General features: G+C 41.1%; 1 protein-coding gene across 1 annotated transcript; it reads left to right on the top strand.

Annotated features, from left to right (window-relative positions):
* The first annotated feature begins 66823 nt into the window (after positions 1-66823).
* On the top strand, positions 66824-116690 carry LOC148039550 (small ubiquitin-related modifier 1-like). Its single transcript, XM_087691830.1, has 3 exons — positions 66824-67108; positions 116237-116386; positions 116471-116690. The coding sequence occupies exons 1-3, from the start codon at positions 67016-67018 to the stop codon at positions 116546-116548; spliced, it is 321 nt and encodes a 106-aa protein (XP_087547956.1). The 5' UTR covers positions 66824-67015; the 3' UTR covers positions 116549-116690.
* Positions 116691-144179: the final 27489 nt, after the last annotated feature.

The following is a 144179-nucleotide window of genomic DNA, read 5'->3' as shown; positions in this document are numbered from 1 at the left end:
GAAGGGCAGAAAGCTATTATTCAAGTCGAATTAAGATATGAGCATACAATGAGAAGATCGGCAAGAGTGGTTGAAGATGAGGTTCAAGAGGTTAACCTGAATGTAGAAGACGAGCTTAAACCCATCAAGGTCAATATTTTGGTGGAAGATAGTTTCAAGTAGGATCTAATTCAGTTGTGCAAAGAGTTTCAATGTATTTCTGCTTGGGATTATATAAACATGAAGGGATTCGATCCAGCTGTGTGTCAGCATAGGATAAACTTGAAAAAGAATGCTAAGCATGTTGTTCAAAAGAGGTATAGAATGAATCCTAATTATGCCAACATGTGAAGGAAGAATTTGACAAGCTATTGAGAGTTGGGTTTATCAAACTGGTTAATGAGGTTACTTGGTTATCTCCTATTGTTGTAGTGCCAAAGAATAATAGGAAGATCAAAGTTTGTGTGAATTACAGGAAATTAAATGCAACTACCATTACTGATTCCTTTCCCATTCCTTTTACCGATTCTCTTCTGGATGATGTAGCAAGTCATGAGATGTATAGTTTCTTGGATGGTTTTTCAAGATATAATTAGATCAAGCTGCATCCAGAAGATATGGATAAGACAGATTTCATTACAGACTGGGGAGCTTATGTCAGCACAGTTATGAACTTTGGGCCGAAAAATGGACCGTGTGAATTTCAAGGAGCTACTCACAAAATCTTTGAACCATATTTAACAACTTTTATGAGAGTATTCATTGATGATTTTTGTGTTTTTGGCAGCAAAGAGGAACACTTAAAACACCTCGAACTATGCTTTCAGAGATGTAGAACGTTTGGTATGTCATTAAATCCTTTCAAGTCAGTGTTTGCAACCAAAAGAGTTGTGTTGTTGGGTCATATCCTATCTGAAGAGGGTATGAGTATAGACCCCAAGAAGATTGCAGTTGTGCAGAAGGCTAAGGCTCCCATTAATGTGCAAGAAACCATGAGGTTTGTGGGGCAGGTTAACTTGCATAGCAAATACTTAAGGTACCTGTCACGTATCTATTCTTCTCTTACAACTCTCACAAAGAAAGGGATGCAATTTGTTTGGAGGGAAGATCAGGAGAGAGCTTTCACTGTTTTGAAAAAGACGTTGGTGGTGGCTCCAATTTTAAAACCTCCAATATGGGATTTACCTTTCCATATTTTTGTTGATGCATCTAATTTGACTGTGGGAGTTGTTCTTATGCAGGATAAAGTGTCAGGTTGGTACAGACCAATTTATTATGCAAGTAAGAGATTGAGTGCTACAGAGAAGAATATTCAGTAAACGAAAAGGGAAGCACTTGGAATAGTCTTCTCGATGCAAAAATTCAGACATTATTTATTGGGAAATCAGGTTGTTTTCCATGTGGATCATCAAGCATTGTTGTTTTTTATTAATAAGCCTCAATTGATAGGTAGAGTGGCTAGATGGATGTTGTTGTTGCAAGAGTTTGATTTTAAGGTTATTCATACCCCTAGAAAAGAGCATGCCATTGTTGATTATCTAAGTAGATTGCAAACTGATGAGCCTAAAGCAGGAATTCATCATTAGTTACCTAATGCTGAACTTTTTAAGGTTCAGGTGCTTGACCATGATTCATGTTATGACTAGATGCTACATTTCCTGAAGTCACAAATTATACCTACACACCTTTCAGCAGATCAGAGAAGAAGGTTGGCATTAAAGAGTAGATTATTTCAAGTCATTCTGAACACACTCTATAGAAGGGGAGTTGATAGTGTGTTGAGAAGTTGTGTTCCTGAGTTTGAGCGACCAGCAATATTGCATGAAGCTCTTTCTAGATTATCAGGAGGAAATTTTTCAGGAGAGATTACAGGTAGGAAAATTTTGCAGGCAAGTCTTTGGTGGCCTACTATGTTCAAAGATGCTCATCAATATGCCAAAGAGTGTTTGCAGTGTCTAAAGGAAGGTCAACCGCTTGATAGGGATAAGATGAAAGATCATCCTATATTACCACTTGAACCATTTCAAAAATGGGGAATTCACTTTGTCAGGCCCATCAAACCAGCAGCTAAATAGATAGGTAATAGATACATTTTGGTTTGCACTAACTATGCTACAAAGTGGGTAGAAGCTCAGGCATTCAAGGATAATAAAGCAGCAAGTGTGGCCAATTTTTTATACTCTAACAGTATGACTAGATTTGGTTTTCCTATTGAGCTAATTAGTGATCAAGGAAAGCATTTCTTGAATCAAATGATCAGAGAACTGACTATCAGGCATATGATTTTGCACAAGAAATCTACTTCATAAGTATCACCCTCAACCTAATGGTCAAGCTAAAAGTTCCAACAAGATTTTACTCCACATCTTGAAGAAAATTATTGAGGATAACAAGGAGGATTGGGATATTAAACTTGATTTAGCATTATGGGCCTTCAAGACAGCATATAAAGTTGCAACAGGGCTTACACCTTTTAGGCTGGTTTATGGTTTGGAAGTGGTGGTTCCTATGGAATTTGTAGTTCCAAGTCTAAGAGTTGCTATTATGTACAAGTTGGATCTTGAAGAATCACTGCAGCGTAAACTAGAACAACTTTTGAAATTGGAAGAGGACTAGATATTAGCAGCTTATATTATTAGTGTCACACAACAGAGGAGACATGCATGGGTTAATAGACATGTGAAGAAGAAAATGTTTCAAGAGAGAGACTAGTTTGTAGTATATAACTCTCGCCTTGGCAAGTTTCTCGGTAAGCTGAAACTCAGGTATGCAGGTCCCTTTGTCATTTTCAAGGATATGGGTCAAGGTACTTTTTTGCTGTAAGACCTGCAAGGAAAGGTTTTACACCCTACAGTGACCCTATTTTTCAAATGTTCATGTTATCATTCAAAATGGGACAAAGGAATCATTTATTGGTAGTTACATGTGTGAATGGTCTAAATCCTATGATGTTGAGGTGACACCTAGCACAAAACAGGGTGGACTGAGAGAAGACTTGGACTTTGGCATGAAAATGGAAAAGGGCATGTGTTCTTTTGGGAGTTTCTCTCCTTCTCCACTCTCGTATCATTCTCAGCCTACAACTCTCACCGACATGATGCATACTCACCGCTCTTTAGCTCGGAAGTTGTCCATGACCAAGCGTGGCCGCCAAGAGGATGACAATGCTGAGCTCTATGTGGTTAGCGATGACGACAGGTCGGTGCAACAGGGAGACGAAGAGGTAACACCACCGAAGGCTCCATATTTTTCCAATACGAGTGTTGTCGGTACTCCCTTCGTGCACTCCATCTTGTATTTGAATGTTGAGGTAGAGGTTCATTGGTCATGGTTGTAAAAGATTGGATTGTATGATTATGCTCATTTGCCATGGGATTGTTGGGCATCAAATGTGCATGCCTTCATACATATGGATATTTTGAGGCACTCAAATTGCAAAATTGCAGGTTGTCTTGAGTTGACTCCTGCCATTGTTAGTCAAGTGTTTGCACTTCCTATGAATGATAATCCGATTGCATATCAATGCACAAAAGACTAGATGCATTATGGTTTCAGTGACCCAGCATGGCCCAAGAATGTTTATGTGTTAAAATTTAGTGATGATGTCAAGAAGTTGTAGCTGCGTTGGTTTATGGAACGCTTCATGATGTTCGTCGAGATAGATAGCATTGCTAGATATACTTATGGGATTCTTTACTATCCAGAGAATTTAGGGATGCCAAATTGGGCATGCCTTATGTTTGAGAGGCTTATGGCTGACATTAAAATTTCAAAAATCAAGAAGGTTTTCAAGAAATCTCGGATGGGTTGTTTTCTAGCAGGATTGTATGAGCATGCACAGGTCTTGTATCTAGAGCTTACAGCTGAGTATTTCTTGAAAATGGATGTTACTTCTTTGGCCGAAGATGCAGTGGAAGCCGATCATAAAGTTGATGTTTCTCATGAGCTTAAAAATTTCAATGATGCTCATGATATGTTTGATGGTGATGTTGAAAAACATTCTATTTATCGTGACTTGAAACATGTCAGATATGATGAGGCATATGCCAAGCAGGTGGCTTCCGAATTTATTAAGGGAGACCATAGAGATGCAAGTATTAAAGATGTACTTCATGTTGGTAAGCAGTATGATGGGGATGCTTCTAAAATGGATGGTAATTTTTATGCAAAGAAAAAGCAAAAAATTGGGAAGATATGGTTGAGAAGTAAGTCTGCATCAGAGGAGAAAAAGCAAGATGCTAATCTTGATGCTCGGCATCTTGGCAATGACTTTGGTGATTAGTATGTGGCTGAAGGTCCAACAGAAATACCTTCGGGTTCAACTAGTTTTCGGATGTATGACGATCAATTTGACAATCATTCGGATGTTGTTGGAGTTACACACAAACTCATGGCATACTTCCAGGATTATGATAAGCGTAATGCTCATATTGCTATTCAGGTTACTGAATTTCAAGATCAGTTGGCTACCAGGAAGAAGGCAATTGAGGACTTGATTCAAAAGCTACAGCACCTTGTATTTGAATGTTGAGGCAGAGGTTCATTGGTCATGGTTGCAAAAGGTCGGATTGTACGATTATGCTCATTTTCCATGGGATTGTTGGGCATCAAATGTGCATGCCTCCATACAGATGGATATTTTGAGGCACTCAAATTGCAAAATTGCAGGTCGTCTTGAGTTGACTCCTGCCATTGTTAGTCAAGTGTTTGCACTTCCTATGAATGATAATCCAATTGCATATCAATGCACGAAAGACTAGATGCATTATGGTTTCAGTGACCTAGCATGGCCTAAGAATGTTTATGTGTTAAAATGTAGTGATGGTGTCAAGAAGTTGTAGTTGCGTTGGTTTATGGAATGCTTTATGATGTTCATTGAGATAGATAGCATTGCTAGATATACTTATGGGATTCTTTACTATCTAGAGAATTTAGGGATGCCAAATTGGGCAGGCCTTATGTTTGAGGCTTATGTTGACATTAAAATTTCAAAAACCAAGAAGGTTTTTGAGAAATCTCGGATGGGTTGTTTTCTAGCAGGATTGTATGAGCATGCACGGGTCTTGTATCTAGAGCTTACGGCTGAGTATTTCCTGAAAATGGATGTTACTTCTTTGGCCGAAGATGCAATGGAAGCCGATCATAAAGTTGATGTTTCTCATGAGCTTAAAAATTTCAATGATGCTCATGATATGTTTGATGGTGATGTTGAAAAACATGCTATTTATTGTGACTTGAAACGGGTTGGATATGATGAGGCATATGCCAAGCAGGTGGCTTCCGAATTTGTTAAGGGAGACCATAGAGATGCAGGTATTAAAGATGTACTTCATGTTGGTAAGCAGTATGATGGGGATGCTTCTAAAATGGATGGTAATTTTTATGCAAAGGAAAATTGGGAAGATTGTCAAGAATCGCGTGGTGGGGGGACTTGCTCAAGATGATGCACCAAACACACACAGAATGCACAAGGAGAAGCTCACTCAAGAGACAAGAAGAGAGATGGAGGCCAAAACGTTTTCTTGCTAGTTTTTTCTTCTTCTTCTACACTCTTTTCAATGTACACAAAGTATAGATAAGATACAACATAAAGGAAAGTGGCCTACTAAGTCAAACAATGCATAACCGACTACACTAGTCGACTGACGCTATAACTATGCCAGTTGTAAATAGGTGTAACAACTTGAATATAATAAGTAATGAGTCAGTGGCCATGTGAGAGTCATAATGACCACTGACTGCTAAGTGTAGACATGTGGACCCATCTAACCAAGCGGTCCATCATTAATGTCCGCATGCGTTGAGCTTGTCATCTCAACACTCCCCCTCAAGCTCAACTGCATCTCTGCAACTCCAAGTAAACTTCGAAACTTTTGAAGCTTCTCTGTACCCAATGCCTTCATGAAGATGTTAGCTATCTGATCCTGTGTGCTGACATACACCAAGTCAATCTCACCTGCTAGTACCTTCTCTCTCACAAAGTGGTAGTGTACCTCAATATGTTTTGTCTTGGCATGGAACACAGGGTTCCTAGCCAACTGTATACTGCTCATGTTGTCACAATAAATGACAACTGGACCTTCCACCTGCACATCTAAATCAGCCAATAACTTTTATAGCCATACTACCTCACATGTTGCTACAGCAGCACCTCTATACTCAACCTCTGTACTCGACAAAGCAACTATAGATTGCTTTTTGATGCTCCAAGTAACTATTGCACTACCAAGAGAGAACATGTATCTACTGGTAGATCTTCTATCAGACATACTACCAGCCCTATCTACATCTGTGTATCCAAACACCTGTACATCTATACCTGCCTCATAGAAAAGTCCACAATGTAATGTGGACTTCACATATCTCAATATGCGTCTGACTACATCCAAATGTGGCTTTCTAGGTACTTGCATAAATTGACTTACAAGACTAACAACGTAGCTCAAGTTTGACCTTGTAATGGTCATGTAGATCAAACTCCCCACTATCCTCCTGAACATAGTAGGGTCTTCTATCTCATCCCCAACATCAGCACTCAACTTTAAAATTTGCTCCAACGGGACTGAAAGTGGTTTGCATGTTTTCATACCATACTTGGACACCATATCCAATCCATACTATCTTTGGGACAGCCATATACCGTCATCACATCTGATCATCTCAATGCCAAGGAAGTACCTTAGCTTACCTAAATCCTTCATCTCAAACTTCTTCTTCAAAAAGTCCTTGACTTCAGCAATCCCACTATCACTATCACTTGTAATAATCAAGTCCTCCACATAGATGACTATGATGACCAAACTTGCATCTCCATTTCTCACATAAAGTGAGTGATCAGCATCAAAAACATAAAAGCCAATATTGACAAGATACTCTCTGATCTTGTCAGACCACGCTCTAGGTGCTTGCTTGAGTCCATAGAGCGCCTTCTTCAACCTGCACACATACGTGGGATGCTCTAAATCTTCATAACCTGCTGGTTGATCCATGTACACTTCTTCCTGCGAATCACCATGCAAGAAGGCATTCTTCACATCCATTTGTTGCAACCTCCAAACTTTGGCTGCTGCCAAAGCAATCACACATCTGACAGTTGCCATCCTAGCAACTGGACTGAAGGTTTCTTCATAATCTATGCCATATGTTTGGGCATAGCCTTTTGCAACCAGCCTAGCTTTGTACCTACTAATAGAACCATCTGCATTGTGCTTAATCTTATAAACCCACTTACATCCAATAGCTTTCTTGACCTTCAGTAATGATACTAGATCCCAAGTCTTATTGGCCTCTAATGCAGCCATCTCCTCATCCATTGCTGCATCCCAATGAGTATGACCAACAGCATCCTCAAAACAAGTGGGCTCAACATCCTCAACTAGTTTCACCATATAAGCATAATGGTGAGCTGCATAACCTTCAAAACCAAATCTTTTAACAGGGTATCTAACCCTGCTAGATCTGCTTACCACCGGATCACTCAATGGAGTCTTTGCATTGATGCGAGCTCTGCGCACATCTGGAGTCCTCACTGAAGGAATGCCAAGCTCATCATCCAAGCTCTCTGAGCCACTGGAGTCTCCATCAAGAACTGCATCAATGCCATCTGACACTTTATTATTTCCTTTGTCTTTACCTATAGTGCTACTAGATGCACCTGAAGATGTAGAGCTACTCCTTAGTCTCCCAAACTGTGGACTACTAGATGATGTCTCTGGTCCACTAAGAGTCTGTGATTCTTGCTTTTTAGCATGCACATGAGTGTCATGATCATCATCATCATCCAATGCATCACCACTAGATGCATACCAACTACTCATTTCATCAAAGATGACATCCCTTCTCACTCTGAACTTACATGTGACAAGGTTATAACAACGATACCCTTTCTGCTCTAAAGAGCATCCAATAAAGACACATTTTTCTGCCTTTGAATCAAGCTTCTTCCGTAGCTCATCTGGCACATGAACATAGGCAACACAGCCAAATACATTCAAGTACGATACATCAGGCTTCTTGCCAGTAAAGCATTCTTTAGGAGTCATCCCATGAACTGCAACTGTCGGAGTTCTGTTCATAATATAGACAGCAGTATGAATAGCCTCAGACCAAAAATGCTTAGGCATATTCTTTTCAGCCATCAAGGCACGTGCAACTTCATTGTGAATATCATCTTTCTTAGCATAACATTAGGCTGCAATATGACCTATTTTGCCACAGTAGTGAAAAAGTTTTATGATAATGGCAGAGAACAGTGGAAACCCCATCATTGAGAAGCTTGACAAGAACAACTACCCTTCATGGAAGTTCCATAGCACATGTAATCTTCTGCAATCTTTCACAACACGTGCACAGCACTACACCAAGCAACCTTTTTTACTGATTGCTCCATAGTACATGTAATCTACAACCTGTTTGCAGATAAACCTTATTTTTGCTTCGTGAAAACGCCTCAAAAATTACATATTTGCAATCTGTAACATGCGCATCCACTTTCGATCAATACAACCGAAATCTCAGTGTACCCTGAAACTGCTGTCCACAACCTTGCGGCTCTAAAACGAGGCCTGAAATAGCCTCAGATGCCCAAAATAACTGCGGGTAATCATAAAGGGCTTACCTACAAAATATACAGTGCTCTGCTCGCACACCAAATCTCACAGCAATCTGAGATTTTTTGCTTGACCTTGCTTCCGGTGGCTCCACAAGTACTATCCAAGAGAGAGAGTGGAAGGATGGGAGAGCTTCTTACCCATGGCTTGCTTGCTCGAACCTTGCTTCTTATCCTTCACTTTAGCCTTTGAAATCAACCTCTCTCAGTGGTGTGGCTCTAATACCATGTCAAGAATCGCATGGTGGGGGGACTTGCTTAAGATGTTGCGCCGCGGAGCACACACAGAATGCACAAGGAGAAGCTCACTCAAGAGACAAGAAGAGAGATGGAGGCCAAAACGTTTTCTTGCTGGTTTCTTCTTCTTCTTCCACACTCTTTTCAATGTACACAAAGTATAGATAAGATACAACATAAAGGAAAGTGGCCTACTAAGTCAAACAATGCGTAACTGACTACACTAGTCGACTAGCGCTATAACTATGCCAGAGCTGTAAATAGGTGTAACAACCTGAATATAATAAGTAATGAGTTAGTGGCCATGTGAGAGTCATAATGACCACCGATGTGCTAAGTGTAGAGGTGTGGACCCATCTAACCAGGCAGTCCATCATTAATGTCCGCATGTGTTAAGCTTGTCATCTCAACAAAGATATGGTTGAGAAGTAAGTCTGCATCAGAGGAGAAAAAGCAAGATGCTAATCTTGATGCTTGGAATCATCTTGGCAATGACTTTGGTGATTAGTATGTGGCTAAAGATCCAACAGAAATACCTTCGAGTTCAACCGGTTTTCGGATGTATGACGGTCAATTTGACAATCATTCGGATGTTGTTGGAGTTACACAAAAACTCATGGCATACTTCCAGGATTATGATAAGCGGAATGCTCATATTGCTATTCAGATTACTGAATTGCAAGATCAATTGGCTACCAGGAAGAAGGCAATTGAGGACTTGATTCAAAAGCCACATCAAAAGCAATCAGAGTATGATGCATTGGAATTGGATCTTGGGGTTAAAATTGCAGATATGCAGCAAATGTTGGATAGAAACAAAATGTCTACTATACTTTTTGAAAAATGGACAAGTGAACTTAGGACTCAATGCTTGGAGGAGATGCAATCTTTTATGGGGAAACATGTTCTTGATTATCAAATGTTATTGGAGAGATTTCAGCCATTGTAGGGAGTGGAAAAGCACATTTTGAGCTATGTTGAAGTTGAAGTGGATGCTTCAATGATATTGAAGTTTGACTTTTAGGATATTAGAGATGCATTCGTGGATGATGTCAAAGTTGCATGGCAAATGGTTGCAGATAGGTTTGATGGCATGATTGACCTTATCATATGCTTAAAAATGTCTTTGCGTCAGCAAATTATGAGGATCTCATGCATGAGAGAGATGCTTTGAGATCGAAAGTGGAAGAATTGGAGACAAAATGCATGGATGTAAATGCAAGATTGGAGAAGGTTTTGGATGCAAAAAGAGCAAGTGAAGAGCATGTGGCTTCTTTATTGCAGCATAGAGATTTTCGATCTTATGAGCATGATTCTATCATTCAGGACGTGTTTCACAAACTTCATCAGGATTTTTTTGTCATGGATCGTGGGATAGTTCAGAATCATGATGTTGGTTCTGTGGCATTTTAAGATAACTTCATGCACAGACATCGTTCTTTATACTTCTAGATCTTTGGATGCTTCTAGCTATTACTTTGGATGTAGTTTTGTTTTGTTCATGACATTTTTTTATCATCCCACTAACTCTTAGAACCAATTATGCAACTACATAAGAGGATTATGAGTATCCTAGAGGGGCTCTACTCATAATGCCTCAGTGTGGCTTGTCAAGGGTAGCAAGGCCTCTTTGCAAGGCATAATTGTGTTCTCTGAGTAGTTCTTTATCATATTTAGTTTTCATATGTTCAGTTAACCATCTACATGCTTGTGGGTTTGAGTCATGACTGGCTCAATTATCCACTGAGCTATGCCAGGTGTTAGGACTTGAATTTCACCATATATTTAGTACTATTGTACACCTTAGTATTAGTATGCATATAGTCTTTTGGATCAGCATATGTAACGCAGTCCTTATACTTCATATGATGTTTCACCTAAAAGTCACCATAGGTAAGAAACATGGGGCAGTTGTATTCAAGCAGTTTCTTTTTTATCATGAATGGAATACGACTAAGTATAGCACCCAGAATTGGCAGTTGATGTTTGATCCCATTATCTTTTCATTGTCTCTTGAATGTTAGTGCTATTCTCTTTCATAGTGTTCATTGATACCAATTGTACCCTTGAATTTAATGCTCAGGACTTGCTATATAAGGCAAACATTACCTACTACAATATCGACCCCTCCATCTGGATATTGTCCTCATCTACACTGGGAACATTTCTTTCCTCATACACTCTCACACTTCAAGGAGTTGAAGACACAATATACCACCATCGAGGTTGACGGGGATTTGGATAAAAAGTTATCTATTCAAAATTACATACAAGAGAGATTCAACACTTGTGACATATACCATGTCATAATAAAATTTAAAAAAATAGTTCATGCACCTATTCACAGTGGGTTAGGTTGTGCCTCATATCCCTCTACCCTCCAAGATACCTCTGTTGCCTTATCTTTCTAATAGTTGCAAGTTCCTACTGCCACCTTCTGGAGTGCCTCCTCCATTCCTCTAGCCATCTCCTTCCTATCCTTGCTAAAACCTTGATGACATCCTCCACCAACCTAGGAGATAGCACTCTATCCAATGAGCAAGGAAAATTAAAGGAAAACTTGAAGGGGATGCGGTTCTCCCATTTCTCCTGCACCACATTTCCTGGCCCCAATTGATAGGATCGCACTCCTCACTTTAAGGGATGGCCACTTGTGGAACTTGTGGTATCCTAGCTTGAAACTTCTTGTGGGCATGTTCTACTCCCTCCACTGATGCCTTGCTTCCACCATCTATTCAAATGGCCCTGCTTCCTCCTCTTGCTCTTCTAGTTACACTTGTGGCAACATAGGGGGGCTTGGTTCCTGCACTTATTCTTCCTCTAGATGGTCTAGTTCAAAATCAAACCCTTCTTCTTGGACCGCGGCTCCAGTAGCTTGTGTTGTGGTGGCTGCATTTGTTGTTCCAACTCCCCAAGCCCTAGCAAGGCAAGTTCCTATGTGGTTAACCTAGATGAGATTAGGTGAGTGTGTTGCTCCTCCACTCCCAAATTGGTGCTAGGCCTAGGTGTCTTGTCATGGAGTCCATGTTGCAAGGCCCTCCTTGTCAATTCTAGATTTCTCTTTAGTTGCTCCAATGTCTCTTCTCCTCTTGGCTGTGTGACATTTAATATTGTGCTTAATAATGTGCATTATTGCTCTAGCATTCTTGCCTCAACAGCTGTCGCTTTGCTTTCCACTTAGAAGCACTCACTCTCAGCATGGGCCAACTTGTAAGCTAAGTTTTTGATTCGATCTTCGTTCTTGGCTACCCATTCTTCTGCTTTTTCCTTCATCTACTCTAACCCTTGTTTTTGGTACTTAGCTAGGGTGGCAATCACCTACTCTTGCTCCCACCATAGTGTATGCATTTTCTCTTGCTCTTGGGTTTTTCATTCCACTTGCTCTTTCAGTATGGCTTGTTCATGGAGACCTGATTGTAGTAGGTTATGTAGCTCCATCAATTTCTTCTTGTTCTCCTCATCTTTTTGGTTCCTTGCCTTGTGTAGCTCTTTCCTAGCCTTTTCTCTTTGCCTCTTCAACTCCTTTATTTCTAGCTCTAGACATTTATTTTCATGGGAGTTGAAGACACACATATTTTCCAGGGAGATGTTGGTCTCTCTCTCTTCATTATACAACTCTTTGAAACCCTCTTCTCTCTCCCTTGCCTTCAAGGCCTCTTTTAATGTGATCATCTCCGGACTTTCTCTCTTCATCATACAACTCTTCAAGACCCTCTTCTCCCTCTCTTGCCTTAGGGGCCTCTTTTAATGTGATCATCTCTCCCAATTTATGATGATCATTACTTTTACTTACTCCATTGTGTAGTTTGCAAAGGCAATATTTTCTTTTTTTAGCTCTACAAGTGCACATTTTTATCTTCTATTGCCTTGTAGAGTTGGCTTTTAAAATTCCTTCACCAGTTCATCCTGATCTTCATTATGGCGCATGGCCAAAGGCAGGGAAGTGGTTGACACTTCTAAGAGGGGTACCTTAGGCCCTTGGCGTGACTCTATGTCAGTTTGCTGCTAGTCTCTTGGTTCCTACAAGGGGGGCTCCTTCACTAGGTGTAGGTGCAATTTCTTGTACTTTTCTAACTAGGTATTGCAACCCTCACCATGAGATTTCTTTCATTGATGACCACCCCTTCTCTACAACACCCTAGGTTGGTCTGATTGTTGGTGTGGCCAAGGCTCTAGTGGGGCTTTATTATCCTTACCTTCCACCACCTATCTTGGTCCTTCTTCTTCTTTTACTGCACTTGTGCTTGGCACATCCTCCCTTGTTGGGCTCATCATTGCCAATTCTTAAGATCGAGAGGGTTGCTCCATTGATCTCCAAACAGCCATGGCAATCTCCTCTTCCTCTTGTCATTTCAACCATTCTTCATCCTCTTCTTGCCTGTTTCTATGCTCTTCTTCTAGCCTCTTTGACTCCTCCTCCAGCCTTTGCAACTCTATGCTTTCCTCGGTGGTGGATCAAGCCTTTCATATTGAGATTTTGGGAGTGATATTTCTTCTTTCACCTTGGCTTGAGAGGTCTGAGCCTTGCTGCTCACTAATTGTCCTCTTGCTCGAGGCTTCTTGTGGTTGAGGTGGTTGATCATTCTCCTTTCCCTTAACAATTATTTCTATTTTGTCATCCTACTCTTTGTGGCTTTCTTCTTCTCCCTATTCTCTTCTTGAAAGTGAGATGGTTGGGCTTACTAGTGTGAGAGAGTGATGCTCCTTGCGGATTGCTGATGGCTCCTTGTAGATTGGTGATAGCTTTGAGGTCTTCTCTACCATTTCTCTCTCTGCCTCCCCTAGAGATAATAGTTGTTAACACTCCTCGAAAGCCTATGGTTGAAGCCTTGGAGGTGGGTTTTTTCCTCTCTCTGACTCTATTGTGGTAGCCAAGGACTCTCCTTCTGCCACCCTTAGTACTATGGCTAGTACCTTTGCCAAGGCATGTATTGTTTTTTGGATGTACGCATTCCAATTCACCTCATCTAGGGCATTGGCTACAAGGCTTTCTAGGAAGGGTACACCAATTCTACTCATAAGGGCATTGTATCTCTGGCTTGAAAAAAGTGTGTGGACCATTTTAGTCAACAATCGAATGGTGGGATCTGGAATATCAGCTAGGCTAATTCTATCACTGGTGTAGACCCTTCTTTTGTCCATCCCTAGTATTTTGTAGATATCCCTCTTGGGCTTTTTTTCTAGTTTCTTTGCTAGCCCCAGTGCCTTCTCTACAATCTCTAGACTAAGGGGGAACCACCGCACTTCTAGAGGTCTTACCTTGCCTGATAGTCATTGTGCCAATCTTTCTTTGGACATCAAAAGTCCTTAGGAATTCTGTGCATTTACTGTAGTCTATGTCTTGCACCACCTTTTCCACGTACTTGGTAAGGTTATATCCCTCTAGCATATGTGTCATTACCTCTTCGGATGTCACCACTCCTTCTAGTTTTTGTGGAGGCTACAATACTTCAATTGGCTAAATGCCCAGATCAACCACCTCCAAGAAGGGAAGCCTGTTGGATTTATCCTATTGTCCTACCATTTAGGTTTCTATCGCCACACGAACCCCATAGTTATTTTTCTTTCAAGGGCATCTCTTGCATGGAAAGTAAGATAACTAGAAAGATCAATGTTTGAAAATGAGAATTCTCATACAATGAGGAATATAACCCACAAAATAAGAATTCTCATACCAGTCAATTCACACGTTCATTCTTTTCTTTTAGAATTCAATTCCTATTTTGAGTTTTCATCCATTACTCCCCTTCCCCTAGAAAGAATGAAAATCCTTCCTGGGATTGTGGAAATCAAGGTGTATGGGCAATCAGTGCATCTATGGTGTGCCTTAATTTTCTCAAGAACCAATCGTAAAACTTGGGGTTATATTCAAGAGTCGCATAATAGTCCAAATCCTATGGACAAATGCCTAGTTGTGTGATGTAAGTCAATACATCAGTCAAGGTCACCTAAGTTGAGCCAACTTGCAATGTGGAGTTCCTCCTCCATTACAATCTTATCCAAGTATGGGTGAAGCATGACATTGTCTTCTAATAATTGATTCTTGGTTATGGCCAATATTCTAAATGAGGTGGGGCCACATAAGTGGGCGGGTTGTACTCAAAAGTCTTGATGGCACATCATTGCTCTGCATTGATCATGATTTGGTATCCCTTTTGGGCCCATGAAAGGCTCAAATTATACCACTTTTTGCGTAAAACATTGGACTTATATTCAAAAAGTCGTTGGAGTTTAGAAAGTTCTGGTGGTGGCATGGAAATTTTACTTTTTGATCAGATGTGATCAAGCATTCACTTACGGCCTTTTCTCATGATATTTCATTACCAATCATCTTATTTGCAATAGCAAAAGTTTTAATAAAGATGAATTTATATTTTTTCCAAGAACATGCTAAGGAACATACCTCATTTGCTACAGGTTCATCAAGTAGACCTAGGTCTAAACATTCATAACTTCTAGCAAACAATGTGAAAGTTGAATCCAGTCGTAAGATGCATGTAGCCAAGTCATCCCTTATGTTTATGGCCATATTTGATGCCACTTCAAGAATGGATCATCATGGTGGCGGTGGCCTAAGGTGAATTGGTGGCTTGGGTTTAGTTGAACATGACAAGTTGACATAGGGTACTTCCACTAGAAGATTCTCGATGGGTGTGGCAAGCTTGGATTGTGAGGTTTGCAATTCAATTAACACTTTCTCATCAGGTCTCTTGGTGATTATTTTAGAGTCTTTAGGTAGGGCTTTGCTTGGTTGCTCATGGACTCTTGGTTGAACTTTGGGTCAATAGACCATTTGCAAACTCAAGGATTGAGCACCCTCCATTTTAGTTCTTCTCCTCCCCTATTTCGATTGATGTTGCAAAAACTTGGTTTTTGGGGCCTAAGATTGAGGATTCAACTTAGCATTCATGAGTTTGGGCAACCACAGTGAGGTATTATCCTCATAGGATTCTTGGGCTAGCAATAGGGCTTTTGAAACCTAGCCCTACTCAATCACATGTACACTATAGGAGTTCAACTCCACTATTTAGGCCTAGAGCATGAGGCATGGAAACTATGCATTCTCAATGTTTAACATTTGTGAAACTATGGTTTATGCTTAGGAACCCACTTGAGTGCTTGGACCATGGTTCCTTGATGCAACTGGGTAGAATACCATGGGAGCACATTGGAGTGTACTACTCCTCTCCTTAGGGAAAGCTGTTACAATTCTAACGTGCATGATGGCAAGGTGGATGCATTGTGCAAGTCATAGTCTACATTGTAATGAACTTGTTTTTTGAACGCTTGTCCCAGCAATGTCTCCTTACCAACACCTTGCTTGTTGGTACCACATAGAAAACGACAGGTGGACTCTCAATCTTGATAGAAACCATCAACTTGCATTTCCCCAAGAGTGGATAGGATTGCCCTCCAAAGGGGCTCAATTTCACATTCGTTGGTTGCAATTGGGGTGCGATCTAGTGTTCATGCATTAAGATATTGGTGCCTGCTCCCTCGTCGATTAGTGCATCAAGGGTGTATGCCTTTTGGGAGGTTATAGTGATCCGCAAGTAAGGATGGTGCTACTACTTTCTCATCCACATCCTCGAGTTCTATGATGGTTGCAACCCTCACATTCAATGATGGTTCTACCATTGGAGGTTCATGAAGTGGATGTGATGGGGGGTGGTACTTTCTGATTTGACTTCCACTGAAGAAACCTATACCCTATCCTTCTAGGGTTTCTAGTTTCGCATTTCCTATTCTACTAACATTGCAAACCTTGAAGGGTCCCAATCCCCTAAACTTAATTTTCTACTTTGTGTCCTTTGACATAGTATAGCAAGACTAAATCTCCTTGCCCAAAGTCTCGTTGCTTGACATATTTGTCAAACCAACTCTTGCAGTGTGCCTTTACGTAGATTAGAGCATGGGTTGCAATGAGACGAGTCTCATATAGACATTCTATCTCCATTAAATGATTTCTCTAGGCTTCTTGGCCCTCCCACCTCTCTTGGGTTGCTATTCTCAAGCTGGAAACAAAGAATTCCACTAGGCTTCTTGGCCCGCCCACCTCTCTTGGGCTAGTATTATCAACCTAGAAACAAAGAATTCCATTAGAAAAATAGCTTCAATTTTGTATGTCAACTTGAATGGGTCTTTCCTCTGCAGGTATTTTCTAGGCCATTCTATATGCCCATAAAGCTGCCATAAGCTTGTTGTCCTAGTCATTGCATGAGGTGGAGACGACTTTTGATAGAATACCTACCAAGATCTTGTTTGTGGATTTGGCTTAAGCATTGGCTTGCAGATAATATGGAGTTGACTTCCTCTGGATTATTAAGAAGGTGGATAACAAATGAGTGATCATTTCGTTGATAAAGTGTTTGCCTTGGTCACTAACCAACTCTATGGGGCAACCAAACCGTGAGATTACTTGCTCCCAAAGAAACTTGGCTATGGTCCTTGCATCATTTTTGTGAGTTGCTTGAGCTTGTGCCCACTTGGTGAGATAGTATGTGGCACAATGATGTATTTGGCTTGGGAGTATTGAGATGTAGGGCTAACTAGGCCAATGAAATCAATTCCCACTTCTTGAAGGGTTGGCATGCAATTACTGGGGTCAACTCCATTTTGTCCTTATAAGTAGGGACTTTAGTCCATTCGCACTCATCACAATGTTTTACAAACTCATCTGCATCATGGAATAGCATTTGCCACCACAATTAGGACTGGAGCACCTTGTGTGCGGTGGTGTCCTCATCACTGAAGTGCCCCCCAATTATCGTGTCATGTGCTTCTTTGAGCACATCATACATTTCGTGTTTGCAGACACATCTCCTTAAAAGGCCATCCTATCCTACTTGATACAATTGTATTGCAATCAACTGATAAGGTTGGATCTTTAAGATTATTCCTTTTTAATCTGGCTTTCTCTATTGGTCATTCCAATAGTCCATTCTTGAGCATGTGGACAATAACATCTACCCAATATGATGTGAGGTCAACTCTAAACAATCCTCGTTCACTAGATATTTTTAAAAGGTGTGCGTCTGGTAGGTTGTCACTCACTGATTCCTTGTCCAGCAGCCTCTCCTATGGGTATGCGGGATATATGATCTACCATATAATGTTGTTTCCCCTTGCATATGACCACAAAGAAGTCAAATTCCAAGAGTAGAAGTAACCATCGAGCAATGCATCCCGTTGCGCAAGGTTTATTCACAAGATAGAGCAATGCTTGATGGTCCACAAAGAAGGTTAAGGGTGTCACTAGAAGATAGTATATGAAGTGAGGCTACTACCAACACTATCTTAGATCTCCTTTGATCTTATATGATCGATTAACTTAATAATTGGGACTAACATTTGCCTATTTTACAATATTCTTATAATAATATACCCCAGTCTACTATTGGATGAGTACTCTTTGAGATTTTCTTCAGTAAGAAATTGCCCATTCCTATGACCACTATCAATTCTAATATTATTGTTGCTTTTGCTTTGGCATCTAACTATAAGAAAATTTTAGAGGGTGCCATTGAATATATTAAACGATCTCAATTGCACTACACTATTCAAACTAATAAGAAATATCAAGCCATTGAATTTAATAAAAATGAATTGGAATGGTTGCATATAGAAAAATGACTATTAAAATCTATTAATAAACATCCAAAGGTCAAATTAGCTTCTCATTGTTATGACAATGTGTAAAGTTGTAGAGCTTATAATATGCCTTACAATTCTTAAATACTCTTATAGGAGCTTATAGGATACCTAACCATTCTTAAATGTTGGGTATGTTGGTGTATGCTTTAAGGTGTAAAACTGAAAGTAAATGCATAAAGCTATAGAGCTTATAGGATGCCTTAAATTTCTTAAATGCTCTCAAGTATTACATTAGATGATTGCACTATCCATTTGACTCAAACTTATAAATCCCTCCTAATAAATTATTTTGACACCCATTTCACATTGTACACAAAATTAATGATAGTATTTTTTGATTGGGCATACCTCCACACTAGCAAATTCATAACTCCACTTTGCCATGTTTCATTCTCAATAGGTTTTAGCTGTTTTCAAAACTTACCAAAATATTGAGTTTTATTGCAAATGAAATACACCCACATCTTTCTACTATAGTTGTCGACGATTAACATAAAATAAGAAGATTCTCCCAAGGCTTGTGTAGACATTTTACCACATAAGTTAGTATGCACCAACTTTAGAGAAGCCTTTCCTCTATTCTTGCTTTCTTGTGGAAATATGTTCTTTGTTGCTTGTTGGCCTACCTCAGGCTATGGGAAGCACATGTCTACAACATCATCGAGTCCTAGCTATTCATGTGCCATGTCATCAAGTCATAGCACTTTTAGTCAATGAGAGCACAAGTAACTTAGGTATATCGTAGTCACTCAGGCCAACTTGGGGTAGGGTATATCATGGATAGACACATGTAGTTTGTTGATTGATCATACATTATGATTTATATGCCTTGAGTGTAGCCTATGAAAATGATGGGATATTGCATGCTAAATATTTGATAATAATGCACGACCTAGCTATACCTTAAGTTATTCAAAAATCTAGTTTTCTAGCAAGCTATAGTATTGTTATCAGTTTTCTTATACGACCACCATAGAAATAATTATGAATGTACTTAAAATCAACACAAATAGACACTAATATCCCTTTCGATGTTCAAATCCCAGGTTGAAGAGTGAGATATAATCATAGTATAGGAAACAAGCACAAAAGGTTCTCAAGACTCAATTTAGACAGTATTGCTGAAACCAAAGTCTATGCATTAGTTAGGGACCAATCGGCTACCACATAGCTCTACAAAATACAAGAGTGAAACATTGATGAATATAATGACTAAGGTAGTACTACTATCGAATACACTAACTAGGGGATAGTATAATATAGCTCTACTATTAGAGCACACCAAGGATGCTAGTTGAGAGGGCGAGAAGAATGACTCAAGAAGGATATGGCATCAAGTAAGAGGACCTCTTGCTATTGGCCTCCAAGACAATGAGAATGCTTGAAACAACAATGCAACCATGCTTTGATTCCTTCTATTTATATAGGTCATTGCTTGTTGTGGGGCCTTCTCAATACCCATGTGTTGTGTTAGGTGACAAGGCATTCTCTCTGCCCATGTGCCATGCTGGGTCACCATTACCCCTCTGCTCCCATTGGCTCTTCAATACACCGATGGTGGCTCCTATGTTTAATGCTACAGCTACCTTTAATACTAGCACACACGTTGGATTTGGACCCACAGTGTTACTCACTCATGTCACCTTCATCCATAATGTCAGCCATATCATCCTACTGAATCTGATCCTAGTCCAAGATCAGAGCGAGAGGAACCATTAGACCTTGGGGAATGGATGGGAGTAGGGGTGGGGCGGTTTGGGATTTTTGGATTTTGGTAGGGACCAATGGGGGCCAATGGAGGCCAATGGTGGGGTGTTACTACTGGATCGAGTGGTTGTGACTACAATGCAGGGAGAGGGTTGTATTGGAGGTGGTGTTGTTGGAGCCAAAGGTCCATGTGGGTCCATAGGGAAGGTTGCAAGGTGTTGTGAAAGATAAGCTTGACCACAAGCTTCTCTAGGTAGATTGCACCAAGCTGAATTTGCTATCGGAGTTGGTCTTGCTCAAAGGACACTTGAGTAAGGTGGGTCTACATGCCATCCATCTTCTGCTTGTGCATGGTCTTAGCACTAAGGGCATGAATGCGGTGCTAGCACTTGAGGAAGAGGGCTTTGGATTTGATCAGTTAAGCCCAAGGTTGAGCATTAGTGGTTAATGTTACTGTGTTGTGGCTAGAAGTAGAGGGATTTTCAGACAATGGATCGTCAAGGTTAGGATCTTTGCCTCCCTAAACCTGAGATCCATCCTCGTGATTAGAGTATGGCTCTTGCTTGATCCAGAGCTTAGGATGGAGGGGAGCACTCCAGAGTGGCACTTCGGGGAAGGGAGAGAATCGACTAGGATAGGTCAAGGAAGGGTGAGAGTCACAGACCCTAGACAGGTCGTACCAACCTTCTTCATCTATTGGGAAACTCTAATCCACTTTTTCTCCGGAATGTGCTACCAAAGGAGGTTAGATTTTGCCTTCCAATCGTGGTTCAAGTCTAGGATACCCTACACAATGAGCCCCACTATGGAGCCACTTTGGATTTGTGGAGCTCATGCCAGTGGAGAAGTCAAAGGGGTCTTGGACCATGGCCTTGGAGGAAGCTTCCCATCGCTTTTTGAGGTGTAGATGGGCTCCTCCATGATAACCTACTTTCCTTGTATCGTCGTTCTCACAAGCAAACCACCAAGACCCACAAACTATTTATTGCTTCAAGAATTTCAAGCTGAAAGCTTTGGCTACCTCTCGCATCGCCACATGCACCCTCTTCCATACACAAATGTAGTGAGCTTACCTTTGAATCCAATCGAGTGCCTCCTCCCATGAATCCACCTATAGATCCATGATTCAAGGTGCACCCTCAAACAACCTCCATCTTTGAGCTCCGAGCTTCAACCTCCATAGCCATGTATGTAAGAAGGGAGAAGAGAAGAAGATGATGATGAAGAGAGGAGAAGAAGAGCTTCTCCACGGTTCCTTGCTCTCTCACATACACTCTCTCCCTCTCTCATGCACAAGAAGGAAGCAAGAGCAAAAAGCAAGAAGAGAACAAGTTTTCCCACACAAAAGAATGAGCTTCCTCATTCATTTCTTGACTTTTATATATGCTCTATCCCCTCCTTGAATGACCATCCCCTTTTTGGTCCTTTGACCATTCCTTCATTCTCTTCCCTTCTCCTTCCTATTAGCATGGGCTTTAACCCCTACCTCTCATTCTTTACAACTTGCACAAGAGAGAGCTTGGTGCTCTTTTAAAAAATGAATTGTAATGCACCTGGTTCTTTTCTTGCTAACATATTAAGATGTGCTTATTATTGTGTGCTTCCTTTTACATTTGAGACTTTTTCTTGCACTTTGTGTCTTCAAATTTTTCTAAGTGCATCTTTGTCCTCTATATTTCTCTTGCCTTGGGACTCTATCTTCCATTTCCAATTTTTTGAATTTTTCCATCTTGGTCTTCTGAGGGTAAAACATTACTCCCTCCTAGATGGGTGGTGCTAGTCCCATGGCACCTGATGGTATGGACTAAAATTGTAGAGGGTTGGTGTGGAATAGTTCTTGGGGCCTTTGGAGAGGTGGATCACATTGGGAATGCTCATTGGGAATGCTCTATGAAGTGAGTTTGGGAGGTTGCCGAGGCAAAGATAGATGATTGATTGAAGAAGGTTTCCATAGATATTGGCTTGCCACATTGCCATACAATGTTCTTGAAAAAAAGAAAGAGTGCACTTTCTATGGGTTTGTATCTACCTTACCGTGCAATGCACTGTGCAAGTAATGGTGGAACTACGAGATTGGTCAAATGCAAGCCTAAGGTGTTGTCCCACACTTGAGGATCCAGTTTGTGTGTAAAGGGAGGTGTTGTGAGTGACTTAGGAAGATAGGTCTATCAATCATGTCCTACCCTTGATGTGTCCTAGGTGCAGTGATTGTGATGTTCATAGGGTACAGTTGGATAAACTTTATCTTTTTGTTCCTTTTGTTTTCCACTTCTTTCCTTTCTTTTCTTTCATGTTTGATTTTTTTCCTTCTTCTTTTTCTTTTCCTCATTCTTTTCTTTTTCTTTTTTCCCTCTTTTTTATGCTTTTTTTGAATTACAAAGGGAGCACATTAAGTGGCATCCCATTTATGAGTAGGGACCAAGCTACATGGAGGCTTAAGGGAGTTTCTTAGTAAGGCCCTACTTTGCATATACCCCTTTAAGTTAGCTCTTACATTGAGTGGTGTAGATGACAAAGATGGGTAGTTGCACCCAATGAATCTATTTTCACTTATATCCTCTAATAGGCTCATACAAAATGCTGGTAAGAGAGTAGCTCTCATCATGAAACAAATCATTGCACAGCTATCTATTCCTGCATTGATATCAAAAAAGAAGGGCCCTATATAATAGGTTTTTGTTTTAACAATGTTCACAACATGTGAAGTTAATTACATGCGGTAATGAAAGTGGGATTTGGGCATGAGGAGAAATCTTTGAGGAAGCTTTCTATTGATGCATAGAGGTCCCTTTTAGTGAAGATCAAACATTCTTCAGGGGTCAAGACATTCACATTGTAGATCAAAGGGGAGTCATACCTACCATGCACCTCTCGGCTGAAATCAACTCCAATCCTCCTCGGGTACGGCATGTAGGTAGGATCATCCCTTTTGTGTGGTAAGGTGCTACAAAAAACCATCCAAGCCTCTATGTTAGAGTCCCAAATGTTTTTTCGTCACTTAGGCTGGGTCTCATACCCTTCCACTCTCCGAGGCACCTCCATCGCCTTGTCTTCTTAATAATCAACAGGCTCATGTTGCCACCTTGTGGACTGTCTCGTTCTTTTCTTCATCCATCTCCTTACCAGCCTCATCAAGATATTTATTACATCCTCCACTACCCTTAAAGATAGTACCTTGTCAAGCATACGTGGGAAAGTGAAGGAGAATTTGAAGGATGGTTGTGGTTCTCCCACACTGCAAGTTCTTGGATCCAGTTTACTAGATCACACTCCTTGCCTCTTTGAGGGATGGCCACACATGAAACTTGTAGCAGCTTGGCTTGGAGCTTCCTATAGGCTAGTTCCATCTACTCTCTTCATTTGGGCCTCATCTCAACCATCCTTTCAGGTGGTATGGCTTTCTCCCTTGCTCTTCTAATTGTACTTATGGCTGCAAAGGGGGGATCGGTTCATGTAGTTGTTCTTCCTCTTCCTGGTCATACTCAAAATCTAGCCCTTCTTCTTGGATCAGCTCCATCAGCTCTTATGGAAGTGGCTGCACTTCTTGCTCCGGCTCCCCAAACCCTAGCAAGTCAAGTTCTTGCATGGTTAATCTAGCTGAGATTAGATGGGCTCGTTGCTCCTCCACTCCTAAGCTGGTGCTAGGCTTGGGTGCCTTAGCATGGAGCCCATGTTGTAGTGCTCTTCTTACTAGGTCTAATTTTCTTTTAGCTTCCTCGAGGGTCTTTTCTTCCCTTAACCATGTTACGTTCACCACTGTGCTTAAAAAAGCTCTTGTTGCTCCAACATCCCTATCTCCATAGCTGCGAATTTTCTCTTTGCCATGACGTGCTCACTCTCTGAATGGGCTAGCTCTAATTTTCTTTTAACTTCCTCGAGGTCTCTTCTTCCCTTGATTGTGTTATGTTTAGCATTGTGCTTAAAAAATCTCTTTATTGCTCTGACATCCCTATCTCCACAATAGCCCGCAGCTTTGCTCTCTGCCATGATGCATTCACTCTCTGAATGGGCTAGCCTATAAGCTAAGTCTTTAATTCTATCCTTGTTTTTGGCCACCCATTCCTCTAATTTCTCTTTCATCTACTCCAATCCTTGATTTTTGTACTAGGCTAGAGTGGAGATTACCTACTCTTGTTCCCACCACAATATATGCATTTGTTGTTGCTCCTCATTTCTGCACTCCACTTGCTCCCTTAGTATTTCTTATTTGTAGAGAGCTGCTTGAAGTTGGTTGTGGAGCTCTACCATCTTTTTCGTGGCCTCTTCATCTTTTTGTGTCTTTATTGTATGTAGAGGGCTAGTTTGGAGGAGAGGCTAGTGGTTGAGGTGGACTTCTTAGGCAAGGAGGAGTTTGGGATTTCTTAGTGGAAATGTGCTTGAGTGGCAATCTGCTTGTTGGGATTGCTCTCTGAGTGATCCTCCATTTTGAGATCTTGGTCTTCGATGATGGTTGGGACCTCGTCTTTGAGTCCTTGCCCCTTCTCAACTAGGTTGGGGATAGCCGGCAGTGGCTGGCATCTCCAAGTGAGACTAGGAGGTGGGGAGGCAAGGAGGCGAGCAGGTTCCAACCAGAGCAGGGGGGCAAGGAGGTGAACTACTACCTCCACATCACCTTCATGGCCTTGACAATGGATGCCTAGTTGGAAACATATATAGCCTTGACAAATAGGCACTCTCAAAAAAATATGGGCCCAAGCAATAGTAAGGGAAGAAGGGGATACATCAAAGGCCTTCACTTGTAGGTAGAGTGCCTTAACCAAGAACGAGGGCCTCATGCTTTGACTTGTGTAGTGTGAGGATATTGCTAAGCCAATACTCCTTGTTGGTGATTGGGCTAAAGATGTCCTCCATCTCATGGGTGGAGAGAGTCGATGGGTTGGTCAATCTAGTAGATCCAATTTCTCCTACATGTGATGAGTGGAGAGATTGTACTTATAGCCTTGGATGTGGATGGCATGGCTTTTGTCGAGCTACTCAGGCTAGACTAGAATGGTAGCCCATGTGAGGGTGATGAACTGGGTTAGTTGTAGCACATCCACAACAAAGGGTGAGTGCTATTGATGGCCTCTATAGTAGGGGGATACACTTCCTCAATATACAACTAGAAGTGTGCCATATCCATACATGTAGTGAAGGATGCATAAAGGGCACAAAGAAGGAAGATTGGGTAGCTGAGGTGATGATCACAATAGGGAGATAACAAATGAGAGTAGTGAGAGAGAAAATTTGTCTTAAAAGGCTAGTGAGTTAATGCACAGGGGTTATGGCCAATGCATGCACACCATGTCAACAAAATAGCCCATAACCATGTATGAGATGCGACTGAGATTTTTGAGAAATCATGCAACTGTCGAGCATATCCTCAAATGAGTGGGGGTCATAAATGCACACCACATCAACAAGACTTGCAACTTCTGGATTGAATTCAATGTGGAGGAGGGCAACTAGTGGAGGAAACAATTTGGGATTCGATGTATAAGGAGAAGCAGGGGAATCTAGACTAAGGGGGAATGGGCATTGGAAGCCCTTCGTATAGTAAGGACATAATTGGATTTCATTAAGAGGTCTTGGCAGCGACATACCCTATAAGTTGGTCAAATAAAAAGAATTAGTGCTAGAGTTATGAAATACCTAGAATGGGCCACTCCACTAGAATTTGAGCTTGACAAGGAGTCTCCCCATTTGGGTCTTGAAAACCAAAACGAGTTGGCCTTTGCGAGACAATGGCTTCTTGGATAGTCAGTCAGCTTGGTGTTTCTGTTAGGCTTGGACTTCAAATAAGATGTAGATGTTGCATCTACAATCTTCTTTGAATTGAGTAATGGCTTCCATCTAGAATGGGAGGGATTCCTTGAGAATCAGCCAAACTTGTACCACCAATAGAAAACTCAGGACTACAAATTCCAGTGGTGTAATGGCTTCTAATCCAAAGGCTAGCTTATAGGGAGTCATGTTGGTTGCGACTTTGAAAGATGTCCCAAAATCCCATAGTGTGGTAAAATGCTTCGTTTCCCAACCTTTTCAGTGCTAATCTACAAATTTGGTGAGAATCTTGCACCAAAAGTTGTTGGTGGATTCGGATAAACAATTCAATTGCGGATAGTAAGGAGACGACTTTTTATCGACAATTAGAAAGAATTATGTGAGCTCTTTGATTATCTTTTTGATAAAGTATGTACCTCTGACCAATTTGATTGGCATGCCATGCCTAATGAAGATATCCTAGCATGAGCATTTATCTGTTGACTTGGTGATTTTGTTTGGTAGATCCCAAGCTTCTACCCATTTGGTGCAATGGTCGATTGTCATCAGTATGTACTTGTTGCGGGTGTAGGCAGTAGCCAAAGAGATGGGTCCAACAAAGTCCAACAATCCCCACTTTTGGAAAGGTTCTAATGGAAGGATTGGTTGGAATGGCAAGCAATCTCTAGCTTTGAGCTAGCCTGTTTGTTGATAGGAGTCACAATGCTTGATCCATTTGCAAACATCCCCCTGCATTGTTGGCTACCATAGTCTAGCTTGCTAGATTTTCAGATTGTGACTTAAAAGCAAAACAACCATCGGCAACTCATTGGTGTGCTTCCTCCAAGATAGTAGGTTGTTCCATCGAGAGGACCACTCTCTGTAGCACTTCGAAGAGAGTGTGGTAGTACAGTTTGCCCATGATGACCTCAAAATGCCAGCTCTAGAGAGCCAGTCATTTCTAGTGGTCCTTCTAGAGATGGGATGGGGGTATCCTTGTTTCTAGGAAAGACATCATCTCTTCATACCAAGACCATGGAGGATATGGCAACTCAAGGTCTATGTCATCTACTACTATGACAAAGAGTTGTATATCTAAGCATTTGTCATCAATAGCTATTCATGGTTTCCCAAAATCTAAGCAGGACAAAAAGTTTGCAATGATATACTTAGTTTTGAGGTGATGCACTATTGTACTCAAATTCCTACAACAATAGCATCCAACAAGCCAATTGCCCTCTATAACATTTTGTTGTTTAACCAAATAGACCAAGGTAGAATGATCCACATGAAAAGTAAATGCATGCCCTAGCAAACAGTGTTAGAACCTTTTAATAGACTAGTTTTTCTCCACATTGGACAATCTTCTATTGGCATAGAACACAAGTCACAACCATCCATTTTCAACTTGCTACATCAACACACTACCAATTGTTATGTCAAAAGCATCCACGAATACATGAAAGGGCTTTACCCAATCACATGGAATCATAATGGGAGCCTTTGAGAGTAATACCTAGAGGCATCGGAATGCCACATCGGCCTCTTTATTCAATTGGTAAGTTCCTTTATGTACATATGCCAATTTATTGAGTGGGATAGCCAAATGTGCTAGAAGACATAGTGGTGGCCATGCCACCAAATTTGGCCTAAAAAATAGATTAACATAGACAACAAATTTGATACTAGAGCTTGTATTATTCCTACCACTTTTTTTGGGTCAACAACAATACCATTTTGTGAAATGATGTGGCCTAGCAAAATACCACCATCAATAGAAAATACATATTTGAGGGAATACAAACTTAAACTTATCTCGCAAAATCTGGTGAGGCAAATCCAAATATGCATTAGATAGAGCGCAACTTTTCCAAAAACTATGAAATCATCCAAGAAGACTCTCATGAAATGCATGAGGTAGGGGTAAAAGATTTCCTAAATATATCTCTAAAAGAATACTGGAGCATTCTTGAGGCCAAACCGCACCAATACGCATACATATGCTCCCCATACAATGATGAAAGCTATCTTTGATTGGTCATCTAGGGCAAGGCACACTTGATTGGTCATCTAGGGCAAGGCACACTTGATTGTATCCATTGAAACCATCAAGAAAAGAGTACTTCTCATGGCTAGCTACTTCATCTAGTATGGTATGCAAGTGTAAGGGATAGGGAAAGGATCCGGAATGGTGGCTATATTTAGCTTTCGACAATCCCCACATATCCTTAACTTCTTGTTCCTTTTGGAAACAATGATGATTAGGGATATCCAATCTACACGATCTACTGGGTGATGAAACCTACCCTCATTACCCTCAGGAATTGATCCAACTCCTCTTTGACTAATTTGGCTATATGAGAAATCATTCTATAGCACTGCATCCGAACTAGAACAACATCCAATTTCAGGGAAATCCAGTGCTAGTAGAACCAAGGATCCAATCCCTTCATATCTAAATATTCCCATGAAAACACATCATTGAACTCAATCAACAAAGTGATCATTTGTTGCTGGATATTTGGTTGCAATTTTGGATTGGTTTTATCTTTTCTAAGCCCAAATACACTATGTCCAGCTCATCCTCTTGGAACTTTGTGAATTTCTACATTTGTGCTTCAAACTCATGCTCTTGACATAGGATTTCACTAATGTGAGCCTCAGCAATCTAGTCAGTGCGGGTGTTTTTCTTGGTACAATTCAAGTTTTGCATTTCGAAAGTCTCTGGACTACTATCTTGTTCTCGCTTTTCTAGGGCTTCAAAATGCTAGCAATAAATACATTGCCTTAGAAAAATATTATAAAAGTAACCTCCTAATAATCCATAGGACCATGCTCGCATCAATATTTATCTTTTCCTTCACTTATCAGCACTAGGTGGACATTACGTTGTCGTATTGCTGCGCATTCGAGGTGTGAAAATCACCCAAAAGTTGTGCATGGGATTTGGTACTTTGTACATATTTAGTTGTTGTGATTACATTTATTTTCAGCGTATGGAAGGGTTGCTTTCAGGGATGTAAGAGGAGTGCATTTTCTCAAATCTGTACACAATCAATCTTATTGTTGTGAATAGCAAATACTACAATGAGCTGGGTTTCTTTTTCACTTTTCTTGTCCCTGAAACAAAGGGAAGATCTTTGGAGGAAATTACAGGGGAGAATAGTGATGAGCCAAGGAATCACACAAATTTACAGATTGGAACTAGGAATGGACATTTGACCTTGTGAGTTGTTGGGACATGTTTTTGGGGGTTCTAGTGTTTCAGATTTAGTGGAGGCATATTCAAGCTCATGAGAGGAGTCGTGCTTTTGAAGGGGGAAAAAGAGAAGCTTTAATTTTTGAAAGGTGTTTTTGGAGGGAGAGAAGGAAGATAATACAATGTAGAATTTTGAGGAGAAAAAGGGGAGTCGACGCGCAGGGAATCTCGGAAAGGAGGCACCCTTCCGTCCTAAGTGTAGAGCAGCTTTTCGGAGCTCGTTCATCACATCATTACCTTGCTGTAATGTCAGCTTCAGACTAGCTACTTTCTCAGAAAGAAATCTAAGGTTCACATTCACGGCACAAATAGCTTGGTCTGCAGAGGCGAGAGCTGAATATAGCTGCTGTGTCAAACTGGTCCAAGAATGGCCAGAATTAGCTAATTCCAACGCCAGCTTTTTGTATGTCGTGGCGAAAACAGCATCATCGCTTCCACGAAATGGAGCATTATCCTCATGACCTATGTTACAACTAGTCGGGCGTGGAGAATCAAAAAAAAAGGGGAAGCTGGAAGCATCGGCAACTACTGTTGGAACAGAGGAGAACGAGGGACTTCAGAGAGCTCGAAATGAAGATAAAGACGAGGTAGTAGAAACAGCTGAGGACATTTGCGTAAACGCACCGCAAAAGAAGGATCGAATCGAAGGAAAAGAAAGGTGATGCAGCAGACCTGGCTGTGACGACGACGAAGGGACGAATTGGGAAGAGGATGAGGAACGCAGATGTCCATGAAGAGGAAGAGCTCTGAAGAGGATTGACGGAGGCTAGCGGAAGAAGTTGCTATGACGAAAGAGCAGAAGATGAAGAAGAAAGTGACAAAGTTGCAGTGACAACGAAGAAGAGCTCTGAAGAAAATGTAGAAGGTGATGAAGCAGAGAGACAACGCAGAAGGTCACGACGAAGATGACGTTGCTATGATGTAGGAGGAAGCCTGCAAAGGAAGGAAAACAAGGAGGCGTAAGAAAAGAACGAGAAGATCAGAGAAGAAGGCCAGAAGGTTTACGACGACGAAGGGACGAAAAGGAGAAAAGACAGCATCAATTGAGGTGGAGAATCTCATCCCGAGCCCTGAAGGCCTTCTTGATGATTCCATAGTACAGATTTTGAGTGAACGAGAAAAGGCAGAATTGAGCAGAGGGAGTGATACATTTTTAGCACCTGTGGAAGAACCAAAACGTCTTTTGAAGCCTAAAAGGACGAAGTCTGACGACAGGGTGCAGGTTGTGGTTTTGAATGACATGTTTCCTTCCATTGAGCTGGAGCAAACTGCCGTACAGTTTAAGCAAAGCCAGCTGTTTGGGAGCCGTGTTAAAAGGGGACTCTGCAACTGGGAAAGATGAATCAGGGCGGATGTTGCTGTGATGGGGATGGAAAAGAAGAAGACGCAGATAAAACGCAGGGATGATGATGATTCAGCCGTGCTTGTCTGCTTTGCTTCTCTCTCTCTCTATATTGGATTGACGCCCGCAGCTCTCAACAACGAACGAGCTGATAAGGCTCCTTTCATCCATGACAAATCCGAATATGCCATCTATCCTCGCTTCTCTGAATGGCAAAAGAAACCGTTGCCAGCATCTCTACGTTTAGATACTCAGAGCCTCTCCTTTGATTTCAACAGATATGTCGCCATAGTCTTGAAGAAAATAGAGCCTCTCCTTTGATGTCAACAGCCGCCATAATACTCTTGAAGAAATGATGAAATTCTTGCATGAAGGAAGTGATCTTTTGGCCAAGATTTCTCGTGAGAAGCAACTACCTGAGGAATTGATAAAGAATATGACTTTTTGTTACCTTATGGATGTCATCACTACTTTGGCACATCTTGTTCCTTTGAGTGAGCTTCTTTTACCCCAATGTGCTCTCCCTCAATCCACTGACACTGACTTTAGTGCTACACTAAAGACACAAACTAGCTGATCTATCAGTTGAAGAAGAGTCGGAGTTGATTCGAGAATTTGAGGAAAGGTATAGTCAGCTTGATGCCATTGAACAAAGAGCATTGGATGTTGAAAAAGTTGAACTTTTCTTGCAAGCTGCAGATCCTGCTCTTCAAGAAGAATTGGGTGAGCTTCTTGAAGATCGCACGAAGCCTATGGGTCTTAAAACTGATTGGCAGGATGCTCAGGATGCAGTCTCGACATTGACCAAGAGGAGAATATGGAAGACTCGCCTACAGAATGGTTCCATGACACCTACACCATCATCTGCTCCTATGCCTACTTCTATCCCTGTTATTTCTTCTCCTCCTCAGCCAGTTTCTTGGCCTATGCCAGTGCCTACTGTTTCTACTCCACCTATTCCTCCTGTTCCACGACCGATGCCTACACCTTCTGCTCCAAAACCATCCGCTCCATCGGTGCCTACTTCTCTTGATGACATAATCAAAGGTATCACAGATTTGACACTTGAGTCAGTCAAAGCGGAGTTGGTGGGTAAGTTGAAGGAGCAGTTTGCTTCGACTGCGCCTGCTACTTCTTCTAGTGCTCCTATTGCACCTAGGAGAGATCGGAGATGTATTTGGTGTGATAGTACGGAGCATCAGCATTGCAGGGATTGTGACTGTTTCCAGGATGCAAGGAGACAAAATTTGGTATATTGGGGGCAAGATGGTAAGATTTGGTTGACTGAGACAGGAGCTCCACTTGCTACCAACTTTGGTAAAGGTGGAATGAAGAAGTTAGTAGAGGACATGGCTGCGCGTACTTCTTATGTGACGGCTAGAGACGATGCTTCTGCATATGGAGTACAGATTGAGAAAGGATCAGAGACTCAGTCCGCACTATGGACTTATGCTATGGAGTCTGCAAACAAGGGGAAAATTTAGCAAACTATTTTGACTAGCGCAGGCTCTAGCATCAGATCAGAGACAGGTTGGGACTCGCCTGTTGACAGGTATTCTATTTATGCTTATTTGGCTAAATCTCATGGTACAGATGTATTTGTTGAGGAGAAGCATAAGAGGGATGAAGAAAATCCAAGTGCAGCTAAGAAGACTAGAGGGGGTGAGTTTGTTACTCCACCTACTGCAGGACCGTCTTCAAGACCAGGGCCAGATCGACAGATGGAGGATGCTCAAAAGAGAGATAAGAGGCAAGAGCCTAGAGAGAGAAAGCAGCCAGGATTCAGATTGATGTCCGACATTGAGACATCTACAGATATGAAGAAAATCTTTAATGATAAGATACTTGGCAGTGAGGTGACTTTCACTATTTCTGAGATTTTGGGCATCTCAAAAAGAGAGTTTCAGGATCAGTTTCAGGAGGTCCTGAAGAGGAAAAGACATGCATTGGCTACCACTGATACACATGGAGTTTTGATTGGAGAGTTGGATGAGGATGATGATGAGGTTATGGTTGATAATGCTTCTGTTTTGCCGCAGGTAGAGAAGAGGGTTCAGCCTATGCATTATGCTGAAATTGATGAGCCTGTTTTGATACCGCGTAGTCACTTTTCACGGAGCCATTGGGCTAGGGCAACTACAGAGACGATGGTAAAGGTTGGAGAAAAACAGGTGCCTTATGTTGCATTGGTTGATCATGGTTCAGAGATTAATCTCATTGTTCGTGGAGTTTATGAGAGTAACAGATGGTCTATGGATGTAGAGCATGGGTGGCGTATGAGAGCTGCCAATAACACTGCAGGTGATTTATATGCTGCTTGCCCTAGTGTCAGGGTTTCTATTGGTGATGTAGAGGAGGATTTTCATTTCTTTGTGCAGGATTCATGCTCTTATCCCATAATTCTTGGTCAGCCATTCATTACAGAGATGCGCATGGAGACAAAGGTCATGGATGATGGATCTGCTTATGCACGGATTCGCAGTAAAGATGGTATGAGAGCAGTTCAGTTTATGACTGTATGTGTGAATCATGTTAGAAACAGGGATACTCTCAGAGATGCACCCTTACCCACTGTGAGGGATTCGGGTTTTCATTAGGTACCGCCATTTCGCGAGACGACAGTGGTACAGAGGAGAGGAGATTGGAGCTCTCGCCTCCTGGCAGCAGTGTTTTCTCCTCCAGTTATGTTGGGATTTCAGCAAACAGTTTGATGAGCTATCAGAAGACTTCTAGATTGTCTAGAGCTGCCAGGCAGTATATATGCAGGAAGGAGAAAAATTTGAAAAATGCAGGAATTTTGGAGGATGATGAGCACATAGATGGTATGTATGACAGTGTGATTTGTGCAGATACGATGACAGAGGTGGGAGATATGCTGAAAACTGATATGCTAAATTGTCATGGTAATGTATTAGTGCAGTCCCTGGACATGTTTCATGAAATTGCAGATTTTATGTCACAGATTGAGTCAGAGGCTGAGGTGACTCAGCAAAGAGTGTTGAGTGCTGAAGAAATTCAGCAAACAGAGTTTCCAGCTGGTTATGATCAGCTTTCAGAGAGACAGAGGGCTGAAAATTTTCAGCCAACAGAGTTTATTGCTGAAATATTTCAGCATTCAGAGTTTGGGGCTGTTCCTATGCAGTCCATAGAGCAGAGGGCTGAGAATATTCAGCCATTGGAGTGCAGAATTGCTGATTTACAGCAAGGTTTATGTAATGCAGAAGAGCATAATGAAGCTAGGGTTGACACGAAATACAAAATTGTGGATAAGAAAGTGGATTTAATAGGCAAGATTATGGAGTATTGTTCTATCACTTCAGAGATACAGAGATTCATTGGAGCTTGTGTGTTTTATATGATTTGGATACCTCATTTTGCACACATAGCAGATTGTTTTTATCAGCTGTTTCGAAAGGGGCAGAAACTATTTTGGGATGAGAGCCACACTAGAACCATGCGGAAAATGAGGAAGTTATTGCAGATTTTTTGGAAGATGGTGAAAAGATGGTTTGGGCCGTACATAGTCAGACATGTCTTTGATAATGCAACATATGAGCTGACAGAATTGGATGGAACAGTGCTTAGAGTGCCTATTGCTGGGAAAAGAATCAAGATTTTCAAGAAAAGAGATGATGAGGATTATGCATTGGAAGAATTTGCAAGAGAAGAGCAACGACAAGAAACTCCAATGGAAGAGACAGATGATATGGCTGAAAATCTTGTTGATCTACCGGAAATGCATAACGAAGAGATTGATTTGTTTGTGGATCTTGATGATAATGATCATGGGTAGTTGGCCCATCCGGAGGATGCGCAGGATTAGAGGGGGTGGATGTCGTATTGCTGCGCATTCGAGGTGTGAAAATCACCCAAAAGTTGTGCATGGGATTTGGTACTTTGTACATATTTAGTTGTTGTGATTACATTTATTTTCAGCGTATGGAAGGGTTGCTTTCAGGGATGTAAGAGGAGTGCATTTTCTCAAATCTGTACACAATCAATCTTATTGTTGTGAATAGCAAATACTACAATGAGCTGGGTTTCTTTTTCACTTTTCTTGTCCCTGAAACAAAGGGAAGATCTTTGGAGGAAATTACAGGGGAGAATAGTGATGAGCCAAGGAATCACACAAATTTACAGATTGGAACTAGGAATGGACATTTGACCTTGTGAGTTGTTGGGACATGTTTTTGGGGGTTCTAGTGTTTCAGATTTAGTGGAGGCATATTCAAGCTCATGAGAGGAGTCGTGCTTTTGAAGGGGGAAAAAGAGAAGCTTTAATTTTTGAAAGGTGTTTTTGGAGGGAGAGAAGGAAGATAATACAATGTAGAATTTTGAGGAGAAAAAGGGGAGTCGACGCGCAGGGAATCTCGGAAAGGAGGCACCCTTCCGTCCTAAGTGTAGAGCAGCTTTTCGGAGCTCGTTCATCACATCATTACCTCGCTGTAATGTCAGCTTCAGACTAGCTACTTTCTCAGAAAGAAATCTAAGGTTCACATTCACGGCACAAATAGCTTGGTCTGCAGAGGCGAGAGCTGAATATAGCTGCTGTGTCAAACTGGTCCAAGAATGGCCAGAATTAGCTAATTCCAACGCCAGCTTTTTGTATGTCGTGGCGAAAACAGCATCATCGCTTCCACGAAATGGAGCATTATCCTCATGACCTATGTTACAACTAGTCGGGCGTGGAGAATCAAAAAAAAAGGGGAAGCTGGAAGCATCGGCAACTACTGTTGGAACAGAGGAGAACGAGGGACTTCAGAGAGCTCGAAATGAAGATAAAGACGAGGTAGTAGAAACAGCTGAGGACATTTGCGTAAACGCACCGCAAAAGAAGGATCGAATCGAAGGAAAAGAAAGGTGATGCAGCAGACCTGGCTGTGACGACGACGAAGGGACGAATTGGGAAGAGGATGAGGAACGCAGATGTCCATGAAGAGGAAGAGCTCTGAAGAGGATTGACGGAGGCTAGCGGAAGAAGTTGCTATGACGAAAGAGCAGAAGATGAAGAAGAAAGTGACAAAGTTGCAGTGACAACGAAGAAGAGCTCTGAAGAAAATGTAGAAGGTGATGAAGCAGAGAGACAACGCAGAAGGTCACGACGAAGATGACGTTGCTATGATGTAGGAGGAAGCCTGCAAAGGAAGGAAAACAAGGAGGCGTAAGAAAAGAACGAGAAGATCAGAGAAGAAGGCCAGAAGGTTTACGACGACGAAGGGACGAAAAGGAGAAAAGACAGCATCAATTGAGGTGGAGAATCTCATCCCGAGCCCTGAAGGCCTTCTTGATGATTCCATAGTACAGATTTTGAGTGAACGAGAAAAGGCAGAATTGAGCAGAGGGAGTGATACATTTTTAGCACCTGTGGAAGAACCAAAACGTCTTTTGAAGCCTAAAAGGACGAAGTCTGACGACAGGGTGCAGGTTGTGGTTTTGAATGACATGTTTCCTTCCATTGAGCTGGAGCAAACTGCCGTACAGTTTAAGCAAAGCCAGCTGTTTGGGAGCCGTGTTAAAAGGGGACTCTGCAACTGGGAAAGATGAATCAGGGCGGATGTTGCTGTGATGGGGATGGAAAAGAAGAAGACGCAGATAAAACGCAGGGATGATGATGATTCAGCCGTGCTTGTCTGCTTTGCTTCTCTCTCTCTCTCTATATTGGATTGACGCCCGCAGCTCTCAACAACGAACGAGCTGATAAGGCTCCTTTCATCCATGACAGATCCGAATATGCCATCTATCCTCGCTTCTCTGAATGGCAAAAGAAACCGTTGCCAGCATCTCTACGTTTAGATACTCAGAGCCTCTCCTTTGATTTCAACAGATATGTCGCCATAGTCTTGAAGAAAATAGAGCCTCTCCTTTGATGTCAACAGCCGCCATAATACTCTTGAAGAAATGATGAAATTCTTGCATGAAGGAAGTGATCTTTTGGCCAAGATTTCTCGTGAGAAGCAACTACCTGAGGAATTGATAAAGAATATGACTTTTTATTACCTTATGGATGTCATCACTACTTTGGCCCATCTTGTTCCTTTGAGTGAGCTTCTTTTACCCCAATGTGCTCTCCCTCAATCCACTGACACTGACTTTAGTGCTACACTAAAGACACAAACTAGCTGATCTATCAGTTGAAGAAGAGTCTATTTTGAAGATATTCTCTTGACGACTGGATGATATATCTGATGCTCTTGTATTCTGATTTATAACATAAAGTGGTTTTCTTGCGAGGCTTTTGGTTGCTCCGTCTTGTTACTTGTACTTGAACCAAAAATTGTAATACACTTAAACCCTGGCATCATATTCGTCTTGATTATTTGTTTCGCTTGATCTTTCATCTTGGAATTTCTCAAGAACCTCTGTGGTTGCGACATTGCTTTCACAAACCCTTCGACAACGTTGCACTCAAAAATTAGTGATATTTGCATGCCATGGAGCTTGTGTCACCATAGTAAAAAGTAATGCATCTAACAAATAATCTTCAACACCTTTTTCTTTATCATATGTTAGTAATCATGAAAATGATCCACTATAACATGAGCTCTTCCAAGAAAAGTAATTATTTAATGTTTCATGATTAGCATGATAATAAATTTATTCCCTAATAAATAGTGGTGAAGTTTTTCTATCACAAATACTATTGATAAACATTCATTCTTTGTAGTGGTATAATTCTTCTCTGCATCACTTAAATTTTGACTTGTGTAATAAATTAGATGATCCACCTTATTATCAATATCTTGATATAAACAACTCCTACTATATACATACATGCATCTACATGAGTGAGAAATTTCTTAGTCTAGTTAGGAGGTATCAATACTACTCTTTCAATTCATTTTTGCTTAAGAAATTCAAAAGCTTTCTAGCATGCATCATCCCAATTAAAAGGAGTATCTTTTCTAGCAAACCTATAATTTTTTTAGGTTCGTTGTGCTAGGGGTAAAGGCACCTATGTCTGGTCACTTGTGTACTACTATACTGATAGTACCCACACACCTATCCATTGTAGCTGGCAAGTTCTCATCATTATCACTTCATCCTTTTTTCTTTTAGTGACATTTGAGTAAAGAGAAGGCCAATCACATATTGTGACTGTTGGAGTTCACACATCCTCTCTCCCTCTCCCTCTCCCTCTCCCTCTCCCTCTCCCTCTCCCTCTCCCTCTCCCTCTCTCTCTCTCTCTCTCTCTCTCTCTCTCTCTCTCTCTCTCTCTCTCTCTCTCTCTCTCTCTCTCTCTCTCTCTCTCTCTCTCTCTCTCTCCACCATAGCTCTTGTTTTCACTCACCTACTTCAAAGGAGCTCTTCCCTTCACTTTGCTTTAGCCCAACAAAAAGCTTTAGCTTGAAGGTTCCATGGCAATTCAGCCCTCTTCTTCCTGAGATATGAATTTTACTTTCACTTCTTCCCTAGTTGTTTCCACCCATTGAACCTTACTTTAGGGGTCAGAAACACTTTGTTTTCCATTGCATAGGGGCTCAATGAGGAGCAATATGACCAACAAAGATATCAACAAAATATGTGCCAAAAATCAATATAAATTTCTTTAATATGTTCTTCCCACTTTAGCTTGCTTCTTCTAGCCATACCTTGTAGCCCTTAATACTCTTGGGCATTAGGAAAAGGCCTGTTGTAAGCTCTTGACATTGATATTGAGCATGTGGCATTGAATTTGACCTTCCATTTTGAATTCTTGACTGTCATACAGGACAGTTTGCTGTAATAAAATCTAGGACAATATACTCTCAAAGTTTGAAGCTCTTGTTTATGTCTACTAATACTCATATGGTACCCCAATGCTTGAGGGATGGCATAACATTGTCTTGGATGCTTCTTGGCTAATTTGAGCATACATTTGGCTCCATTTTCTCAGAGATTTCATTGCTATAATAAAAGGCTTAATGTTATTTATCTGGGAAAAGCATATGCCTCTTGTCACTTGATGCTTTAGGGCTTGGTATTGATAGTCGAATATTAGCTTGACACTTGGGATGCTTAACACATGTCTTGGGATGGTTTAGCTCTTAGTATCTCATTTTTTGCTATCATATCACTACTATTCATAGTGAACAACAAGCATTTGTTTGACAAAGATTATGCTCATTATGCTTTGAAGCTACTCAGGTTCCACATATTGGATGTATCAACACGTTGGTTGTCATGTGCACCTATGGACATGTTTATGATATGCTCTTAGACTAAGATTGGAGCTTGGATGCTTTGACATTGGCTATCATTCATGTTTTTGGATGCTACAATAAGAGTCTTGGAGACTACTTGGGTTCAATGCTTCTGGATGTTTTGCTCTTGGCTCTTGGATATATGGATGCTATTCACATGATCCTTTGAGCTTTATTCACTTTTCTAGCATTCGACTTTTGCTTCAATGGGAGCTATTTAGCTTTATGTATTGAGCCACAATGACACTCAAATGTTCTACAAAGCATTTGGTTTGTGTAGTTGTGAGCTTGATCTTATTATAGTGAGACAATGGGACTCATTATGATATGTACATGCTCTCTTGATATGCGTTGGATATAGTTACCCTATTGTGGGCTAATTTGATCTCTTGGCTTAGACCTAGTATTTATGTTTATCAAGTTATTGTCAGTAGTATTTCAATTCTTCTAGGATATGTATTGAGATTTTCTCAATGGGTTATACATCTGGCAGTTCTCTTTATTTACCCTTGAGACCTAGTACATGATGTCTATGCCTATTACATGTATGGTTACTAACACGCTGCAATTATAATAGTCTTCAGTGCCAGTTGTTTCTAGCTTATTGCTGCAATTTATGACAACAGTCTATCATTTCAATTTTATGCATTCTATTTTAGGGCAATCACTTGGATTTAATAGTTACTTGCCTATAGTTTGTGGACAGTTCATTACTTTGTTAGTATATCTTGTCTCATGCTTGATTTAGCAGCGGTTTTGGGGCTGATTTGTAGGGTATTAAAGCAACCCATTTGCCCTTCTACACACTTTCTTGATCTCATCATGGCTAGCGGTTCTCACAATAATTCTATCTTCAATATTGAAAAACTGGATGGGACCAACTACAACTATTGGAAGACCCAGATATAGCAAGTTTTAGTGTAGAAATTGCAAGTTAGACTACTCAAAAATGGGAGTGTCAAACCCAAAAACATTGTGACTAAGGATTAGGATGAATTGGATAAGCTATGCAAGTCCACGATCGTTTTATCACTCTCTAAGTAGGTTCACTACAATGTTGTAACTGAAAATCAGATTGCATATGAGATTTCAACACAAATTAATAATCTTTATGACAAGCAAAGTCCTACCTCTCAAATGTATTGGCTAAAATAGTTGATGGACCTTCGCATGAAGGAAGGGACTTCTATACTTCTATGTTTGCACACTTGAATGAGTTTCACTCCATCATTAGTCATCTAGCTTTGTGAGAGATTGAGTTCAAGGATACTTTGCATCCTTTATTTCTATTTGATACTCTACTTGATTCACAAGACACTTTCCATATGACTCTTTGTACTAAGGATGGGCAAACATTGCAAGACGTTGAGAGTGCCCTCTTGAGACAGAAGAGGTAAACAAAAAGAATGTGGATATTTCCTCTATGTCACATGCATTGACTATGAGAGGCCAACAAGATGAAAATGGCTATGGTAGAGACTCTAAGAAGTCTCAATCTAGGACACGTGGATAGTTTCACAATAAGTCTTGTGGCTGTAAGTTCGGTCTTACTTGTCATTATTGTGGGAAAGCAAGTCATAGTGGGCCACAATGCTGTAAAATGTATGAAGAAAAATGCAAGGAAAAGGGAAAGGGTAAAGTGCAAGAAAAGGATGATGATCATAGCATTATGCCTAGCAAGTTTAGCATCAAGATTAAGGAGATTAATGTGGTGCAGCCTGATGTACTTGATGATCTTATATTGGCATCCTCTTCCTTGGATGCTTCATAGTTAAATGATGCTTTGTTATAATATACTTAGTGTTGGTTGATAGATTTTAGGGGCTTCCTTTCATGTAACCCCTCATAGAGAGTGGTTTCACTCTTATCACAATATGACTAGATCTATCTATTTAGTAATGACATGGCATTGGAGATATTTGGTATTTTTGATGTCCACAACTACAGTTTGGTTCAAGTAACATATTCACTCTTCATCATATACATAATATGACGGCTCTCATGAAGAGCCTTATCTCTACTGGTACCTTGGAACATGTCTCTGAAAGGAATGAAAATGCTTACCAATTTGCAATATCTTCCACCCCAAGACCAAAGTCCTTTGAGTTTTGTGATCATTGTTTATAGGGTAGGCAGACACATAGTATTCATAATAAGTCTGGCACGAAGTGCATGGGTGAGCCCTTAGCTCTTGTTTATTTGAATATATGTGGTCCCATGTCCTATCAATTGTGCTAGGTGGTGCAAAGTACTTTGTCACATTGATTGATGAGTATTCATATAAGGTCTGGACTTATCCTTTTAAGCAAAAATCAGATGTCTTGTTTACTTTTCAACATTGGCTTGCTCTTCTTGTGAACCAGTTTGGGTATAAACTAAAATGCCTAAGCATAGATAATGGGACTAAGTATGTCTCAAAAGCTAGAAATTTTGCAATGAGCATGGTATTAAATGTCAATTGACCATCCCTTAGATCCCTCTCCAAAATGCTATTACCAAATGCATGAATAGGACGATTCAAGAGAGAGTCTAGCAATACGCTTAGCCAAGCAAGCTTGTCACAGCACTTTTGGATTGAGGTAGTCATTACTATCATATACTTGATTGATTGGTCCCCTTGCACTGCCATTGATTACCAAGTTACAAAGGAGGTATACACTGGAAAACCTCCATCATATGCTTATTTACGCATCTTTAGTTGTGAGGCATTTTGTGTTCCCAAGGACAAGCACAATAAGGTGGATCCTAAGTCCCTAAAATGCATCTTTCTTGGTTATGGGAATGTAAGTGAGATGGGATATCCCCTATGGGATCCACAAGCTCACAAGGTTATCTATAGCTATGATGTAGTTTTCCATGAGGAAAAGATGCAAAAGTAGCCTGAGCAAGTGGTTGAGGTACACAGGGTGATCTTTCAAGAGGAGCCTCTTGCTACTATATAGCCAACTAGACAACCTGCAACAATTGATGCTTTAGTAGCCTAGGCTCTAGTTATTATGTAGAATCAACCTGTTTTGAGATGCTTTTCTAGAGCTAGATGTTTATGCCCTCCATGGATTATGTTATGGTTATAGATGGATGTGAGCCTCTCTCTATGATGAGGCCATGCACAAAGATGATAGTCATGTCAAGATTGTGGGAGAGAAGGAAGGAGTCTCACTTGTAGCTTTCTTGCTTGCACAATGGGGGAATACACACAAAGGTGGAGGCTGAAAACAGTTTTCCTCTTCTTAGTTGTGTAAGCCAAAAAGAACTCAAGTACATAGAAATAGAAAAACCCTATATATGGGTCTCAAACCAAACTCAATGAACTAAGGTGGCATACTAACTGAGCCACAAACTAGAGTAGATAAGGATAGCTGTCATCTAGCTATTATTCATGAGCAGTGTACCAACCGCACAAGTCAGTGACATAAATGCACAACGGTCACCCTAGCATATCACGAGTGGAGCTCGATATCTCAACACTCCCCCTCGAGCTCAATCCCAATTCCTGCAAACCAAGCAGGTCTCTGAACTTGCGCAGCTTCTCTGCACCCAATGCCTTCGTGAATATGTAAGCTACCTGATCCTCTGTGCTGACATAAACTAGATCAATAAGACCTAGTAAAACCCTCTCCCGCACATAGTGATAATGCACCTCAATGTGCTTTGTTCTAGCATGATAGACTGGGTTATTTGCCAAGTGTGTACTACTCATGTTGTCACAATAAATAACAACTGGCCCATCTGTAGGCTGATGCATATCATAAAGTAGCTTATGCAACCAAGCTACCTCACATGCAGCCATTACTGCGCCCCTGTACTCAGCCTCTGTGCTTGACAAGGCAATTGTAGGCTGTTTATTGTTACTCCAAGTGATTGCAACACTCCCAAAAGAGAACACATATCCACTGGTAGATTGTCTATCAGAAATACTACTAGCCCAATCAGCATCAGTGTATCCATACAACTGTATCTGAACCCCAGTCTCATAAAGTAGTCCATACTGCAATGTAGACTTCACATACTTGAGTATGCATCTAGCCGCATCCAAATGCAGTTTCCTTGGAGCCTGCATAAACTGACTTACCAATCCAACAGCATAGCTCAAATCTGGCCTGGTAATAGTCATATAAATCAAACTTCCTACTATGCGTCTGTACATAGTAGGATCTTCCAAAAGCTCACCTGCATCTACGCTCAGCTTCACATTCTGCTCCAAAGGAACTGAAATAGGCTTACAGCCTGTCATCCCATATTTGGACAGCATGTCCAATCCATACTGTCTCTGCAAGAGCCGTATCCCACTTGGTGATCTAATCACCTCAATGCCCAAGAAATAACGCATCTCTCCTAAATCCTTCATCTCAAACTTCTGCTTCAATAGCATTTTCACATGAAGGATATCTTCATCACTGTCACCTGTCATAATCAAATCATCAACATAAATGACAAGTAGCATAATATCTTTCTCTGTTTTTCTCACATAAAATGAGAAATTTGCCTTGGAAATCTAAAAGCCAATAGTGACAAGATACTGTCCTATCTTGTGAGACCATGCTCTAGGTGCTTGTTCAAGCCATACAAGGCTTTCTTCAACCTGCAAACAAACTCAGGATGAACAGCATGCACATAAACTGGTGGCTGCTCCATATAGACCTCTTCTTGCAAATCACCATGCAAGAAGGCATTCTTTTCATCCATCTGATGTAAAGACCATCCCTTTGATGCAGCCATAGCAATGACTGCTCTTACGGTTGCCATCCTTGCAACCGGACTGAATGTTTCTTCATAATCAATGCCATATATTTGTGCATACCCCTTGACTACTAATCTTGCCTTGTATCTATTCACAAAACCATCTGCATTGTGTTTCACCTTATAAACCCACTTACAACCAATTGCATGCTTATCTTTAGGCAAAGGTACCAATTCCCATGTAGCATTTGCTTCCAAGGTATCCATTTCTTCATCCATGGCTTTCTCCCATTTTTTTTTTCCCATGGCTTGCTCAAAAGAAGTGGGTTCTGGTTCTTGTATCACTTTGACCATATATGCATAGTGAATGGCTGTAAATCCATCATATTTCAGCCTATCCACAGGATACCTAGCTCTGGTAGACCTGCGCAAAATAGGTTCACTCCCAGGTGCTCTCAAAACATCCCTGGTCTTCCTTACTCCAGGTGTAACAATAGAAGGAATACCCAACTCATCATCAATGCTCTGTTCTGAGCCACTGGATTCACCATCCACATAAGAGTGACCTGCATTCACATCAAACATGGGCTGATCTACATTCTCTTTTCCTTTTCGTGATACCTACATACCACTATCTGCATTGCTTTGAGAAAATTCTCCTAATCTCAATCTGCCTATCCATGGCGAAGAATGTGAACCACTGCTAGAGGACGCTCCAGGTCCACTAATATCTTGTGACTACTGCTGTGAATTCTGTGCAGCATTACCATTTTGTGCATCTACATTATCAATCACATTTACTGGTTTATACCAGCTACTCATCTCATCAAAAACAACATCTCTGCTCACTGTAAACTTACGAGTAGAAGGGTTATAGCATCTATACCCTTTCTGCTGCAAAGAGTAACCAATAAATATGCACTTCTCAGCTTTTGGATCCAACTTGGATCTCAACTCATCTGGCACATGAACATAGGCAATGCAACCAAAAATTTTCAAATGAGAAATATCTGGTTTCCTACTAGTATACCTCTCCTCTGGAGTCATCCCATGTATTGCTACAGTGGGAGTCCTGTTCATTATGTAGACTGTTGTAGCAACTGCCTCAGCCCAATAAAAATCTGGCATGTCTTTTTCATTGAGCATGGCACGAGATACCTCTCCAATATGCATGTTTTTCCTTTCTGCAATTCCATTTTGTTGTGGGGTATGACTGCATGAATATTGCTGCTTTATGCCATGCTCCTGCAAGAACCTTGCAAACTCATTTGAGAGGTACTCTCCCCCTCCATCTGACCTTAGGCATTTTATTTGCAGGCCTGTTTCTTTTTCAACCATAGCTTCAAGAGTTTTGAAATGCCCAAAAACTTCACTTTTCTTTTTCATAAAATACACCCACACTTTTCTGCTATAGTCATCAATAAAAGTGACAAAATAATGACAGCCTCCAAGAGATGCAGCTTTAGTAGTCCACACATCAGAGTGGATTAATTCCAATGGCTTCTTACTCTCTTGAACATGTCTAGGAAATGGTTTCCTTGCCTGTTTTCCAAACTAACAGGCTTCACATACCTTATGCATTTCTGCAACCTTGAATTTAGGCAATCTTGCAACAATATTTTGGGCTTGCATTGATTTAAGTCGCTGTACATTAACATGAACAATGCATTTATGCCAGATATCAGTATCTGCAACTACACCGGTTCCATATGCAAACATTCTTGCACTCAATTCAGGCATGTCTGCATCCAACGTAAACATTCTGCCCTTCTTCTTTCCTTTTGCTATCAAGCGACCTTTATTTTTCATATCCTCAACAAAGCATCCATGAGAATTAAATCTAACCTGCAAGTCCTGCTCAACCATTTGACCAATAGAAACTAGGTTCTTGGTGATATTCGGGACATGAAATACATCCGACATGTATTTCTTTTTCCCATCATGCATAAACAAAGGAATTTTTCCAATCTGCACAATAGGATATGCAGTATCATCACCAATCTCCACAAATCCTGGTTTTTCCATTTTGCTTGCATCCTGCATCCATTCTGCATGACCTATCATGTGGTTTGATGCACCTGAGTCAACATACCACACATCGTTGCTTTCTTCTACACTTGTCACAAAATTGGTCATGTGCCGCACAATAAACAAATGCTCATTTCTGTCATCACCCTGTCTACTAGAAGATGCATAATTTCCTTGTTGCAATTTTCCATTCATGATGCCATTCTGCTTTTTATAGCAATCTTTAGCCATATAATCCATTTTACCACAGTAGTAGCATTCAACATTGTTGTTTGCATTTTGGCCTCTTTGCCATCCACCACGAACTCTTTGGCTCCTCTGCCTCTAGAGTTACCACGTCCTCCTCCATAGGACTGATTTTCTTGAGTTTGCTGTATATTCTGATTTCTACCACGGCCTCTAGATCGGCCTCCTCTACTCTGCTTCTACCTCATCCAGTATTTGAGTAGAAGACATCTTCTTTTGAAGTTTCTCCTGAAGAAGATGCACCACCATTTCTCTGCTCCTCAAAAATTAGAAGAGCAATCAACTCCTCAAAATTAGGAAATCTTTCACGGACGGAAATGGATGTTCGGAAGTGTGCATATTCCTTTCCTAGACCATTCAAGGTCACAGAAACTAAATCATCATCTTCCACTGGCGACCCAATGGAAGTAAGTGCATCTGCAATCTTCTTCACCTTCATGTGGTAGTCATTGATGCTCATACTTTCTCTTTGCACATTGTGCAACTCTTGCTTGAGCTGCATTTTCCTGGCTTGCGTATTTGTGCTATATATTTTTGACAAAGTATCCCATGCCTCCTTTGGCGTACTTGCATCTTGAATATGCACAATCATAGAGTCTGAAATGCTGATAGACAGCCAGTACATAGCTTTCTTGGCTCTCTCATGCCATGCTTTAAATGCCTGCATTTGCTATTGATTGGGAACATCAGGAAGAACTGGTTCTTCTTCATTTCTTGCAACAAATTCCCAATATCCTTTTCCCATAAGGAAATTCGTCATTCTAAACTTCCATGCTTGGAAGTTGTTCTTGTCAAGCTTTTCAACGACAATCTGTGAAAGAGAAACAGACGCCATTATAGAACACTGCAAAAGAATATGTCACTGCAAAGAACACAGCTTCAGCCTCACAAGGGCAAATCTGCAAAACTAACGAAAGTGGTATTTGACCACACAGTCACTTCCTAGTGACGATTTTGCATCAACAGGCAACAAGGATGATTTTGTAACTCCCAATGTCTCTGCGCACATGCATACGATGCAATTTCTACAATAACTTTTCACTGACCTGTAGAACAGTGGTCGCACAGCATAAAATAGGACCTTTTCCTGAGTGCATGCAGAAAACTTCCGCCTCCAAAACAGGCCCTGAAATGGCCTCAAATTAAAAAAAAACAGAGCAACCTAGGGCTAAAGCCCTGTCCCGCAGCATATACTGCCCTCTTGTTATACCACGAAGGGTGTCTCAATCTGAGACAATGAACTCTTGCACTTTTCGGCTGTGCTACCTGTAGAGACTTGCTTCCAAAACAGAAAAATGAAAGCAACACTGGTCCTCTTACCAGAACACCGCAAACTTGGCTTGCTTTCTTGAGCTCCTTACCACGAACAAGGCTCTGATACCATGTCAAGATTGTGGGAGAGAAGGAAGGAGTCTCACTTGTAGCTTTCTTGCTTGCACAATGGGGAAATACACACAAAGATGGAGGCTTTTTCCTCTTCTTAGTTGTGTAAGCCAAAAAGAACTCAAGTACATAGAAATAGAAGAACCCTATATATGGGTCTCAAACCAAACTCAACTAACTAAGGTGGCATACTAACTGAGTCATGAACTAGAGTAGATAAGGATAGCTGTCATCTAGCTATTATTCATGGGCGGTGTACCAACCGCATCTGCAACTGACAAGTCGGTGACATAAATGCACAACGGTCACCTTGGCATATCACGAGTGGAGCTCGATATCTCAACAAGTCACTCATGAGATAGGGCCATACAGTCAGAGTTTGACTCCTTATAGGCTAACCATGTGTGAGATTTGGTCCCTTTGCCTAGTGGCAAGAAGGCATTGCCATACAAGTGGATACACAAGTTGAAAAGTATCCATGGACACCCCAAGCCCACTTATAAGGCTAGATTGGTAACTAAGGATTTCAAGTAGGAACATGGTGTTGACTTTGATGAGTCTCAAACCACTCCTCTAATGTCATTACCGCTTGATCGCTATCAACTTGAAGTTAACTCAACAAATAATACTCAAAAATTTTCGATTGTGGACAATATTCCATATGGCATTCACCCCCCCAAAATATGCACATCCTCTTGATGTGGCACTTGTGCAACCACTTGAGTCAAACACCCAAATAGTCTCCTCCTTGGTATGCATTGTGCAAAAGTAGCAATCCACATCAATCATAGATCTAAATAATAGGTAGTTATTGAGTTTTATATCTGATACAAGCACTCCCTCTAGGATCATACGGCCTTAGGTGGATCTCATACACTCCAGGCTTTTGAACCTCCATATACATACTAACAATGCACCCATTAAGAAAGATATAGCAACATGTCTACTTTTTCTGAATCACTCAAAGCGTCTAGGCAATCAATATCCTAAAACATCTCTAGAGTTCCTATCAAGGCCTCTAGCAAAGCATACAAACTAGGCTCAACCTGTGTTGCATTACATCCATCATACTCAATATGCATATCCTCTAGCTCATGAACCTTATCACAAACTACTAGTGTATCCTATGTATCATATGCATGCAGCACATCCCACACCATGGCCTCTTAAAGAGGATTTGCCACATCCCCTTCTTGAACTTGAGTAAAATGTTTGGACCTATTCACCACTTCTTTCAAATGATTCACCCTGCATGTCAATCTCTTCAGTGACCATGAGAGAGATTAACTTATGAAAAACTAGAAACAACTTCCATACATACATAGAAGTGACAAATGATTTCCAAGCCTTCTCATTATTAAGTCCACCTAAGATAGATGAAACCAAATCATCATCATCAAGCATTGCATCAATAGTTGTTAAGGTATCTATAAAGCATTTTACCTTCAAAACATACTCATTATAGACATATTTCCTTTCTTTAAGGTATTCAACTCTTTCTTGAGTTGAATCTTTCGTGCCTTTGTGTTTACTTAAAACTGTTGGGGGTAAAGGCGCCTCTGTCTAGCCACCCATCACTTTAGGTGGTAATATTACTACACTAACAATACCCACCACTGCACACTTTAGGTGGCGGGCGCCCATCACTGTCACTTTATTCTTTATTCTTTTAGTGATAGTTTGAATAAAGGAAGGCTTGGTCACACATTGTGACTGTTGGAGTTCCCATTTGGTCTCTGTCTCTTTCTTGCTCTTGCTCTCCCGTCATAGCTCTTCCAAGCAAGCTTCGATCCTTCTCACCTTTCAACTGGTATCAAAGCATGGTTGCTTGAGCATTCCAACTTGGTTCATGACTCCTTCAACTTCCTATTAATTACCTACACTCATCGGGTCTCCTTCCCGGCAGCCATAGCCGACTCTCCCAAGCTCCCATCACTCCTCGGCTTCCCGAGCACCTACCTGGCCCATTTGGGCACCCTCAGGGTATTCATTCAAAGGTATTGGAGCTCTCTTTTTTTATTTTACTTTAGTCCATAGGTTTTGTGAAGTAGGGCAGTCATGTCCTCTTTCTTCTTGTGATACCTACTCTCTACTACCGGTGACTTGCCCTTCAAGAGTGAACTCCTGGGGGTCCTTGACTACTCCCAACCTTGCCTAGCCCTTCCACAAGCCCCAGATTAGGTTGGGCCAGCTTGAAGACCTACAAAAATTCATTTGTTACTTCAGCCCTCGCTTGGCACTCATTGGTAGCTTGAAAACACTTCATTTGGCACTTGGGAACACCCCCTTAATGCTCGACATTGGTGGTTATCATTAGCATTGATTTGTGGACTGATTTGCCTCAGTCCAAGACTATTTTTCACAGTCCACAGGCAACCACAAACAGTGTTACATCAACACTTTATGTTTATGCTTGGTTGGCATTGACATTGGTTGCTCGGTTGTGGTCTCGAAAGCCCCCCGAATGCTTAGGGAAAATATGCCTATGATGTGAGATGCTTTTGGGGCTGAATTTACTCAGTCATTGACTATTTTACACAGTCCATAGGCAGCCCAAAATAGGGCATCCCTCTGTCATTACACTTTATGCTCATGCTACATAGTCATTTGATGCCCGATTATGCCCAGTTGGTGCCTATACATATGGGAAAGTATGCCTATGGTTTGTCTATGGTTTTGAGCTTGGATTGAGCCACTGTTTGCTCAATTTTGGACATTAATTTGATGTTGGAATATTTAGGGCTGAAGCCTAGATTTTCTCTCAAATCATTAGTTGAGCTTGAGCTCACTTCACATAGCATTTGGATCTTCATCTTTGATGTACTTATGGCATGTACTTTGCTTATGTTTGACCGAACTTGACATGCTTTGGCCTATGCCACTACTACATGCCCATTACATTGTTTGGAGTTGGATGCTACTGAGCCTTGCTTTGGCTTGGCATTTGATTGCTTGAAGCTTACTTTGGCTATTTCTCAGCTTGTTAGAGTTACAATTTGGATATACTTGATGTCTATGGATGCTATGTATGGATGCTACACTGCCTATATGCTCATGAGGTCTTATTGATGCTTGATCTTGGATCTTATGGCACTAGTGCTATCATATGCCCTTATTGAGCTTCTTTGCTTGATATTTACGGCTTCATCCAAAGACTCTAGGATGCACATATAAGGGAAATTTTCTAGACCATGGTAAAGTGTAGGACAAGAATGATGATTACAACATTGTACCAAGTAAGTCTAGTGTCAAGATTAAGGAGATTAATATGGTGCAGCCTTATATATCTAATGATCTTATCTTGGTAGCTTCTTCTTTGGATGCTTTACAGCTAATTGATGCTTTGTCAATATACACTCAGTGTTAGTTGATAGATTTAGGGGCTTCCTTTCATGTGACCCCTCATAGAGAGTGGTTTCATTCCTATTGCAATATGATTGGATCTATCAGTTTGGATAATGACCTAGCATTGGAGAAAGTTGGTATTGGTGATGTCTAGCTACATTTTGGTTCAGACAACATATTTATTCTTCATGATGTGCATCATGTACCAGCTCTCACGAATATTCTTATCTCTACTGCTAGTACCTTGGATGATGCAAGTTATGTTGTCTCATGTGGTGATACTCATGGAAGATTACCCATGGGAATCTTTTTATTGCACATGATGCTAAGTCTATTACCCTCTATCATTTGCTTATATATGGGTCAATTGACCATGTTTTGGTTGTGATTGCATTTCCACATGTATCTCTTTGCCATAGTCTCCTTGGATACATGTCTTTAAAAGGAATGAAAATGCTTACCAGTTTGCATTATCTTTTACTCCTAGACTATAAGTGTTTTGAGTCTTGTAATACTTGTTTATATGGTAGGTAGACACATAGTACGCATAAGAAGTCAGTGCAAGGGTCAGTCTTTGACTCGTGTTCATTTATATGTATGTGGTCCTATGCCCTATCAATCTCGCTAGGTGATGCAAAGTACTTTGTCACATTCATTGATGATTACTCACATAAGGTCTGGGCTTTCCCTATCAAGTAGAAATGGGATGTCTTGTCTACCTTTTAGTATTGGCTTGCTCTTGTTGAGAACCAATCTAGGTATAGGCTAAAATGCCTAAGGTCAGATAATGGGGCTGAGTGTATCTCAAAAGCTTTTAAGCAGTTTTGTGATGAGTAAGGTATTAAGCATTAGTTGACTACCCCCTATATCCCACCCTAGAATGGTATTTCTGAATGCATGAACAAGACAATTCAGGAGAGAGTCTGCACTATGCTTAGCTAAGTAGACTTACCACAACACTTTTGGGATGAGGCAGTTACTATTTTTGTACACTTAATTAAGCAGTCCCCTTGCATTGTTATTGATTGCCAGGTTATAGAGGAGGTTTAGAATGGAAAACCTCTGCACGTCTTTGGTTGTGAGGCATTCTACCATGTTCCCAAAGACAACCGCAATAAGCTAGATCATAAGTTTGTGAAATACATCTTTCTTAGTTATGGGGATGCAAGTGAGATGGACTATCACTTATGGGATCCATAGGCTCACAAAGTTATTTGTAGCCATGATTTCATTTTCCATGAGGAAAAGATACATAAGCAAGCTGAGTAGGTGGTTGAGGTATGCAAGGTGATCTTTCAGGAGGAACCTCCTGCTCCCATACATCCAGCTAGATAGTCTATAGCAGTTGATGCTCTAGTAGATCAGGCCCCACTTGTTGTGTAGGATCAACCTGATTTGAGATGCTTTACTAGAGCTAGATGCCAACTTGAGTGCTTTATGCCCTCCATGGATTATGCTATGGTGATAGATGCAAATGAACCTCTCTCTTATGATGAGGCCATGCACAAAGATGATAGTCACTCATGGGATAAAGGTATGCAGTCAAAATTTGACTCCTTACAAACTAACCATATGTAGGATTTGGTTCCTTTGCTTAGTGGTAAGAAGGCATTACTATGGAAGTGGGTATACAAGCTAAAAAGTATCCATGGTTGGTAGAGAAGGGTTTCAACCAGTAATATGGTATTGATTTCGATGAAGTGTTTTCTTCTATGGTGGTACTAGCATTGATTGCTCAGCTAGATCTAGACCTTTATCAAATGGATGTAAAGACTGCTCTTTTATATGGGAACTTACATGATGAGATCTATATGCATCATCCTAAGAGCTTTGAAGAAAAATGTAAGGAACACCTACTGTGCAAGTTGAGAAAGAGACTCGATGGCCTTAAATAAGCACCTAGAGAATGGTACCATAAGTTTTATGCTTTTATGCATTCATAGGAATATAGCCATAGTGCTATGGATCTATATTTATACATGAAGAAGCCTTGTGACAGTAGCCTTACGATTTTGGTAATCTATGTGGATGACATGCTTATTGCTGGGAGAGCTCATGATGAGCTATATACCTCGAAAACTCAACTCAAGAAGAGCTTTGAGATGAAGGACATGGGACCATGCCTCACATATTCTTGGAATGCACATCATGCCTAATCACTCTAAGGGGCTCCTTTATCTATCACACAAAAGAATTATATTCGAAAATTCCTTGAGCAGTTTCATATGCAAAATGGTAAGCCTATTGGTTATCCTTCACCTTATCATGTGAAGGTTAGTTAGATCTATTGTCCACAGTTTGATGAGCAAAAGGGTGATAAGATCCCTTATGCATCTGTTCATGGGTAGTTTGATGTATGTCATGATAGCCACTCGTCCTAACATAGCATTTGTAGTGGAAGTTGTGGCACGCTATGGCTACACCAAGCAAATAGCATTGAGATACCATCAAGGGTATCATGAGGTACATGAAGGGCACAACAGCTATGTGCATATGTTATGGTAGCTAGAATACATGAGTCATAGGGTAGAGTGACTCTGATTATGTAGGATATGCAAACACTAGGAAGTCCACCTCTGACTACATATTCACCTTTGCTAGAGTGCTATTTCTTGGATGTTTAGGGTGTAATAATGCATGGCCCTCTCTACTACCAAGGCCGAGTATGTTCTAGTCACTGAGGCTTGCATGGACGCTCTCTAGTAAGGCTCCAAAGACAAAACATATTGAGCTGTGTTACCATTTTATTAGAGAGGTCGTTGAGGACATGTCTATTGACCTTGTTAAGATCTCAGCTATCCAAAATCCTACAAATCTACTCACAAAAAGTCTCTCAATAGAGTGCTTTTCTTTCCTTAGGAAGTTGATGGGTATTGGAGTAAGGTGCCTATGCCTAGCTGCCCATGTATTACCACATTAATAGTACCCACACACATGTACATAGTAGGTGGCAGGTGCCCATCATTGTCACTTCATTCTTTATTCTTTCAATGGCATTTGAATAAAGGGAAGGCCAGTCACACATTGTGACTATTAGAGTCCCCACATCTTCTCTCTCTCTCTCTCTCTCTCTAGCTCTTTTTGCCATAACTCTTGCTTCCACTCGTGTACTTCCACTCAGGGCTCGCTCCCTTCACCTAGACATTGTTCTAGATGTATTTCTATTGAGTAATCCTAGATATTATTCCAGAGGTTTTCTTATCTAGGGAGTGAGTACCACTTAGTCTATATTTTGTATCTTTTCTATCCAATATATTTTATGAGCCCGCTTTCGAGGAGGCATCAATGTGTACATGAAATGTGATTGTTCAGTTCAGGGGTCATAAAATGGGTTCCATCATGAGAGCTTTCTTTAATGCTTCATAGGTAGCTTGGCATTCCTTGATCGATACCCAAGTGACTAGTAGCTTATAAAGTGGCCAAGCGATTGTGGAATAATTGAGTACAAAATGACAATACTAGTCAATATGGCCAAGAAAATATTGGACCCTCTTTGGATTGGTAGGCAAATAGAGGTTCATAGTAACTTTAATTTTAGCTATATTACTAAAATGGATTTCACAACCCTAAAACCAATCCTACATCACCATCCGATGTTGAAGGCGACATTAAAAATCAAATTTTACTTGATTGAAGTGACTAGATAATCAAGTACAAGACACAATCCATCTTATGTGCATATATGAAGAGAGGAAGAGACTGAAGGACACTATGCAAACATGTCTACATGTTGTGTAGTGCCAAGAGTGCAATAGGGGAAAAAGTAGGCATGTTTCTCAGTTAGAGGGAGCAAACAAAAGAAGAACCAAAGAAGAGGAGCAGCATAGGAAAAGCAACGCAACCATTGGAATTTGCACCAAAATTGCAGTGTGCTCTCTACCTCTACCTTAGATAGGGCTTAAGCAGCATGCTTTTTGTGCTGAATGTTGAAGGATTTTGGGGCTTAATTTGAGCATGGATATTGCACTAAACATTGAATGCTTTAAGATTGATATTTATGGCTGAAAACATGGTATTCTAGAATTGATTTATAGAAGCCCACTATTATTACAAATTGCACTACTGCACTAAGGATGCTTTGCTACCTTAAAATAGAGAGAGAGTGGATTTTTTTGCATGTATATTGGTTCATTGCCATCATGGATTGAAAGTTTGATGTATTGGATCAAAAGAGAGGTCTATTTTTTATCCAATGTAAGAACTTTCTATTCATGGGATGATTTAGTGCAAGAGTGTTCATATCTATGAACATAGATGTTCTAGCTACATAGAAACATTGTTTCCTATGTAGAATTATGCATGGTAAATTATATACATATATGGTTGCTCATGGCTGATTCGTGCTAAATAAAAGTCTTATATATATATATATGATGTACATGGTTTGGAAGTAAAATCTTATAGAATATATAAAAGTTACAATTGGGATTTAAGAATATTTGGTTCCCTATTTCCTAAAATTTGATATCATCTCTTTTTCTTCTCATCTTCCTTCCCTAAAATCTCTCTCTCTCTCTCTCTCTCTCTCTCTCTCTCTCTCTCTCTCTCTCTCTCTCTCTCTCTCTCTCTCTCTCTCTCTCTCTCTCTCTCTCTCTCTCTCTCTCTCTCTCCACACACACACATACATGCACATGCATGCACGCGCACGTGCATGCACGCACACATGCACACGCACGCACGCACATGCGCACGCACACGCACACACGCACGCACACACACACACACACACACACACACACACACACACACACACACACACACACACACACACCAAGCTCTTCTTATCTAAGATCCGAAGTCTTTTGGCCATACCACCAAGTCTCTCAACATCTTTGGTGAACTCGATGTGAAAGGCCAAAGTAAGAGTTTTACAATATGAGCGATTCTTGAGATATAAGATTTGTATGACAAGCTAATTTGCAATAGATTATCAGAATATATGGGATATATAAGCATGAAGAAGGTGTAAGAAATGCCCTTGAGTTGGTTATGGATGAACTAAAGTAGTTTGAAGAATGGGATGCATTAAGTACTCAAGGTTCTATGTAGAGAAGTTGGACTTTGTTGGGGTTCCTACAAACTAAATGAGTCAATACTTTGTACATGTTATAGTCCCAAAACTTAGATCATCTACTATAAGAAATATTTGTACATATCATGACTTGATTTGGGATGATTTTTGTAAAGTACTCAAAGATGAGTATTTCATGGAAGGTTCAAAGAGGGTGACTATAAGAACTTTCTTGGAGTGGGTTGCTAAGCCCAACAAAGGATTGCAATAATAGATTTGCTTTGAGAATTTGAGTGTAGATATATATTGTTAGATAGAACATGTTGACTCTAGAGATGGAGAAGATAGAATTGTTTCTTCAAGCTATAGACTCTTCATTGCAATCGAGTCTTAAAAATCTTTTAAAGAATGACAATATGGAATAAGGTCTTAAAACATATTGGCAAGATGTACAAGATGCGATTTCAAAGCTTGTAAAGAGACAAAGGCATAGAGACAAAGTGGTGTTATTACAAGATTTGCTCTACTTTCATAAAAGACATAGCAACTAAGTAAACATCAAATTGTAATCAAAATTCTAACTTTAAACAAATATAATATGATGGAGGAATTGGTGAAAGGGATGAGGCATTTTGTAGTTGAATTTTGCTAAGTTAGAGGAGAAAGGCCATTCTTCAAGACTGTTTGGATCTAAAACTCTAGCCCGTGAAGGGTTTGTGTATAGATGTACTTAATATGATAGTACAACGCATGCATGGAATGACTATGATACCTATAAGGATGCTTTAAGCAAATATCTTATTTTCTTCAAAGATGGTAAGATTCACTTGTGTGAAAGAGGATTGCCACTTGGTACCACCTTTGGAAAAAGACAATATGAGAAAGCTCATGGAAGATATTTATGTCAAGCTTGGTTGTGCTACAATTGAAATTTGTAAGTTAAAGATGTCATAAAAAGAGAGACTAAAAGAGAAGCCATATGGTAAAAAGAATGAACTGTGGTCTTATACTTTACAGATAACTAGAAAATGAAAGATTTCGAGCTATGAATTGAATCAAGTTGAAATTTGCATTTGTAAGATGACTAGTTGGATTATTCCTATAGATTCATTTTCCTTGTACATATTGCTAAAAGCCAAAATATTGAGGTTGTCATGGAAGAAAAATGAAAATGGGATGATGGTAATGAAAGGATATAAAAAAGGACAACTAAATGAACTATAAAGCTTGATTTTGAACAACGTATGCATCATGCAAGTTCTTTACTTGATGTATCCATGGAAAATGTATCAAAAGGAAAGAAGCAAGACCAAAGTAAAGCTAAAGCCAAGCATGCAGCTTATAAACAACAGTTTGACATTGAGACAACTACAGATCTAAAGAAATTCTTGGAGGAAAGGATTCTAAATAGCAAACAGAATTTCCTCTGGGTAAAATTGCTAGGATTTCAAAGAGAGGATTCCATGATGAAATCATAGATATTATCAAGAGGAAGCACAAAATTGCGGGTGAATCAATTAGTGCCACTTTGCAAGGATACATAGTATACAAAATTCTAAGTATCTGGGATGCAAAAGAAAGATGAAGAAGATGTTAAAAATGAACTAATTTATAGCAAACTTTATGAGGAGTAAAACCAGTTTGCTTTGTAGAAGATGTGCCAAGGGTTATCACAAAAAGCCATTATATAAGGAATCAATGGGCTAGATCTACTATTGTGACCCTTGTTTAAAGTGGAAGATCTTAAGGAGCCATGTATTGCATTGATTGATCATCGGTCTGAGATAAATGTTATGATAACAAGTCCTTATCACAATGGGAGATGGTTAGTTAATATGGATTATGTTTGGAAGATGTGGGTTGCAAGTAATGCACTAGGGGATTTGTATATTGCATGTCCAAATGTCAAAATCACTATTGGAGATGTACATGATGTGAGTAACATTTCTTTGTCTAGGATGTATCTACGTACCTTGTGATTCTTGGGTAGCCATATATCACTATAATTTGTATGGAAACTAAGGTGTTGGATTATGGTTCTACTTATGGTAGGGTTAGAAGTCATGATGGTAAACATGCTGCTAAGTTTCTCACAATATGTGTTAAACATGAAAAAAATCATGATAGTCTTCATTGAGTACCCCTTGCTCCCAAATTTTAAAGAATTCAAAGAGTCTCAAGAGAAGATGGGTTTTCAATATGTTTAATTATAAAGCACGACTACGATGGTACTAAAAGAAAAAGACTCTTGGTTGTTTTAGTAGGTACATATACTTTTTTTATAGGGTTTACACAACATTTTGAGAAGGTGGTTCGATTTGTTTCCAAAAGGTTGAAAATATACATAAAACTACAAGTCAATATGTTTGCACGACTCAAATAGGTTTGAAAAAGTATGGTTGCTTGAATTTTACGAATACATCACAAGGGGTTTTGGTGAAATATCTTATGTTGATAGTATGAGTGAGCTTGCACCTATGAGGCACTTTAGAGTGCACACAACAAATGGAAATGTCAAATATGCTTTGTTGATGTGTATAGAGTGATAGAAGATTTTGAAAGGCATGCACACATATGTCCAAATGAAAGGTCAAAGGAATGGCTTGAGACAAAACATAAAAGTTGTGGCTAAGAAGGTTAAGCATGTTGCTTTTACATTGCATTTTGATAGTAAGGAAGAGATAGAGTTAGCTTCTTGTCATCTAAATCTTAGAGATCTTAAGATTGGGCATAAGTTTACTGCAAAGTCTCTAAAAGAATTGAACATTGGTTGTTGTGAGGATTTTCTCACTTGTATAAAGAAACATTACTTCATGGATGTGTTGGGAAAACATGGTAAAGCATTTGCATTTCAAATAGATGAAATTGGATATGTTGATCTTAGTGTTGTTGCTCTAATGGTCATCTTTAGTGCCTCATGTGCCTTGGAATTTATGGCCTATTCTAGTGCCAAAAGCTTACTTACCAAAGTTGATTGAGTTACTAAATGAGAACCTAAGAATGGATCTATTGGAGCCATCTTTTGCTGCATAGCCAAACATGTGGTCCACTATGCCAACGAAGAATGGGACTTAAAGGCTCATAAAGGATATGCAACCGATGAATAAAGTGACTATAAAAAATGTTTGGGTTGGTCCAATTGTGGATGAGTTTGCATAAGTCTTTACAGGAAGAGTGATTTACTCCTTGGGTGATCTTTACTCTCGATATGATCAATTTCAATTGGCTATTGAAAGAAGGGATTTAACAACAATGAAAACACCTTTGGGATTGGTAAGGATGTTTATCTTGCCATAGGTAGCAACAAATTTAGTTTACATATGAATGCCATTAATGAAGTTTCACAAGACTATATATCGCAAATCACTATGCCTTTTATTAATGATGTATCAATAAAAGGGTGTATTGAAGAGGCTAAAGATGAATCAATGAATGAAAAGAGATATGCCTACTATATTGATGTATGGTTAAAAACCTATGATGCCCATAGAGGATGTTGCTAATATTTGGAATGTGCTACCTTGGGAGGAAGATATGAGCAAGGAAGACATTCTTGCTCTAAGTATTAACAATTATTAAGAAGACCTAAACATTTAGCTTGCAATAATGTAATTGAGAGAAGGCATGTTGAAGAACAAAGATAGATTTGATAAGAAGCACATGCTTCATTCTAAACTAGTGGGTGGAAAAAGGAGATTGGTTGCAGAAGGTTTCAAAGAGGTGGTTTGATCCATAATAGAAGAGTACACTTTTGAATAAATTGATTCCCTTCACAATGTGTGCATGCTTCACAATGTATGGATCTATTAGTACATCACAATAAATTGATTCTCTTCTATATGTGTTCCTATTGTGCTAAGAAGAGAATCAATTTATTCAAAAGTATTCTCTCTCTCTCTCTCTCTCTCTCTCTCTCTCTCTCTCTCTCTCTCTCTCTCTCTCTCTCTCTCTCTCTCTCTCTCTCTCTCTCTCTCTCTCTCTACCCCTCGATGCAAATGGTGCTATGGAAAAATGTGTTCTACATGTGAGTGGAGGAGCCGATCGATACAGATATTATGGCAAATATGCATTAATGCCCCCTCCATCTCCTCATCCTTTAGACAAAGTAGCTACCAACTAACTATGTTGCTCCTCCCTTCTTCAACCACTTATGATAGAGGCTATTGCAGTAGGTCCTAGGGTTCTTCCTTTGCATGCTTGTTTACTAGTGCCACTTGCATTGCCAACACCAATTTGCTAATCACCACTCTAGCCTTCCATTGCCTTGTCTAGTTGGTCCAACATGTCAAAGGAATAAATGGCCATGGGCATCGATAGTCTCACCCTATTGTCATGCAATAGGCCCTCAGCTATCCTCACTTTGTTATGGTGGGCATTGGGTGGCAAGGACTAGAAGGGGAGACTCTCAAGCTGCTAGTTGCAAAGCTTACATGTGGATATCGTCTACCAAATACTGCACTTTGAAACTAGGATGCTATCGACACCTCTAATAAATCTCCATCCATAGGTGCACATGTATGCACGCATGCGCGCATGCACGCGCACGCACACACACGCACACACACATCTAACACCCATGTATATCTCAAACATATATTGATGAAAGTACATGTAATGTGTAGGTGCACTTAAAGAATGCAAACACCTACAAAGCATATGGAGCCATGCTTTTCCTAGATAAATGTACAAAGACATGTCCAAATTAATACACATATGCAAACATTTGAAGCTTTAATGAGTGTATTGGCAATGATGCTATGTTTGTTATGGTTAAGAACTATGGCTTTCCATGTGTATGTTGTGTAGATGGGCTTTGCTCAGCCTATGCTATAAGAGAGAATGAAAAAAAAAAGAGTGCCAAATATGAGACTCTGTGATATTGGTGCTTTTACAAAAAGATGTAACAATGCTTTGTGTGCACATACATGCTTAAAGTAAATAAGTCATTTTTCACAGTTATTAGTAGATTGATCAAAATCCTTAAATATTTGTGTTTTCATGCACAAGGTGTATGAGTACACTCTTTAAAGCAAAGTGGTGTGTTGTGGATCACCTTAGCATGTTTCGTGATGGCAATTTCAACTCACAGAAATGCACTATTGTGATTTGAAATGCACATTTGCAATTACTTTCTATTTAAGCTTGTGATTGGGAATCAAATAAATATATTTACTATGAAGGAATACACCAATACCATACTAATAGCATAGATATAAGAGTGTGAGATGTACATATCATGATGGCCAAGTATGTTGTGTATGCTCTATGCGATAATCGATATGATAATCATTTAGAAGAACATACACAACCATATATGCACATTTTTAAAATTTGTTTATCTAATTTATTACCTCTACCTACCTTACCACCTTGATTTATATGTAGGCATATCTTTATATTTAATTTGGTCTTAAAAACTTGTAGGTTGTAAAGTTAGTGAAATTTCTAAGATTTGTAAGACCTTTTTTGTTTTACTACTCTCGCTCTCGCTCTCTCAAACATACACACATATATACGCATGCATACACACATTTATACATGATTCCTTTGTGTTGCAAAAGTTGGCTAATCACATGTAGATTGCAACTTGATGCATATTAAACAAGCATAGTGGACCCCTAAGAGTACTAAACATATAGGTGTAGGTGAAGTGAAATTGGAGCAAATATAAATCAAAAGTTCGACTCATCTTGCTAGGTCTAAAAGGACTCATGCATATATGGTTTGATGCTCTCTCTCTCTCTCTCTCTCTCTCTCATAGTCTTTTTGCTATGCCTAATGTTTAATCAAACATTCATTTTTTAATTGCAAATAAGACTCTTCTTTTTAATTTTTAGATGTGATCATGTAAAGAAAATTATTACTCAATGAATTGCACTTCAAAAAACATGAAGTTTCTATCCTTGTTTGAAATTTGGTCTTCGAACATATATTTCCATGTTTGAAGGTGTATCTACAAGTGTTCATATTGTGCAACTCATGCAAGATGCTCCATCTTACTATTGCTATAAAGAAGGTTACAAGTGCTCATATTGTGCAAATTGCCTGCAACACACTCCACCTCCACCTCACCATTCACAAGGTAAAAGACAAAGTTTTATTAATCTCATAAGAGACCTAAAAGGTGCATGGAGAGAGAGAGAGAGAGAGAGAGAGAGAGAGAGAGAGAGAGAGAGAGAGAGAGAGAGAGAGAGAGAGAGAGAGAGAGAGGTACACATTGCCATTTAAAGCTTGTGTGTGTGTGTCCACATGTTGCTATGGTTGTTAAAGGTAAGAACTATGGCTTTACCATACATATGTTGTGTAGATGGGTTGTTTTTATGCATGTGATAATAGAGGGAAGATAGAGCGATGGAAGATGAGTGCCATATATTAGTCCATGTGCTATTGGTTTTGGTGGTCCTATGGTACTTGGTGCTATTACTAGCATATGTGTAACAATGTTCTATGTGTGCACACATGTGTTCTAACACACACACACACACACACCCTCCCCTCTCTAAGCTCTTAAAATCACGACTCCTTAAGGAAATGTAAAATTAAATGGTGTAGTGAACAAAATATATGGGCTAGAGAATGCATAGTAAATATGAAAAGAATGGAAACTTTTTTAATTCTAAGCAAACAAATATAAAGATGGCATTGTCCACCCATGTACTTGCATTGTGAAGCTTGGATGGTGATCTAGTTAGATGATAGGTGAAGAGCTCAAGGCTAGTAATAAGAACTTTTACTCGATGAGATTGATGATGGCGTGGAAGGGGTCTTCCTTTTATAGCTTAGAAAGGTAATCTAGTCGCCCTAACGGAGACCATATTATGAACCTTCCCTAGTCGAAGAGGGAATCTTCCAATGAACATTTTGTTTACCATTGGGTCTCAATGCATTGTGCCTCAAGCTACCACTAGCAAAGGTCATATTTTGGCCATTTGGCCATATCTTACTACTATATTATTTTAGCTATAGGTTCGGAAAGCCCCGAACCTCCAGAGGGCTTCCCGAACCTACTCCCTTTTTCAAACCTCCTTTCTTTAATTAAAACCCTCTCCTCTCCTCTCTTTCTCACGTGTAATATCTCATTTTCTCTTCCCCTTCCCTTTTTTCATTAAAGCCTCCCCTCCTCACCTTCCTTTTTTAAATTAAAACCCCAAATTAAATTCATCCCCCCTCTCTCTCATGTGTAGGGCCTAGGTTTTTTTTTTCTCTCTCTCTCTCTCTCATATTAAATTTTTTAATTAAATATTTTAAAAGCTTTTTTTAATTAAAATTTTTTTGAACATAGTTTTTCACACACTTTGAGAAGGAGATAGAATAAAAGAGAGAGAGAGAAGAAGAAGAAGAAGAAGAAGAAGGATAAAAAGAAGAATATGGAGAGAGAAGGGGGAGAAAGAGGAAAGAGAATAGTCTTTTTTTAATTAAACATTTTTCTTCTCCCCCTCCCCCCTCTCTCTCATGCATAGGACCTAGGTTTTCTCTCTCTCTCTCTCTCTGTGATTAAACTTTTTAATTTAGTTAATTAAACATTTTAAAAGATTTTTTAAATTTAAAATTTTTCGAACATAGTTTTTCACACACTTTGAGAAGTAAAAGAGAGAGAGAAGAAGAAGAAAAAGGATAAAAAGAAAAAGACGGAGAGAGAAGGGGGAGAAAGAGAGAAGAGAATAGTCTTTTTTTAATTAAACATTTTTCTTCTCCCCCTCCCCCTCTCTCACATGCGTAAGGCTTAGGTTCTCTCTCTCTCTCTCTCTCTCTCTCTCTCTCTCTCTCTCTCTCTCTCTCTCTCTCTCTCATTAAACATTTTTCTTCTCCCCCTCCCCCCCTCTCTCATGCGTAAGACTTAGGTTTTCTCTCTCTCTCCTTTAATTAAATCAAACTTCTTTTTAAATCAAAAGTCTCTCTCTCTCTCTCTCTGTGATTAAACTTTTTTAAATAAACATTTTAAAATATTTTTTAATTTAATTTTTTTTGAACATAATTTTTCACACACTTTGAGAAGGAGATAGAATAAAAGAGAGAGAGAAGAAGAATGATAAAAAGAAGAAGACGGAGAGAGAAGGGGGAGAAAGAGGAAAGATAATAGTCTTTTTTTAATTAAACATTTTTCTTCTCCCCCTCCCCCCTCTCTCTCATGCACAGGGCCTAGGTTTTCTCTCTCTCTCTCTCTCTAATATCTCTCCTTATTTTAATTAAAATAAGGAGAGAGAGAGAGAGAGAGAGAGAGAGAGAGAGAGAGAGACACACACACACACACACAAAGAGCAAAAAAGAAAGAAGAGGAGAGGGAGGGAGGGAGAGAGAGGGGTTAAGAGAGTGAGAGAGAAAAAGAAAAAAGGAAAAGAGAGGATAGAGGGGGAGAGAGACAGAGAGAAGAAAATGAGAGAGGGAAAATAAGAAGAAGAAGAGAAAGAATTATAGAGAAAGGAAAGATAAAATTTAAAAGAAAAAAAACTTTCTTTTTAATTAAAATAAGGGGGGGGGAGAGAGAGAGAGAGAGAGAGAGAGAGAGAGCAAAAAAGAAAGAAGAGGAGAGGGAGGGAACAGAGAGAAAGAGAATTATAGAGAGAGGAAATATAAAATTTAAGAGAGAGAGGAAAAGAAAAAAGGAAAAAAGAGGAGAGAGGGGGGACCGAGACAGAGAGAAGAAAATGAGAGAGAAAATAAGAAGAAGAATAGAGAGAATTATAGAGAAAGGAAATATAAAATTTAAAAGAAAGAGAAAAGAAAAAAATTTAAAGAGAGAAGAAAAAAAAGAAAAAAGAGTAGAGAAAAGGAAATGAGTGGAGAGGGGGGAGAGAGAGAGAGAAGAATAAGAATAAGAAGAAGAGAGAGGAAAAGAGGAAGAGAGATGGAGAAAAAGAGAAAAGAGAAAAGTCTTTTTAACATTTAAATATTTTTTGAGAGAGAGAGGAAGGGAGAGAGAAGGAGAGAGGGGGGAAGAGAGAGAGAGAGAGAGAGAGAGAGAGAGAAAGAGAGAGAGAATATAAAATTTAAAAGAGAGAAGGAGAGAAGAAAAATATAAAATTTAAAAGAGAGAGAGAAGAAAAAAAGGAAAATTAGGAGAAAGGGGAGAAGAAGAAAAGGGGATGGAAAGAGAGAGAGAGAGGAGAAGAGAGAAAATATAAACATAAGGAGTGAATTATATATAAGGAAAAGATAAAATTTACATACTTTAAGAGAGACTGAGGGGGAGGGGAAGAAAGTGAAAGAAGAAGAAGAGAGAGAGAACATGTAGAGAGAATTATAGAGAGAGAAAAGATAAAATTTAAAAATAGAGGAGAGAGAGAGAGAGAGAGAGAGAGAGAGAGAATTTAAAAAGAGAATGAAGAGAGAGAGAGAGAAGGAGAAAAAAAAGGAAAAAAGAGGAGAGAGAGAGAGAGAGAGAGAAGGAAAAGAGAGGAGAGAGGGGGGAGAATAAAAGGAGAGGGAGAGAGAGAGAAAGAGAGAAGAAAAGCGGGGAGAGAAAAAAAGGAGAGAGAGAGAACCAGGAGAGGAAAAAAAACTAAAATAGAAGTCAAAGAGAGAGAGAGAGAGAGAGAGAGAGAGAGAGAGAGAGAGAGAGAGTTGAGTGAAGTTGCCACAACTTCGCTTGCCGCTTCGAGGCAGCGAAGCGCACGCAGAAACGCTAGTAGACCTCATTCGACATACAAGTCAAAACCCAACTTGGGCTTACACATGGCTACTCCTCATAATGGGGGCCTTACAACTTAGAGCACCATGGAGCATTGGTGGCACCTTGCAAGGGTGGAGCATTGAGCACATCTAACATTTCTCACATTCCAAAATTTGAACCTTGCTAGATTCTTTTGTTCATTTTGTTGGTAAACTTAATAGACACATAATGCCATGTGTTTTTAGGGCTTGATTCCCCTTGACTTGATCTTACTTTGTCTCTTTTACCATATCAAGTTAAGTGAACAATTTACCCTATTTTAAAGGTATTATAAAACCTGTGTTGAGCTCGTATGTATACAACACTGAGAGAGAGAGAGAGAGAGAGAGAGAGAGAGAGAGAGAGAGAGAGAGAGAGAGAGAGAGAGAGAGAGAGAGAGAGAGAGAGAGAGAGAGAGATTCTATTACTTTGATAAGAAGTATTCAAAGGTGTATGTTGTCTATCTTAGGTAAGTAGATTAACTTACATTTTTTTAATGTTTTATGGAAAGCTTTTCATAATTATATTTGGATTGTGATTATTGAATTGTGTACATGCATGTGAGATATGAGTTTGTGGTAAATGCATTATATTGTGTTCTTTTGCCATCGAGAAACATATATTTACTAATATGATTTTGAACTTTTAAAAGTATAGTTGCTCATCTCTTGTGATTTTTGGGTTTTGCATATCATTATGCATGGAGTACATGAAGTGCATTGTTCATCCCTATTTGCGAGCAATAGGAAGCACTTGTGTGATATATGTGTGGAGTGTGTGTAGTGCTTCCCTTTGCTCACAAAAATGCAAAGTGAGTGAGGCATAATCTCACAAGCTTCACAATGAGGCCAATGGCACAAAGCATGGTTAACAAGTGTAGCCATGCTAGCCAAGCCAAATAATAATTTAAAGAAAATGATTATGTTTGATTGAGGATTGAATAATAATGATGAAGTTTATTGAAAGAAATTTTGGTATTATAAACTCTCCTAAAATATATGGTCCTTAATTTCTAGAAAGTTTAATAATAAGACTTTGTAGGTATCTTAGGGTAGTCCTACGTTGGATCTTGATTAGGCTTTCACGAATCCTAGATTTTTAAAACTTAGTGAAAGTTTGGAGAATGTGCCACATGAGCTAACTTTTATTGCAAGAGTTCAAAAAGTCAAGTCAATCCATGGGCTGCTTCTCTAGTATTCATGGAAAACCAAGGCTTATTATCAATTGAATTGCTTAAAAAAACCACAAAATTACAAGAGAGAATGGTTTTAAATGTTTAAATCTACCACTAGGATATCACTCCTTTGATGCAAAAAAGGAGCGCATTTAGTGTGTAAACAAGTGACCAAACTATTTTAAGGACGGGCGAGGGATTAAGCCTTGTGTGTAATCGCCCTAAGCACAGGGTGTGAGTCCATGTAGCACCAAGGGCAACTTGTTTGACTCTAAACCCCACTAGCTCTCTATGCACAAGGTGTGAACACAACCCTCACGATCGATTGGAAGCGAAAAGTCCAAAGCTTACACACTTGGAAGGTAGAAGTTGAAAGGTGATGATCCATAAGAAGGCAGAAGTTCAAACATCACTGATGGAAGCTAGAAACTGAAAGGGCTCAAGTGGGCACTATACACAGGGTTAAATCTCAGGTGCTAGTGACTTGCTAGTATAACCATCAACGCTACGCAAGGACAAAGTCTCTAGTTCACCAAGTCGTATACTATGTTTTATCACAACAATAACAACATAGGCAAGACTTGAAGTGCATGATAGCAAAAGACCTCTATATGCGTTCAACCTATTATACGTTTTAACTTGTGCGAGTTTAAAGCCCCTCACTCTGTCTGTCTGTCTGTCTGTCTGTCTCTCTCTCTCTCTCTCTGTGCACAGGGCCTCAGAGGGAGGGGAGAGGCAGAGGGCGCTCTTTCGGCCGGTCGGCAGACGATTTCGCAGTCCAAGCTGCAGCTATGGCGGATAACAGCACTCAGCCAGGCTTTACTCAGCATGAAGAAGAGAAGAAGCCCCTCGATCAGCATCTCAATCTCAAAGTGAAAAGCCAGGTTTGATGCACTGCTCCTTATCAATAGAAGATTCCCGGGGCTTTGCTAGTAGGAAAAGGTTTCATTTTTTGGTGGCCTGCCTCTGCAACAGAGGCTTCCTAGGCTTGGTGCGTTTCGAGTTCAGAATTAATGCTCAATTATTATAGCTACTCTAAACGCAAAAAAAACAGGAGATCGAAGGGTTGTGCTGAGCAGCTTCTGCACATATGCGCACATATTTGTATCGGCTCGATGCAAAGGCATGCTTTTGTACAAGATTGCCAGTTGTTATGATTGCCTCAGGAGCAGGCGTATTGAGACTCTGTAATTAGGAACTTTAAACCAAAAAGATAAAAGAAAAAAAAAGGGGATGAAATTGAGGAATTGAGCTTGCACATGTGCCCCAAACATCCAAAATGGGTGGATAGGAAAACATGCTTTTGCACAAAGTTACTTGCTTCAAATGGCTGTTTTGGACTGCCTTTAATGATTTCGTGTCACTTACTTCTTGTGCACGATTGCATTTGGAGAGCATATGAAACGCTTATTAAAACTTACTGACAGCTGGAGGTGGTCCAGTGGCTACCACAGCAGCATGATGATACTTTCTTGATGCTGTGAGACTAAAGATACGGAAGCTATAAGTGTGGGAAGGTATAGTCTGTCCAGTATAGTTCTCTTCTTTACAGAGTCTAATTGTAATAACCATTTTAGGTGGTTGTAGCTGCTTTTTGAAGAGTATGTGACTACAATACTTGTTTTGGCAAGTATCTACGTGAAGAAAATGGAGTGCATGTTCAAGGACTTTCGTTGTTTTCCTAGATAGTGACAAGTGTGCATAACAGCTTTAAAGATGATTCTTAACAGTCCATTTGCATTTATTTTGAAGCCTTCATTTATGTCCGTATGCCCGTTTGGTCATATTCATTTATATATATTGTAAGCATCCCTTGATTTCCTTATGTGTTGTACTTAGAGGCCGATAGTATTACCTCATGGCATAATTTTCCCCTTTGGTTATTTTCTCTTTCAAATTCATGAAGTGGTTTGATTCAAGTATACTCTATTGAAAAGCTCATCATGGAGTACTAGGAGGCAAACAAAGAACTAGCTTAGGTTTTATATATTCCTTGTCTTACCTTTGTGACCATGAATGATTTAGGCATCAAAAGTTGGATGTGATCACTAAACTTTGGGTCACCATGCACTTTCAATAGGGTAGCAACTATATTTGTTTCATTGGCTTTCTAGCATGGTTGGCAAGCCTCTTGGTTTTGTAGCATACAACAATGAGTCATTGGTTGCATGGGCATTGGCACCGACTCCCTCTCTCCCGATAGGACATTGTAGTGGATCTGCAAGTGGCGAATGAATAAATTGTGGAAGAGGAAGCTTGAATATAAAGGCAAAAAATCTGTCGATAATGTGATCAAGTTGTTAGAAATTATTCATCCCTTGGACTAGCATTTCTTTGGTTACCATTGGTGTAGTTAGTTCTCTTGGAGGTACTCTTGGAGGTTTATTATTCACTATTCTTGTCAGTTAGTAGGCATTTTCTACAAATACAATGTACGGGTAGTTTGTTAGGTAGGTGATGGTGCTACGTGGCAGCTGGAGGAGTGATCATTGATTATTTTATTCATTTATGTTGTAGTCGTTGCATTCTTTTCTCCTATTTTCACCCACTTGGCAACTTGCCCTACTTGCTTGTTTCCAATTGTTGGTGGGAGAGATTTGACTCGAGGAGATGCATCTATAGCCCTTGTATATGTGCCCTTTTCATTTTAGCATTCCTTGACTGTGGATTTATGTGTCCTTTTGTCTCTTTTGTCTCTCCCTTTCTCTCGTGTTCATTTTCTTTTAGTCTTGTCCATACGCTTCCGCATTTGTTGCACTTTGACATGGTATCAGAGCAACGTAGATGTTCTAATTGATTGTGGGCAGACCTGATCAGGAGGATTCTTTGAGACAAAAGTTTGAGTTTTCAGCCTTTGGATGCTGCAGTGAACAGGTTGTGCGTGGAGAAGTGAAGTTGATGTTTTTTGCAGGTCCTTGCTGTTCATGGAGGAGGAAAGGCTGTGTTTTCAGCCTTTTGCTGCAGTTTTTGAGTTTTCATTGCCTTTAGTGAGTGAAACTCTTTGAGGGTGAGTGGAGGAAGCTCTAATAGGCACTGCCACCATGTGTGGAGTTAGAGGGGGACTACCCTTGTTTTTGTGCAAGTAAGGTAATCACGAAACATTTCACCTTGAAAATTTTCACCTTTGGGTAAGTTCCAGGTGAAATGCAATTGAAAGGGTTGAACAATATATGTGATATAGTTTTCTTTATAAATATTGAGTTGCAACTTGCATATTTATACCATACAAACCCTTTCATGTTAATACATGATGTCTATCATATATGGAGAGTGTCTAAAGACTCTCAAACGAGCACAAAAGAACAATTGTTTCTTATAAAAAAATCTTGTTTTAGTTAGCTGTTTCACTTTGGGTGTTTCGCATTTCAGTGAGATATTTTAGGGGTTTCAGTGTCAGGGAAACATGTTTCGCGGTTATCATATGTGTAGGTCATTCTTTTTACAATGTTGAGTGTGTTAGCAGTCATGTCTGTCATGCCTTGTCATCTCCTGCCTGTGAGCCTCAGTCTAAGTCAAACGAGGACATTAGGAGCCCTGACATGTCTGTCATGTGTTATGATGGGGGAGGCTAGTCACTCTCGATTGGTTGTCTTAGGATGTGTATTTCTTTTTGGCCTCTTTTAGTGGGCAGCCACTGGCTGCCCGACCACTTTTTTGGTCACTGATGTGGGGCGCCCATTTTAGGGCATTTTTAGGGTTTGCGCCCATTTTAGGGTTAGGGTTAGGGTTTGTCCTTTTGCCCATTTATAGGCAGCCCCCCTCCCCACTTGATCACTTGTCTTCTTGTAGATTCCGACACTCCTTCTCCCCCGTGGTGGTGTTGCCATCATCATTAGCCTGATCTGGTGCCCTTGCTGACGCTGTGGGCTGCATGCAGGGACTAATCAGTCTCCTTCCGCCTTCCTGTTTGTATTCAGCATTCATTTCAGTCAGTGCAGATTTCTCTTCCTTATTTTCAGCTTTCTCTCCCTCTCTCCCTTCGTGTTCGTATTCCCTCTTCCGCAGTGCACTCTCACATTGTATCAGAGCCGAAGGAGAGCACACGGAGCTGAGATCTACGCAGGAGAACACCCATAACCTTGCGTTTGCTGGTCAAGACATCTCCAACCGCTGAGGCGTCACCTTCTGCACCATCTCCTTGATCAAGGCGGCCTGTTTTGGTGTCACATCTTTGCGTTTGCTGCTGGCATCATCCCCAAAATTTGTGATTTCAGCTTGGGCGGCCCTCCTCTAGCTGGGCGACACTCCACCAAGCTGCGTTTTCAGCTTCTGTGGCTGCGTTCAACCTCTGGCGGCACTCCTCCAAGCTGGCGTTCTCATTTCTGCTTGCGTTTTGAGGTAGGGGGTTGTTTTTCTGCGGTGATTGCATCGTTAGCACTTGCGTTTGACATCATCCTTGCGTTTTGTGCAAGGCGGCCAGCTCAGGAGCTTCTGGTGTTTGTGTTTCGGCACTGGCAACCTTCCCTTGTTGTGTTTTGGTGTTTGCAGATATCGAAGATGTCTTCTTATCGGTTTGCGAGCTTTGATGACTCAGATGACGAGCTTTTGTCTGGACACTCATCTGAACGGAGGCGTGATTTCTATCGTCCGGAGTCTATTCCTTTCCCGTCCCCCTTCTATTCATGAATCTTGGCGAGCCCCTTTCGGTGGGCCGAAGATAGCCTTTGGTACCCCGTGTACAGGTACCCGTACTTCCTCAGCTGCCCAAAGAGGACCGATTGGATGGCTCCAACTTTTCTCTATGGTCCTGCAAGGTGGAGTGTATCTTGGACTCCTTCGATCTTTGGGAGCTTGTTTCTGTTCCTATTCCCCAGCCTAAGGTGGATCCCACAGATGGGACATCTATGGATCGTGTAGCCTTATGAGATCGGCTCAATTTTAGAGCCAGATCTTTCCTCTTTCTGAGTTTGCAGGATTTTGTCCTTGTTCATGTTCACAGGTTGAAGACGGCAGCAGACGTGTGGAGAAAGCTCGCGTCTCTCTATCAACAGAAGACGTTTTCCCATTGGATATCTCTCGAAAAGAAGTTACGGATGCTCGCTATTGATGATAGTCCTTCCATGAAGGACCACATCAACAGATTATAGGATACGAGGGATGAGCTTGCATCCCTCGGTCGGACGATATCTTCTGAAGACATGGCTATGATTCTCTTGACTCAGCTGCCATCGCCTCGGTTTGATGTCTTCTACACCAGCCTTCTTACATCGAGGACCCGTGAGAAGCTTCTATGGGAGGAGCTTGCCCCGCTTGTCTTGGAGCATGACGAGCGACTCAAAGAGGTCAGTGCTAGTGGATCCGACTCCACTAGAGCCTTTGTTGCAGGTTCGGGAGGACAGAAGAAGAAGAAGAAGTCAAAGGCTAAGAAGAAGGACAGTTCTTCAGGCTCTGACTCAGATTCAGAGAGACTGAAGTGCCCACACTGTGGGAAAGGGACACATCCCGAGGAGAACTGCTGGAAGAAGTACCCTCACCTTCGTTTGGAGTGAAGGGTGGATCTACATCGGAGCCTTCTTCTACCTCTACACCAGCTGTTACCCATGAGTCCGTGTTCCTTCATATCCATGCTTTGGAGGAGGATCCTTCTTCCGTGGCTGCAGTGTCTTCTGTGCAGCCTTGGTTAGTGGACAGTGGTGCTTCGAGTGATACGACTCCCCGAGGTGATTTGTTACAGGATCTCCGTCCATCAGAGGGTTCAGTCACTGTTGGTGACATTTTCTCGGTGCCTATTAGTGGTGTTGGCACATTGCCTTTGTTTACCGACCGACCTTCGAGCTCCTTTTCACAGGCCCTACATGTTCCGGATTTGGGCCTTCCCCTCCTCTCAGTTTATGGCCTTACGAGGCTTGGCACACGAGTGATTTTCATCGAGCATGCCGTTGTTATTGAGGATTCTTTTACAGGAGTTGTCTTATCTACAGTTTGGCAGGAGAGCGGGCTTTACAGGCTCCATTCCCCTTCTTTGGTGCAGGGTCCTCCGAGGTAGTCTATTGCTACACCCGTTCCTGCTTGTGCACCTTCTATTCCACAGGTTCCTTCCCATCCCCCACCTTCTCCTTTCCCAGGATGGTGAGGAGCTCCTTCAGCGGCAGTCTACATTGACAGACTTCATCGACATTGGCATTCCTCTTACCACCCCAGGATCTATTTCCTCTTCGGTCTTCAGCCACATCTAGGCTCTGAGAGGGGGTGTTAGCAGTCGTGTTTGTCATGCCTTGTCATCTCCTGCTTGTGAGCCTCAGTCTGAGTTAGACGAGGACAATAGGAGCCGGGGGGCCTTGACATGTCTGTCATGTGTTATGATGGGGGAGGCTAGTCACTCTTGATTGGCTGTCTTAGGATGTGTATTTCTTTTTGGCCTCTTTTAGTGGGCAGCCACTGGCTGCCTGGCCACTTTTTTGGTCACTGATGTGGGGTGCCCATATAAGGGCATTTTTGTTAGCCTGCTCTTTATCAGTCTCAGTCTGTCATCTCCTGGTTGTGAGCTCCTGTCAGAGTCTGAAAGGAGACAAAGGAGCTCTGTCAGTTCAGTTTGGTGGCTGCCCTAGTTAGCCAGCAGCCCTGGGTGTGTTACAGCCCAAACTGGGCTGTTTTTTGTCCAGACTGCCCATTTTCTGGGCAGTCGGCCAGATCTGGCTGGTCGGCCAAATCTGGCCAGGTCGGCCAGTTTGGCTGGTCGGCCAGTTTGCTGGCCTGGGGGCTATTTATATCAGCCCCCCCAGTCAGTCCAGCATCATGCTCTGCAGGTACAGCACTGCTCCCGTCGCCTCCGTCTCCGGCATTGGTGCTGCCACTGCTTCTAGTCTGTCTTGGTTCCCTCACTGACGCTCCGGGCTGCGTGCAGGGACTGTTCTGTCCATTTCAGTGTATTCAGCATTCATCTCAGTCAGTGCAGACTTTCTTCCTTCATTCTTTGCTTTCTCTCTCCTCTCCTCTGTATTCGTGTTCTTCCGTTGCGCACTCTCACATGGTATCATCGCCTGATTGAGAGCACGGAGGACATACCCTCAGGAGTGAGATACCCTGCTGCTGCTGCCAACAGATCAACCACAGCCAGGCGACTGCTACAGAAGGCTGTTCAGCCTGCGTTTTGCTGCCCACGCTGACTGCAGATGCTGCCACGTCATCCAGTGACGCAGCAACCCTGCGTTTTCCACCAGGCTGCCTCTCCTGCTGCTGGGCGACCTCCCTACAGGCTGCGTTTTGCTGTTCTGTAGGTCGCTTCCACCTCAGGCGGCCCTTTTCCTGCTGGAGACCTCTGTCCGGGCTGTTTCCTGGTGCTGGTGGTCTCTTCTCTGGTGTTCGACATCAGTACTCTTTGCGTTTTGCAGATTCAGGTGTTGGTAGGCACTCTCTGCCTGCGTCTTGGTGGTTGGTGATCACATTGCTGGTCCTATTTCGACAGCGGCACAACTTTCTTTGGTATTTTGCAGATTGGAAGATGTCTTACTAGTTTTCAGGTTTTGAAGACTCAGAGGATGAGCTTCTCTCTCATCATTCCTCTGAGCGGAGGCGGGATTATCGTGAAGTTCGACATCGGGAAGAACCTCCTCGCACTCGTCCTTCTTCAGTCCATGCATCTCAGAGGGTTTCATCTACTGCGAAGGTTTCTTCAGTGAAGACTGCTTCAGATGTGCGGATGCCTTCCTTGATTCCCTCTATACAGGTGCCGATTCTCCCTTCCTTTCCGAAGGAAGATAAGTTGGATGGTTCCAACTACTCCCTATGGTCATGCAAGGTGGCTTGCATCCTTGATACCTTTGACCTTTGGGAGCTTGTTTCTTCGCCCATCGACCGATCCCCTGTGGATTCGTCCGATGGCACCTCTATGGACCGTGCAGCCTTATGGGATAGGCTCAACTCTCGAGCCCGTTCCTTTCTTTTTATGAGTCTCCATGATTCTGTTCTTGTACATGTTCACAGGTTACAGACCGCGGCGGAAGTGTGGACAAAGCTTGCGTCTTTGTATCAGCACAAGACATTTGCTCACAAGATTTCCCTGGAGAAGAAGTTGCGGATGCTCAGTCTTGATGGTTCTTCTTCCATGAAGGAGCACATCACGAAGATGGAGGATATGCGAGGCGAGCTGGCCTCTCTTGGTCGTCTGATATCGTCTGAGGATATGGCGATGATTCTGTTGACTCAGCTGCCATCACCTCGTTATGATGTCTTCTACACTAGCCTCATCACTTCGAGGACCCGTGAGACACTCCTATGGGAGGAGCTTTCCCCGCTTGTCTTGGAGCATGATGAGCGACTCAAAGAGGTGGGAGCCAGTGGCTCCACCAAGGCATTTACGGCCGGCACAGGTGGCGGCAAGAAGAAGAAACTAAAGAAGGAGAAGGCCAAGGACAAGAAGGAGGAGGACAAGAAGGATGCGAAGGAGAAGAAGCCCAAGTGTCCCCACTGTGGGAAGGGCACTCATCCCGAGGAGAAGTGTTGGCAGAAGTATCCCCATTTGAAGCCTACGAAGAAGGACTCGAAGGCGGCCCCAGTCACAACAGAATCTGCGTTTGTGCATGTCTTTGTTGAGGAGGACACTGCCCTAGCTTCTATCACACAGGAGAAGCCTTGGCTCGTTGACAGTGGAGCATCTTCACATATGACCTTCCGTCAGGATTGGCTTTAGGATCTTCGTTTCAGAGGGGGTACAGTCACCATTGGTGACAATTCTACAGTTCCTGTTCAAGGCGTGGGGACTTTACCTATGTTTTCTGACAGGCAGTCCTCCTCCGCCAAAGTTCTCTATGTCCCTGATTTGGGTTTTAACCTATTATCTGTGCATGGCCTTACTCAGTTAGGTACCCGAGTCATTTTTACTCAGGATGCAGTCACAGTGGAGGATGCTTCTACAGGTGATGCTCTTTGGACAGGTACACAGGAGGGTGGGCTTTATACGCTCACAGCCTTGGCTGCGCGGACTTCCCATGAGCTTGGGCTGCTTTGGCATGCTCGGTATGGTCATTTGAACCTCGATTCTCTTCGCCGGGCTTCTCGGAGGAAGATGGTGGAGGGACTTCTTGATTTCCCTCCTCTTCACACTTTGTGCCCTAACTGCTTGAGGGGCAAGCAGCACCGACAGCCTCACCCGCAGGTTGCTTCTAAGCGGGCTATTTCTCCCCTTGAGTTGGTTCACACCGACCTTTGCGGACCTATGGGCACGGCCTCCCTTGGGAAGGCCAAGTATTTGATGCTGATTGTGGACGACTTTAGTCGTTATGTGTGGCCTTATTTCTTGGAGTACAAGAGTGAGACGTACTCCCGTTTCTGTGAGTGGCAGGTGTTTGTGGAGACCCAAACAACTTCCAAGGTTCGTGGTGTTCGAGCTGATCACGGTGGCGAGTTCACTTCTCACCTTTTCTCTCAGTTTTGCAGGGATCATGGTATTCGGGTGGAGTATTCCCATCCGAACACACCATCAGAGAATGGTGTGGTGGAGCGTGCGAATCGGACCATGATTGAGATGGCCCGATCTATGCTGGAGCATAGGAGTCTTCCTCATTTCCTTTGGGGTGAGGCAGTGGCTACAGCGGTGCATATTCGCAACTGCTCTCCGTCTTCGGTGTTACAGGACATGACTCCGTATGAGGCTTTCTTTGGGAAGAAGCCTTCCGTGTCCCATTTTCGCATCTTTGGGTGTGATGCTTTTGTTCATGTGGACAAGAAGAAGAGGAAGACAAAGTTCGACTCTAAGTCGCGAAAGCTTATCTTCGTTGGTTATAGTACGACCACGAAGGGATATCGGCTCTATGACCCGACGACGCGGACGATTGAGGTGAGCAGGGATGTGATCTTTGATGAGGCTTCGGCCTCTGAGGATCCGATTGATGGTTCTATTACAGGTGTTTCTTCATCATCGACGGACCCCCCCCCCCCCCCCCCACACCTTCTCTCCCTTCCCTTCCTTCCAGGATGCCCCTTAGCACCCCCCCTATTCCTCCTCCTTCGGCTTCCCTTTTCCCTTTGGTGGATGTGCCTTCGTCTACTACGAGCTCTTCTATCGCCACTTCGGGATCTTCAAGGGATATACAGCCTTCTTCAGATACGGAGGATCTCCCTTCACTCGGTGAGGGGGAGTCCCTCTCCGATTTGGGTGCTTTTACAGGCTTCGGAGACCCCCCGGTCTCCCTCACAGCTGTAGGAGTCTCTCAGGATTCCTTTATGGTATTGCCGGCTCATGCAGGATTTAGGTGTTACTCACTTTCCTGCTTCTTCTTCAGGTCCACGTCGATCAGCCCGTTTACAGGCCCAGCGGGATAGTTCACTATGTGTGAACTATGCTCTTATGTCACAGATTCTTCAGGATTCCGAGCCTTCCACTGTGGAGGAGGCTCTTGCACAGGATATTTGAAGACAGGCTATGCAGGCCGAGCTCGCTTCCATCGAGCGAAACCATACGTGGGAGCTTGTTCCGCGTCCCGCGAAACGGAAAGTGATTGGTGTGAAATGGGTCTTTAAGACCAAATATCTTGCCGATGGCTCCTTGGACAAGCATAAGGCTAGGCTTGTTGCCAAGGGTTTTGCACAGCGTGCAGGGTTGGATTACTTTGAGACTTTTGCTCCTACAGCCAGGATGTCTACCATCCGAGTTCTTTTGGCTCTTGCTGCTCACCACCGTTGGCCTGTCTACCAGATGGACGTCAAGGCTGCTTTTCTGAATGGCGTTCTTGAGGAGGAGATTTATGTTTCACAGCCTCCTGGTTTTCTTGTGCAGGGGAAGGAGAATCATGTCTACAGGCTGCGGAAGGCTCTTTATGGCCTAAAGCAGGCTCCTCGTGCTTGGTACCAGTGGATTGACCGCTTCTTTCTACAGAGTGGCTTTGCGCGCTCCGCTTATGATCCCACCCTCTACTTACGGGTTGTGGATTCTCTTTCGGTGTTCCTTATCTTGTATGTGGATGATCTTATCATTACAGGGAGCGACACTCAGCAGGTGGAGCATACACGGTCCATTCTTCAGTAGGAGTTTGACATGACGGATCTAGGGATCCTTCACTTCTTTTTAGGCCTGGAGATCTATCAGATGGCACAGGGCATTTTTATCTCGCAGCACAGGTACATCTCCAAGCTTCTTTCGGAGTTTGATATGGTTGAGTGTCGGCCTATCTCATGCCCCATGGACCTTGAGTCCAAGCTTTTGACAGCTGGAATTCCTCTTACCGATCCCACCCCTTACAGGTGCCTTGTCGGCTCTCTTATCTGGCTGCTTCACACTCGGCCGGATATCTCTTTTGTGGTGGCTTTATTGTCTTCTTTTATGCAGACTCCTACCCAGGCTCACTGGCAGGCGGCCTTGCGGGTTCTTTGCTATTTGCAGGGGACTCGATCCTTCGGGATCATGTATGGAGATGGGATTACCCTTTCTGGATGGAGTGATTCTGATTGGGCAGGTGATGTGGATTCGAGACGATCCACTACAGGTTATGCTTTCACCCTTGGATCTGGTTCTGTCTCTTGGAGCAGCAAGATGCAGCCTACTGTGGCACTTTCTTCTATAGAGGCTGAGTATCGGGCCCTATGTTCGACCGCTATGGAGGCAGTTTGGCTCCGTCGCTTACTCGCGGAGATTGGCTTTTCCCAGACCGGACCTACGGAGCTGTGCGTGAATAACCAGAGTGCTCTTGCTCTGGCCAAGAACCCGGTGTTTCATGCTCGCACGAAGCACATTGAGGTTCAGTATCACTATGTTCGAGAGCGGATTGTGGATTCGGAGCTGGTGGTGGTCTATTGTCCTACGGCGGCCAATGCAGCTGATCTCTTTACGAAGCCGTTGCCTCAGGCTTCTTTGCTTCATCACATGCCGTTCTTAGGTCTTCAGACTCTCCCAGGAGTTGAGAGGGGGTGTTAGCCTGCTCTTTATCAGTCTCAGTCTGTCATCTCCTGGTTGTGAGCTCCTGTCAGAGTCTGACAGGAGACAGAGGAGCTCTGTCAGTTCAGTTTGGTGGCTGCCCTAGTTAGCCAGCAGCCCTGGGTGTGTTACAGCCCAAACTGGGCTGTTTTTTGTCCAGACTGCCCATTTTCTGGGCAGTTGGCCAGATCTGGCCAAAGTCGGCCAGATCTGGCTGGTCGGCCAAATCTGGCCAGGTCGGCCAGTTTGGCTGGTCGGCCAGTTTGCTGGCCTGGGGGGTATTTATATCAGCCCCCCCAGTCAGTCCAGCATCATGCTCTGCAGGTACAGCACTGCTCCCGTCGCCTCCGTCTCCGGCATTGGTGCTGCCACTGCTTCCAGTTTGTCCTGGTTCCCTCACTGACGCTCCGGGCTGCGTGCAGGGACTGTTCTGTCCATTTCAGTGTATTCAGCATTCATCTCAGTCAGTGCAGACTTTCTTCCTTCATTCTCTGCTTTCTCTCTCCTCTCCTTTGTGTTCGTGTTCTTCTTCCGTTGCGCACTCTCACAATTTTTAGGGTTTGCGCCCATTTCGGGGTTAGGGTTAGGGTTTGTCATTTTGCCTATTTATAGGCAGTCCCCCCTCCCCACTTGATCACTTGTCTTCTTGTAGATTCCGACACACCTTCTCCCCCGTGGTGGTGCTGCCATCATCATCAACCTGATCTGGTGCCCTCACTGACGCTGTGGGCTGCATGCAGAAACTGATTAGTCTCCTTCCGCCTTCCCGTTTGTATTCATCATTCAATTCTTCTAAGCAAATTTCCACCTTGAAGGAGTTGGGGCTGATCTCATTTGGTCCCTTGCAATTCTGTCTTTTGTGTAGGACTATTGACAGGGCAAAAGCGGGTAGGCGCAAAAGCGATCAAGCAGGGGAGTTGGTGTGGGAGTTGGGATTGTCGATGGTCAGTGGGGCAGGAGCGGACGGAGCGAACAGGTGTACAAGCGGACATGTAGAGGAGGTGGCGTGGGACTGTCGACGGTCGGCAGGGCAAAATTAGGACAGAGGAGCGAGACGGGAGGCGTGAGTTGTAATAGGCTGCGCATGCGACAAGTCACGAGTGACAAAATGCATGTTTCTTTTGATTTTTTAAACTTTTTTTTTTTTCATCGACCATAGACTAGCACTAACCTTTGTTTATTTACAAACTAACTCGTGTTTTTTTTTTCGGAGTCCCTCCTGTGGTAAATCAGAGTTTGTTGCAAAAAGAATGTGCACAAGAGGGAGATGAGAGCTCAAAGTATAATAACAAAATCTTACTTACTAAGTTGCTTAGAGTACAACTTGGGTACACTCTATCTCACACTTGATAGTGACCCATAGGTTGTTTATATAGCCCTTGTCAAGCTAGGGTTAGGGTTTCCCCTGCCCCTTAAGGGCATTCACATCCATCTGCCCTTATAGACCCTTGCTTAGGGTGAACTCCAATGCTTATATTCTAACACCCTTCCTAATGCCAGGGTGACATTGTATCACAAGACATGTTAAAGTTTCCCCTCTCAATCAAATGGGATGCCTTTATAAATCAGGCTACAAGGATATTCATAGGCAGAGGATGTTACAAGACTCAAAAGAGTCGGTAATCTGTGGATTGGGAGGCAAAGTTGGCCTTCAATTCCTTAGGCGCTTGTGGAACATTGGAACACTTACTCGTGATGTGCGCGGTCTTTTTGCATTTATTGCACTTTCTTTTGTCAGGATATTTCTTCCAACAATTGCTTACAATATGCCCTTTTTTGTGAAAGAAGGAGCACCTAGTAGAAGTAATATGGACTAACACTTGCTCACGGGAAGTAAATGCTAAAGTTCCTTCAGTATGGTTTCTCTTCTCTTCATCCAGATAAGACTGGATGGTACTTGCCAAGGTTGGGTTCGGGATATTAGTTAGGGTAGTCACAAGGGTTGGAAAAACCTTTTTCACAGATTTTAGAAGAATGGCAATGGCATCTTCATCATGAATGGGTGCTTGAATGGAGGCCAACTGTGCCATTGGCCCCTTCATATGTGAAATAAACTTGCTTAGATCTTCTCCCTGTTTGTACTCCAGGCTAAAAAACTCAATCTTAAGAAATATCTTGGAGTTCTTTCCTGTAGCATTGTAGAGCCTTTCAAGTTCATCCCACTTCTCCTTGGCAGTGGAGAATTGGTCAATATGATGAATTAAAGATTCATCTAAATGAAGCATGATGATGGCTTGAGCCCTTTCATCATCTTCTACATCAAGGGGATTGGATGGGCCAATAACTTTGGTCCCTTTTATGAAGGGCCAGTAGCCTCTTTCCATCATTTTGTATTTTACTAGGACTTATCAAGGATGGAAATGTGTTCCATTGAACTTGCGAATTTGAGGCCTTAGGCCATGGCCATTATAGGAAGGTCTTACCTATTGCCTTAAGCAATGGCATTGTCTAGTCCTTTACAGGTGGCCAAGTACAATCGAACATATGTCCAACAATCAAAACTTCTATGGCTCCAAAAATAGATTTCAACCCCGACAAGGTCAAATTCACTTCCTCTAGCCTGCAAAGAATCCTCTCAACATCTCTAATATGTGAAGCCACAAAGAACCGACATCCATGATCGTCTAAAGAATCATCTTTGTATTTCTCCAAGCAACCCTTGATAGGTAGATCATCAATGAAAGGCATGGTAAGCTCTAGAATAAAATCTCGTAGAACCTTGTTCATCCCATTAATCCTTGTGGAATTGTACACATTCGGACAAGGCCTAAAGGCATCTTCATCGAAGTCAAATCTCTGCTCTCAAGGGCAAGTTGGAATTGATTATATCCAGAATAAAGATCACCAAATGAATAGATAGCATTTCTAGCAAAAGCTTTTTCAAACTCATCCACAATAGGTATTGCACCAACATTTCGAATAGTAACCTTGTTCACTGGCGTGAATCTAAAAGTCCCATTCTTCTCAGGAATTGTGAATCATCTATTAGAATATGAAGTTGAAGATGGTTCTAGAATTTCCATCTTGATCCGCTCATTCAAAAGCTCTACCAATTTGGGCAAGTGAGCCCTAGGCACAGAAATAGGCCATAGATTCCAAGGGACATGCAGAATGGTAAAAATAACCATAGGCGTCGCAATCCTAGGGTCAATGCATCCAATCTCATGTGGGAAAAAAAGCAAAAGCTTATCCATGTCTGTACAACATCTCACCTCTTTTGGAAGCAGAAAATCTTCAGTCCCAATCTTCATCTCTTTCAGTGTCTCAGTTGTAAACCTATGACCAATATCGGCAGGATCTCGTAAAGGAGGTTACATAGCAGCTCTCCTAATCATCTCATCACTGTCCAAAGGTAGTGGTCTTGCAACTGGTCTAACCTTCTTGTCAATTGTCTTATATTTTGTTTGAACTATGGCGTCTTTGCTACATCCTGCAAATTTCAGCCCTTGTTGAAAATGTTTGAGCAGTTGTTGAGCAAAGAGCACAGCTCAGAGAGATGGGAGTTGAGCAGGAGTGAGCGTGAGAGTGTGAAGGCTGGAGAGAGTGTGAGCAGAGTGAAAGTACAAATCGATAAGAGTGTACCAACAATGTGTTGATACACAAAGAATAAAATGTAGTTATACTTAGGGCATGTAAAGGGTTGTTGAGCAGTTGTTGAGCGAAGAGCACAACTGAGAGAGATGGAAGTTAAGCAAGAGTGAGCGTGAGAGTGTGATGGCCGGAGAGAGTGTAAGCAGAGTGAAAGTACGAATTGATAAGAGTGTACCAACATTGTGTTGGTACACAAAGAATAAAATGTATTTATACTTAGGGCATGTTAAGGGTGCATTTACATGTATAGTGTGTGTGTACTATACATGGGGAGTTAAAATCGGGCCTTTATTCCAACAACCTCCCACTTAAAGGTCCGATGTGAATCTCTAGCTAACCAACTCCCACCAGTCGAATGCAATGCTCGTGCTAAACTTTGCTTAGACTTTTAGTTAGAACATCTGCAGGGTTATCTTGTGTTTTAATCTTGGTCAATGTGATTTGACCATCTTTCAGAATCTGTCTGATGAAGTGATATCGCACATCTATATGCTTTGTGTGTGAATGATTCATGGCATTCTTAGCCAGATACATAGCACTCTGGCTATCACATCCTAAAACTGTAGTATCCATAGACATGCCGAGATCATCTGTAAGTCTGATAAACCATATAGCTTCCTTAGAAGCTTTAGTAGTTGATATGTATTTAGCTTCAGTGGTACTCAGTGCAACAATGTTTTGCAACCTGGAACACCAAGAAATAGGCCCACCAACAATTGTAAAGACATACTCGCTGGTGGACTTATGAGTGTCCAAGTCACATGCCATGTCTGCATCACAATAACCCTACAAACTAAGTGCACCCTGCCCATAGCAAATACTTTTTCTTTGTGTACCCTTAAGGTATCAAAGAATACACTTGACAGCCTCCCAATGTGCTTTGCCAGGATTTGACATAAACTTGCTAACAACTCCCACTGCATGAGCAATGTTTGGACGAGTAGCAACCATAGCATACATAAGAGAGCCACAAGTTGATGCATAAGGAACTCCCTTCATAGCATTTGCTTCCACGTCTTCTTTTGGGTTGTTGGCTTTGCTAAGCTTGAGATAAGGAGATAAGGGTACCCCAAAGGGCTTAGCTTCAGCCATGTTAAATCTGTCCAGTACCTTTCCAATGTACTTTTCTTGAGATAAAAACAACAATTTCTGCTTTCTATCTCTACGAATCGTCATACCCAAAATATGCTATGCATTCTCCAAATCTTTCATGGAGAAAGCTAATTTCAGCTGATTTTTGAGAGCATCCAAGCTAGTCTTTCTTTTCCTAGCTAGCAACATATCATCCACATACAAAACAAGTATGATGGGGCTGCTATCTGTATCCTTTTTCATGTACAAGCAATGATTTGCATGGCTGGGTGTGAACATCTTCACAACAGGTGAGAAGACCTCTTGGAAGTCAATCCCTTCCTTCTGTGCATACCCTTTGGCAACCAGTCTTGCCTTGTACTTGGGTTTTCCATCAACTGTCTTTACTTTGTACACCCATTTGTTTGGAAGTGGCTTTCTTCCCTTGGGCAATGACACAAGATCCCAAGTATCATTTGCATATAGAGATTTAATCTCTTCCTGCATAGCTAGCTCCCACTTACTGCTGAACTCACATGACTTGGCCTCTTTGAATGTAAGAGGCTCACCCTCATCTATAAGCATCACATAATGCAAGGAGGGGTCAAACTTATGTGGTTGCCTTCTTACGCGTGTAGACCCGCGTACCCAATGATTAACATTTTCCGGAATTGGGTCTATATCTGGAGGTATATTATTTTCAGCATTTATTGGCTGCTGTAAGCCATTTTCAGCATGCTGTTCATGCTGTACAGCACCTTCATTTTCATTTCCAGCACTTGCATTTTCATAATCAGCAAGCCTGTCTTGCTGTCCATGATCTCATTGTGCTTCTATTTGTTGTCCATCATCATTTGGCTCAAAAATAACCGGCTGATCATCAGTTTCAGCCTGTGGTACAGTACCATGAGGCTCATTTTCTGAAGTAATAGCTGACTGCAAACTCTGAAACTTCACCTTTTTCAGATCTTCATTAGAGGTTTAAGTGCCTTTCAACAATTTTTGCCTCATTAAACACAACATTACGGCTGTGAATACATTTCTTGGACTGAGGTAACCACACTCTGTAGCTAAATTCACCCTCATCACCAGCCCATGAAAATGCCTTTGGTGGATTTTGGGTCAAGTTTGTTCCTCAGCTTATCCTAACATGTACAAAAGCATCACAACCAAATATATGTGTAAATGGTCATATGAGGCCGATTTGCCAGACCAAACCTCCTCAGGGATGCCATTATTTAAGGATCTATTTGGAGAGCGGTTGCAAATGTGAACTGTGGTTTTGAGTGCCTCTCCCCAAAATGCATGAGGGAGATTAGCAATGGACAGTATGCACGGCACTCTTTCACATAAAGTCATGTTATATCTTTCAGCCACCCCATTTGAAGGATTGTAAGGGGCTGTAAGCTCCCTCTTAATACCATGCAAGTCACAAAAGGACTTGAATTCAGTCGATGTGAACTCACCCCCATTATCAGCTCTCAAGCATTTCAGCTTTCTACCTGTTTGAGTGGTCACAAATGTATGAAAAGTTTTAAAAACAGCAAACGCTTCACTTTTCTTTTTCAGCAAGTACACCTAAATCTTCTTGGAATAGTCATCAATAAAGGAGACAAAATATATAGCACCACCCAACGATTTCACGGGTATATTACATACATTAGAATGCACTGAGTCCAAGACATTGGACTTACGAGAGACACTAGAATAAAATGAATTTTTTATTTGCTTTCCAAGCTGACACTCATTACAAAAGTCAAGTTTAGAGCCTTTTCCATCAACCCTCTTCAAAGAGGTAAGGACATTAAGTCCTTTTTGGCTCATATGGCCTAATCTCTTATGCCATAACTCCAAGTGGCTGCAAATTTCAGTGACTGCAAGAAACTTGCCATTCAAGGCTTTACAATGCAAACAATACAAAGGGCCCTTCTTGGTTTCTTTCGCAATCAGCACCCTTTTTCACTTTCCACAAACCACCACCAAATAGTGTGGTGTAGCCATGCAAGTCAAGCTGATCAACAGATAGTAAACTCTTTTTAATGCCAAGACATCTTTCAACACAAGCTCTTGACCATTGTCTAAAGACAAGTGTACTGTGCCAATCCCATCAATGCTGCAAGCATGGTTATTTCCAAGATACACATTTCCATAACTGCATGTATTAAACATAGCAAAACACTTCAAGCAAGGAGTTACATGGAAAGAGGCACCGGAGTCTACAATCCAAGTCTGAGTGACACCATCATCAACTGACAAGAGTGCATCAATCACATCAGCCTTGGTAATTTGCATATCCTGCATGTGACATACAAGTGTATCATAATCAATTGCACATAATACATCAACCTCTGTATCTAAAAGCTCCTCTATGACCACACTAGAGGCCACATTGGCCTTTTCTTTGGCCTTGGTTGTCTCTAATGCATTTGTCTTTTCTTTCTTCTTCTTTTTTATCTTCTGCATTCTTCTTTCTCTCTTGTTCCTTCTTGTAATACCTACAATCAGGTTTCTCATGGCCCTTCCGACCACAATGATAGCAAGTAATGTCACTCTTATCCTTTCCTTTGCTCTCACTCCTGTTTCTGTGTCATGCATTTGCATTTTTCTTTTTAGCCCTGCCTCTTACATTATAAGTTGAGTTGCTGCCTTCTCCATTCGACATACGTTTAATTTCTTCATTTAAGATAGAATCCCTCACCCCATCATATGAGAGATTGGGGTTATTGCTGAGTGAAACCACCAAGGTCTCCCAAGAGTCAGGTAGTGTCATGATAAAAAAGATCGCTCTCAACTTATAATCAAAGTCCAAATTTGCATCTTTGAGCTGATTTAAAATCCCTGTAAATGCACTGAAGTGCTCAGTTGCAGGCTTTGACTCATCCAGTTGCATATTCACCAACTTGCGCATTAAATGCACCTGAGTAACATGTGTGGTGATCTCATAAGTAGTTTTCAGCTTCTCCCATATTGCATAACCTGTATCTAAACCCTTAATGTAGTAGAATGTCATTAGTGACACCCATCTTCATGTAAGCCACAACCTTTTTATTTACTCTGGCCCAATTTGCGTCAGACATTAGTGCGGGTTTATCTTCCTGCAAAGCATCCTCACAATCCTTTAGGAATAAAATGCCCTGCATACGGTCTTTACAAAGGTCAAAGCCATGATCATCAAACCGTTTGATCTCCATCAAACTCTTGATGTCTGAACTGGAAGAAGTTGCAGCCATTTTATCACAAACACAAGAGTAAATGCACTAATTTGTAGAAGCACAAGGTGAACCAGCAAAATGCACTGCTGTTCTTTCTCAACCAGAAATAAATCTCTTTTGTTTGTACATGAACCAGCCACCACACTGCAAAATTGCCTAAATGTTAGCCAATCTAACCCAGCTGAGCAAAACTTTGCCAATACATGAAATGCCAAAATTTTTGGGACCCAATGTCAGGAAAATTTACTCAAAAGAGCAAAATTCCGACAAATTTGGCAAAATCCCCAATTTAATTGAGATCGCCACTCGCAATGTTTGCAAATTTTGACTCGAAAATCACTGACAGGCATGAACGATGTCAAATCTGGGAAAAGCCCCAAATTTTTGGCTTGAATCTTCATAGATCTAAGATCTGTGCCTTCGGCGTGTGAACACCCACCAAGGCAAGTAATTGAAAACTTAAAGGAATTTTTGATTTTTAGAAAACTGATGAGGGGTTGTTGACGGTCGCATGACTGATGTGATTGACGTCTGCCGTTGGTTCCGTTCGCTGGTCAGTCGTCACCTGCCTGCTTCTCGCTACGCCTAGTCGCTCACCTACTAGTCATGCTATAGTTGTTGCCTAGTCGCCCGCTTGCTAGTCGTGTTCGACTGGTCCACGACACAAAAACACGATTGCTCCACGACACGAAAATATGACCGAATGCCCAGTCGCCAGGAACTTCAGGCGTCATTGTTAATGGGCCTACTCAATGGACATCAGCCCTAACCCGCAATCACTAGACTGCACCTTGATCTCGGAAGCGTGTAGAGCCTTAGGCTCTGATACAAGTTGTTGAGCGAAAAGCACAGTTGAGAGAGATGGGAGTCGAGCAGGAGTGAGTGTGAGAGTGTGACAGTTGGAGAGAGTGTGAGCAGAGTGAGTGCGAATCGATAAGAGTGTACCAATAATGTGTTGGTACACAAAGAATAAAATGTATTTATACTTAGGGCATGTAAAGGGTGCATTCACATGTACAATGTGTGTGTACTATACACGGCGGGTTGAAACCAGGCCTTTATCCCAACATAAAATACCTTGGTAAACACAAATTTCACTGTGTATAAACAACAACATCCAACTCTCTTTGCTAAAATATTTCGGCAAAGAATATTTTTTGCCGAGAAGTCTTAGCACCCAAATTTTCTTGAAGCATGAAATCAGTAATTTCGCAATACGTTGCCGGAGAATGGACTTGTAAGACATATAACAACTCTTGATTGTCAGTATTTCAACAAAGAATACTTTTTGTTGAGAAGTCTCAGCACCCAAATTTTCTTGAAGCATGAAATCAGCAATTTCGCAATACATCGCCAGAGAATGGACCTATAAGAGATATGACAACTCGTGATTGTCAGTATTCAGCAATACTATCCGAGCATGAAAGGCCATCGTAGAGACCATCTATTCAGTATTCTTCCTGCAAAACACGTGTAAGCTACAATTCTTTTTCTTTTCTTTCTACATACTGCATGGCAGCTCTAGGCATATCAGAAATATGCTGAAAACACAAAGTAGTTTCAGTGGATACACCATAAATTCATGAGGAAAAACTGCCGCTGCTAGGAGGCGAGAGCTTTCCCAGACTCATACCACTATCGTCTTGCAAGACTGGTGCCTAACAAAAATCTGGCTCTCTTGTTGGAAGAGGGGAATCCCTCAAAGAATCCTTATTTTGCTGATGGTTGACACAAACTATCATGAATTGGACAACCCTCTTTCCATCCTTGCTTCGGATCCGTGCATAGGTAGACCCATCATCTAGAACCTTAGTCTCCATCCGAGACTCAACAATAAATGGCTGCCCCAAAATAATAGGATAGGAACAAAAGTTCTACATAAAGAAATGATAAGACTCACCCACATCTCCAATAGAAATCGTCAAGTTCGGACAAGCAGTATACAAATCTCTTGCATTGTTGTTGGCCGCACGCATGCGCCAACCATGATCCACATCAATTGGCCATCTACCAGTATCATATAAATCTCGCACTATGACATTAATCTTAGAGCCATGATCCAAAAGAGCAACACAAGGAGTCTTTGTCTCACCAAGCTTGACTACAGTCTCCGTAGTCACACGAGCCTAGTGGCTACGAGAAAAATGGCTACGAGGCACTAGTCTAGGCGCGTCTTCACTCTTAGCGTACTGTATGGGCTGAATTAAAGCATGAAGAGACTTCTTGGATTGCATACATAAAGCTCCATCTATAGTCTTCGCAATAGTCTCCTCATCAGAATCAATCTCCTCCATTTGCAACCCACAGAGAATAGCCTCGGCAAGCCTCTCGATGGATCATATCTTGTGTCGGCTCTTCAATAACCTGTTGTTTTCTTTTAATGATGTCGATGATAACATCATGAAATTCTCTTTTGGAATCCCCAAGATTTCTCCAAGAGTAAATTCAATTTTGCAATTAAGAATCCGATCCTCAAGTACATTTTTCAAGTCCAGAGTCGTCTCAATGTCGAAAAGCAACTTGAATCTAGGTTGCTTTTTCGGCTTCGGATCCTTTGTCTTTGGGGCCTTCTGATCTTCTTGTACTTTCGACTTTTGAACATCAGCCATACTTTGCTCCGGTCCTGAAGAAGAAGACTGAAGAACTGGATCATTTCTCCTAGTCATCCTCTTCAATCCTTCAGGCTGATCATTATCTCTTTTCCGCTTCTCTTCAACAAGCACTTCAAATCCTTGAGATTTCGCCATATAAGCATAGATAGAAAAGACATCAACTCAATCATTCTATCCAGTTCTTTTTTTGATCATGTCTCCTATGGCTGAAAGTTTCAATGATGAAGCTTTTCCCTTCTTCTTTGCATGCAATGCATAGGACCATAAAGGAGATTTATCCTTCGGTAACTGCTTCAACTGAAGGCCATAAACAGTAGCTTCTCTTTCCACCTCCCGCATCACATAAGAAGAGTGCAAAAGAGACTTATCCAACAATTTCTTCATACCTCCTTTACCAAAATTTGGTTTAATTGGTTGCTCTGTATCACAGAAACTTATCATCTTGTCCTTCCAGACTACCAACTTCAGCCTTTTTGCCTCTTTAAAATCTTGACAGTCCTTCCACTCATGGTGTGGACTATTACACCACATGCAATGGCGAACATGATCATTTCTGGAAGAATTTGTAGGAGTAGAAGAGGTTGGGGAAGAAATTGGAGCTGGGCTAAGTGGCTGCTGCTCCCTTCTGGTCATATTAATTGGAAGATCTTTAAAGTTCTTCGAAATTTCCTCCACCATATTTTCGACAGCCAGTTTTGTAGATGGTTTGACAATCCTAGCAGGCATAGGCATATGCATAGGTATAGACATAGGATGAGAAATATGAGAAGTAGTGGATGGTGCAACAGGAGAAGTAGATGAAATCGAGGTAGGAGAAGACATCGTTGGAGTTGATTGCATGCCGTTCTGTAAGTGAGCCTTCCATCTCTGTCTCTTTATCAATGTGGAGACTGCATCAACAGCATCTTGCCAATCTGTCTTCAATCCCATAGGTTGTGTACGGTCTTCAAGAAGCTCTCCCAACTCATCTTGAAGTGCAGGATTGGCCGCCTGTAAGAATAACTCTACTTTCTTTGAGAGTTGAGCTCTTTGCTCTAGAGCATCCAACTGGTTGTATCAATCTTCAAACTCCCGTAACAACTCGAAAGTAATAAGTTTTTTGTTGTACTGGTAGACCCAATCTCTGAATGTCTTCCGCGTAGCAATATCATAATCCTCCAAGAAATATTCATCTTTGAGTACTTTTTTGAAAACATTCCAGTTTGAGTCTTGCACAAACAAATCGGTCACTCTAACCTGCAAAGCAGGCGTGACAAGCCCTAGGAAATAGTTGCTCCAATTGGACGGAACTCCGAAGAACCGCATCTAGCTTTCAATGGCTTTAAGATAGGTTGAAACATTCCGACCATCAAATAATTTGCGCTTACTAACCACAGCCTCGATTGCTTTGGTTGCATCATGCGTATGCTCTTGTTGTTAATGCAGCATTTGTTGTTGATCCAATTGTTGCTGATATAACTGTTACTGCTGTTGCATAGATAACTACATCTATTGATTCTCTATCATAATGTCTGAAGAAAGAGTTTGTAATAAAGTCTCTCCTTCAATGGATTTGGATGTCCAACATAAGGATTCTGATAAGCAAAAACATAAACCCACTTTGAAGACGACGGAAGCGTTTGCTCACCTTGTATTTGTTCTTCAACATACTTGTCGTATGTTGGGTATTTCACTCACGCCTCACTTATGCCTATGCTCACATAGGAGTGTCAGTGATTAGTAGGACACTGGGGCACTTTTTACTCTCGGTAGGAGAGTTTGTTTTCCCCAGACTTATAGTATTATTTCGTATGTGCTTATGACACATACTTACGGGTACTTACCGTGTTCGGGTGTGAACACCCCCCTACAATCCTAAGGTTTAAGGGTTGTACCTTGTACTTTCAGTTTACACTCTCTACTGTCTACTGGTTTTCTATGCTGAGCTTCGATCCTATCCTTCCTTACATTTGGTATCAGAGCATTGGCTCTGTTCAGTTGAGGTTCCGTTCATCTCAGCTCAGCTCAATCTTAGGGAGCTTCTGGCTCAGTCCAACTTTGCCCCCCATCAGATTCACCACGACTTGCAGCAGCTCGACTTGCTTCCTGGAGCCGCCTAACCTCGCCCCTGGAGCTTTCTGCCCTGTGACCTGCGCCGGCCGGGAACCGTGCGAGTCTTCTCTCTCTCGCTAAGACTTTGTCTGGGCCCTTGCTTGCTCAGCCGTTCCTGTTTGACCACGCTACTCCAACCTTCTACACCCGCTCGCCAGTCTCCAAACGCCCCTATGGTGCTGCGACACTTTTGCTTACTGTGTCGCCTGCTTGTATCACCTAATGCTTGGAGGAAGTCGCCCCCTGCCTTGCTGTGCGTCGCTTGTCTGGCGCCCTTCCTGCCAGTGCCGCCAGCTCCAGCTCGTTGCTCGACGTCCAGCGCTAGCCCGCCAGTTGTCAATCGTGGCCAGTTTAGACCTGATATTTTTTTGGTGACTCTCCGTTCGTATCGAAGGGGGGAATACATGTCCTCTATGCTGAATTTCTTTTTGAAGCAGAAGGGCATTGTCCATCAGTACACTATTGCTCATACTCCACAGTAGAATGGGGTTGCAGAGAGAGAATCAGCCACTCATGGAGATGGCCAGATGTATGTTGAAGGCAAAGAGCTTGCCTCAGTTTCTGGATGGAAGCCGCCATGTGTGCTTGCCATGTTTTGAATAGATGCCCCACCAAAGCTTTGAAGAAAATTACACCTTTTGAGGCTTGGAACAGTCGGAAACCTTCTGTTGGACACTTTCGTACCTTTGGGTGCCTTGCATATGCACATATTCCAAAGGTACTCAGGAAAAAGTTGGATAACAAGGCTGTTAACTGCATTTTTATGGGATATAGCAGTGAGAGCAAAGGCTACAGACTCTATGATCGTGTTTCTAAAAAGGTGTTTGTCAGTAGGGATGTACTATTTGATGAAAAATCTGAATTGTCCCTAGTTGGTTTAGACGCATATCAGGCTACTCGTGATGTATTTGAAGGGCTGCTGCCTATTACATTTGGTGATTCAGCTGGAGTTTCAGCAAGTGAACTCAATATATTTTCAGCCAGCTACTCCTTTGGAAAAATGCAGAAAATCAGCCATTGGCTGAACTGAATATTCAGCAAAGTGCTGAAACTGAAATTCAGCAAGAGCTTATGCACAGTCAAGAGGCAAGACAAATGTCTAGATGGTATTTACAGACTATGAAAGATAGTCATCTGGATGCACCCATGGCTGGTCGTACTAGAAGGCAAGCTCGCATGAATGATACTGCACCATGGAGTTTGTTCTGGCAGCAAGCACCCTTGATGATGAGGAGCCTGAATGTTTTGACGATGCACAACAGAGTGTGCATTGGATGGCAGCAATGAAAGCTGAATTGGATTCTACCACTAAGAAGCAAACATGGGATTTGGTGTCTTTGCCATTTGGGAAGAAAGCCATTGGAACAAAATGGGTTTACAAGCTGAAACGGAATGCAGATAGATCCATTGACAAATACAAGGCAAGGCTTGTAGCTAAAGGCTATGCACAGAAAAAAGGCATTGACTATGAGGAGACATTTGCTCCTACTTCCGGTATGACGACCATCAGGTCTATGGTTGCTTTGGCTGCTCATTATGGATGGACTATGCATCAGTTGGATATTAAAACTGCATTTTTACATGGGGAGCTTCATGAGGAAGTATATGTATAGCAGCCCATTGGTTTTGCAGTTGAGGACTTGGAACACTTGGTCTGCAAGCTAAAAAAAGCTTTGTGTGGTTTGAAACAAGCTCCTAGAGCTTGGTATGCAAAGATAGATGCTTTCTTGCTTAGCCAAGGGTTCATAAACAGCTCATCCGAGTCTACCTTTTACGTATGTAAAGAGGGGGAATCCATGTTGATCATTTGTCTTTATGTTGATGATCTCTTGCTTATAGGGACACATGTTGATCAGATTTCATCATTTAAACAAAATTTGTAGCAAACTTTTGACATGTCAGACTTGGGGTCTTTGCATTATTACTTGGGCATTCAGCTCATACATGATGCTAGAGGTATTGGGTTATCACAGTCAAGATACATTGGTAAACTTCTTGAGAAGTTTGGCTTACAGGATTGCAAGCCAATTTTTACACCAATGGAACATGGACTTAAACTATCATTACATGATGACAGTGATTTGTTTGATATACACACATATGCTCCAGAAGTTGGATGCCTTATTTACTTATGCAACACTAGGCCAGACATACAGTTTGTAGTTTCAGCCCTGAGTAGATATATGCATCAGCCACGCATGTCACATTGGCAAGCTGTTAAGCGTGCTTTCCGTTACTTGCAAGGTACTAGATCTCTTGGATTGCTTTATGCCAAGGGGGGACCACTGCAGTTACATGCTTACAATGATTCTGATTGGGCTGGTGATTATGATTCACATCACTCCACTAGTGGCAATTGTTTATTTCTTGGCTCGTCTTGCATATCTTGGCTTAGCAAGAAACAATCCACTGTTGCCACATCGTCATGTGAAGCTGAATACAAGGCAGCTTTCACTACCATAGTTGAATGCGTATGGATTAGACGCTTGCTTGTTGATCTGGATGTATCTGTTACGGAGCCTACTCCTTTGTTTACTGGCAGCCAGAGTGCCATTGCAGTGGCACGGAACCCAGTGTTTCGTTCACGCATGAAACACATTGAGATACATTATCACTTTGTTAGAGAGAGGCTACATGCAAGTGATATCAGCCTTGTCTATTGTCCTACCACCAGTAATATGCAGACATCTTCACCAAAGCTCTTCCTCGTGAAAAATTTGAAGCATTTCACCATGCTTTAATGATCCTTGTACTCTTAATCACTCTTCACTCCAGGGGGGTTTGTTGGGTATTTCACTCACGCCTCACTTACGTCTACGCTCACATAGGAGTGTCGATGATCAATAGGATACTGGGGCACTTTTTACTCTCTGTAGGAGAGGTTTTTTTCCCTAGACTTATCGTATTATTTCATATGTGCTTATGACACACACTTACAGACACTTACCGTGGTCGGGTGTGAACAACCCCCTACAACCCTAAGGTTTAAGGGTTGTACCTTGTACTTTCAGTTTACACTCTCTACTGTCTACTGGTTTTCTGTGCTGAGCTTCGATCTTGTCCTTCCTCACATCGTAGTCATTTAACTAGTTATTGTTCATATCATCAGTCAAGTCCTTTGAAAACTGATCTTGAAATTCATCTACCTAGTCTTCCATATTCAATTTTGCAAACTCATAAACCCAATCACCATTTCTTGTTGCCTCTTGACTTTCTGGATGATTTTATTCGTCTGCCCAAGTGAGATTGCGACCTACATGCTCTCTTGCAGTGAATTCAGCTGCCCACTTTTCTTTCATTTTCTTTTGTTGATTACAGAATTCATTGGCTCAACTATTACTCTCATTGGGCTTCACTTCTTTATCTTCTATAATAAGGTCCCCTTTGCTCATAAAGTCACTGTGGCATGCAACTTTGCAGAGGCCGAGCCTCAGACCTCAACTTGTAAAGCATACTATCAACAATACTCTCCCTGTTTCATGTCACTTGAGACTCTCAAGTGACAGTCACTTAGGTCTCAAGTGAAAGTCACTCAGACTTGAAACTTTGCTCTCACTATATGTATCTGAGAGCTCAAGAAGAACAACAGTAACTAACGAGCTCCTGGCCCGCAGAACGCATTAGCTCCAAGATTCACATAAATGTAGCATTTGTGAGAAGCCTTTTTGACTATAGAAACACGGAGTTTGTATTAAAGATTGATCAATGACATATTTGAATGTAGCTTCTTCTAGCCATGATCTTTCAACAGTCTCAAAAGATTCTTGAAGGTACATTACAATGTTGGTCTTTTTTTGTAAGTTAGTCAAGTTGAGCATCATGAGTGTCTTAAAGGCTTGTGAAGGAGTGTAGTTCTTGGAAATGTCATGAGATTCAGTTTATAAATCCTTCCTAATGTTGTCTTTGAATGAGTGACCACAATTTACATCTCTTTCTTTCTCCCGTAGTCCAATCTTTTCCTCGACATGAGAATAGATGATTTGAACAATGTCCTTACTGTGATTACTTGTCCTCGATCCTTCCTTCAACTTTTCTCCTTCATAAGCTCCATTATGGTATACTAACCCTTGAAGTCTTCAAAATGAACATTCTCTTCATATGAACTTGTTCTTCCATGCAATGTGCCCTAGCAAAAATATGCTTTGGAATAGAACTTCATGCTCATCCACTCATGATTCAAGATCAAATGCAATGTCACATCCATGATACGCAACCAATCAAACGATGTCCACACAAAAATTATGAATGTATTGAAGAGAATGTGCTTGCTCCTTCGATTTGTCTCTAAGTATATGCATGCCAAGAATGTGATTGGCCTCACCAAGATCCTTCATATCAACGTTATTGTGTAAACTCTGCTTCAGGGAGTCCAAGGCATGAACATCCTTGCTTGCAATTAGCATGTCATCCACATACAAAACCAAGAGAATAAGGCTGCCATCTATTGCCGCCTTGGTGTATAAGCAGTGATCAACTTGAGAACGATGAAATCCTTGAGATTACATGAATGTATCAAATTTGTGATACCATTCGTGCGGTGCTTGCTTCAGCCCATATAAACTCTTGTTGAGTTTACATACCATGTGCTCTTTTTCCTTCGCAACAAGTTACAAAACCTTTAGGTTGCTATATATAGATCTCCTCATGCAGATCGCCATGTAAGAAAGCTGTTTTTACATCCATTTGAATGAGTTCCATGTCTTCAGATGCAACCAAGCCCAAGATGACTCGCAAAGTAGTCATTTTGACTATAGGAGAAAAGACTTCATCAAAATCAATTCCATGTTCTTGCTTGTACCCTTTAGCAACCAGGCGTGCCTTGTACTTTGGTAAAGTACCAGAAGTGACTTTCATTGTGTAAACCCATTTGTAGGGTATCACTTTTTGTTCTTTTGGGAAATGCACCAAATCCCAAGTGCCATTCTTCATGAGAGATTCCATCTTTGATAGCATTGCTTTGTGCCATTTCTTACTATCCTGTCTGTCCATTGCTTCTTGGAAGCATGACGGCTCACCACAATCTGTTAACATGACATAATCAGCCACATAGTTTACGCTAGGAACAAACCTATTTGGCTGTCTTTGTACTTTGGTCAACCTACGGACCCAATGGTCAAGATTTGTTGGTTGTTCAACGTGCAAATCTGCATTAATAGCTTGCTGTTCTGCAGGTTCAGCGTGCTGTACAACTGGTTCAGGTTGTTCCAAAGGCACATGTTCTTACTGAATTTGTGGGGCATCATGAGCATCATTCCCTGCATTTTCAGGGACATTTACAGCAGGCATTTGTTGCCGTTTAGCAGGCATTCTTTGCTGTCCTATTGGTAGACCCTCTTAGAATGCAACCCTTTTGACCTCCTCTGTTCTTTTGGGCTGTTTGTGTATCCGATCTTCTGGGAAGATAACATCATTGCTACGTACTACTTTTCTTTTCTCGGGATCCCATAATCAATACCCCATCTCACCTTCATCATGTTATCCTAGAAAAATACATTTACAGGAATTTGGCTCAAGTTTGATGCGTTCTTCATTGCAAATGTGTCCAAATGCCTTGCAGCCAAACACTTGCCTGACCACAATTCTTGAGGGACCCCCGCCCAAAGACCTGTTTGGTGACTGATTAATCAAGTGTACAACTGTCATATCAGTCTCTCCCCAAAATCTATGGAGTAAGGCAACGTGTGACAATATTCTACAGACCTTGTCTTGAATGGTCTTGTTCATATGCGCTGCAATACCATTTTGGGGTGGATTATGAGGGGCAGTGAGCTCCCTTTTAATCCCTCTGTTGTCACAAAAATCTTGAAAGGCTTTGGACACATATTCCCTACCATTGTCAGAGCGAAGGCATTTTAATGTCTTGTCGGTTTGATTTTCAGCAAGTGCCAAGAATTTCTTAAATTTATCCAAGGCCTTGTCTTTGCGATGGATTGGATAAACTCGTACTTTGCATGTGGCATTATCAACAAAGGTAATGGAGTACTTTTCTCCCCCTAGAGATAATCCTGGCATTTGACATACATCTGAATGTACTAATTCTAAGGGTGAAGAGTTAAGAGAGATTTTTATGTGACGTTTGAGCATGTTTACCATAAATACAATGATTGCATTGTTTAAAACAGCATACCTCAAAGACGGTAAATAACCCAAGGGAGAAAGCACTTTCATTCCAGTTTGACTCATGTGTCCCAATCAGCTATGCCACAAAGAAACACTTGGCTGCTTAGTTATGGCGACTACATGGTCACGTATACTAGATATATGCAAAGGATACAAGGTATCACTTTTGGACCGCCTAGCAACAATGCAAGAGCCCTTACAGATTTTCCGTTTGCTATTCCCAAAGGTGGTGTAATAGCCTTCATCATCTAGTTGCCTTGTGCTTATCAAGCCCTTCTTGAGCTGAGGTACATGTCTCACTTTATGCAAAACAAACATAGAGCCATGCTGAAATTCTAGTTTCACACTGCCAATGCTTGCAATTTTACATGCATAGTTATCCCCCAAGTGGACAAACACCACGTACACCACCATTGTAGTCAGAGAGCCACTCATGATGTGGTGTGATATGAAAGGACACATCCGAATCAAGTATCCAAGTGTGCATATCATCCTCAAAATCTACAATCAATGCATGTGCACTCAAAGAAGAAGCAAGAAGTACATCACCATCATTGTCATTATCACGAGTGACTACATTAACATCTTCTATTTCACATTGCTTTTCTTTGCAAGTTGAATGCCCTTTTTTTTAGCCTTGTTGTCTTCAATGTTTTTGTTTTTTCCCTTTTCTTTCTTCAATTGAAAACAATCCCATTTGTAGTGCCCTTTTTTGCCACAATGATGGCACTCCACATTTTTTCCAGGAGACTTGCTGCGTGCTCTATTTTCAGAACTGTCCTTATGTTGAAATCTGCCTCTGGTGTGCAATGCATTAGAAGACTTGTTTGCTGAGTTATTCTTTCATCAACAAAGAACTCTCCACATCAAAGTATAATAGCTGAGCATTCGAATTACTCAAAGTTGTTTTGAAAGTATCCCAACTTTTAGGCAAAGTGCATAGTAAGAAAGTAGCCTTGAGCTCATTATCAATATGGAAATCCAAAGCAATTAGTTGACTGAAAATTGAGTTAAACTCATTCAAATGTACAAACCTTTGCTGTACCTTCTTTCATGTGAAAGTCCATTGATTTTTTTAGCCAATAAATCTTGTTGGCTGTACTTTTTTGAGCATACAATTCTTCAAGCCTTTGCCACATTGTAATTAGTTGACTGAAAATTGAGTTAAACTCATTCAAATGTACAAACCTTTGCTGTACCTTCTTTCATGTGAAAGTCCATTGATTTTTTAAGCCAATAAACCTTGTTGGCTGCACTTTTTTGAGCATACAATTCTTCAAGCCTTTGCCACATTGCATTTGCTGAATTTAGCTTCTCAATGTTAAAGAGCAAGTTGTTTGACACTGAGGGCTCAATGGTAGAGCGGGCAAGCTTGTCCAAGTCATCCCACTGAGGGCTCAATGGTAGAGCGGGCAAGCTTGTCCAAGTCATCCCACTCCTCTTGTTCCATGTCTGTTGGTTTGATTCCCTTTGTTTTGATGGGCTTTACATGTTTCTTTTGTACCAAGACAACAAATCGCAAAATTATATGCACCCTTAAGCTTCTTAATGTGCAAAAGATTATTGTTGTCATTGTCTCCAGCCATAATTTGCAGTCCCAAATTGACTAACCAGTCACCAAATGCAAGCCCAAATGTGACACAAGTAACCATGGTACACTAAAGTACCAACCAGCAGTGAAAATCCCAAGATTGCAAAGATTTCAGATCTGCAAATAGATTTTCAAAAAAGAAAGATGTCTGTTATTGCACTCCTTAGGCAAATTTTGTCATATTTAGTTACCAAGGCACCAATGACATGTGAAATCTGAAACCAGCCTTTCCTTCTCGGTTAGGGTGGTTTAACCTGATTAAGCACTTAATTACAGCAATCAGCAAATGAACATAAACTGAAATGCTCACTTTACCTTCATAAACTTGGACAGTGGACACCTTGTTGGCCCCAAAACTAGTGTCCCTTTTGGTATTTCTTTAATTTCAATCGCTGATTGATAAATTATACGCCGAGATTTCACAATCTCCTTGATTGATTCAAAAGCCCCTTGCTGTTCCAATAATCAGCAAAGCATTTGGGCAAATTGCCCCTTGATTTTTACCCACGACTTGCTCTAATGGAACCCCAACTGATCAAATGGTACCCCAAATTCACAATAGATGGGCTGGCATTTGAAATCCTCACAATTCCACGAATTTCCGGTGCTGATTTCAGTGTACAATGCCTTTGACTGATGGCATGGGTCCCAAGGTGACTGCTAAACCCTAATTACTGCTGTAATTTAGGGTTTATAGCAGTAAACTCTCTGCTGTCCACCAAATTTGGCTGTACTCTGCTACCAATGGCTGAGAATTGCTGAGAATGCTTGAGCATAGATTGGAGGAGATGAGAGAATGCTATAGAAAGAGAGAAAATTGGCTGAAATGTATCTTTCGATTCGTAGCTCTGATGACAAATCTGATGGCACCAACAGCTTCAAAAGGGGGGTAAAACACAAGTTCGGCTGGCGAGCCCTCCTCTTCTACCGCCGCCTCTCTTGAGACAGAAGAGAAATCCTGCTGCCCCTTGTCCTGTTGCGGCGTGCGATCAGTCGTGGTCTCTCAGAGCCAAATCTGATCACCTTCTCTCCCTCTACCAAGCTCCGAATGGCTGCAATTCAGCTTCCACTACCCTCCAACAGCCTTCTCCCTAGTTGCATGGGAAAGTTTTGCCAAGTGGCAGCCTTCCTAATGCATTTTCAGCCATTAAATTAATTTTTCAGAATTAATTAATTTTGAAAAATTAATTTCAGCCCTTTTGATCCTGCCCAAAATTAAACATGCCCATCTGTAATGAAATTGGTTAGGCCATTTGCAACTTGGAGTGGTTCCCAACCTCTGTTGACCCTTAGACTAGCATTAATTAATTAATTAATGATAGTCCCTAGTGTCACCACTGACACTTAATGGCCAAACAATTGTCCTAGGGTCCAACCTAGCACCAACCGACCACCAAAACCAAGTTGGCATAACTTAACATAACTTTTGCCTTTAACACCCACTGCATCCTCAGGGTCCTTGGCCCGTTCCCATGAAATAACTGCCATGTGCATGACATGTGCTAAACAACCTTGCACATTTGATTAATAACTTAATCAAATGTTACTAGCAAGATTAAAGCATCTCGAAATTTCACGTCCCCGTGACAAAATCCCTAAAATTTCAAAAAAGAAAGATGTCTGTTATTGCACTCCTTAGGCAAATTTTGTCATATTTAGTTACCAAGGCACGAATGACACTTGAAATTCCCAAAATTTCACTACAATTTCTGCTCCAAAGGCATTCCCGGGCACAAATTTGACAATTTTGATCAAAAGCCCCAAATTTTAGAGGGTAATCCGTCTAGATTGCATCAGTACATGTACCCAAATGCATGTATCAAACATTTGTTGCACAAATTGAAGGGATTTTGCAAAAGCCCCAAATTTATTGGGTTTAAAGTGCACAAATTTTAGTGAAATTGAAGAAATTCTACTAAAATGTGAAAAGCCCCAAAATTTTCAAGCAGATGTGCACCAAATGTGCAATTTCTAAGTCGGATTATCTTGTCTTTCACTGAAGTCCCCAAGTGGAGAAAAGCCCCAATCTTCTTGGGCAAAATTTCACGTTGTACTTGTGTGTGTAAAAATTTCTAAGTCGGATTGTCTCATCTTTCATTGAAGTCCCCAAGTGGAGAAAAGCCCCAATCTTCTTGGGCAAAATTTCACATTGTGCTTGTGTGTGTAAGTGCCTGGCAAAATAATGGCAAAAATTAAGGAGAAAATTTTTAAGAAGAAGAAAAAAAAACATGATGAGTCAGTCCTAGCGTTGACCAGGATCCGCCGTCAAATTTGCCGCTTGGCTTGCGAATGTCTGCCTGTCAAATTTGCCGCCTGGGTTGTAGCCTGGCGCGTGCTACCTGTCGTGTGCCCTTGCGGTGTTTGCAACTTGCCGCCCGCTACCCGTCGTGTATCCCTGCCTGTCGAGCATGTTGCGTGCTACTTGTCGTGTGCTCCTAGTTGTTGAGCCCTCTTGTGATTTGTCGACTGCACGAGTCTGCTAGCCCTGACTGTTTGTTGCCTGCCAACAGGCCTGCATGTTAGGTGTTAATGTCAATTGCTCGCCTATTCTATGACTTGACGCTTGTCATTGGCTCTGATACTAGTTTGTTGGGTTCTACCGGATCGAGACTGAGTGGGCTGAGGGTGAGAGTGTTAGATATTGCATAGAGAGCAGAGAGCAGTGTCAGCCCGACACAATGGATGTTCGGTACAAAGACTAGTGTACCACTTTTTAGGTTTAGATAATATATAACGTACAAGAGTGTAAGGGTGCGTTCACATCCGAACATTGTAAAAGGCACATGGAGCCTTTATTCCCAACACATAGCAAGCAATGGTAGGCCAAAATGGCTTGCTAAATATTGTGGGGACTTCGACATATTAGATGGCCCAAATTATCCAATGTGGGCATACATGATGAAGCATGTTTTGGTTGCCAGACAACTTTGGGGCTATGTATCCGGTTTTGAGGTTAGATCCGTAGGCCTTGTTGCACAAAACGTTGCCGAGTCATCCAATTCATCCATTGTCACAAGTCTATCTTCCACTCGAGCTCTTGTCACACCTCCCATGGTGGATCAGTTGAGATGGGATGGGAGAGGTGCCTAGACACATGCTTTGATTGCACTGTCATGCAAGAGACAGGTTATTCCACATACTGGGTTGTGTACAATGGCCAAGAATGATTGGGATAAACTTGTCTCTTTGTGTCAGGTACATAATGAGGTTTGTGTAGTCTACTTGTGTAAACAACTTGAGATGGAGCACATGTTGAGAATATAATGGAGTAGCTTGCAAATATTGATGATAGTATTCTTAATACTTCTCTTATTTCTCTAGTCTTTGCTAGCCTGCTTGAGTCTTATTAGAGTTTTGTCATTTCGCTTCACTTGCTTGCATGCTGATGCATACACATTTGATGCATTGGTATCATTGTTGCTGCAAAAAGAGTAGGCATAGGTGAATCGCTCCATTATAAGTATGGAAAATCAAGCATTCACAGCTAGTTGTAGGAATAAAGGAAAATCATGACAGCTATCAAACTCAAAGGGCAAAGGCAAATTAACTTCTTCCATATACTCTTCAAGCACCAAGGATGGGGGTGCCCAAAAAAAGAGATGTAATTATTGCAAGAAAAGGAGGCATGTCATTGAGGAATGCAAAAAGAGGATTGCTAAAAAAGAAGCAATCGGTCATGATTGTTGCTGAAAATTCAGCAAATGCAAATCAGCCCTCTACAAATAAGATTTTCGATAGTAGAGAGGTGGTATTTGTTGAATATGTTGGTCAGCTCTTCATGGGCTATAAAAATTATTCCAATGTAGGGCCGATGGATATGTTTGATAGTGTGTTGCCATTGTTTCGGCAAAGTGCACCCGATTTTGGTCAATTTCAGCAACCTATTGAGGGTTTACAGCAGCAAATCCAGCAGCAAACGTACACTGAACGACCACTTACTTTCAACCCATTGATCAAGGCACTACTGACGATGAAGTGGCCAATGAGAGGGTTGCTATTCGGGAAGCTAAAATAGTCCTTAGATGGATGTTGGATACATTACAGAGCAGCAAACAGTCTGTTTCACTTCTTGGTAGAGAACTAGAGCAGCCACTCGCCATGCATAATATAACTTGCTTGTGGAGGCACTTGTAGCTACTACATGCAATGAGGAACTTGTTTCTTTCGAGGATGCTTCAGAAAATGAGCATTGGATGACAACTATGCAGTCAAAGTTGGATTCTCTACATAAAAATGATACATGGGAGTTATGTGATTTACCTATTGGCAAGCGTGTTGTTGGCGTAAAGTGGGTTTACAAATTAAAATGTAGATCTAATGGTAGTGTTGATCACTACAAGGCACCTTGTATTGCCAAAGCTTATGCCCAGTAGCATGGAATTGACTATGATGAGATATTTACACCCAGTTCATGTATGACCACCATTCATAGTGTCATTGCTTTGATTGCCCATTTTGATAGGCATGTTCATCAGCGGGATGTAAAGATTGCTTTTTTAAATAGCGATCTTCACGAGGGGGTTTATGTCACTAAACCTTGTGGCATTGTTCGGAAAGGCTGAGAGAGAAAAGTGTGCTAGTTACATAAGGCCTTCTATGGCTTGAAACAGACACCTAGGGCATGGTATAAGAAGATACATACATATTTGATTGCTCTTGGTTTCAGTAAGTCACACATTGAAAGCATGATTTATATCCGCAAAGATGGGGATTATCTCTTGATTCTCATTCTTTATGTGGATGGCATGTTGTTGCTTGGACCTCATGAGACACTGACTATGACTTTTGATATCATAGATCTTGGCCACTTGTACCAGTGACTTAGCATACAATTTACTATAGTTGAGGGGGGTACTCTTTTGCCACAATCTAAGTACATCAGATAACATTTTGAACGTTTTTAGATGCAAGATTGTAAGTCTATCTCTACTCCAATTGAGACAGACCATAGGTTTACACTTGAGGATGCAAGAGATCCATTTGATACTTCTATTAGTAGGCTGTCGGATGTCTATTATATTTGTGTAATACATAGTTGGATATTCAAGTTGGGGTGTTGTAGTTGGGATACTTTATGCATAGCCTTGGTACTTTGCATTGGCAAGTAGTGAAATATATCTTTCACTATCTTCAAGGCACTCAAACTTTGGGCCTTTTCTAACCTAAAGGCATTTCTGTTTAGTTGCATGCATTCATAAACAATGACATTGTTGGATGTTTTGATATGTGGGTGTTCACTAGTGGTAATTGTTTCATGCTTGGTGTTTCATCTATCTCTTGGTTGAGCAAGAAGCAGTCTACAGCGGCCACATCTTGTTGTGAAGCTGAATATAGAGCAGCATTTACAACTACATTGAATATATATGGCTTAGACACCTTTTGGTGGATCTAGTGTGGGATAACAGTTACCCACTCTTATCTATATTGATAGTTAGAGTCCATGGTAGTTGTGAGGAATCTAGTTTTTCATGCTCACACTAAGCACATTTAGGTGCATTATCATGATCTTAGTGAGAGACTACATGTAGAGGAGATTGACTTGGTTTATGTTGCTACATAGGACAACATTTAGAGAGAAGTTTAAACTTTAAAGTCTTTTGCAAGGCTTTAGGCTTACTCCCATTTGGGGATTGATTTGCTAATTTCATATATACATTCATGTCATTCACTTGATGGGGGCATGTTACATTGATTGCATTCCTTTGTAGCTCTGGTGAGAATGCTCCCTTATCCATAGGTGCTTTTTACCTTTCAGTTGGAGAAGGGTTTATTATTATGTGAACACTTGTCAGTAGGTGTGGTATTTTAGTATCTTAGGGATTGTACTTTCATTATCATTCTCACATAGTGGATGTGATCTTCTAGCAACTTTCTTTTCTCTTGTTCACTGTGAGTGTGTGTTTGCTATTGAATCCTAACCTAAGAGATATATATTATATGGGATGATGCTCTACTAACCACAAGCCAACAGGCTCCTTTGAGGAGGAAGAGGCTGTGAAGAACATTGCTAGGGTTTCCATTGAGGACACACAGAGTACAACCACGACAGAAACACAAAGAGATAGATGCAGACACAGAGAGCACCTCAAATCCTATACGCAAAACTCAAAACTCACAAACAAAAGAAGAGAGAGAGAGAACACAACTCTGAAGTGAATGAATGCTGTAAATGAATGTAAGAGTGTACAGTGTGCTCAAGGGCAGAGCAATGTTGGAGTGTGACATCCACCAAAGACGGATCCCAATTCTGTGATCACTAGTCGGAGTTGTAGAAGTGCTGAACAGTGAATGGCAGCAGGCTGGTCACCAAAGCGCAGCAGTTTGGAGGCTGGAAACTAGTAAACGCAGCAGTGTACCACCCGTTCGAAAGCTGGAAACTGTGCACAAGTGCTGTAAACAGCAGGGTGACAGTTGGAGAAGGTGTGTCAGAGAGTGTAAGGGCCTGCAATGCTGAAAACGCAGGCTGACTGACCCTGGCAATGATGGGCGGCAGGCTGGAACAGTAGACTGGGACAGTCTGCAGATGTTGCCAGCAGATGGGAGCTGTCGCCTACAGCAATGGACAGGCTGAAGATAATGTGGCTGCAGTCGATGATAGCTAGATAGTAGATGGAGGCAGACTGCAGGCTGGAAACTGGGTGCCAACAGCAGTTGGTGTAACTTGCAAACAAGGATGAGACTGAATGGGGGCAGCTTGTCTATTTATAGATGTAGAAGGGTGCCCCTAAAATTAGGGTTTTTGGGAGACCATTGAAGGTCTCTTGGACCGCTCCCCTTTTTAGGGTTTTTCATTAATTAAGTGTGTTTTGGGGTTGTTTAAGAATGCTAATCAGTTGAAAAGTGTGTTTTAGCTCAATAGAGGCTAGAGCAGTGTGTCTTGACCTCAAATAGATGAACAAAGATAGAGATTGTCATTATGGTTGGTGTAGCCTTTGTATCTTTGGCACCATCGTTGGCTCCAAGCTTCAAGTGGGGTATTTTTGCAAACATTTGTTTAGTGTGGACTCTCGGTCTTCACTTTGGACTTCTCATCCTTCTCCTCTTGCTCCATGTTCTTGCCTTTCTTCTGCTTTTGACTGCCCCCTCTCGAGGATGACCCCCTCTCGAAGATGGCAGACAACTATCGTCACTCGTCGATAAACCTGTTCCCTGTGCAGCTCCCAAGAAGAAAGAACCTCTTATGTACACATCCTGCTCATCTTTCTTGCGTTGACTGATGAACGTAACATGCACATTTTGGGTATTATAAGCAAAGCTCGCGACCTTTTGTCTCGGGGGAGTATCTTAGAGGATGAAGCTACGCTACTCCTTGGTGGGGAGGTTGGCAAGGTGTGTTTACCCAACTGGGTGAGCACTTCTCCGCACTCGAGGAATGTTGTTCCAGGGCATTGCCTCGTAGCAACATTTCTCGGCAAGGCAATGCCGAGGTACTTGAGAGCATTATATGCATGATCCCTATCCTTAATCGGATAGAGAAATGACGATATCCTCCCTTTATGAACTTGTGCGCAAGCTCGTTCTTGTACATAGTTGGGCAAGCTTCTTTCTCTTATGCTCATTGTTGAGAAACCACTTCTTCAGTTCACACACTTCATTTAGGGTTTCACATTGATAGTCCCAAAAAGAATTGATGTCCACATTTTGGCCACTTTTTTAGTGGGTGCCCACAGAGTGGCTCTTCACCCTAGATAGCTTATACCTATAAATAGATAGTGACTTCATTCATTCTTATCTCTCTTTTCAGTCATTCTTTACCATCTTCTTTGGCCACCACCACCATCACTTTTCTTCTCTCACTAGCCCCTTCCATTGCCCTCACATCCCTTCAGGAGAACATTGTGGTTCGTGGCTTGTGGCTGCCTCCTTCTCCTTGCTTGCATTATCATCTCTAGGTTGGCGTTAATATCCTAGTCTCTGGCGACAGTCTCCCTCATTGAGTATTAATGATTTGGTCACTTGTCCATCATAGGCGCTACTGGGATCTACGTTTTTGCAGCCCAACTCATCCTTCGTTATTTGGCGTTATCATTATCCACTTGGAGTTAGTATTTGGGCTACTCTCTCTGCGTTTGACAGCTCCGACACTCTGGGATTTGTGTTTTATTGCCGAAGTCACCCCTTGGCATGAGAGGACTTCGATTCACTCCCTCAACAGCTGGTGATCTTCTTCCACATCTTTGACGGCATCAAAAGACTCGGTTCGCCCCCTCAACATCTGTCTTTCACCTTCCAGCGATTACTTCGATAGCCCATTGCCCAAAGGATTGCATTTTGCTCCCTTCACTTTGCAGATTTCCCACAAGTGCTGTTGCTATTTCAAATAGGATAGTGCAGTTATCTTTTGAGCTTTGGCTTTGTTGTATCATCTTTTCTTCTCATAGCATGATTCAATGTATCATCACCATATTCTTTTTGTTCTTTGAGTTTCTCTTGTCACTGTGTTTGCCGTATACACTTTGTGTTACATCCTGTAAACCCTACTATCTCTTTGCACTGTTGCTTATTTTTGACATTTTATGAGAGCGTACCTATTATTTTTGACATGGTATCAGAGCATTTTATTTTTGACTTGGTATCAGAGTGGAGGAGCTCAGAGAGCTAAAGACCTTGTTCATCAGAGAAAACAAAGATAGGTTGTGGGTTTGGCATTATCTACTGATTTTTCCCTTCATTTCTGTTGTATCACCAAGAGAGAGACATATCCCTCTCTTCCTCTCCCACCCACTCACCCTTTTATAGGTTGACACTCTGGTTCTATGACTTCTCCACAAGTAGATGGACAAACCACTGGGTGCTCCACTTCCAGCATCATTGGAACCCCCACCGATGACCGCTGCGATGGACTTTTGCTCCCTATACCGCTGGAGTATATGTGTCTATCCCCAGGCACTTGTGCCACCTCTCCCTTTTGGGCCACACAGTTTATTTTGCACCGGCTTTCAATTTTAATGCTAAAGGCAATAAGATGCGTCTGATGCGTACTAAGCTCTTTTAAGGCACATGAGGATCAATTGGTACCACGGCCTCCCCACGATTGCTACAATGCGCTACAGCGGTTGCCTTTACTTCTTCTAGGGTTTCAGGAATGCCATATCGCCAACCCGTGGTTTTGTAGTCCACTCCTTGAGAGACAGTGATTGTTGGCTACGGTCCCCTTTGTAGTCCGCTCCTTCAAGAGACAATGATTGTTCAACACCTTCCTTTACTTCAGCTCCGCCGTGTGCTTCACTGAGAGACAATGATTGTTGCCCACCCTTGGCTTAGCTTGAGCCGCCCTTTTCCCCATCCTCGACTACTCAAGTTTGAGAGGCCAGCTTTGGGAGTTCTTCGATATCTTTGACCCTTCAGATACCTTCTTCAGCACAATCGACGGCACTTTCTTCATCATCAGATGATTTGGAGTTCATGATCCATGAGTTTTTAGATTCCCTATCTCTTATAGAGGGGGCTTCAGAGGGGGAGGTACTCTCTTTGTCCTTAGAGGGGCCTTCTACTTCTTTGGCTTCAGAGGGGATTCTTGCACCTCCACCTTCACATCATGAAGTTCATCACCTACCATTTACTCTTTGGGGATGGCTGTTTTCGAGTAGTCATTTCTCCTACTAATACCTAGGATCTTCAGAGCTTGTCTAGATCGAGGCCTTGGAGGTTCAACCGTGACTTGGTGATGAGACCTTTGAATTACTTCTAACATGGAGTTATGGAGCTAGTGGCTTCTCTCGTGAGGTCGTGTTAGGTTCTATAGTTCATCTCGTCTACTGTTCCTTACTATAGGTTCCCTTTCAAGTGGTAATCTTGGATCTCTAGGATCCTCTTCTTCTTCATCGTATCTCCCTTCGCTCCTCTTTTTTCATACTTTTTTGGGATTGAGAGGGGGTGTTGAGAAACCACTTCTTTAGTCCACAGATTTCATTTAGGGTTTCACATTGACAGCCCCAAAAAGGGCCAATGTCCACATTTTGGCAACTTTTTTAATGGGCACCCACACAGTGGTGCGCCACTGTAGATAGCTTATGCCTATAAATAAGCAGTCACTTCGTTCATTCTTACCTCTCTCTTTAGTAATTCTTCACCACCTTCTTCGGTCACCACCACCCCCACTTTCCTTGTCTTACTAGCCCCTTCCATTGCTCTCACACCCCTTCAGGAGGACATTGCGGCTCGTGGCTCGTGGTTGCCTTTACCCTTCTTCTTCTGCCTTAGGTGCCTTGTTCTAGTATTAGGCCTTGCATTTGGAGCACCACTTGGTGTCACCATCATCTGCTTAGCGTTAGCACCCTTCTCCATCAGGCTTTACCTTCACCTGCGTTTTGCAATCTGGAGGCCTTCTTCTTGTCTGGCGTCATCATCTTCAGGTTGGTGTTGACATCCTAGCCTTTGGTGACAATCTCCATCATCGAGCAGTAGTGATTTCATCACTTGTCCATCATAGGGGCTGTCAGGGCTTGCGTTTTTGCATCTTGGCTTCTCCTCCATCATCTGGCGTTGCTCGTTTGTCACAGAGGCTGTTGCGATTTGCGTTTTTGCATCGCGGCTCATTCTCCACCTGGCATCATCATTATCCACCTAGTGCTAGCATTTGGACTACTCTCCTTGCGTTTGACAGCTCCGATACTCTAGGATTTGCGTTTTGTTGGCCAAGTTACTCTCGAGCATTAGAGGACTGCGGTTCACTCGCTCAATAGCTGGTGATCATCTTCCACATCTTCAACGACATCAGAAGATTGCAGTTTGCTCCCTCAATAGCTGTCTTTCACCTTCCTGTGATTACTTTGATAGCCCACTACCCAAAGGATTGCGTTTCACTCCCTTCATTGTGCAGATTTTCCATAGGTGCTGCCACCTCTTCAGACAGGACAGTGCAATTATCTTTTGAGCTTCGGCTCCGTTGTATCAGCTTTTCTTCTTATAGCATGATTTAGTGCATCATCACCGTATTCTTCTTGTGTTTTTGAGTTTCTCTTCTCACTTAGTGTTTTCAGTACACACTTTGTGTTACTCCACGCAAACCCTACTGTCTCTTTGCATTGTCGCTTATTTTTGACATGGTATGAGAGCATACCTGTTATATTTCACATCATATCAGAGCATGCATGTTATTCTTGATACTCATGTTGCAAGATAGTGACCGTTCTCGGACTTGTTTCCTTTCTTGATTTGGTTTCGGATTTTTGTCATTGTCTTCCATTCACTAGGCCTATTTAGAGGCCTTATATGCCGCTGCCCCCCCCCTCTCCCTACGCGTGCATTGATGCCCTTTGGTCCATGATCTGGGCTCACTAGGCTTTTAAATTGTCATAAAATGCAGTTATTGCCCCTAGTGTCCTAGGCGCTAAGTGACATAGGGTTAGGGTTTATTTTAGGGTTTTCTATGATGGTTAAGCCGTTAGGGTTTCTTTTTTAGTATTTAAAGACACTTCATGCCTCATTTACACAAGTCTGGCATTATTCAGTGTGATTGCCTTGAGTGTTGTACTCTCACACACTCATTAATACACTTCTTCTCATTCATGATTGAGTATTGTTGTGCATTGATTAATTCTTTCATTCTCTCTCATTTTCTATTAAATTAATTTCACAATTGCTCCATATTTGGGCCAACAATGGTATTGGAGCCGCTTTCCTTCATTGCTCTTGCCATCGCTTGCGATCATTCTCCACTAGCCATTGCCATTGAGCTCCTCTCGAAGTCCCGCTTGGTTGGCTGCCCCATGAGGCATTGCTACCGTGTTGACTCAAGCCTTATTGGCGATTGCACTTTGTGCCACCATCTTCACTTATTCACCTTTGATCACTATCATTGCTTGCTTGCTGATCAAATGCAAACTACTCCTATGTTGAAGGCTTGTCCTCCCCTTACCCATCTTGGTCGCTGCCAATCATTTTGTGGCCCAGTCCTTGGCCTAAAGGCATCGTCGTTTTCTCCCTCAGTGGATGTGATCAATGTGTCATGGGTTGTTGCTTACGGTTGGAGCAATTGTAGCCACCTGGTTTGAAGCGCCACTTGCCAGTCAGAGCTTAACACCATCACATTGGTTGCCAGCTTGCAGTCGTCAGATTTTTACCGCTTGTCCTTCCCCACTACCTGTTTCTGCGTCATTGCTTTTCCCCTTGTTGACCAACAGTCCATCACGTCGACTAGTTGACATGTCTCGCTACATCACCACCTGTTAGCCTCGTCATCACGACCTAACGACACGACCGAAGTACCCTCTACTATATCAACATGGCAGTTTTGCTGCCTTGGGGCCGACACACACATGATTGGAATAAAATTTATTCAGATTTATCATTTTATTTCCTTCCAACTAGAAGGCACTTGTTCACACACCAGCCCCTTGCCAATCACAAACTTACCCAGATTTGGGGCTTCTCTAAAATTCTCTCAATTCAGCCCCAATTCATGCTGAAATTTCAAAATTTCGCATCAATTTTCTCGAGTTCATCATCGGATTGAAGAAATTTGACGTTAATCTTTATCACATTCAGGGCTTTTCATCAAATTGACCAAATTCCAGTCCAAATTTGCCACCTAATTTTGGGGTTTTTTCAGAATTTGGCATTCTTCATCGACATTCAGCCTGAAAACATCATTGGCTGTGGCATTTGACATCTGTGCGCGGCCGTTCTGGTCCCACGGGTCCGCACGCGAAACCCGCACAAGAAACATGGCCTGCGGGCACCCAGCACCACGTCGGGTCTCTAAGGGTTGGAACTTCACAACATCTTTTGGGTAAAAATTACACCAAAATTGTCAAAATTCTCTTCAAATTTCCAATAAAATTTGCACTCAATTTCATCCCAATTTCTTTAGAAAATTTGGGGCTTTTCTGAAATTTATCAAATTTCATCAATATTGAGGCTCAATTCACATTGTGGTGTGGCATTCCACAACATTTAGGTAAAATTTTAATCCAATCTCTTCATTTTTTGGGTCAAATTCCACCATTGAGGCTCCCAAAATTTGGGGCTTCTGCCCAATTCCACCATTGAGGCTCTCGAAGTTTGGGGCTTTTGCCTCAATTCAATTTTCTTAGCCCTCAATGTGCTCCAAAATCATATTATTTGGCTATTGGCCTTGTTTTGTCCCCAACATTGAAGACATTTTTTTATTTCGGTGTATTATTGGGCAAATTTTCAGTATATTCTGTTGCTGTCCACATTATCGGAGCACTTTTAGCCATTAATCACTGATCTCGTTTCCATAAGGTGCCGGTGTAGATGGAGGCACTGGGACACAATAGCCTTGTCCAAAGCAAGGCTCGGACACAATATTATGACCAGAAGGTCCACTAGGCAATGCCATGGAGGTAAACTATGGAGGCAACTGATCCACACTCGGGAGAGACTGAGTGGGATACCCAGGTTGCAATGATTCCGAAAGTGTGTATGAGGCAGGCGGAACACCATCCGACTGAGGGAAGGATGAGGTCCTAAAGGATGTGCCTATGTTTCCATACTCCTCCGGAGTGATGTGCGGTGCGACATGAGGTGTCTGAAATGGAAATGTAAATGTAAATGGTGTAAATGGAAGCGGTAAAGCAGCGGAAGAAGGTGGTGGGATGGGTGGGTTTTGAAAGTGAGGTGTATGAGGTGCAGATTCTTTTTGTTCATTTTTATCATATAAAGATTGAAAGTGAAGATGATGATACACCATATAATGAAGTGAAAGGAACACCAAATTTATTCTGATTATGTGAACTAGATGAAAAAGAAGGAAGGACAGAAGAAGAGTTACTTGGCTTTTTCTTATAATCCCTGCGACGTGTGTTAACATACAAGAATTGGTTCTCTAGAGGACCTTTTCCATAGTCAATAGACTGGACTCTTTCTTCCACATGATCTCTAACAGTATATTGCAAAACAGAAGAGGTAAAAGAAAAAGGCACAAAAGACGAATCAAAAGTACCTTGCACTGGAGAGGACGGAAGAATCTCAAAAAATGGAACATACTTTGGATCTTGCTCTCTAAGAGGGGGTCCATCCTTGATGGAGGTCTCGACGGCCCTGCAACATCATCAGAGTTACGCGCAACATCTGAAGAGTGAAATCCATACACACCTTCATTTAGAAGCTTTTCTTGAAGGGCAATCCTTCGGTCGAGCTCCTCAATATTCTTTTGTCGATAGGCCATGATCAGTTTATATTCCTCAAAGATCAGCCTGCCTATCTTTTCTTCCAGGTACTCAGATGTTTTTCCCACCATGTCAGAACTTTGTGGAGCAAGCTGATCGGCCACTGTTGCTCGGTTCTCGGCATAGGCTGATCTGGAGATTGAATCGGTGTTGATGTGTTCGAAGTCATTTGAACCTACTGTTGTTTTTGCTTCTTGAGAAGAGCTTTCAGATCAAAGACCTAGGTTTCTCAGAGAGTACCAAGCTCTGATACCATGTAAAGAAAAATACCCTAACACAGAAACATAAACAGAAACCGTACGACAAAGCACAGACTGATAAAAAGAACAGAGTTAGGGTTAGGGTTAGAGTAACTTAGAGACAATGAACACAATGAATAAATGAAATGATATGACTACTAATAATACGAAGCTCATGCAGCAAACACACTATGCAGCGAATGAATACTGAACCTCGAACTCCTGTATCTCTAGGATCAAGGCAGGGGTAATGAGCTAGAGAGTGTGTCGTACTCCGAACTGATCCCGAATCGCAGCAAGACAGACTCCGGATGTCAAACACTAGCAAACACAACAGTGAGAAGCTGGATCTGATGACAGCCTCCGGATGTTGAACACTAGCAAACGCAACAGTGAGAAGCTGGATCTGATGCAGACAGCAGTGAGGAGAGAGAAAGACTAAAAACGGAGTATGCAGGAGTGAGAAAGACTAAAAATGCAGGCATGACAGCTTGGAGGAGAGAGAAAGACTAAAAACGGAGCCGGCAGGAGAGAAAGACTGAAAACGCAGGCAGGACAGCCTGCAGGAGAGAGAAAGATTGCAGCGATTGCAGACAGGAGAGAGAAAACTGTCTGGGCGGCAGTTGGAGCCTGCAAACGCAGCAGTTTGGTGGCGTGGCAGGATGTACGACAGTAGTGCAGATGAATAGCAGTCAATTGCCAGGCAGAAATAGCAGCAATCAGCGTGTGGAGGGCTGGAAACAGGTGCTAGACTATAGGGAACAGTGATGGACAGCAAGGGTTGAGATGTCCTCCGTGACCGGGGTGTGGGCAGCATGCTGGTAACACCTGAAACCTGCAAAAACGAGATTGTGAAAGAGTGGAGGGCTGGCTGCCAACTTGTAGAAAATTAGGGTTCTAGATCCTCTCCCACTTAACTTTCTCGATCCGCTCCCTGTTTTAGGGTTTTGGCTAAAATAAGCCTAAAATAAGCATGTTTTGGGGTTGTTTAAGTGGCTAATTGCATTTCTTAGCAGAACAGTCCATCCTCTTCCAATCCTTCCAAGGGTACATCCACCAAACCTAAGAGGTAATTATTGCCGAAAGATAGGGCATGACGTCACTGAACGTCGTAAGCACATTGGATCGGAGAAGAAGAAGGAATCTAGTCTTGCTCTTACACATGAGACTGCAAACTATTTTCAGTTTAAGGATTATACTTTTTCCATTCAATGTTAGTAAAATCCTTTTTTGCTGAACATTATTTTCATCTCTCTGAGATGTACCAAAGGGGGGTATAGTTATGTTTGTTAACAATGCCCCTTATGCAGTTAAAGGCATTAGACATGTGCATGTTGTCTCCGTCTTGGGCACTCGTTTGACATTGCATGATGTTCTCTATGTGCCCAGCATCAAGAAGAATCTTATTTCCATTTCAGCTATTGCAACTTCACGGTTTTGCATAATTTTTGATGGCCCCCCGATGTGCAGTATATGATGATTGACTTTCTTCTTCCATTGTCTTTGACAAGCACCCTCACTAAAGGTCTCTATCGGCTTGATATTTATGATCAGCAACTTGCTGAAAATCCTATTGATAGTGCCTTATTAACAAATGAATCTTTTCATGATACACATTTATGGCATCAAAGGCTTGATGAAGCTCTCTAGTCAGAGGATATGGTCAAAGATTTTCCAAAAATTCACTTGCCATCGAATCACATTTGTGAAGTTTGTTTACTTCATAAGATGCATCAGTTCTCCTTTCGTAAGGATTCTCACGTTCATTCGCTATCTATTTTGCATCTCCTTCACAATGATGTTTGTGGTCCTATATGCGGATCAAATCCATTGGTGGATTTCTATATTTTGTTGCATTCATAGATGACAAATTCTGATTCACTTGGGAGTTTCATTTTTATTATTTAAAGACACTCTGTGCCTCATTTGCACAGGTGTGGCATTATGTAATGTGATCACCTTGAGCGTTGTACTCTCTTTCACTTATTAATACATTGCTTCTCATTCATGATGGAGTATCGTTGTGCATCGATTAATTCCTTCATTCTCATTCATTTTTTGTTAAATCAATTGGACAATTGGTTTCCTCATGCCCCCCCCCCCCCCCCCCCCCCCGAAAAAAAAACAGCCACCCCCTGCAGAACTTTTTTTTTTCCTTCTCCTGCTGTCTCTTGTCTCATCTCTCTGTTCTTTATAGCTTCACCTTCCATGTAGATTGTGCAATCTGGTTCCAACTAGTTGTATTGGAGCTGTCCTGCCACTATGTTTTTTTTTCCTTCACTGCTTTTCAAGTTCTCTCAAGTAGAAGAAATTTACTGGCGTGATCTGAATCAGCTCAGATGTTTCTTCTCTCTGAATTGTGAGACAGCAAAACAGCAGAGGACTTTTTCATAAATTGAGATAACATACTGTAGGCAAAACCAAATATGGAGCTTGTCAAGAAGTGAGGTAACATTGCAGATAAGCGAATGCACGATGGACACTTAACAGGAAAGGGAAACATCAGCATTTTTATGAACAGTTTTGTGAGGCTCTTTATTTTTGTGCTTTGAGTTGTGTCTTCTGTGTGTACATGCTTGAATCAAGGTAATTCAGAGCCTGCAATCTACATGTCCACCATTTTCTCAACCATGTCACCAAAATCTTCTACTAGGACATTTTCCCTCCCTCCCTTAATCTGATAAGAGGTTGCTTTGAGTTGTGTTTTCTGTGTATAGCATGTTCACTAATCAAGGTAACTCAGAGCCTGCAAATCTGTAACCTGCACATGCTTTTCCTTTCCCAATAGTGGATGTAATCTAATAAGATGGCTCACATTTGCCTCAACCTTGTTCCACAAATTTAATGGTTGCTGGCTGTAATTCAGAGCCTGTGAACCCATAATCTGCACATGCTTTTCCTTACCCTGTTTGGAGAGGTTCTATAGATGCAACCTTGGTAAGCTGTCTCACACCTGCTGCCTTGCCCAGGCATCCATTCAATGCATTTTTTTGAACCCTTTCTTCTGCAAACATAAAGCGAACCCATAATCTGCACATGCTTTTCCTTACCCTGTTTGGAGAGGTTCTATAGATGCAACCTTGGTAAGCTGTCTCACACCTGCCTTGCCCAGGCATCCTTTCAATGCATTTTTTTGAACCTTTTTTTCTGCAAACATTGAAATGGATGCCCCCCCCCCCCCCCCCCAAAAAAAAACCAAAAAAAGGAAGAAGAAAAACTCTCACTTAATCTTTCTCTCTTCGCAGCAATGGGGTTCCATCCTCAAAAGCACCTTTGTATTGTGCAATCTGATTCTTACAGAGTTATGAGTTAGGAACAAGACAAAAGTGTGGCCCAAGGTTGCTCTAAGACAAAGATGGAAGTGAAGGTTTTGTTAAAGATGAGTAGAAAAATAAGAAATGTGGGATATGGTTGGTTAGACAAACATGGATGGAAGTGAAGGAATCGTTGATTCAGTCAGGAGCTGATGTAGATTATTACTCACTGGATTAATTGCTTGCAGGATGGCAATGAGGTATTCTTTAAAATAAAGCGAACCACACAATTAAAAAAGCTTATGAATGCCTACTGTGAGAGGCAGTCCATTGACCCCAACTCCATTGCTTTTCTTTTCGAGGGCCGTCGTCTGCGTGGTGAGCAGACACCTGATGAGGTACAAGTGGTTATCTGCAGGTGAATTTTTTGGAATGAACGCTTTATGCATTTCTAATGTTTTCCTCTTGGCTTGCAAACTTAGCTTGAGATGGAAGATGGGGATGAAATTGATGCCATGCTCCACCAGACAGGCGGGTTTTCAAGATCGTGTTTTGGATAGTGAAAATCTCATGTAATGTGTCCTTTGAGGAGCTACCAAAGTTCCTTTGGATGTCGTTTTTGTGCATCATATTTGCTACCGCGGATGCTTGTGGCACTATGTTTAACTGCTCAATATGAACATTCAACGGTTCAGTTTGGGATGTGTGTTGATCTTTTAGTTTTTTAAAAAGGAGTGCTGGCACAACTAAGATTAGTACTGTATCTTCCAAGTGAACATTTTCAGGCTTGATGCTTTACTTGATATTAGTTTCATTAGGATCTTAGTAGTAGCCTACATTGAAAATTGTTTGGAGTAAGGTTATGGCAAGTGACATGTTTTGTCTTGCTAAGACATCTACAGCACAGTGATATTGTAGGTTGTGCTGCTTGCCCCTCACTAGATGGAATTGCTGCTTGCCCCTCACTTGTTCACAGGTTACATCTTATTGGTAGTGCCTTAGCTAGTAAAGATACATGATTGTATTGCTGTTCTATATTGTATGTTTGAACTTGCAATAGCCACACATTGACATTTGATTTTGATAGCTTAGTATTGGCTTTGCACTCAAAGTTTAGATGTGATGCTTTTGTTTAATGATGGATTCTTGGTGCCCAAGATATCTGAAGGCACATGCAAGTTTATTAATGTAATTGCACACTTGATGATAATGTAATGCTAAGTAGTCAATAGTCAACTTCAAATTCAATTCTCTCATATACTTCTGTGTTGCCTTTAGTTGCATTGCTTTTATACGGCTAGCAACATGTTCATTTTGTACTATTGAGAAATGCAAAGATCTAGGTGGGAAAAGTTGTTACTTTTATATTCCTAGAATGTTAGAATATTTCAAACTAGGTGATGTAACCTTACATATAGGTGCCTATGGCAATGACCTCATGAGCTAGTCTATGAAGTTTGCATGGTATGATTATTGATTGAAGGGGTGTATGTATGGGTAGTTTGTTGACTTGTTGGGTCATGATGTAGCAAAGCCTCAATGTATTAGATTGGGTGGCATCATGATGCCAATCCACAAACTATTTTTATCTTGTTTGACTACCTTATGCTGTTTAACCTTCAAAATTCTTTTGTTGAGATCTTTAAAGATAATCAATTATATCTCTTTGCTTGATTATCATACACCAGCTTTCATTCTTTGAGAGTTTGATGATCCAAAGATTGTAGTAAGTCTCAATATATGTGTGTGTGTCCACACACACACACACACACACACACGTATGTATAGGAAGTATCAGTCTAGCTTGTTTTTGGATGATAGCCTTGGTCCAATAGCATAATGTAGTGATGATTGTGCTTTTGGCATAAAGAGAACAACACCTTGAGAGACAAAGCCTTACCAACATAGATTTGTTTCCACTTGATTGTGATAGAAGTCTCATTGTAGCAGCTTAGATGTATAAAGAACTTTGTACATTACAAGGGAAGTACGTGTGAGGCCATATTAGGGGTTCTTGAGATAGAAAGAAATCCAAAGAATGAGTACATAAATTGATGAGGTTGCACTTGGTACTTCCATACAAAAGAAGAATGTTAGAACTAGTACATTGACGAGTATTCTAGATGTCAAGGGTACAACCAAGTTGTCATCCCTATCACCATATATATATAGTATCATAGCAACTCCATTGTAAATATGTTGGTGAATAAAGATGAGCATCCATCAATGTCATGTTGTGTAAGGCCATGATTATGACACTGAGTCCATGAACATAGTATGTTTGTAAGGGTTAAATCGACCTTGTGAACTTATTAGTTGGGTTATGATATTGGTCTTGTGGAATAGAGACTCAATCGAAGATGAGGATATTAGAGGAGATGGGGGGGGGGGGTGGTGTGAGGGGTTGTGTCGGTTTACCTTGTCCATCAATTGTGACATTAGAGGAGATATAGCAAAGTGAGGCATCAGGTTGGTAGGGGCATTGTGTGGTACGTGTAGTTGCTTTGTTTTGGGGGGTGAGATTTGCCTTTGGGATGCTTTCCTTAGGGCCTTAAGCTATGGACCATTTATGAAATTAAAAAGACAAAAGAGTTTGAAATAAAAAAGACTTAAAAGAACATATATTTCAAGGACTAAGGTGTAGGTACATAAATGCATAAGATGCACTTATGCACATATTTGTAATTTAGTTTTCGATGTTGTTGCAAATTACACAAATCAAGAGCTTTGTAAATGTGCCTTTTGGTATTTTCACGACCTTATAGTTCTTCATATGGTTTCTAAAATTACAAAGAAGTAAATTGTGTTGATGATGTCACATAGCTACAACCTCCATAAGTTCCATAGTTGATTGGGGAAACCTTCAAATCCTTTCTAGTGTGCATAATGTATATATTGTATAGATACTAGGATACATCCCCCTTTAGTCACATGGCTACTCAACCTCCACAAGTCCCATAGTTGATTGGGGAAACCTTCAAATCCTCGCTAGTCTACATCATGTATATACTCACAGATACTAGGATACATCCCCCTCTTCTCATGGAGCTTATGGAGGCTTATGCAAGCTTTGATATTTTGTTTGATGAATTCCATTATGACTTGTAATTATGAACATCATAGATCCATTGCAGTAGTGGAAGATAATAGTGATTATTACATACTTCCAATTATTGCTAATATTTTGAATGGAAGGTTTCTCACTTAGTAGTATCGCTTGATTTTTAAGACTTTCTCGATCTTCATCACTCACTTTTTGGTAATCGTTGTGTGGTCTTTAAGCTTTGATCAATTTTCCTTGTTGCTTTTTGAGTAATCCTACTTTGGCATTGTAGGTTCATCTTTTACATTTGCTTGTCCATCAACACCATCAAAAGAAGATTTATTTAGAAAAAATACCACTATAATTTAAAAGAAATTTTAGACCAATTCCTACTATGATCCCCACATTTTGAATTATGACATCATGAACTTTTGAGAGGGAGGGATTGTACACCTAGGCAGGTGTGATTCGGGGTAGCAACTATCGGCATGGATTGGAGTGACAATCCTTGACCCCATCCCAGTTGAGCTAGGTATCTGATGCTTCTTGAGTAGAAGCTTATGATGTTGAAAACTATAGGGAAAAACAAGGGGAAAAGAGACCCTTTTTCCACATTGGAAACGTCTAAGTTGTTTTGTGGATATCGACAACATATATCCTTTATTTGTCTCAATCATTTACACAACACCCAAGCTATCATCACAACACCGCCATCTACTTAATTGGATCCAAGAGGCAACTATACATGGTACTATGTAACATATGAGGTAGGTCACGATGGTTTGGCTTCCTTTTTGGGCGTGTTTGCTTGAGAGAGGGAAGAAAGTGCCAAAGAAGGCACAGATTGTTGCAAGGCTTTGTGTGTTTTTAGAGTCTTGATGATTTTAGATGATCATATTGGTAACAAGGAGAGGGGAGAGTTGGTTGACATGATGATGATGATGATGATGATTGAGCAAACCAAAAATATGTCACATGTAGGACCATTAGTGGATGCCATTCAAAGATGTTGAAAACTTCAACGGGCATTTCGATGAGATGGGCTCACATAAATCGTACCTCTAGTAGTGTTGCAATCTCCTCTTGTGTTCTTTACCACTAGTGTCAATTTAATAAGCTACCATCTAAGGTACATTAGAGGTATATCTTAACCCAATGGTTACTTTATTGGAGTTCTTTTGTTGTTGTTGTTGTATGGCTAATTTTTTGGGCTTAAGAAGTCAAAAATAAGTTCATACTAGGTGCTTCGTGCCTAGATCATGCAAAGCATGACACTAGCCTAGTGCTTCACATTATGTTATTGATAGTTAGAATATTTTGCATCCTAAGGTACACTTCATGGAGTAAGAGGGTTCATACATAAGCATTAGATTTAATTTTATGGCTCACACACTAGATCATGCTATCTATCCATTTATACTATATTAAAAACATTAGCTTATAGTAAATTTTAACTTTCTATTAGTAACTTATAATTTATTATAAAAGCTTTAATTAACTCCAACAACAACAACAACAACAACAACAACAATCATCATCATCATCATAAAATACATATGTTAATTATAGGGGTGGGTGTGTGGTTTGGGGGTTGCCATGTGGTACAATGTGGAGGGCTTGAATGGTTGCCATGTGGTAGTCCCCTTAAAGTTTTCATTAATATATATTAGAGATGGAGATATAGATATAGATATAAGCATTGTAGACTATAAATTATAGACACAAAAGTTACTATTTTGGTAAAATTTTTAAAATTTTCCCAAAAAGTCAAATATAAAATTTAGTTTTATAATATTTTACCCTATTCTATAAACTAGTGCGGCAACAAATAATTGCCCACCTATTTGCACACAAAAAATCATAAGAGTTTCTTATTTTTTACAATAATACCCTCGTTTGTATGTTGTTCAGCCTCACAAGTGTGGCACTGAAGTTTATATTGCAAAAGGTCTCACTCTCAAAAATTTAACCTTTGGAATGATGAGTGATAGTTATTGCCCACTTCATGGGGCCTTAATTTGGTGATCCCTTCTTCTACCCTCTAAAATAAATCACATTGGGATGATAACCAATAAATAAAGGTTTGTTAATATGTTTAGAGAAGTTCAACTAGAATGATGAATTCATCATTTGTGATCTAACTCAAACAGAAGAGGAAAGAGAAGTGGATCATGTCAAAAGCACAAGTTGACTACTAGGAAAGAAATTATTCTAAGCAATTAGGAGAGGAAGGAGATGCATTTGATCACATTCGTTAGCATAGGACTAGGATTTTGATCCAATACTTAAGACTTTAACAACTCTATTTATGACAACATGCAATTTGGTGAATGGGGAGGGCATATCCCTCATCTCTATACATTTGAGGGAGAATTGTGTCAACTGCCTCGTACATAGTGCATAGTTTATGTAGCTTTTCACATTACGTTACAAAAACATAAAATTTTCAAATGAACCAAAACCAGTCATGATTGTTGGTTCGTGGGAACCCTACACCAAGGATGAATATTAACATCACAAGTACTCACTAACTTTGAGCATTAGGAGGAAGGAGCCAATCAAGTGGAAGAACTAGGTTGGAAACTAGTACCTAGATTTTATGTGTATGTTACCAAGGATGAATATTAATATCACAAGTACTCACTAGCCTGAGCACTAGGAGGAAGGAGCCAATCAAGTGGAAGAACAAGGTTGGAAACTAGTACCTAGATTTTATGTGTATGTTTTAGGAGAATATGCACTTTGGTGAATGGGGGAAGGCATAATCCCCATATTTACAAAATTTAGAGAGAGATTTTGCCACCTCTCTACCATATATATTGTATGGTACTTAATATAATGAAGTGCACTAGATATATATACAATGACTTCTTTTCCATTCTCTTCAAAAGTGATGCTAATCAATGATATTTTCTCAAGCAATACAATTTCTAATAAACTTGGGCAAAACTACATGCACTATAACAATTCATGTGCTCAAAGAACCTCAATTAAGAACCATAATTTGTAAATAGAAATAAAAATGATTAATAAGTCATATAGTTATTTGTATTTCATTATGACTCCCGTTTTCTATTTGGAGGTTTAAGGGTTTATAGAAATATTTAAACACCATTATATGTGAAATTAGCTCTTGTTCCATTGTTTATATTGAATGTGGATGTTGAGTCTCACAATTACTTTCATGGGGACAATAATGAGGACCTTACCAAATAAGCACCCTCTAGAAACATTTATTACTTTGTTGACTTTGGTTAAGTCTAGAAGATTTTGCAAATCCTACAAGGGAGAAATGTTATCTTTTTTCCTAATAATTATATGATTTGTCAAATATAATCCATGAAAAATCATGGTTTAGCAAAACAACAAAGCCAAAAAAACAAAAAAAGTACTACCATATAGATTTTGGAATGACTACATTAGTAGAGTAGCATGACTAGGTTAATGAAGTTAGCACAAGTAATATACCATGTCAAGGTCAACATTGTCTAGAAGGGTGTCATGTGCCTCTTTATGAGTGGCACCATCCAAATCCCATATGATACACAAACTCAGTTGGTTGGGTAGTTTCCGAGTCTAGCTTGCAACTAATTGTCAAGGTATCACTCATAAGAATTGATCAAGGGGTCCCTATACATGTCTTCCTAAAAACAACAATCTAAGATAAGTCATTTTGCAACAAATTTTAAATGAAAGTATTTAATATTGCACTTTTTTCTAGAGGGTGAAAGTTTCTTTCATGGTCTCAAGGACCAGTAATCCACCACAGTGTTTCCTTAAATCAATTTGCAAGATTTTTGGATTAGGGGTATCTTTTAATAATCCTCCAACCTACTCTTTAGCACTTGTTATAATAGGAGGAAGATCCTCACCTTCATTGAGTAACAAAAGGAAGGTGGCCATCCAGAAGAGGAAGTCAGTGCCATGTTGATCATATTCATCCATCTTGGCTTCCTTAGAGGCGATCCTCTTGAAAAAGGTGCATGTGAATTCATCACAACTTAGTCATTTAAGAAAGGTCCAGGTGCTATCGATGAATTTAAGGAAATCACATGGGACCCAATCCTTGTTGGAATTTTAAAAGGGTAAAATAAACTTTCTAACGTGGTTTTTCATGTAGTGAAGAGGGTATTCCAAGCTTAGTATATGCAACAAGATGGTAACATAATACTTGATGTTGAGAGAAAATACCTAATAGAAGTTAGATCTCCATGCAAACTTTGTGGTTTTGAGAAATTACATGGAGTTAGCAAAAGCATGATCCATTGAGAGAGGGTGATAAGAGGCAAAGTGCAAGGGATGTTTGAGAGAGGAGAAGTGGTAACAAAGTCAAAAATTGAAAATAAGGGCTAATTATTAGTTTATATAGGCACTGGATTTAATAAATATTTTGAAAAATTCTCAATTAAAAAAATATTTTTGTAAATAGAATAAACCAAATTGCTAAATAATCCAAAAGTATACAGTGTTAATAAATCAATATATATATATAAATAAAAAATATAAGCCCTCAATCTATTCATTGTGAATTTTTGATACATTGCCTATCTCCACACAAATTCTAACTTGTTGCAAAGCACTTGATACCATATTATTCTTCATTGTTATTTTTCATTAAAAAATAAAAATAATTTAGTAAGTTTCAAACTATAATTAAGTAATGAAAGATAACACAAAAAAATGTTACCTTTGTGCACCCCATCATTTTTTAAAGTTGGAACTAAAGAAGTCCTCACTTATATATTTACAAATGAGGATGGAGGGACAATGATGTGTATTAGTGGTTTTGAAGATATAAGAAAAAACATGAATTGGCACAAACCATGAAAGGCCCACTAATCTTGAAGCTTTTTCAAATTTCAATGAACTATGAACTTTATATACAATCTTCAACTTCAATGCTTGAAGTGACCAATCTTCTAGAATGGACTATTCTAAGGAATTGAGAGATGTAGACGAAAGCAATTCAAGAGAGCCATATGAATTAACCATGTAGGCAATATATATATGAATTTAGATAGGAAAATCTTAGGGTCTAGAAGATATGACTTTTTGAGCATCATTACCTTAGGTACATCTAATTGTCAAGGTTTGCAAGTCCCATCAAGCTTCTCAAAGGTTGAGGGAAAATGCGTGATAGGAAAAAATAATTATAAACTCTAACAATAAATAGACAAATAAGGATATGAAAGCAAAATATGTTGTTGAAATGTTGAGCTCCACATGAGCTAGTATCCACTACATGCTATAGTGGTGTGGCAAGACTTTTACTCATAGTGGTATGTTAGGTAACCAATATGGAGAATATGCCAATGATTCTATAGCTAGACTACACCCACATTGTCCCCTCTTGGTTATGGCACATTTATTATGCCACCTTATGTATCCTTAGTAGGTTTATACTTAGTGACCCTTTGTACATACGTTCCAGTACTTTCATATTAGTCTTTTATCATGTTATAAATTGAGTTCTTTTTTGTGGAAGAAGAAGAAGAAGAAGAAGATTTCATCCCTACTTCTTTGTGTATTCAAGTCTCCATTGTGTGTGTGCTCTAGGTTGCTTCATCTCTTTCTCCTCTTATTTGTTTACATGGTATTAGAGAAGTCCTACAATTGCACAAAACTCAATTGAAGGCTTAAGTGAAGGAGGAGCGTGAAAGAAAGCAAGCAAGCAATGGGCAAGAAGCTCTTCTATCTTGTTCAATTTGCCTTGGAATATAGTCACAGGAGACTCTTGAGGAGGCTAGTAGAGCTACCGTATCTGATTACAATGAAACCTAGTGAGATTGAAGAGCAATATGTATGTTGCATATAAGACTTTTGGGTCTTGCCACCATTGATTTTTTCCATCTGAAGTTATTTTGGCCTCTGTTCTAGTCTTATAGGTTGGTCGAAGGTAAATTTTGGGTATACTACAGATTCAACTGTGTTTGTTTTTTATAGGTCTAGAGGTTGCACATTTCATATTTATAAAATTTCAAGTATTTGTTAGGTTTTAGATACAAAGGGCATCTGCATACAAATCGTAGATTGCAATTATTGTTATGCAGTCCTAGTGTAAAAGGCAACTATTTTTAGTTGTGCACTTGGTATTGCCTTGGTTGTGGATTGCATTTTGCAAGGTTGCTTATCTTGTTAAAATGTCGAGAAATTTTAACTAGGTTGTTAGTGAGAAGCTTGATAAGAATAATTATCATGTTTGGAAGTTTAGGATGACAAATTTATTTAAGGGCAAAGGTGTTGGAACTACATATTAAAGGAGACATGGTAGTGGCACCCAAAGTCCCTGAATGACATGCTATTCTAGAACAAATAAAGGCTAAGAAGGATTCAAAGCAAACACAAAGTAAAGTGATATATTAGCTATCTACGAGTGCCATAGATAATATGATGGGCTATTTGTAAGAATCAGAAACACTTGATATTGCTTGGAAGAATTTGGCAAGGTTGTTTGAGGTAAACACAAAAAGGCCAAAAATTTGCAGCTTAAGTTGAATCAAGTTAAAAGAGGAAATTTTGAGGAAATTTGTCCATCAATGACTATGCATTAAAGATCAAGAGCATTTTAGAGTCTCTTGAATCTATTTTTATAGGAGTTGATGATGATAATGTTATGCAAGCATGTTTAGATTGACTTGGAGCGTTACGTAATCTATGAATACCATGGATGTCCCTAGCTTTGCAAATTTGATTCCTATGTTGATACTTGAGGAGAAGAGATGCTACTTGGATTTCTTGTGGTGGTTGAGGCCAAGGTGGAGGTTGTGGTCAAAATTATGGTGTATAGCAAAATAGGGAAGGACAGTAATGAACAAAAATATTGATGGAAGAAGTGAGTAGCTCTTTGTGATGCATGAATACTATGATTGCTAATGGTTCATCTAAGAATAATATATGATATGTAGACTCAAGTGCCTCTAACCACATGGAGAGTAGTTTAGAGAGATGTGCAATCTAGAGTTTCTAGGCAATGTGGAGATAGGGCATGATATAGCCCATCCCATTACTCACATTGAAAATGTTATCTTGGGTATGCAAGATGGTAAAACAAAGTACTTGGCTTATGTATTGCATGTACCAAACATAAGTAATAACCTAGTTTCTATTGGCCATATGGTTGGAATAAGGATTGTAGGTTTGGTTCACATCTAATGGTTGTTATGTAGAGGACCCTAGTAATGGTTGTAGATTGATTGCAAAAGGTAAAAACACTGGCAACAAATTGTTTACTCTTGATGTAGGTCTGCTTGAAATTGATGTTGCTATGTTTGCATAAGGTTTAGGTATTGTGGTTGACATTGAAATTTGGCATAATAAAATTGGTGTTTATTTTATGCATGAGAAAACTGAGGTGTTTATTGACTTTAAAATCTTTACAGCTTTGGTTGAGAAGGAGATGGGTCACATATTAAAGACCTAAGGTCAGAGGAGAGGAAGAGTATTTCTCCAATGAGTTTTTTGATCTCTTTGCAGAAAAAAGGTATTTGAAGGCAATTTACATGTAGGTACACTCTATAACAAAATGGAGTTACTGAGTAGAAAAACAAGTATATTGTAGGGGTGGTTGGAGCATTGATGTCTAAAAGAAACTTACACCTCATTATTATTGGGTTGAAGCAGTTGCTATTGTTGTATATGTTATGAACATGACACCTATAATTATTGTACATAGTATGACACCTAAGAATAAGTATGTAGGTAAAAAGCCAAATCTTTTCCACTTGAAAGTGTTTGGATGTATTGGTTATGTGCATATTCCTCATGACTTGTATATTAAATTGGATCCCAAAGCTAAAAAATGTGTATTTGTGGGATATTCTCTTGAGAGCAAAAGGGATACCAATGTTAAACTCTATTACACTTGAGTTGAGAGTTAGCAAGGATGTTGTCGTTGATGAAATAAGCAATTGGTATATTGATTTGTAAGACAAAGTTGGGGTTGATGCATAGAAAATGGGTCAACAACTATAGACATTGAGTGGGAAACATGAGTCTCCTAGTCATGGGTTTTTTGATAGACCTTCAAGTGGTAGGTTACTGTCACATGTTGCTGCACCAAGTACATCACAAGACAAGGAGAAGATTAGGGACTCACCTATTATGACCGATATATAATCAGGTTTCTCTTATGTTGATGTGGATTTAGATGGTTTTGAGCAAAGCTTGGATGAAGAGTTTGGGATTCCATCTATTAAGATACCTAGTGTGAGGAAGGCATAAGAGGATGCTAAGGCACTTGGTAGTGATCCATGTCCACATAGGTCAACAAGAGTAAGAAATCCTATGTAGTGATTGACATATGATAGCTATGTAGCTCATCACTATGCATACATGGCTAAGGTTGTGCAGGATATAGAACTCACTAGATTTGAGGATGTTGTGGGTAACGATCATTGGGGTAATGCTATGGATGATAAATGGCTGCAATTTAGGTGAACGACACATGGGATTTGGTGCATGTTAAAGGCACTGACAGTAACCGGCCTTTAAAGCTAGGGATACTAGCGGTGCATTAATGAGCGGATGGGTGTAGGAGCACTAAAGACAATCTTGCACAACACATGGGTGGACAAAATGTCGCAATAGGTAGCAAGCTATATAAGGAAGGGAGAGAGGAGATCAAGGGTTCACAAGGGATCAATCATCAAAGGGGCTCCCATGATCGTTTGTGTGTGCCTCTTTGACCAGGCATCTTGAGTGCTATCTAATAATAGAGCTATCTCTTGTATTGTCCTCAGTCACAATATTTGGTAGTAGTACTACCATCATTTGTATTCATCGGTTGTCTTGAGTTTATGAAGATTATGTGATCCCTCCACTAATTGTCCTCAAGTATTGTGTTGCTATCACTTTCATCTTTGCTAAGATAGTTGTATTGTTTTCATATAGCAATATACATTCAAGATTTTTCTGTCGAGTGCATTTGGTATTTGTTTTCATTGTTGTGACTATGTCGAGCTCTACACATCGGGCATTGACTATAGAGTAGGATGTCAGTGTCCACCCACGTCGGGCTCTAAGTATGATCGTACTCCATTTTGTGGTAGTAGTGCTTGGACGGCCTGATTGCACATGGTGACCATGATTATCATTCCTCCACATGCTAAATTGAATGCATACATGTTTGAAAGGTCCAACTGATGCAATTCCAGCTCTAGGCTAAGCATGGAAGTCCAAGTTTGAGAAGTACTAAATGATACCATCTCTTGAAGCTCCTTCTATCCTTAGTGATGATGTGTCTCAAGTGCAACAACATTCTCCGCAATTGTGAAGGTGCCATTTGCATTATACTCCTTGGATTGGTAGCAAGTTTGCATTCTGCCAATTGTTCCCACTACTCCACTAAACCTAGCGAGTCGTTTTTGTTAAATCGATTGCTGTCCCACTGATTCTCTCAACTAAATTCTCACATTTGATTCCAATGGCCCACCCACCCAATATTTCATTTTTGAAGTTATTTGGATTTTCCAATGAGGATGCGGATGCCTTTATCCATTAGTTTGATATTACGTACATGGTTAGCTTCCCTAGCTAAGTCAATGAGCCTCATAAGGTTGCCATATTTGAATCTTCGATGTGGAAAAAGGCTGCAGCCTAGCTAGCGGCAAAGTATGATTGGAAAACATGGAATGATATACTCACCGTATTCCATATTAGATTCCAACCCAATAGAATGGATGCACAAAAGCTTGAAATGATCCACAATCTTAAGCAAGAAGATTGATCAGTCCAGGCGTATACCACCAAGTTCACTATTCTCAACCGCAAAATCGACCCAAATGCCAAACCAAAAGATGAGATGTTGACTACATTGTATGTTCATGGCTTCAATAAACCTATTCAAGAAAGCATTTTCTTTTGATGACTTGTCGGGTAATAGCATAGACCCATTTTACAAGAAATCCCTTAGATTAGAGTAGTTTTTGTCCAAAGAAAAGTTAGGAAAAGGAAAGTAATCCAATAAGTCAATTCAAAAGAACCAAAATGATGACAATAGTGATTCTAATTTTGGCTATGATTTGGAGGCAAAATCCAGTAGTGAGGAAAATGACTTCAAAGAGGAGGAGAAAAAGCCCACCAAGAGTAAGAAGAAGAATAAGGGAAAGAATGCTGAGAAACATGGATCTAGAGCATGGTAGCTATGGAGAATGGAACACAAAGACAATATTCATGATGACATAGACAAGAACGACTGATTTTTACTCTAGTGAATTAGGTTCCAAGATGGAAGCTTGGACTCATAAACACAATCTCGATTATGAGACACAATGATAGTAACACTAGAGTGAAAGGACAAAGGACAATTGCATTTTTTTTCAAATGATAAGAAAGTAAAATACTTTATAGACTCATGATTGTTTCATCTTTCTCCATTATGCCTATGGGATTTAGGCATCCTACATTTCAGGCATCTCTCTCTAGTAAACTATATGAGTCTTGCCCTACTGCACCATACAAAGAGGCTATCACATGGGTGAGATTGCATGACTCTCAACAAATAAAACCTCAAAAAACAGAAAGAAAAATGAGGTAAAAAATCTCTAGTGCACATAGTGCAATAACCTTAGACATGTTCATGTTGAATGTGGCCTAAATCGGAGATGGTGTAGTATTTGTAATATGGCCAGACATAACTTTGAGTACTACTAGTACAATGGTAGGTACTAGATGACCAGTCCCAGAGGATGGCAAGGTATTGGAGCATCCCCCTCTGGCCAATGGACCACCATTTTGGCCAATTCAACTCCTATACTGGTTGTCACTTACACAAATTAGGAGTACCAACAACTTAGTGGTGGTCGTGGTATGGGTGGTAGAGGAGGAAGAGGCCAAGGTAATTTTTGGCCATTCCCTAAACATTGCTTCTTTTGCATGTAGGAAGGACACTCGAGATTAGAGTGTTTGAAAGCTTAAGCACATGCTGCTCAGAAAAGGCAAGGACAAGGCCTGGCACAAATGCTCAGAGCTCACTTGAAATCAAGAAACTAATAGAACCAAATGTTCATGTGATAACCCCATTGGGCAAAACATATAAGGAAGCTACATTGAGACCCACAAGAACTTTGTGGATAGAGCAAGAGAAAGTCCACCATCAAGTGGCAAGACGGTTAAAGGTGATGAGATATTTGGCCCCTAGCTCTAATTTGGAAGTTAAACCTAGAAATTGGTTTGGTAGCTCATGCATGAGGAAAAGTCCCTCCTTGCAAAAGGATATTCAAGAAGATACAACCTTGATAGAAATGAAAGAGAGTCGCATAGTGATGAATTATTTGCAGTATAATGCCCATACCTTGCCAGATTAGGGAATGCAACAACGTGTGAAGATAAACCCACACCCAGGATGGAGTTACTCTAACCCAAAATTGGCCAAAATCTCAGAGTCTAAAAATTCAAAACCGCGGCAGGACTTTGCATAGCCTGAATCAAAAACCCCAAAATAGGGGAAAAACAAGCAAGTTGCGAGAGAGGATATGCAACCTAGTGGAGGTAAGAATTCAGATGCTCACCTTGAAATTCACAAAGGGAATAGCCAAAAGTTTACCTTGGTAAGAAGAAGAGCCAATTACCGGATGATAACCTTAGTAAAAATCACAAGAATAATTTGAAAGATCACCTTGATAGAGACATGGTAAAACCATGATGAACACTAATCCTAGAGGAAGTAGAAGCCAGTAGATTGATGCTAAGCTTGTAACAATGGAAGGGAACATGCCAAGCATTTTGGTGGTTCATAATCATTTGAAGTATCACCTAGATGGGGACAAATAAATATTACTATTCCATTAGATGACCTCTTGAATCTTGTATTATTTTTCAAGGATCACCTATTGAAGATGATTCAACCAGAGCGACCAATATTACCAAAATAACCCAAAGTAGCAACTATGATTGCTAATAGCTCTGAAGGCAACAATTTGAAAAATCCAACAAGAGCGAGTGCCACTAGGCCCCATGTCTGATCTGACCATTCCAGTTATTCCTATTTAGTGTAAGACTAGATTATCTAGAACATCATGCTCGATAGTGGATTTGGTGTCAATATCATCGCATTAGCAACTTGTCAAGAATTAGGATTGATGGATTGGGAACCAACCCCAATCTTGGTAAGAATGGCCAATCACCAACGGGTAATACCTCTTGGTATCATACAGTTTATACTTTTGGAAATTGCTACAATGGAATTCTTGTTTCTTTGGTTGTGTTAAATATGTGTTAGATATACTCAATACCCCACCCTCATAGGGTGACATTGATGTTCCATGGTGCTCTAAGTTGTAAGGCCCCCATCACGAGGAGAAGCGATGTGTGCATAAAAACATTGGTTGGATCCTGACTTGTATGTTAGATGAGGTCTATGTGATTGGATGGCAAAAAGGTAACCTTTGTGAATCTAGCCTTTAGGTTAGATAGAGTAGTTATGCTGGTAGCAACTCAAGACACAATGCATTGAGTTGTGGTGTGTGGGAGTTATCAAGGGCCCCTATTTTGGGATTTGAGAGCAACACTTGTTAAATATGCGGGATCTAGAGCATGACAAAGGTGGTAGCTATGGAGGATAGAAGATAAAGACACAACTCATGTTGACATGACAATGTAGACAACTTTACACAAGTGAATTAGGTTTCAAGATTGAGACTTGAACTCATAACACAATCTTGTGTATGGACAACAATGACACAGACACTTGACATAAGAGACAAGTACTATTGCATTATCATCATATGAAAGTGATAGTTCAAGTACATCATTATATAGAGTTCTTTGGTAGCAATTAACATCCACTGTGCATATGGGATTTTGTCTCTTTTCATAGAATGGACTGCATCTTCCTAGCCTAGTTGTCCTATACAAAGGGACTAAAGTAGGTGTGATTGCAAATATCTCAACACCCCTCCTCAATCACAACCAAAAGTAAAAAGTTTGTAGAGGCGTTAGTAAAAGCAACACCTGCAAAATGTGGGCACACCATAAACATGGCAAAATACTAGAGGCTGTCGCAAAAAAGGCTAAGTGTGGGTACCACAAACATGATGGACATCCAAAGGCTGTAGCAGGGGCCTTACAAAGTGTATAGAGGCTGTAATACAAGGACACCTGAGGAGTTTTACAAGTTTATGTTTGAGACATTAGGACTAGGAAACACAAAACTTAAAAAGACTATATGAATAGAAGGACTGATGAGGTTTGTCCTTCTCCTGGTGGTCTTCTTCTTCTTCTTCCCTTGCTCCATTTTCTTCTTCTTCTTGGACTGCAACTAGATATGCCTTTTGGGACCTCTTTCTTGCGTGGTAGAACTTCTCGGTGTGTCCGGTCCTTTTGCAGAAGTCACAGAAGAGCTGATCCTTCTTGCCTTTGTACCTGTTGCCAACATATAATGCATGCTCATCTCTAGAGGTACTTGGTTCTTCCTTAGTTTTTAGCTTCTTTTCCTCTTCTAATAGTGATGCCTGGATATCAACAAGTTCAGGATTTGGCATGTTGACTAAGGTTGTTGATACATTATTATATTCAAAAGGAAAACTGTTAAGTAGAAGTCCTTCCATGTAATTTAGATGTGTGGCAAGTGATGTGCTGGACTTCATTTCAAGCCTGAAGAACTCAATCAGGAGATCATACTTTGATGATTTAGACTGTGCACCGAACAAGGTGTCAAGTCTCTTCCATGTATCTTTGAGGTCTCACAGTTATCCACATGGTGGATATAGCTGTCGTCTAGCTCCAGTTTGATAATGGCTTGGGCTTTGTCCTCATTCTTTTGCCAAGTAGTTGCGAGTTCCGAATCCCGAGGTTTCTTCTCTTTGCCATTTGTGATGGCCCAGAGACCCTTCTTCATCAAGATGAGCTTGATGCGGGTTTGCCAGGTGTGAAACCCAACTCCCTTGAACCGAGCTGTCGGTGAGTCTTTTCCCATGCTGGAGAGCTAGAGCATCAGCAAATCAGTTCCAAGATTCTCAGATTTTACAAGTGAAAAAGCAGATTACAATGTGTCACGAGACACAAGTAATGGTAGTGTGAAAACACACTATGTTTGACTTGATGTTGAGCTTGAATCTTCTTTGTTCGGGGTCGTCGATTTTTCTTCAATCTTTCCAAGTTCTTCCCCTCCTTGATTTGATGCTGGACAATAGATCTGAGTAACAAATGCTTCAGTTGATTGAGAAGAAGCAAGAGCTTGAAGTGAAGGAAGAAGCTTGAATTAAAGTGGCTATGGTGGCTTCGTCTTCAATTCTTCCAAATGTTCAAGATCTCCCCTCCTTGATGATTTGATGGAAAATTTGATCAAATCAGAGTGGCAAGGTTTTGTTTGAGTCCTGAGGAGAGAGAAACTGATGGATTTTTGAGCTTAATCTCAAAGCTATGGCTGCCTGAGTTTAGGATTCCTGGACCCGACTGTTTTTTCCACTGTAGCAGCTCGTAGAAGTAAAATTTTTAAGAGCCCTCTTAGCTGGAGTTGGCCCACTATATGGTCTACTAAAGCCCTATAAAAGCCCCTTCAATGGCCACCCCTATGCCGAGCTACAGTAGGTCATTTAGACATCTACGAAAAACTACGCCAGTTTGGGGAGATCAACAACGATGAGCCATACGACGCACAATGTTGGTGCTTTTCGTGCTGGGCAGTTGCGCCTAGAAGTGCAGAAGATATTCTCAAAAGGAAACATGAAGAGATAGGGACTGTAGAGAAAGATATGGAGGCTCCAAGTACTACAGGTCCAGTTTGGCTATGGCAGACACAGGGCAGAGATTGAGAAAATTGTCAATCCTGAGTTATGGAGTGGCCAATATCGAGCTCTTAAGTGATACAGAGAAGCCTTGGAGTCAAGGACAAATGTCCAGAGGAGAGTAGGTTGAGATATGACTTTTGAAGAGAGATCCAAGAGCTTGAGGCAGGCAGGGTGCAGGTTGGCTATGGCTGTCAAGGAAGGTCAAGTAGAGATGGAGGTGAGAAATGGAGCCATGAGCTGACCTGAGGTTAAGATGAGCTGAGAGAGAGTAGAGGAGAGCTAAGCCATGCTCAGCTGAGCTCTGATACCATGTTAAAGATGCGGGATCTAGAGCATGACAAAGGCGGTTGAAAGGGAGCGATGGATCGAAGGTTAGACTCGAGAGCTATGGCGGGAGAGCAAGAGCAAGAAAGAGAGAGACTAGAAATGGGAACTCCAACAGTCATAATGTGTGACCGGTCTTTATTCAAACTGTCACTAAAAGAATAAAGAATAAAGTGACGGTGATGGGCGCCCGCCACCTGTAGTGTGCAGCGGCGGCGACGTCTGTTAGTGTAGTAATACACGGGCGGCTAGGCGGAGGCGCCTTTACCCCCAACAGCCTCCCACTTAAAGGCAAATCTGCCCTAGTGAGGAGTGAAAAGAAAAAGAAAAAAGACAGTACAACATGTACACATATACAATAGGATGAGGAAAGACGTCATCTCATCCCACGATAGTCTGAGACAGTCGAAGGGTTGTATTACTAAAGTCCACGTGACAGTTGCCAATGTAAAATGCCTGTTGGACTTTAGGGTAGTCCAATTTGCAGGGTGTCCAAGTTACCACGTACTGCTTGGTTGACCTTGGATGGTTCTGCAAAGCCCTTAGGCTGCTCCATATAAATCTCATCATGCAAGTCCCCATGTAAGAAAGCCGTCTTGACATCCATCTGGTATAAATCCAAGTCAAGCTAAGCAACCAAAGCCAAGACTAAGTGCAAGGTGGTCATCCTAACCAAAGGAGAAAAGACCTTGTCAAAGTCCACACCATACTCCTGCTTAAAACCCTTTGCTACCAATCTAGCCTTGTATGCCGGGTTGGGTTGTCCAGGGGTACTTTTTAGCTTGTACACCCACTTATGGCAAAGCCTTCTTGCCCGTAGGCAAGGAAACCAAATCCCAGGTGTCATTCTTATGCAGGGAGTCTATCTCAGACTGCATAGCCCTCTCCCAAGAGTGACTGCCACCCCTGCGCATAGCCTCATCATAGGTGAAAGGCTCTCCTGCATCTGTAACCAAGACATAATGCATCGAGGGCTGAAATCTGTCATGTGTACGCCTGTCTCTAGTAGACTGTCTCATGGGAGGCTCTATTGCCTACCCAATCGCATGTCCAACACCCTGACCATGAGCATCTGCTTTGCAGTTGTAGGCTGTCCAACTGGCTGTGCGGGAGCTCTTGGTTCCTCTTGAAATATGACCCTGTGGATCTCAACAACTCTCTCAGGCTGTCGATGCATTTTGTCTTCATGGAAGACTACATCATGACTGCGGATGACTTTCTGCGCCTGCGGATCCCAGAGACGGTAACCCATCTCGCCTGCATCCCCATAACCAAGGAAAATGCTTTTGACACTCTTAGGATCCATCTTACTTCTCTTGTCCCTGGGCACATGGCAAATGCCTCACATCCAAAGACATGGAGATGCAGATAAGAGGGAGGTTTTCCAGTCCATACCTCCTCTGCAACCTGGAAATCCAAACCACTAGAAGGTGATCCATTCATGACATGCACAGCTGTACTAACTGCCTCAGCCCAAAAGCTCTGTGGTAGGCCTGCGTGGTTAAGCATACTACGTATACGCTCCTGGATGTTCTATTCATCCGCTTAGCCAAACCATTTTGGGGGGGGTGTAGGGGGTGGTCAATTGATGCTTAATACCCCTCTCATTACATAAATGCTCAAAAGCATGTGAGACATACTCACCCCCATTATTTGCCTTTAGGCATTTTAACCTATACCCAGACTGGTTCTCAACCAATGCAAGCCATCTCTGAAACACAGCCAAGACATCGGATTTCAGCTTAATGGGATAAGCCCAAACTTTTCGTGAAAAATCATCTATGAACGTAACAAAATACTTTGCACCACCCATAGACTGACAAGGCATGGGCCCACAGACATCCGAATGTACCAATGCCAAGGGCTCACTTATGCGTGGCCTACCAGACTTCTTATGCATAGACCTAGTCTACCAGCCATAAAGACAATGCTCACATGAATCAAGACATGCATAATCAAGGGGCGGTAAGTACTACAAACCAAAAAGCATTTTCATTCCCTTCAAAGACATATGGCCCAAACGGGCATTGCCAAAGAGATACATGTGGGATAGAACCCACAGACAAAACATGATCAAGGGAAGAAGCTGATACAATCAAGGGGTAGAGACTGCCAGCCTTGGCACCTCTCGTAATCACAAGGCTGCCACGAGTGATCTTCCATGCAGAGTCTCCAAAACATACATGATATCCTGTGTCATCAAGCTATCCAGCTGACATGAGACTATGTGTCAAAGAAGGTACATGACGTACATCATGCATAACAAAATTGCTACCAGAAGAAAACTGCAGCCTAACATCACCAATGCCCACAATATCAAGAGAGCTGTCATCACCCAAGCGCACAGTACCCGAAACAATACAATATGAATGAAACCACTCTTGGCAAGGTGTCACATGAAAGGATGCACTTGAGTCCAAGAGCCAACACTGTGCATACATAGAGTGTATCTCTCTCATCTATGAAGCATTAGAAGAAGCTGCTAGGATATAATCATCATCATCAACATCCTCAAGCTGCATAACATTGATCTCTTCAATTTTAACACTAGACTTTGCAGGCACTATGCTGCGATCAGAAGACTTATCATGCACTTTTCTTTCCCCTTATCTTTGCGCCTTTCATTGCGCAATTCATGGCATTGTGGCCTAATATGGCCCTTTTTCCCACAATGGTGACAAGTAACATGTGCATTTCTGCCACGGGATTTGCTACGTGACTCCCGTCTACGACCACTACCATTGCCATGCTTTCCATATCCATCATTCCTGCCTCTAATTGTCATAGCATGAGATACACGAGAGGCATCCAAATTCTTACGGTTAACCTCTTCCTGCAGAAGAGCACTCTCAACATCAGATAATTTCAAGGTAGCAGTAGAGGCACATAATGCAGTACGGAATACATCCCATGACTCATTAAGAGTACCAAGCAAGAAAAGAGGAGTGACATCCTCTGCAAAAGTGATGTCCTACAAAGTCAAGTTCTTGAGTATAGCATGGAACTGGCTCAAGTGAGCAGACATAGTCACATTCTCCTTCATGCGCAGATCCATAAGCTGCTTCAGCCCAATATATTTGACTCGCTGGACTTTTCTTGTCATAGAGATTTTTGATCTTTTCCCACAACTTCCATGCACTCTGTTCTTCCTCAAAGACATTATAGTGAACCTGTTCTGTGAGAGACAATATAATAGTGGACTTGCATAACTCATCAAGCTCAAGCCATTCCTCATCTGGCATAGTTGCAGGCGGATGCCCGCTTAACCTCAAAGGTTTGATCTGCGATTTCTGCACCAACACCTACCAAATCTGGCTCTTCCAATAAGAGTAATTCGTACCATCAAGCTTAGTGATGTTGAAAATAGCATGATCAGTGGACGAACTCGCCATAATGCAGGCTAGAAGACTGTAGACAGTTCAAAACTGCTTGTTGTTTACTGCAGAAAATGACCAAAAAAATCACCAAAATTGAGGAAAAAAGCTACTGCCCACCAACTACTAGTGAAAGTATATCATTTCAGAGTGTTTCAGCATGAGAAATCCATGTCAGTCCTCCATACATATATGCTTGCTGTAAAAAATTTTAGATTTCAGTAAAAGAGAGCTAACAGTGTCAAAATCGGATCCCAAGGCAATCAGATATTGCCAAGACCAAAGCTGGCATCATGCGGGCATAGCATAAGCATATGACGGTCGATAAGCATGAATCCAACACCCAAGTATGTCATACAAACATCTGCCACCAGTGAGTAGGCACACCCCCCAGGCAACGGGGCAAAGTGTTCCTGCCACTACTAAAACTTGACACAAGTAAGTGTTAGTTCACAAAGATACGGATCCAAAACTGAGACTTAGCTCATAAGCATATAGTGAACCAAGACATATGATGTATCATCCCAAAAGGTAATAAGTCCCAAAGTCGCAAGTGTCTGTAGCTCAATAGCATGTAACAGTTCAATGCATAAAAGTACCACTTGCTCAATGTCTGATAAGCATTCAAGAATGCTCCCATTGGCACAAAAGCCATATGTACGAGCTCAAGAGCTCAAGCCAAGGCAAGACACAGTGCCAATGACATAATTCCAAGACAATATATCAATAGTACATCCCGAACATGTAGGTGGTAGAGCATCCGTATGTAGCATCCATAAGCATGTAAGACATCAAATACAACCCAAACCAAACTCTGACAAGCCAAGTAACATCCAAGACTACTCCAGATAATCCAAAATGCATCCAAGGTGGAAATTCAATGAGCACTCAAGCTCAACGTATGCATAGGGTAATCAATCGTGACATGAGCATCAAGCCGTAGGCAACGGGTATGCATAAACCCAAGAAGCATCATTGTCAAAGCATATACCAATGTCAATAAGTGCGGGCTGAAATAAGCTCAAGATTCCAAAAGCATCCGGATTCAATGACAAGCTCAAAGTCGTCCCTCGATGATCAATACATCATAGCATAACCCAAGACATACATCCAGAACCAATAGGCATATGTCAAAGCATGAAAGATAGCTTCAGCCCAAGAGTATTCAGCATGCATTTACTGTTATAAACTGTGTATTTCCAGCCCCAAAATCAGGCCAAAATCATAGCATTACATGTAGCTTCAATTCCCCAATCAATTAGGATGCAATAGGCATCAAACCGGTTATGTAGTCATGCCCAAACAAGCATAGGCATACATATACATGCTGTCTCAGACCTAAAATCTATTGCAGAAGATTCTGTCATTAGAATTTGGCAAATCCAACATCACCATTGCGTCTGAAGAGTGCCAAACCCCAACTTAGACTCTTACTTTGCCTGAATCGGGTTCCAAATGACCGAGATATGACAAAAAGAGTGATTTTTGGGCCAAATTTTGAAACATGCGCAAAAAAATGTGAGCTGGCTGGGGGGGGGGTCTGTGTCCCATGTGTCAACAATGGGGCCCAAAGGGGGCACAAATGAGGGCTAAAGAAGGCCTACACCAAGCCTCAGCAAGCCTTGATAGGCTAGAAGCAAGATCCAGGTGAAGGAAGCTCCAAGAGGTGTGAGCTATGGCTGCCCACAACTTGTTTACAGCCTGTGAGACCTGAGAACTGAGGTAAACCCTGAAGAAAATGATCAAATACCTCTGATGTAATGCCTTGAAGGTGCCCAACAATGCTGGGAAGGTGCTCGGGAAGCCGGGGAGTGACGAGAGCTCGAAGGAGTCGGATATGGCTGCCGGGAAGGAGACCCAATGCAAGTAGGGAGTCGATGGGATGCTGAGAATGCCACGAACCAAGCTCAAGAGTCGGAAAGCAAAGCTCTAATACCAGTTGAAAGGGAACGATGGATCGAAGGTTGGAATTGAGAGCTATGGCGGGAGAGCAAGAGCAAGAAAGGGAGAGACTAGAAATGGGAACTCCAACAGTCACAATGTGTGACCGGGCCTTCCTTTATTCAACTGTCACTAAAAGAATAAAGAATAAAGTGACAGTGACGGGCACCCGCCACCTACAGTGTGCAGTGGCGGCAACTGTCAGTGTAGTAATACACGGGTGGCTAGGCGGAGGCGCCTTTACCCCCAACAGGCGGTAGCTATGGAGGATGGAAGATAAAGACACAACTCATGTTGACATGACAATGTAGACAATTGTTACACAAGTGAATTAGGTTTCAAGATTGAGACTTGAACTCATAAACACAATCTTGTGTATGGAAAACAATGACATAGACACTTGACATAATAGACAAGTACTATTGCATTATCATCATATGAAAGTGATAGTTCAAGTACATCATTATATAGAGTTCTTTGGTAGCACTTAACATCCACTGTGCATATGGGATTGTCTCTCTTCATAGAATGGACTGCATCTTCCTAGCCTAGCTGTCCTATACAAAGGGACTAAAGTAGGTGTGATTCCAAATATCTCAACAACACTCCCAACATTACAATAAAGAAAATACTCCTTGGAATATTGCTTAGTTGACTAGGGAAGGTTCATAATATGGTTGGGTAGGCTGACTAGACTACCTTCTTGGGCTATAAAAGAAAAACCCCTCCAAAGCTATTGTTAATCTATCTTTCACTCAATTAGAGTCTTTTAGCTACACTTAAGCTCCTCACTATCACATGTTTGGATCACTATCTAAGCTTCATAGTGGAAGGGCACGAGTGGACAGAGCCATCTTTGTATAATTTCATTTGAAATTAAAGTAGTCTCTTGCTGTGTGTTCTCTCTACTACTTGTTCAGATTCTATCCCATACGTTATGTAATTTCTACAATATGGAGTATGCTGGCAAAGATTACGGCCTATGGTTGGGAAGACCTTGGCTATTCCAAGCATGAGTAAATCACAATCTGTCAGAATCAACATAAAGTGATTGTGCTCTTGACCAATGTTACCCCACTTGCACCACAATGTAGATATTCGATTGTGGCTAAAACACTCAATATGATAGAAGGCTTAAGTGATGATGAGAAGAAGAGGAAATTTTGAAGTTTAATGTGGATTTATAGCCTTGGTGTCTCATTAATGTGTTGTAGATTAGTGAATAATACATGTAATCACAAAGTTTGTAGCACAAAACCCGAGAGAAGGAGGAGGACAAATTCTAGACTGTTCCGGAATGTAGAACCTAGACTATGAGATAGAAAATGTTGATATTGATCAGATTGCTGAAGTTGAAATAAAGGAAATACTAAGACAAGAGCATGAGTTTGAGGTGCAAATGCAGGTCATAAGGGTGAAGGAAGATGAATTAGACATAGTGTTTCTTGGTTTGGAAAAGACCAAAATAGTAAAGATTAGTGCCCAACTAGAGCCAAAATTTTGACAACAACTTATCAGTTTGTCGACCAAGTTTAAATATGTTTTTGCCTGGGAATACTCAAAGATAAAAGGATTGGATCCTAGATTCTATCAACATGAGGTTTCTCTAATATTGGATGTGGTTCCAATCTTAATGTAGCAATAATAGATGAACCCTCACATGGACAAACATATCAAAGAGGAATTAGATTGAATACTGCAAGTTGGATTTATTGCTCAAGTAGATCGAACACATTGGGTTTCCCCAATTTTCATAGTCTCTAAAAAGAACATGAAGATGCGAATATGTGTTGACTACATGAAGTTCAATGCAACCACAATCTTGGATCTCTTTCCCATTCCATGTTTGGATACTATCCTAAATAAAGTGGTTGTCCATGAAATGTATTATTTTCTTGATGGTTTTAGTGGCTAGAACCAATTCTAACTTACCCTAGAAGATTAGTCTAAAATAAATTTCATCATCATAGTATGGGATGTGTATGTTTGTATGATGATGTGGTTTGGCCTCAAGAACGCTCTGGCCTCTTTTCAGAGAGACATGCACGAGATCTTTGGGCCTTATTTGATTGATTTTATGAGAGTCTTTGTGGATGATTTTAGTGTCTTTGGAAAATCGATGCTCCATTTGATGCACCTCCAGCTTTGTGCCTCACGTGCTACTGTGAGGTAAGCTCAAGTTTTAATACTCTAAAATGTGTGTTTACTATTAAAGGAGGCATTTTACTGGGCCACATTATTTCTCAAGATGGCATTGCTATTGACCCCACCAAGGTGGTAGAAATCTTGCAAGCTAGAGTATTGGATTCCTCATTCATACTCAAATTCTTGGGCCAAATGTGGTGGCATGGCTGCCACTTGTGATGTTTGGCACACTTGGCCATCCCTTTGAATAAATTGGTGCATGTGGCCAAACCAGTCTATCAGTGGAATGAATAGGTCAAATTAACATTTTGTCACCTCAGGCTATTACTTTTTAGAGCCCCAATCATGATTCCACCAAATTGGGCAAAAAGCTTTCATGCATTTGTTGATGCCTCCTTTGATATGATTATAAAAAGTGTGCTTATGCATGAAGCTACCAATGGTTGGTTTCATCCAGTATTTTACGCAAGGAGAAGATTGTCCAATGTAGAAAGAAATTATTCAATCATAGAAAGAGAATTCCTTGGCATGATCTATTCAATCAAGAAGTGACAACATTATTTACTTGGGCACAACTTTTCTTTTCATGTAGATCATTCAGCTTTTTAGTCTATTTGGTCAAGTAGCAAAATGTTACTAAGCGACTTGCAAGATGGATTCTTATGCTATAAGAGTTTGAATATATAGTAATACATGGCCTCAAAACCCATCATGTCATTGTCAATTTTCTATCTCATCTTGATTCACGAGAATCTCCAACTATTGTGGAAGGTAAATGGCCGTCCTAGAGACCGGAGTGCCTTTGCCCTATCTCCAGAAGGATCAATAGAAATGACAAGCTCTTTGGAGCTAGCATTTTGAGGCCATTATGGGCTAGTTTTATTACCACACCCTCTCTAGAGTGCTAGAAAGAGTAGTACTTCCAATGGAGTAGCTTTTTGTCCTAGAGGAAGCTCATCAAGGGATTTCTAGTGGCCACCTCACTGCTAAAGTAACAATTTTCAAGATCAAGCAAGCTGGATTGTGGTAGTTCACCATGCATGATGATGTCTGCAAGTGGGTCTAGAATTGCGATTCCTACCAAAGGCTAGGTTACCCTAGCCTAAGAGATCGCTTGCTACTCTAACTAATCCTACCTTTGGAGCTCTTCTACAAATGAGATTTGAACTTTATTGGTCCAATCTCTCTAGCGATGCTTACACAAAAAACAAATACATCCTCCATAACTGATTATCACATGAAATGGATAGAATCATGGGCTCTACCAGACAACACCACCAAATCAATGCTAAATGTTTATATAGGGATATCTTCACTATGTATGGAACTCCTATTGAATTGGTCAGCATTAGAGGTACACACTTTGTAAATATGGTCATTAAAGAGCTCACATAATTTTTTCTCATTATACACAAAAAGTGTTCTCCTTATTATCCGCAAGCTAATGGCTTAGGAAAATCAACCAACATGGTCTAGTGTAAAATTTTAACCAAGTTGGCAGATCAAAATAGAAAAGATTGAGATGCCAACCTCCTTATAACACTATGGGCCTTTTGGACTTCCTTCAAGGCTGCTCTATCAGCATGACTTTGTACCAATTAGCATTTGGTTTGGAAGCCATTATACCCTTGGAGTATGTAGTATAGAGTTTACAACTTGCAGTACAAGATCAATATATCTCAAAGGAATCTCTTCCATTTGGATGGAGGCCATTGCATAATTGGAAGAAGATTGGATCCACAACACCTATATTTTATCGGACGTCCATGTTCAATAAAAGTACCAAGTAGATAGATTATTCAAGAAACCACTTTTTTGGAAGGGTTAGGTTGTCTAGGTCTTTAACACTTGGATGGGGCAAGCTCAAATTCTAATGGAGAAATCTTCTGAATCTTTCATGATTCTAGAACTAACTCTTTCTATTTGACCCATTTACAAGCTAAGCTACTCTGTTGAAGCTATCAATGGATTCCGACTATATTACTATCATGTTGAGGGCTTCCAGTGTCCATTCCCTACCAAAATCAATTTCCTTACCACTCCTTTGTAATTGATTTCTATATTTTGTTACCCACTGGTTGCCCAATCTTGCAGATCAACTTGCTGTTAGAAGTTACTAGTCTTACTGATGTGACATTCATTTATAAACCCCACTCATTCACTCATACTCTCGAGGCATTGGCATGGTATCTCAAAATATAAATTTTTATCATGCCCTACTATGACCTATTTTGCTGACATGGTGCATATGAATTGGCCATAGTCCTTTCACATTAACCAAATGGCCTTTTAAGAAAGATTTTCCTTTTAAGCACCCTTATTTGTCATCTAACACTTGTGCTCGTTGTTGTGTTTCTCAAATCTACATCCAATTCTCTTGCTTTCTCCATGTCTCACCCTTCTTCCATCTTACTGCCATGGTGACCTTCCAACTCACCATTGAGGAGCTTTACCCTCCAAGCCTTGAGGCCCTCGCAGACATTGTGGATAGACTCCTTGCAACTCACCAAATTGGTCAACCTCCCATGGAGCACTACCCTAGTCCACCCCAACACCCATCCTGGAGCAGCTCCTCACAAGCTCCACAATCCACATTTAGGGCCACAAATATACCTTGCCTACGAAGAGAGTGTAGGAG

The sequence above is a fragment of the Lygodium microphyllum genome, chromosome 2 (assembly GCF_053477565.2).
Source record: "Lygodium microphyllum isolate KBCC chromosome 2, Lygodium_microphyllum_v1.1.10, whole genome shotgun sequence".
Lineage (NCBI taxonomy): Eukaryota > Viridiplantae > Streptophyta > Polypodiopsida > Schizaeales > Lygodiaceae > Lygodium > Lygodium microphyllum.
The sequence above is the reverse complement of the archived record's forward strand: the minus strand, read 5'-3'. Positions and strand labels throughout refer to the sequence as shown.

Bases quoted from the DNA above. Each gene is read 5' to 3' on its own strand.
- LOC148039550 (XM_087691830.1), top strand. From the start codon at position 67,016: ATGGCGGATAACAGCACTCAGCCAGGCTTTACTCAGCATGAAGAAGAG. The intron at 67,109-116,236 runs GTTTGATGCACT...AATTGCTTGCAG, and splicing joins ATCTCAAAGTGAAAAGCCAG to GATGGCAATGAGGTATTCTT. The intron at 116,387-116,470 runs GTACAAGTGGTT...TTGCAAACTTAG, and splicing joins GTGAGCAGACACCTGATGAG to CTTGAGATGGAAGATGGGGA.